The 144,179-nt window shown below is 39.3% G+C and overlaps 1 protein-coding gene and 1 long non-coding RNA gene across 37 annotated transcripts in view; both read right to left on the bottom strand.

Moving 5' to 3' along the window:
- Positions 1-11,988: 11,988 nt before the first annotated feature.
- Positions 11,989-111,374, bottom strand: adgrl2a (adhesion G protein-coupled receptor L2a). Of its 34 annotated transcripts, none has more exons than XM_075485481.1 (26): positions 110,573-111,370; positions 90,743-90,927; positions 72,597-72,810; positions 58,543-58,652; positions 48,157-48,957; positions 36,201-36,497; positions 35,476-35,579; positions 34,723-34,908; positions 34,136-34,174; positions 32,116-32,299; positions 31,284-31,406; positions 30,730-30,935; positions 29,909-30,082; positions 29,123-29,335; positions 28,154-28,374; positions 27,515-27,581; positions 23,630-23,721; positions 22,359-22,403; positions 22,029-22,055; positions 21,118-21,286; positions 20,756-20,917; positions 18,955-19,051; positions 17,220-17,348; positions 16,478-16,495; positions 15,176-15,228; positions 14,472-14,561 (listed from the first exon to the last, which is right to left on the bottom strand). In XM_075485481.1, exons 2-25 carry the CDS (start codon positions 90,816-90,818, stop codon positions 15,191-15,193), a joined length of 3,792 nt encoding a protein of 1,263 aa, XP_075341596.1. In that variant the 5' UTR covers positions 90,819-90,927; positions 110,573-111,370; the 3' UTR covers positions 14,472-14,561; positions 15,176-15,190. The 34 variants fall into 34 exon arrangements, with proteins under 34 accessions (XP_075341580.1, XP_075341582.1, XP_075341583.1 ...); XM_075485482.1 differs by having other exon boundaries at positions 14,483-14,561; positions 15,190-15,228; XM_075485480.1 differs by having other exon boundaries at positions 14,524-14,561; positions 16,444-16,495.
- Positions 111,375-128,625: 17,251 nt separating this feature from the next.
- The window catches only part of LOC142400530 (uncharacterized), a 20,095-nt gene continuing 4,541 nt past the window's right edge, over positions 128,626-144,179 (bottom strand). For all 3 annotated transcript variants that reach the window (XR_012772940.1, XR_012772939.1, XR_012772938.1), the window contains 3 exons: positions 142,497-142,543; positions 130,596-139,984; positions 128,626-130,170 (listed from right to left, as the gene is read on the bottom strand). This is a non-coding gene — a long non-coding RNA (uncharacterized LOC142400530). The remainder of the gene's footprint in view (positions 130,171-130,595; positions 139,985-142,496; positions 142,544-144,179) is intronic.

A 144,179-nucleotide genomic window follows, 5' to 3' on the forward strand; every position in this document is an offset into this window, starting at 1 on the left:
TTTTATTATTTCAACAGCACCTCCTGCCTTTGGAGTATGACGACAACTCAGTCGCAGATTAATGAGTTTTATAAATCTTAAACAAATAAATGTTCTACTGCAGCATATATATTAGGACCTCACATCATTAATACAAAGGTGCAGTATCCCCCTCCCCATCAACAGCAAATGACTAATAAATGAGTGAATGATATTCACACAACAGCAGTTGTTCCTCCCGAGGTAAGTCAAGTGTCACATAACCTCCCCTGCCACAATTTTACAGCAGTTTGTCATTATGCACAGCAGCAGCTAAGCTGGTTAACTACACTGAGACCGGCCGAGAACATGTGGTGACTCCAGCTAATGAAGGTGAAACACGCTGACACTCTATTTCCACATTAGCCTCCCCTTTTCCCCTCTTCATTTTCCTCTGTGGGGACCCAATCCTCTCAGTGCATGTGTGACTGCTCCATATGCAGGCTAACATATGCATACTCACAGTTGTGATTTGTTAAATCTACATGAAAAGGTCCTTTTTGCTCAGCATCACGAAATTGTTTATAGCTGAGATTACTAGACAAAATTTGGAAACCACAACTAGATTGGCTTATCCCAAGCAACAATGAAAAGATGGGGGGAAAAAAAGTTCCAGTTTAACTGCAATGCCACTAAAGCCTGCAAAACGATGAACGGCAAAAAGTGAGACGCTTCAAAGATGTGAATTACACATCATCACACAGGGACAATTGGGATTTTTAAGGAATCATGTTTTTCTTCAAATTAACTTGGCTGTCATATGAGCAGCTGCTCTTCTCAGCGACACTGTATATTAACCTTAAATTTCTTCTTAAAAGGTAATTAAATAAATGTATGATTCAATAATTCTTGCTCTCATTTAGGTTTGTTTTTGTTAAGATTTTGCTTTGATCATGTGAAGAGAGTTTCAACAAGTCTCTCAACAGAGTTTGCTTTGAGCTAGGGTGTCACAGCACGCGTGCTGTGAAATGTGGTCAGAAAGACAGTGATTTTATAACAGAGAAGAATTTGAAAGCTTTAGACATTAAGAGGCCAAAGGGAAATGTCCCAAAGGAACAACCTGGGAGAAGCTGCAAGTGCAACAAGACTTCTGTCTAGAACTGTAGATTTATCACTTTGAACCCAAATCTTTGTATTTATAATTTCTTTCACTGTAGAAATAAGCAAATAAATGATGCTGTTTTAATACAACCCTAACCCTAATCCCTAACCCTACTAAAATTGTCTTTCTTCTGATAAAGAACATTGCTGTCAGAGTGCCATCTCTCTTGCGGTTCCTGTGGTTTCCAAATATATAATGGGAAGTTGAGCCCTCAGCTATCAGGCTCCCTCTCCTGTGGAACTAGCTCAAAGTTTGGGTTCCTGAGGGAGACATCCTCTCTACTTGTAAGATTAGGCTTGAAACATTTATTTTTGAGTTATTACTGGCACAGGTGACCCTGAACCATTTCTTGGTTTTGCTCCTATTTGCTGGGTAACATCTATAATCTATTGGGTACCTGTCTTCTTTCTCCATGCATTAATGCAACTGTTGCAAATCATTAACTTTGTATCTCTCACATGCAGTGTGTGCCTTTTATTCTCTCTGTACCTTTATGTGAGTGTCACTGGCTTCTTTGGTTTCTGTTTTTTTTTTTCTCAGACACAAACACAGTCACGCATAAAGTGTAAAATGTAAAGATATATCTCAGACTCTATAGCCAAGTTGGCATGTTAAATGTTCAAATTCATGGCAGAACAATCACAAATAGACTGAAAAAGTGCTGCTTGTCTGCCGAAAAAAGGATTTATCTCTAAACAGAACATAGCAGCACATCTTAGGTGTATAAAGCTGCATCTGAGCAAACCGAAAAATTTCTGGAATGATGTCATAATGTGACAAAAGTGGAGAGATTTGGTCATTCGGTCACAGTTTGGTCATTGCACTGCACAATGTTTGGAGAAAACAAAACACAGTGTATCAGCTCAAACTCATCTCATATCAACTGTCAGTGTGGTAATGGAAGGGGCATGGCTTGTTTTTTGGGGGGTTTTTTGCAGCCAAAAGGCCTGGGCACCTTGCAGTCATTGAGTTGACTATGAGCATTCCATTCAAGTATTCCAGATTCAAATTTGAGGCTATATTTCTGACAGCTAAAGCTTGGCTGAAACCGGGTTGTGCTGTAACAGAACTTTAAGAGCGCTGTGCGTGAACAAATGCCCACAAATCTGAATGAACTGAAATAATGTAGAAGAAAGAGTGGAACAAAATTCCTCCACAAGGTATGCAAGACTGATAGCGTCATGCAAAAAAACTATTGATTTAAGTTATTGCCACCAAAGGTGGTTCTACAAGTTATATACTGTGGAGTAGAGCTATTGGTTTGTTTATTTCAAGGATAGCCCCTTGAGATGCATCATCTCATTTTCGAGGGGATCCTTACAAAAATCTTTTGAATTACCAAATATTGGTGTAATTCATCATCTGTTTGTCTTCATCTGAGGTTGTGTTATTTTAAGACCCAGTAAGGATCAGATCTTTTTTTTTCATTTACGTAGTCATGATTCAAACCTCAGTATTCACGGGGATGTTGCTCAGTATTTTACATTACTGTACAATGAATATAAATGTGAGTGTAAAACTGAAATATAAAGAATTTCAAGAATAAAAGATGGTGAAAAATGATGTGTAGAAAAGTTTAAGTGCACAGTACACTGAAACACAGCGGTAGGCCTCTAAGTGTACATTTCTTTTTAATCCGCTATGAGCAGTTTAAATTTTCCAGCATGGAGTTGTTTGAGCTCCTTGCCACATGCCTGCACTGTTACAAGATAAATTTCCTAATCCATACTAATGCTTTGACTTTCAAACATTTTTGAGGCAGAGAAATAGCTCGCCTGCCGCATGACTCCTCTAATATTAATTGACTGCCGTCAACTTTCTCTAATTGATGTAATGGATTGTGAGAAGACTTGTGAAAGCATGTGTGTGATATTGTGAAGTATGGGGAGTTAAGCATGAAATATATGACCCCAATTAGTGCTTATCTTTGAGCACTGCTCTCCTGTGAGGCTGATTTGAAATGATCATCATCTGTTAGTACAAGAGAACTTTAGTAAGTACACAGTCTCCTGCCCATCAGTTGGTTAACTTTATCTTTGAAATATTAGCTCTACTTTTTATTTTACAAGGGATTTTTGTATGTAGAGAAACATGGTGTTACTTGAAAAGAACAAGTCAGCATTTTATTTTTCTAGGTTGTGGATTAATAACACTGAGTTGCTACTGAGGGTGTTAATTAGATGCAAAGGCGAAACTCCAAGATGCTGGAAACATTACAAATCAATATGTATTCATGAGGTTAATTACAGGATATGCTAAAATGATACCTTTGCATTATCATGTCGTTGTCAACTAGCAACTTCCTCTGAGAGGTGTCAGATTATGAATCAGTGCCAATTATATAAAAATTATGAATCAATACTTTTTCTCAGGTTGGCAGGTTTGTTATATTGTTGAACTTTTGTGCTTCACATTTACAGCAAATTGTTTTGATCCTGCTGTTTTATTTACTGTGTGTTACCTTCACTGCAAATAAGCTCGCATCGGATGTAAAAGATAAAATGAGGTGTGGCGCACAGTAATTCATAATTGAGCCAGCTGTGTTTGACCATTAGGTCTGGAAGTAAGTATAGGAAAAGTTCATTTTTATATCTAAAATAATCAGCAGTATGGAGAATATATTTCATCAAATCTTATCACATAGCACTTGCTTTTACTTCCATTGTAAAATACATTTCAGCACACAGTAAATGGATGCAAATCGTTTTGTAACAATCCTCTGATTTCTTACAGATGTTGAATTGGGCTGTTAATCAAATATGTTTTGGGGGGGAGGCTGGGATTCTAAGTAAATAAAACACACTGATTGCTCACTGATTTACCATTGTGTTTCACATTTGGTGTTGTTATATCACTTTCAACCAACAAGTGGCTTGAAACCCTGCTCATGCCCAGAATCATGAATCATGAGCATTTCAGACCTGTATAATCACCTCTCTTATTATTCAGGGTAGTGTACCCACTGTTGATTAATGCCTCAGGGCAAATATGTACAGTGGCTCCGGTTGATCTGCAGTGTTGTTTTAATCAAGTGGACCTTTGTTTAGTCCTGGCCATCTAGTTTGTACACCAGCTCCTCACTGTTACATGATCATTATGTGTTGACCACAGCACAAATTTCCTTAACTGCTTTCTATCTCCACCCACTCTCCTCTCAGACACCACCTTTTACCTGCCTCCTCACTCATATTTCTCTACTCATTCAGTGAGGAGCTGTGAATCCGTGGAGTGTTCTGTGATGCAGCAGTGACAATGGGCACCACTGCCTGCTGTCCTGATCCCCTGCCACTATCGACCAAGTGACCCAGTGTCCTGTTAAGGGAAAACAACATTTCCTCCTGCTGCATCAAGGTCCCTGAGCAGCGAGAGGGGAGCCAACGATGTGACTGACACCGGGTGACAAATGCTTTGAACTCAAACAACAGGAAATTAATGCAGAGAGCGCAGCTCAAGGCACAACACATTGCATGTGGCACACTTAAATTGACACGTCTATCCAGATGACACATGTTGATACTGTGGCTGTGGCCTCTGTTTGGTATGGGATTCTTTGTATGTGGTTGTCCTCAAATGCTCCTGGCATACACCGGCACATCAAGACAGACCCTGCAGATGCTTGACCTGCCCTCTGAATACAAATGTAAGTTGCTTAGCTTTTACAACCACAACAAAAATCTCAACATGGCATCAGCAATTGTACAAACTTGATGCAAAAATAGGAATAGCAGTTGTGCAATAAAATGGCCCCATTTAAAATCACTAAATGCAGAGGTAAGCCAGCGTGGGAAGTGATGGTATCTGGGTTTTGGCCTGGAAGGGAGTCTGCAATTTAAGTGCTTAATCTTGTCTGACAACTGAACCAAAAAGCTGTTTGTTAGACAACATCTGCACTATAGCATGTGTGTGTGTGTGCATGCGTGTTTATTTGATGCAGGTTTTGTGAGCAACAGTAGGAGTAACATGTTTCCAAAGAGGAATCTGCTCACAGATTCTGCTCACAGAAAGATAATAATAAATAAACCTCTTTTTTCTTCACGCTCTTTTCAGTTAGCCATCAACATGTGGTAAAGAGTGAAAAAGGCATAGTGTGGCACCGTCTGACAAAATCGGCACAAGTACGAGTTAATGTGCCTCTCTGTTTCATTAGTCACGTTGACATTTAAAATCTGATCATGGAGAAGGTGGGAAAGTTCTTCTTGACTTTACAGCCAAGCAGTCCCCAAGCCTCCCTGAACTGATCTACATCACGGTTTTTGGAAAAAAGCTTATTTTACTTTGTGCTTACTGAAACACCAGGGCAGAATCTTAAGCGTTTTGCTGTGGTCGGAGGGGGTGAAACCTATTAAAAAAATGTGTTTCTAAATGTGTTTGGTCTCGTTTGATTGTGCTTTAATTCGTTTTGGTGCATTTTGTTTTTTCCCTACCCCAAATTAATTCTCTTTATAATGACCATTGGTGTTGGCATAAATGTTTCCAAACTAAGTCTCTTCGAAGCTGCACAAAACTGGCACAACTCAAAACAAACTGTTGTTCTTTCAAATATCAGCTGGGGATTTAATTCCACTCATCTGCCACTGACAGCTTTAAGCTATAACATCAAAGTGAGTCATAACGTGGTTCCTACTTGATATCACCATCAAGCTGAAAAGCTCAGATGGACTCAAGACAAAACTACCATTCAACATCTGTTAGATCTCCCTGGCTATGCTTTAATAATTCTGAACAATTCACGGGCACGGGGATATATTTAAAATCCCCATAAGATGGACAGCAAGATTAACATTTGACATAACGATTTCACTGCACTGTAAGCTTATGCACTGAGTAACAAAGTCACGCCAAAGCTTTTCATTGAAATGATATGATATGATGTAATAGGCACCAATTATAGAGTAGCTGAGTGTCAATACCACGATTACCCCAAATAATTTAAAGCAATTTACCCTTTCGTATAAACAGTCATTTAAATCTATTTTCGATTGTTGGAGGTATGAAACCCCAGCTTAGATATCATTAATCGCTTGTCCTCCCTTTTTCAGTCAACATAATGCTTTTCGCTCTTCCTATCTTCAATGTGAGCAATTTTATCTGAGATGTAATTTACATGATTGACAAGACATTTTATTGTCATTTGTGTGATATCCGCCATGAGAAGTTTAAAAGAGGAAGCTTTAAAGGTCAGGCCAGTAATTTAATCAGCTAAGAATTGTGCTGTGGGTAGACTTCAGGGTTTTCCTCTAGAAATTAAACTATGGCTCAGCACAATAATATTCTTCTACAGCATCACCCCAAATAAGTAGAACTTCTAAATAATCTGTCAACTTTGTATTTTTCATATCGAAAAATTAATGAAATATGACCACATATATGTATATACGTTTTTAAGTTTTCAAATTCAGCTTAGTACCAACATAATCTATGTGCATCTTAATATACAGTTTATGTTTTTCCTCTCATTTTCAATATTTATTTAGTTTTTTCCATCTTGGTTATCAAAATGAAATATGCAACCTTCCATCAAATGTGTAATTTATTAGCCACAGCCAACAAACCCTTGCTGTGTGCTGTCACTGACCAAGGGTGAAATAAACTGCTGATATAAATAACATAAAGTGCAACTGACTCTAAAAAATGTATTTTCATTTTAATAACATGTAATCAGATCTCATCTCACAACACTTCACTCATGCTATATTGAAACTGACCTACAGTTAAGAAGACAATAAATGTTATAATGATGAATCATTTGCGTATTCTTGTGTTTTTCTCTCTACGATGGTTCATATATACCTTTGAATTGCTGTAGGTGTTGTTATAATTGCATTTGGACATGTGAAATAGATTATTATTAATTGATAAAGAAAATGAACACATTTCCACTCTTTTAACAGAAAAGAGACGAGAAGTGGAGCAAGCCGTTCATTTCAGTGTCTTAACTGGTTATTTCATTGAGACAAACTACGATGCATGTAGGACAATGACAACACAAAGACAATGTAAGTAATATGACAAAGATCAGATGCAAAGAAAAAAATGTTCTTTGAGACACTCTCTACGCTCACACACATTTGCTGGGACCCTGTGGGACCACTTGCCCAGGATTAGCATGACAAGGTTCGTCTGCAAAAGCTCCTCTGAATCTTAATGAGAAACTAAAACCCAACAGAGACATTCATAATATATTCTATATCTTCTCTTTATAGTTCATAGTCTGCTCGCGCATTTGCCACCAGCAAGGAAAATCAGAATCAATATTCAGTTCCAATGCACACTGATAGTCAAGGTTCCAACTGTATTCCCTCTATTTATCAATTATGAAGACAGCAATGGGTATATAAATTATATTGCATATTTTGAACGTGGATTTCATGGATAATCACTCTTCACAAATGTATATCATCAATTGTTATCATCAGTTTTTCATTATGATAACTGCAATTGCTAATATGTATGTAGTTATCACTTGAATTGATATGGATAGTAGAGTCCCTTCTCACACTTTTGTGAGCCGTATGAATGGTCTGCCAATGTAATCGTGTGAAAGTTTCCATTTACACCCCAAAACAAGGTCAAGTCAACCAAGTCAATTTAACGCCTGAAAGTAACCAAACAATAACTGAAAATGTAAAATCTACAACAAAAGTAGAACAACAATTGCCCAATAACTTGCTAACTTACTAGTTTTGCTTGTAGGTGATAATAACCTATTGCCCACTGACAAACCACACAAAAATAACCGATGCAGGCCATTTCATGGGTTGATAACAATGGAAACAGGTACTTCAAGAGTGTGTAAATTGTACTCATACCTGGGAATTTTTGTATTACAAGAGCTGTGTTTTCAGTGTAAAATTCTTAGTATCTTTTAGAACCAAATAAGGTTTGTGAGCAGCCATTAAGTCTTTGCTTGTTCCTTCCCTTAATGCCAAATATTGAACAGAGATGTTGAGTGAATTCAGCGGCATAATGGATTATTTTGCATGATACTCAATATACGGTAGATGTCCTGTGAGTGCGAGTTATTTGTATTGGTCTGCAAAAGCTTGTACACAGCAGGAGCTCTTGTAGTTATTGCTCGAGGCTTCCCTTCGGCGAGTGCCAATGAGTTTATCAGACGAATATTAGATTTACTGATGAGATGGTGTCTCTTTCTGCTGTGAAGCTCCTGAACAGAAGATGAGTACAATGCATCGTTCCTGAATGCTGAAAAACAATGTTATAAGCCGTAACATAACACAATCGTGTTATATTATTTATTACACTAGGAACTGGGTGTATACAATTTGTAATGTTCTATTTCCATTCCACAGGAATATTCTTGACAGAAAGGAGGGAAACTGAGCCCATTATTATTTCATTATCATTATCATCCAAAGTAGTAATACTAGTAGTATAAACAGTACTATAATTGTTCTCATAATGTGAATATATACTCAGAATATATTTCTTTTCCATTGATTCTGTGTTGTAACTTTTTTTATTATCCTTATTTGACTCTGCATGCTGACTCTTACACTTTAGATCAATTACATGGCATGCTTAACGTGTACTACAAATAAAAGCCAATTGCAACTTTACAATTTGTTGTTGCTTTTTTATTTGATGTGAAATATGAATAGTTATTCAGGCCTCTCAATTTCCCGTTTCACCTGTTTGAGTCATTTGCATCATGATGCATCATTACCAGAGGAAAAAATCTTTGAGTATGGTTATTCATTTATTTGTTTATTTTGTGTGTGCAAGTGTAAGTGTGGAAAAAAATTGACCTGAAGTGGAGGAATCGACAACTTTGATTGGTTAAGACTTTAAAAGTATAGAAAAAGGAGAGGCCTTTGCCACCAGCATAATGAGACTATACATGTTTTAACAATTTAACAGGGTGCTGATGAATGAGAGATTATGTGATGGGCGTTCTTTTGCATAATTTATTGTTGTTTTTCTCAGTAATCATTCAAAGCTGTGACTACATAAAATGTAACTTTTAATTTTTAAGAGCAAATCATGCATTTCAGACTTTAAATGTAATTAAGGAATGCAGATATGCTGAGACTTACTGCTGCTTTGAATGGCATGAACCTGAAACATATTGAGAGATATGTATATATTTTTTTACATCTTGATAGATATCTATCTTATATCTATAGACATCTATCTTGATAGATAGATAGATAGATAGATAGATAGATAGATAGATAGACAGACGATTTTATTAATCCCTTTGCGAGGTTCACTCAGGGAAACTATCCATCTTAGTTCTTCATAGTTACAATACTCCATAGACTTCATTTGTCCAACGGAGGCTTCACAGCTCTCACAGTTGCTCGGTTTTTGATAAGCGTTGTATAGATCATCATGTATTACACTTCAAAAGTCTAAATACATGACATACAAGAGTCCATTAATATCTATAGCAAAACTAGAATCCACTGACCCTTGGGTTTCTGTCAAAATGTTTCCCATCCTGATTAAAAGGACTTTTGAGAGGTCTCACTTTCATTTTGTCATAAGAGTCAGCTGTACCCACTCGAGTTAAATGGGAACTGTAAACCGGCAAGGAATGATTTATTTCACCTGTGTCTTTTTTTTGTTTGTTATTTTTTTCCTCAAGCCAGTTACTCTCATTCTTTTTATATTTGAAATCCTGCAACTCGTAATTTCATAATTATGGGAGGGGATTATAATGAAGGCGGCTGGAGCTGCAGGTTAATTGGATTTTTCACCTCGACGGGACCACATCTAAGTCGCCCATGGGCCGCAAATCTGCACATTTGAAGTTGGGGACAGGACAAAAGAGGCTGTGGAAAGAAAAGAGAAAGAAGTTAAAAGAACCCTCTTTAACTTCAAGAGTTTGGGAAGTTACTTTTGCACTGCCAGTTACTGTTTGTGGCTTCAGAGGTTTTCCTTTGCTTGCTTTCATCCACGTTGATGGCATCTATAATTGGCAGTGTTTTTCTGTTCACAGGAGTTACTGCTGCAGAGGTTATTGATAAACTCTGAAATCCTTGGGACTTGGAAAAGGAAGTTTCTTAACTGAACTTTTAACAAATAAATTAATGTAGACTTGCAAAGCTAGTCAGAGCATGCTGTGGGCTTTTTCATTAACTATTAAATATTTTGATTCGATGGCTCACAGAATACATACTAATGACCTATTTTCTTTTTTAACATGATGATATAAAATCAAGTCACGGAGGTGGTGTGAATTAAAGTGTGATATCGTTATTTTTTAAAGTTGAAATCTGATTCCATAACTGCTAAAATTGTGCGAGGAGGAGAAGTATGTGAAAAATGGAGATTTGGGAGAAAAAGAAAAAAAAAATTTGTATATTTTGAAAATGATCTCTCACTTCACAATCATAGTTATCCATGTTCGACCGCTTATTAATCTCATGTGTCTTTTTAGTCCGGATCCCATCTATCTTTAGCAGATTCACTAAGATTCTACTGACAGTATTCTCTTCCTCCATTTCCAGGGGCGACTTGCTCCTCTGAGGGAAGAACTGAGCTCCCGGCCCCTCAGCTCTTGGCCTACTTCTAAATCAATGTTTGACAAGGGGCAAGCCTCTCCCTGAGCAAAAGACAGGGAATTAGAGGGGCTCTTTCATGGCGAGACGGCCACACGCAAAGCCAGGGGGTTCCAGGGCCACATTCTCTGTCGCAGACGAATAGTCAATCCCAGATCATATTTCCTTGTCCCTAATAATGAAAAAAATAAATAAACCTTCTTACCGAGAAGTTTATCCATGTCTAAGTTTGCAGTGTGAGGCTAAACAAAGAGACAGGGCCGATGAAAGGGGTGAAATTGCTTATCTGTTTTTTACAGAAAACATTGACATTTAGGATTCTGCTATGACGTGAACTTCGTTTTTCATTTTACTGTTTATAGAGGAGTCCTCCTATAAAGAGCAGTGAGCAGCAAAGTGAGAGGTGGTTCTTAGAATAATTCATGCAAAGAGCAAACTTACAGCTAAGGAAAAACAGCAAAGGACTTGAACAAAAAGTTTTTCTGCAGTTAACCTTCTCAACATAAAGTTTTTGCACACCTGTGCCACCTCTTTGTATTTATAGTCGTTTCAAATTAATGGACAGTTTCTTACTGCCAAAAATATTCTCCCTTATGTATTTGTGTCAAGTAATAACAATAATTTTGAAAATACAATTTTGAACTTTAAGGGTTGTAGACAGCTAAAAGCGAACTTTGTGGTTAACAATGCAGGTTGGATATCAATCCGATTTTTTTTCCCTCATTATAATTCCTTATGCCTTCCCCTTCAACAGTCAACGATCACCCTAACACTTGATTCCAAACTGACATTCAGAGGTCTGCACAAGAGATCACAAAGAACGTAATTCTTCCATAACAATTTGAATCCTCAGATAATTGCTCAAAATGTCACATAATTGTTGAAAAAACTCAAAGCAACACGCAGCCCACACAGTATTATGTGCGCTGTCATAAAGTGCATTTCTGCAAAGTTCTGAGTCATTTCCTTTCGATGCCAAATGGTAAACAGTGCAATTTCCAGCCACCCTACTGTGAGCTGTCACTCCGCCTCAAATGGTGTTAGATCAAAATGCTTCATAAATTAGCATTACCTGAGGCACAAATTGTACAGGAACTGACTGTAGACTGCAGCAGCAGTAGACATTAATTAGAGCAAATATATGTCATACCATGTATTATATATTTCTAGCTGCGGCCATGTGTAACATTGACCCCTTGTTAGGCCCGTGGACTCTTCTCAGTTCCCATGTGGCATTACAGCCAACATCGTATCACAGGATTTCAGCAGTGCCAGGCCCTTTAATTGTGCCCAACCTAGTACTCATTTAATAATATACTAAGTGGACAATGCTTTGAACCAGTGTCATTTTTGAACCTTTATTAGTGTTACAACCACACAGAGTAACATTTACAATGCAATTTTCCTACCTGAGTTTCTCATCTTTGAATCACATGGACAAATTTGGCTTCTCTAACACACACGGTGAAATGAGCTCTCTCTATTCCGCAGCGGTTTAAGAAATAGCAAAACAAAAAGCAAATAAATCCTTCAGAAAACAAATTTAGCAATTTGCCTTTCAAGGTGCTCGGGACTTACTTATAACCTGAGTCAAGGGTATTTTGTCCGCAGCAAAATAATCAAACCTGTTTTCCAAAACTGTACCAAAAACAGAAACCATTAAAAAGCAACTGGCATTTGACAAAAATTCTCACATTTATTGTATTTGTTAAACAAGTGTTGAACTTTACATCCGTCTTAAGTGATGAGCCCCTTATGTTTACATAAAAAAAAACATGAGCTACAGTACAGCATGTATACCAGTGCTGGAAAATATTATCACATTCCCCATCTATTTTTTGGAAAGATTTTAATAAATAGAATATCCAAACCCGAGCGGAAGAACTACATTTATGATAAAAACTTCATCGCTAAAAGTTGTTTTTTGAGTCTGTCGCGCTTGCCCGACACTCTGCTGCAGCTGTTAAAAAGATCCATCTCAATCAAAATCACACAAATAACTGTGCAATGCAGAAATCACCTTAACTGGGTTGTTGCAATCCCATCTATTAAAGGAATGCCACTTTGGCAAAGTCAAATGAACATGTCAATGGGCGATATCAACGGAACTCGTTAAGCAATAAACACTGTTCACAAGTGAAGAAAGTGATGATGCATATTTGTAATTGGTTGACTCCATCTGACTTTACGTTCAAACATACTACCATGAATGAAGTGTTGGAACCATAAACACACTGTATGACATATGTGCATCTTCTACACAATAGTCTTTCAAACGTTAAATTTTGAAATTAAAAGGTTTCTTTATATTTACTGCTTCCCATGAAGTTTTATTTTACACTGGCAATACAACAAAATATATATTTTAGCAGATTTCCTCAACAACAGTTCAAGGTACAGTTGAGAAAATATAAGGCCAGGGGCTTGATTGCTAGTGGTTATACAATCCAAACTTCATGGTGGTGGAGAGCGGCCAGGACCTTATATTCCTTCTCTAACAGTCTGATCAGGAACATTTCACAAACACGTCCATGTCCCGGTCCAGGGGTGTAGTTTTTTTCACAATAATAAAAATCAGACTTCAAATTAATTGTTGGGGAGTGTATGTACAACCTTTTGACAGGGAAACTGCTGTAGCCAGTAATGCCTGTTATTTTTTTTTGTTTTTTTTAACCTTTTTTTTTTTTTTTCAACCATTTTTGTACCTTAAATTTTTCTCAATTATTCAACAGCAGCAGCACATTTAAATACATAGTTGGCTTGTCTCTTAAAATTGAAATCTGACTCTGCATTTTATATACAGTCCTCTTAAAACCTCACACTGCCATTCCTGTGCTCCAAGTCTGTTTGTCTGCAGGTAAGAAGGTAGGAAGAGTGGTGATTCAAAGGGAAAAAGAGATGGCAATGCAAATGGGGGAGGAAAAGTTTGTAAATGGCAAGATTGTGTGACGGGGCCTCTAGGCTCTCTTCATAAACAAAAAATATTTATATATGCTTCCCGTGCCTTCACTAGTGTGTCCTGCAAGAAGTCAGGGTTGTGTAAGGGCAGGGAGGTTTGGGATGATTTAAATACATTTAAAGGCTTGTTACTAACTGCATCTGTCCTTCTCGTACATCACCCTCAGGGATGCAGTCCTCTTTAGTTATGGGAATAATGAAACCATCGCTGCTCCCTTTGCCTATCTGGTAATAGGCTTGGAGCTGGTGGCCAGCCCCTAAGTTAGGCATGCTCTTGTAATAAACGTCCTCATTCTCACTCCTCTTGGTGGGGGACAGATCTTCCACTACATCAGGGCTGCTCTCAGGGCACGGAGAGTCTCTTAGATTAGGCATACTAGTGTACAAGGAGTCTCTGTTTGGGGACTGTAGACTATCATCAGGGTTGGTGGGTGTCAGCTCGCTGACATAGGTATCAACTCCCCCGTCGGTCCTCACCTTCTTCTGTGGTGCATACAGAAGCGAGTGAGTCCGCTGGGGGATGAGCGGCGCCTCCAGCTCCTGCTGATGGTGCAGCTCGTGGCCCACTGTGTCACCCACGTGGACGAAGGATGATGCATCGGCAACAATAGCATCATCTTCGCTGCTGCTGCCACCTACCACCGTCACCTTGGGCGGAGCCCGCTCCGTGTGGTGGTGATGGTGGTACTGCGGCGGCTGCTGGTGGTGGGGTGGATGATGTAAACTGGAGTGCTGCTGCTGTTGGTGGCTTTTGTTACAGGCACGCAGGTTGTTGTGCACTAGCTTGGAGATGATCATTTTCTCGAAGGCAGCATCATCCAGGCTGAGGCCGCAGTCTACTACCTGCACACTGTCGCCAAAGTCCCCATTGCGGAGCGAGTAGCTATTGTTAAAGTTACCATTTAGCGGTAGAGTATCCATTGCACTTGTATCCCTCACCACATTGTTCAGTGAGTGCCCTGGAAAGACAGGAAAATGTGAGCGGGCTTTACATTAATCAGCAATAACAACCACGAAAGATAGAAACTTAATTTTAATGCTGTTTAGGATGCAGTTTCACATATAATACTCCGTTAATTTAAGCCATGCCATAAATCTGTTAGTTAGGCACAATCCTTAACATACAAAACATAGACATGCTTTTTTTTGCAATGAGAAATCATTTTACTTTCTCATAAATATATACATTTCAACTTTCCCTTCATCAATTGCTGTAAAAGAGACGGGGAGTTATGCCTTTAAGTCTGCCACAAATGTGACAAAGCAATGAAAAAGATCCCAAACAACATTAAGAAACAAACTGAAACAGTGAGCACCATCACAACACACCGGGCAAAAGTCCACAAATATGAAGCCAAAAAACGGGCAAGCTACAACACTTACAGGTTTTCTAGCAACTAATAGGTTGGATGTGCTGAAGTAAAGAAAAGGACAGAGATGGGAAAATGTGACAAAGACAGAAAAGGGAAAGTAGTTATGTAATAACATGTGGCAGCCATCTTTGTTCTCACTACAAGGGGAGCCCACAAGCAGCACTCCACCATCACCACACACAGCAGGTGAAAAGACTCACTTTAGACAACTCACATCATGTCTGTCTGCTCAGGCTATCTGGTCTAAGAGCAGCTGATGTATAAAAGAAAGTAAAATGATTTATTGTAACATGAATACTCATTAAAAAACAAACAAACAAAAACAACAACAAAAATAACAAAAAGTAAAGTAAAAGCCTTAACTGCAACTTAGCAAGAGCAAGGGTTCAGCAAATCAAGGAGACAAGCATTACACTGCTTTTACTTCTGTGAATTCATTGCCGAAAGCTACTTTGTGGGAAATTTCCCTTTCTGGCTTTTTTCCTTTTCCTTTTTTTTTTTATGACTTTGTGTCGGTACACTTGCTGTCCATTAGTTGGCAGCTTGTGTACCCAAAGCTCACAAAGGTCAGAGCTTGCCCACAGCCCGGCACTTGGCATCCGTCACAGTAACAGTTCCCAGTGAGACCCCGGTCACTATCAGAACAGCTCAAGAAAACACAGCCGCTACAGAGGTCAGCTGCAGTCATGTTAGGAATTTCTCAAAGCATGGAGGTCATGGAAAGCAGCGGCAAGAAATACAAATATTATTTATGCCATGATTGAAAGAGGAGATAAAGGAAAAATGTGCTCTGCTATGGCTGCTGCACCTCCTTGTATAAAAACATGTGAAGATTAAGATGGAGGTTATTGCAGTTATTCATGCTAATGTTTGTCAGTGTCGCAAGAAAAAAAGACAGGGGGTAGAGGTTTGGGGTTATAGGGGATACTAAATGTGCAGGTTTTATGGAATAAATTGAAAAAAAGAATAAAGAAAGTAAGGGAAACTGAGCAGCTGCTGCCATGACATCCGTGTTTTCGTGCCTGCTAGGTGGCAATTTAGTGTCCAGACAGGTGTCGTCAGGAAGGGTGTGACGGGAATACTACTGGACACTGAGACTGCCGAGTGCCACACGAGGACAGGCGTATGGTGGGGGTGGGAAATAAAAATAAGAATAGGAACAGAGAGAAAATCTATTTGATAAATTCTCCTTTTTAACAAAAAAAAATAGCAACACATTTTTGGTTGGTTAGCGTGACAAAAATAAGCAGGAGAGAGAAAAGCAGAGTAGTGGGCATTTGCAACAAATCTGGAAGATAATTTCAAATGGCCAATGAAACCTTTTATTTTCTTTCGGATTCAATAAGAATTTAGGTGGCTAATTTTGTGAACCACTTGCTCACTGAGTGTGTGTTAATGGCCTAAAAGTAAACCAGTGATTGTGCCAGGGTTTGGGTTGTTTTTAATAAGCATGCTGAAAAAAATTTACATTTGATAGGCAAAGTTAAGTTTTACTCCCATACTTGTCTCTCTGTAGGTCACTAGAGGAAAGCAAAAGGGAAAAGCACAAAACATGACAAAAGATGCCATTTCAGTCTCACAGTAGAAAAGCACATATAATCACAACTGTCTTTACAGTGTGATATAGACTTCAATTTAATTTGCAACCAAGGTGCAATGATTTTTTTCTTTAAAGTTCCTACTGGTATAATCTGTTATAAAATATTGTATCCATAAAAAGACAATCCCACAAAACTGCCTGCAGTTTTGACAGATTCTAAGGGGAAATGTCCATCTAATGCTGAGAAAAAGAAACAAATCTCCCTCCTAAGTTCAGGGAAATAAATCTTAATGATCATGCAGTTTAAACTACAGCTTCAGGTCTACACCACTGTTTACATTATCTCGAAGCAGAGCATGTAGTATCTCTTTCCCATCTTAATCATTATGTCCCGTTAAAAGAAATATGAGAACACAGGCTGGATCGAGGTGAACCACACAAATCTCTGTCGTGCCTGAAAAAACATGTGCGTTGTCACACACAGACACACACACACACACACATAATGTATATTGTCTATTTGCAACACAAGCTACGTACACTATCAAGCATTTGGGAGACAGTGATTGAGAGGGAAAGGTGATACTGCAGAGCATCCTGCTTTTCATTTGGTCTGCTGTAAACTCGACTGAAGTGGGACAGAAAGAAAGAAGGAGGAGAGGGAAGAAAAGCCAGAATCCTGTGAAAGAATTAAATAGGCACACCTGGCGAGTTAAACACTGGAGCTGTGGGGGTGTTACACACGACTGTCTCAGCCAGTAAGGTGTTATAAGGGTTGTTAGTGCCTTGTGGTCGCAGAAGAGGATTTGTTAGTAGATAATTCCCGGTCATTCCTGGAGTGGCGAGAAAGAGGATATGTTTGGAAGTTGACAGGAAGTTTCATGAAGAAAAGAAATGTAGAAAATATTGGCAGTTTGCTCCTTGAGGCATGTGTTTTTAAGAAAAGTTGTGAACAGAGATTAGGAGAAGATGAGATAAACCTTTATACGTCCTACAGCGGTGAAATTCACGAAAGTCTTGAAAAGCAGCAAGGCAAGCAAGGCAGCAGCTATTTCTACTTGTGCCTGAAATATACAAACTTTTCTTCGGCCTTTCGCTGCTGGCCCTCTACTTCATTTGTTATGTGTGTTGCAAGTGCTTCATAACTCATTTTTTACCAGCTAATTTTCAACCACCGGATCTCATTATTACATTTAGTCATCAGTGTGTTTCATAACTCATATTTACGTATCATCTTAAGCATGCATCATTTTTCAAAAAAATTGCACTGTAAATTCCAGTGGTTGTGCAAAGTTTCTCTGTTCCAGACAAGTCCGATCATAATTTCTTCTTCATGACAGACAGGTGAATCCTTACAGGTTTTCATATTAAAAATTTCAATTAGCTATTATCTCCCAAAGCCTAATCTCCCTCATTTTTCTTCTGAGCTTGCAGTGCGTTTTAAGGATCTGAGGTATTTCCACTGCCATTTATCACCTATGTTAAATGCCATCTGTCATGTTGAGAAGTCTCCAGGGATGTTTTTAATGACATGAAAGAGCTTCTAGGATATAGAGCCCTCCTTCAGTGCACTAACTCTCCGGGGTAACTACTACACCCTGGAGTGATCAATATCCAACCTTTGCATTAACATCTCCAGGAAATGTTACTGTAGGGAAAAAAAAAGCCCAACCTCTATATTGTCACTGATGTATCAGCAAGTCAAAATGGGCTTCAAAGCCCTTGATGTAATGTTCTATCTTCTGGGAAGTGACATCAAAAAGGAAAGAGAATGCAAAGAGCAGAAGCGACAGAAGTAAAAGAAGGGGAAGTTAAACTACCTTGGTGTCAACCCTCTTTCCCTTTGCATGCTTGGAGAATAATTTCAGAAGCAGCAGAGAGCCTGACAACGCACTAAGCATTCTGGGTCAGCCAGAGTTGAACATCATCTTCTCATCATCATATTTGTGCTCAAGCTAAATAATAAATGATAGTTTTACCCTCCCTTCTTCGTAAATCCCCGGTCGCCTTATATGGCAGGCAACAAATGGCCTTTTGCTGCATGTAAAGATTTTCTGAAAATAAAACGTTTTAGTTTATTTTAGTTTAGTCCATGCTTCCCTTGAGCCTGGGTTTGAACTGGGTATAGACAGTCAGCTCTTAAATAAAAAAACTGCCTTGTCCCAATATGACACCAATGTTAGCAGCAAGAATGACAACGCAGCATATAAGGATTTTTGTGGACCTCAGCTGGCAGAACAGGAAATCTATGCTGAAAACCTCAGTCTTCCCCTTCAATCTTTTATTAATCCTACGACTCTGTCTTCTCAAGCTGAGAGCATTTATTACAATTACCTGTACCCTGTGTGATGGTAAGATCATTGGAATTTGAAGGTGGTATTTTTAGCTACATGATGAAATGTGTGCATAGGTGTGTAGAGAGATGAGGTGTGAACTGACCTTGGTTAAGGGTGGAGGTGCTGTTGATGTCACCTGAGATAAAGGAGGACTCAGATTGCTTTCTTACGGTGTCATTCCACATTCTCCTGATACGACTCTGTCAGGTCAACAAGGGACAGTCGTTAGGACTCTGACAAGCTCGCTCACCTTTCAGATCAACTTTCATGTATTTCTTATGTACTCACTGCTGACTACATCACTCCTTACCAGTGAGGGGAGAGCAGTCCTAATGTTCACTTTCTCTGTACGAGTGTTTTAAAGATACTTTCATGCTTTCATCAAGTCAACTTCTGAAAGACTTTGACTCCTTTGGCTAAGGCGGGAGACTAGCCAAAGTAGGTGTAGGTGATACCAGAGTCTCTCTAGAAGCACAACACATCTAATGCTCAATGTCTATTAAGGCCTATAATCCATGAATGAGACTGGGGTCATTCAGACATCAGTCATTTTTTGCAACTGCGGCTCTCCCTGCAGTAAAAAGTGCCTGTAATGCTCTTTAGAAAGTGCAATACAGCATTCCATGCACATGGCGTTAGTGAGAAAAGATAAAAGCAAGTGCTAAAGGGGGTAGAGCAGAAAAAAGGTATTCATGCAGCACAGCGGATGCTGATTGTAAAATGTAGAATCATGTTGGTGTCTCTTAATCTACTTCTGAAGATGAAATGCTGAATAAGCATTCTTTCAGCAGTACCAACATGCTCATGAAATACTAAATACTGAGTACTGATAGAAACGTTTCAGACCATTTCAAGATTTACAAATTTCATGTTTCAGATTCATCTTAAAAGGGAATCAATTTGTTATTTTAAGAAAAAGCAGGTATTACAATTCTTTATTTAATACTTAATTAGGACATATTTAGCAGCAATGGGAGCCTCAAGAACTGGGAATCATCTTCCAAACTTGGTATTACTTTCCTTTGAAGTTTTATCTTATTCTTATTCTTCTTGGACTGGGAGCCTTTTCAGGTCTTTCCAGGGATACTCTTCTGGGTTTTTGTCCATACTCTTGCTGTTACTTTGGGAGTTTCACAGAGCTTTCCTTATTTATTTAGTTATTTACATTTTTTTGAAAAGTAAAACTTTGATAGTTTTCACTCAGGATTTCTTTGGATTTGTCCATCATCCATCCTTCCCTCTAACCTGACTGGTCTTCCAGGCCCTGACATGGACAAGCTTCCCCACATAGTGATGCAGCCACCACCGTGTCTCACTATAAGGAAGGTAAGAATGAGGTAATGTGCTTGTTTCCCCTCACAAACTGTGGGGAATTATATCAAACTTTTATCTATCGGACCAGAGAAAATTGCTTCTCGAGGTCTGAGAGTCATTCAGTTGCCTTTTTAGCAAACTCCCAGAGGGCTGTGTTTTAGTGAGGCATGGCTTCTTCTACCATAAAGGTCTGATTGCTGGAGAGCTTCACTAATGCTTGTTACTCTGCAAAGTTCTTTCATCTCCACAAAAGAACTCTACATCTCGTTCATTGGGCTGTTGGTTACCTGTCTGACCAAAGACCTCCATCCTAAGCTATTCAGTTCAAGATATCTGTCTGAACTTTTTCCATTTAACATGACAGAGGCTATTGTGCCATTTTAAATACAGCAAAACTTTTAGAGTATTCTCCCTCAGATTTCTCCCATGACACAATCCTTCTTTGGGTCTGAACATTTTCCATCAGCACTGTACATACTCCGATGTCAATGTTTAAACATAAGGTTTCATGTTGTAGTGTAAATGAGCTGCATGATGAGTGTATCTGAGCAGGAAACACTAGGGTGTGCTCCTCTTAATGTGGCACTCACTGTGTCTTTAACTGTGTAAAGGTGCTGGTCTACCTGTGTACCAGAAGAGTAACGTGCACTGGTCCGTGTGGTGGAAGTCTTTGCAGAACTGTGCGAGCTCTCAGTCGGCAGCCCTCCGCAGCAGTACGTGTGGCGGAAGCACTTGCTGTACTCTTTACGGACCTGCATGAGCAAACAGCCAAGCGTTTACACAGACTGTTGACTTTAAAAAATGACTTAGCTGCGATATCAAAGCAGGCACTGTTTGGTCTTTATATTAGCATGCAGGACAATTGAGAATACTAGAATGCTAAATTTCAAATACCTTTCAACTTGAAGGACGAATCAAAAAGCTTTGACAAAGCAGATAAAAAGAAACTTACTTTTTTCTGAAGAAGGCAGTGGAAAATGAAGATAAACATTCCTTGGAAGGTGTTGAATATGGTAAAGAGGTATGCCATGACAATCGAGGCCTCGCTGATGAAGAAGAGACCGAAGGACCATGTGAGACCCAGCAGGCACAGCAGGGCAAAAGCCCCCATGACCCAGGATCTTTGGGATAGAAAAAAACAAAAACAAGAAGAGGACAAATCCAACATAAGAGATGTTCAGTGACAGAGAGGCATCTGGGATGTCTAATCCCTACATTTAATCACTGAGAAAATTTAGCAAAGAAATTTGTACAACTAGTGAAAGGAAAGAAAAAGAAAAAAAAAAACAATTCCAAAAACACATGTGTGTCATCCCAACAAACCCTTATAAAACTCTCAGTCCATACTCAATGCAGTTCCTGCCTTTAGACAGACACGAAGGAATAAAAACCTTGATGTAGTTTTCTGTAAATAAATTTATATGTGCTAAAACATACCAACAACCAGAGAGCACAGTATGTTAAAAAAGTACAAAATACAATTACATATTAAACAATTATCTACTGTGTGTTATCAGAACAAGAACAAGAACAAGAACAAGAACAAGAACAAGAACAAGGCATGTATAAAAAAAGAGTTCCAGGAGAATTCACTGCTCTGTGTGTAAAGGTCCCGTGGAGCCTTCAGACACCAAGAGCGGTCACAGTTCAATGCTCACTCACACAACAATAACCACAACACTGGACTGATGAAAATGGTGAATGTGACCATCACAAGGAGGGTGGCTGAGAAGCTTTGAAGCTGCAGTTTGGGCGAGGATGAGCGGGCAAAAGAAAGAAAAAGACGGAAAGAGAGGGAAAAAAAGGGCGAATTGGGGAGAGTGGAGAGAATAAACTAGAGACTTCTGGGCAACATGTTCTTACTTGATAAACTGTTTATTATCTTCATAGCTAGAGAGCATGATAGGCAGGAAGAGAAAAACACAATTAGATCAGAGCGCAGAACAGCGTGGGTTAGTTGGTACGACGTCTTCAACTTTGATCCAAGGGAAATCACGGGAAGCAGTGAAATTAAGGGTCTAACAAGTACTAAGATTTGTATGTTTTGCTGTTGAGGATTTAATTATAAAATTCTATTCAAAGCAAAGCATTTGGTCAGAGCACATTATCTGTGGTTGAATTTGCATTTATGCTACTGATGGGTGGGTGGTGTTGTGTGGGTAAAATTATCTGAGGTGCATAGTAAAAGCTTACCCAGGCAAATCTGTATTATAGTAGCCATCACAAACGCGATAATTACTGGTGTGGATCACAGAACAGAGAGAGAGGAAGACGATGAGAGGAGAAAAGAAAGGAGAGGGTGTGCGTTAGCTTTGCCTTCTCATGCAACATGCGATGATCATTGTGCTAAATTGACTCTCAGAGCAAACTCTGGCACAAAGAACACAAAGAAAATGACCACAAAGAAAATGGCTATTAGTAAACATTGTATTTTAGCAGTATAAACAAACCTAGATTAAATCATTTCTAACATCCACGAGGAACATGTACACCAATCTGAAAGCAACCAAGTTCAGTAAATGTGGCCCACTGTGGTTTCCTTGATAAGGGAGTAGTCTATCACAAATACACCAAGAAGTCTAAATAAGCCTTTTTCTGACTGTTCACCCTGATTGCGGTTATACCACAGTGCTGCAATGTGGTACACATTCCCTAAGAAAAAATCTAAAATAACAAACACTGACTATAAATAGCAGCAGTGCTTCTCCTACACAGAGTGGTGGCAGTTTGAACACTTACCGTAATAATATAATGGTGCAAACTGGCACTACTACTGCACCCAACAAGCCCATACAACTCCAAATAAAAGAGGTCCCGAGTATCCGCTTATAGCAAACAGCAGTAAATATTGTTCTATTGATAGGGGGGAAGAAAAAACTAATTCTTCTTATGGGAAATGATGGGGTGAAAAGCCTGAAATAAAGCAATGATGGTCAGTTGGAGTGGTGGTATTTGGTCTCTCTGGGATTACAACCTGAGATCTATAGAGGAATCTAGTTGAACATGTTCCAGTGGCAAACACACATATTAGCCGTTCCGCCGCACCCCACCCTATCAAGAGCGAGCTCTGCATAGTTAGGCTGCAGCCTTAAGAGTGATGTGTGTCATGCCGGTGCAATTCTGTGGCTGGTGGTTTGGAGCAAACAACACAGCATGAAAAGGAGGCTCAAGAAATACTTGAAATCACAATGACAGTTAGATCACGCTAGAAGTAAAACATTCTTTTAACCCCCCCCCCCCCCCCCCCCCCCCCTCTGATTTAGATAATTTCAAAATTAAACCATATTACAAAAAACAAAATGAAAAGATAGAGAAATCAACTCTTATGTTTTTTTTTATTATTTGTGTGGAGGCAGGGGATGAAAAACCAATACCACAAGAGCAAAATAACCTTACATTTCTCCAGTGATAATCTGCAGACACAAAGGAGAAGGTTGGGGTTCAGCATAAGACGCTTCACTTACTTTATATTCTCCAGTCGGCTAGAGTCTGGTTTCAGGGTGGTAGAGTGCTTCACCATTTTGTACATTGTGATCACCAAGAAGATGAGATTGAGCTGTCAAAACACAGTAATGGCAGCGTTAATTCATGAAGATGTATGACTGAAGATATAGCAGACAGAGAAAAAACTGTTAATTTGACTATAAGTATTAAAAGTGGAGAGCCTTCACTCTGCATGTCCACAGACTAATCCAATAAAGATCTATCGTTCCAGCTAGTCTCAGACAGGCCGACTGGCGCCAAATTTAGTGTCATTCTATATCAATAAGAGCATGGAAATGCATTAAAATCCATCACTGAGAAAAAGAAAAAAAAAAGAAACAGCCACACAACAGCAGTCTGGCTATTTCAGAAGAATATGAAAAGTAGCAGGAGAAATAAGAGAGCCTCATGTTGTACAAAACAACTGCATATCATTTTATGCACATAGTGAAATATTATAAGGTATATCCACCAACAAAAGGCTTGAGGGAACATGGTATATTTTGCTTGATTTCCCTGTGTGTCCTGATAAAAGGAGTGAAATAGAGAGGGGGAGAGGGAGAGGGAGCGTTCTTGTATGAAATCTTAAGGGAGAGGGTGGCACATATCAGGTTCAGACAAGGATACCATGTGCTGTGTTTCTGAGCACATTTATTTGGTACCTTAAAAATCAATAGTGTGATTTAGAGACACAAAGGCTGAATGGTCCAGCAAGGCGCCCCTCCAAATAATTTACTTCAAAAACATTTATTCTGCTGCGAACCAGTCCTCGACACAGCATGTACAAGCACTCACGGCAGATGTACCAAACTGTGTTTGTACTGCAAGCCAGCCATGTATAAATAATGTTAGGGAAAGGCTGAGGAAGAAAAATTGAGATGTGTGTCTCCAATAGAGCATATCAAAAGATCAAATGCATGCAACAATACATCAGAAAGCAAAACACACAAATAAACACATTTGCGATGGCAAAAAGCTTTTTTTTCCCGGGGAACCTTACAAACGGTGCATTACAGTGCCTCTGCGTTATTTCTAGAGTGCCAGAAAGAAAAATGGAGACGAATTGCTAATACGAGGGACCTTTGTGAGCTGGACTCAGACCACAGCCATTCACCCTTGAGCATAAATTTCTCTGTGTTCGGGTGCACACAGCTATCAAAAGACTGCCTGTGATCAATACATCACCCCCTCCACATGCAATCAACTCATGGGGCCGCACACAATAAGTCAGGCTCTCTGAGATAGGGACGACTGGAGGACAAAAAGAAAGAAATGGAGAGAAGTAGGGAGAGAAATCGTGAACCCACTTTTATATCATAGACGGCACTGAAACTCTGTTTTGTTTCGCAGCTATCCGCCATTATTTCTGTCAGCCGTCTGCATGAGTCAGACGGTGGGGGTGAGGGAGGAATAGGTGGGCGAGGACTTTTCAAAAACCCTTTCACACATGGAGTGGTGACATGGATCCAATGAGACAGAGGAGAGGGACACAGTACTTTAAAGTAACCTAGCAGCATGGCACATGTTCCCACCCCCACTGACATGCTTTCGCAGCCCTTCCCGGGGATCCCTCTTGCTGGAGCGGAGCTGCCTTGCCTTTATCCTTCACTCTGTCTCTGAATCATCACTGCAAGCCATGCAGAAGCACCTCGCCTCACTGGGACTGAGGAGAAAGCTTTTTTCTGAAGTGGACTGTGTGTGTACACACTGAACTTCAAATGAACTGCTGGGGATAAAATATTAAAGGTGCAGATGGAGCTGTCCAGATGACAAGAACTGCTCGCGACGTGTCATGATCCAAGAGGCCTTGGGTTGAAGCTATCTCAAGCATACTAATGGCTCCCCCCTCCACTCATTACTTCCATGTTCCCCTTTCATGGAGCTAATACCTCCTGTGCCCAGAGACAAGCGACCTCTGCCTAAGAACATGGATCTAAATGCCTACTCCCAGCTTTGGTTTTCACTCAGTATTTCGTACTCTTTTCTGGTGCATAAAAGCTGGTAAAAACATGACCACCCGAGGCCAAACATAGTTTGAGTTACATGTGGGGATCTACACATAAGCTAAAGCTGCAATATTTTCTCCTTTTCTCTTGCTCATGTGCCTTTTCTACCCTCTCTCTCATTGACAAGGACAAAGCCAATTTGTAGAGAAACCAGGGTCATGGATGATGTCGACAAACCTCGCTACTGCACAGTCCCCTGAGGTGTCCCTTTCTAGGGTGCTTTGTCTTTTTGAGACAATTGTTGCATAAAACCAGAGGGGCAGGGAGCTAAGCCGGAGCCAGTGCAACAAAGCCTCATTCCTGTCACACATTAGCACTGCAACAATACATTAGCTCCTCGAAGGGTCATGATTCTATCTCTCCGGTCATCACCGCTGGGATCCTGATCATCATTTCCACTGCAGACATATTTTTCATGCAAATTATCATGAGAGCAAGACTCGATTGGAAAACAATGAGGCCCCAGTTTAAGGAGAGGAAACATATTCCTGTGTGGCTGACATAGCATTTGCTGAGGCAGGGAGAAATGTATGTTTACTTTGATACAATGTTAGGTTTTCTTCAATTATAAGCTCACACATTCAAAGTGGGTGTGGGGAGGAAACAAAATAAAAAAGAAATGAAAACAAGAATGAGGCAGTTCAGCATTTACTCAAAGACCTTTCAATTCGGCATAGACCGTCGTCAGGTCTGCTGTGCACTTCCTCATCCATGTTTAAATGCATCATTGAGAGGCAACGTTTCTCTTTGACAAAACTGTGAACTGCAGTCCGGTAAGCAGATTTGTCTTTTATTTATACTGCCACCACACACAAAGAGCAGTAATGTAGCTTTGCTTTGAAAACTCTGAACAGTCTGCCAATAATGTGCAGACACTCACTGGAATTTGACACGGCTGCCCCTTCCCTCTAGTATATTTTCCATGTCAGCTTGATGTTCAACAGAGGTCACTGCATCTGTAGATAGTATACCAACCATTAGATTGTATAATGAACATGGTGCTGAACAAATACCACCCAACCTTTCTGCATGGAAGCAAGACACGTTTGCAGAGCTTCCTCGTTCCTTGGTGTACATGAGAGCAAAGAAGACACACTGCGGTCGGCTGAGAGGATATATGTGAGGGACACTGTATGCTATTTCCCTTATTCTTGCACAGGGAAGTCCGACTCCCTGAGGTCTCGTTCTTCTGAGGCCCTCTGATGGAGCGGGAGATAATAATGTCATGACCAGTAAATAATTTCATGCCTCTTTGGGACATATGTCAATATGATAGGCTATATATCCCTCACCTTTGACAGTCCTTAACCAAACAAAGAGGTGCCCTTGCTTTTATTCTTGCTGACACTGCCATCTGCTATTTACTAAAAAAAGTAGACAAACACTTCAGGAAGAAGATGAATCAGAGGAAGCAGGAGAGGTTAAAAGGAATAATGAACATTGTTATCTAACATTCCCAATCTGCTGCATAATACCTATTTACCTAAATACATTGATCCGACGTTTAACATTTTTTCCCTTTGCCATCAATGTGAAGTGACATTACCAGAGGCTATAAGGTAATCTCACTTCACAAAGTTGTACAAATGTGAGGTGAAAGAGCAACGTCAAGTCCTGATTCTTGTCAGGTGATGAGAAGCAGAAAGTATTGTTGGGTTCCTTCGAAATCTGTCTTTGACTCGGAATGAACCTGTCATCGCTGTGGAGACCGGGGGGGGGGGGGTGTACAGTTGACTTTTTCCTTCAGTTCAACCATCTCACTTCCCCAATCTTCCTCCTGCTTCCCTTTCATCTTGCACTCTCGATCCCGTCTGCACTCTGTCAGTCTCAGTATTCAAAGCAAAATATAAAATAGCTTACCATGATGACAAAGGTAACAGGTCCAATGAAACTCCATATGAAATGATTGTCCACACTTAGCCAGCACCTATGAGAGACACAGACTTCAGCTTTAGGCAGCACAAACAATAAGAAATAGGTCTCTTGAGCTGAGATTATTTAATGTGTGGACTATGATTTTTGTATCAATATTGAATCTGAAGTGTTTTCACATGCTGAACATCAATGCATTTGTCCAAAATAAAACGAAATACGCCAAGTAGTCAACAGTAACTGCCAAGTCTTAGCTGCGATATGGTCATTAATCTATGTAAAAGGCTTCTTCTGCACAGTGCTGCTCTCTTTAAGGGAGCATTTACAAACAAGAGGTCACAGGAGGGTCTTTTGAGCAGACAGGCATTAATGAAGTTGCACCCTCCAGTGAAACCACAGCGTCGGGTCTGTCAACCACTTTAAAATGACATGAAAAATTGAACAGCTGCCCATCCCTGGCAAAGGGAGCTCAAATGTTTTGGTGTAGTCTCCAGGGATGTGCAAAAGGTACGGGAAAAGATGAGTTGATTTCTCAGCTAAATCTGCCTCATAAGAAGGCTCACACAGTGGCACATCTGGCATGTCTGCTCTGCATTTCCATGACTTATTTTGTGGAGCGGAACTTACGCTTTCTTGGTCCCGTAGCTCCCGTAGTCAATAGCTGCAGAGACACCGACCACGATGGCAGGGAAAAGGTAACCAGACACATAGTAGTACTTCTTCCGTGAGTATTCACTCTCAAAAACCTCCACAAGCATGAGGTACAGCTGAACTCCTTCAAGACACATCCAGGAGAAAGAAGCCAAGAAGAAGAAGTGGAGAATCCCCGCAATGATGGCACATCCGATCTGAGAAAGAACAATACGTTTTTTTTAGGCAAAGAATACGGAATAGAGGACTAACAGTTACAGTTCATTGGTAAAGTTAGATTAGATTAGGTTATAAAATAACAATGATTTGAACATGATAAAGAAAGAAGAGGCAGTATCTCTGCTGTGGTACCACCATACCTTATAAAACCCCCACTGAAAAGATGACATTCACCATCTCTGCTTGTCTAATTCATCAGAATATGTATCAGTACAATTGAATTTTTTTTAAATGAATATTCATTCACCACTTGGGCTCTGACTACGCAATGGCTTACTTTTCCAGCAGCGCAGCAGAAATGAAAATGTCATAATGTGTTGTGAGGTTACAGTTAATAGATGAAAACTTACAGCTCAACACTAGCAACTTGGATTCCGAGCAGCATGCACTAAAATGTTTTTTTATGTCTTGAGATTGACGGGTTAATGTGGGTAAAAAAAAGAAGAGTAAAAGTGGTGTGTACACAGGCTTTGCCATTACAACGGTGGCTTTAAGTGAAAGAGGAAAAAAAGTCCTGTCAAATATAAAACATGCCTCACTTAGTAATCTGTATTAATGGTGCTGTCCCACACTTGTCATGTCGGGGACAGGTGGGGAAGGTTAGAAATAAACAGTGCTTAAATTCCCATCCATTTGGCCCTCATAGCTTCTTTTGTTTTGTGCGGAGATAAAGTGAAGGGGAATGAATCAAAACCAAATCAATAGGGTGAGGTCACTCCAGCTTACCTTCGGTTCTGTCATATCGATGCCAATTAGGAATATTAACTCTGCAATGAAGAGATTAATGCACAAGTTCTTGTGGATGGTGTTGCGATCGCTCTGCAGGCCCCGGAAGAAGCAGAATGTGAAGATGCAGATCATGAGGCAGACGAGGGACACCACAATGCCGACACGAGTGATGACAGTGAGGAGCAGCTCATGATGATCTCTAATGTTGCCCTGGAAAATAGCACAAATTAGATATCAATTTACAAAGTATGTTTCTGTGGCGGGGGAAGCCACAACATTTTTCTTCCAACACTAAGCAGAGAGATGGAAGCAATCTTATGTTATGTACAATTATATAATGTTCTTTTAGATGTATATACTCTCCTTCTGGGTTTTATAATACATTACTTAATAAAAACACAAACACGGCAAAAAAGTTGTAGGACACTGGGGGAACATGCTGACTCAAATACAATCAATCAAAGGGGAAAAAAACAAAAACTTAAATTCATACATCATCCACTGAAACCAAAAGATAGAACAACATAAATGATCTCATCTCTGTGCAAAATAAACCTTAAAAAAGTCCCAAGATATTTCTGATGGGGCACAAAATGAAACAAGATTTTTTTGTCTCTTTCAGTTTAATATTTAATAAACAAATTTAAAATTGATATTTCAATTTAAGCTCAAACAACCTCACAATTCACTTTCTAGCTTTTTTTCATTTGCAGGTGCAAGACAAAGGTTGTTTTGAGCTTTGTAGAAAACTTTAAGATAAAAGACAAAAAAAACCTGACATACTGAGATTTCACGGTGTGCCATGAGGATGGCGAAGTTGGTGAGATGGCTGCATGAGCAGGTGGTGTGTGTTTTATTGGAGTCCAGGAGTTTGCAGCCTTGGGTGGACCAGTAACCCATCATACTCCTCTCAGAGTAATTCCAGAAGGAGCAATTGGAGTTGAAGTAGTGCTCCATCTGCAGATAACAAGAGATATGGTTAAGTGTCCAAATAATTGACTTCCTGAAATTGAAGCACATGTAGAACACAAAGGCCATTTACCCCCTACTCATACAAAGTATTTTTCTGCACTGATATGGATGAGGATTTTTCACTTCACAGCTCTCATGAAGCTATTCATATGTTGTATCTCATTTGGCACGTGCTTGCCAAATCTACCGAAGCATGGTTGAGTATATGAGGCCTTAATAACAGAGGGGCATAATTGTTTGATGGCATGTCTTTAGAATTGCACAATTTCTCTGATAAAGAATGGAGTCACGCACGGCCCTCTGGGAACTCTAGTGACAACTTTAAAAGAAGAAAGATAATTGGTGCTGCAGTAATTTCATCCCAGATTGTAGGGCTAATCTAGGAGTTAATTTCCCTCACTATAAAAGAAAATGGGTATCATTTATATTCCAATGTTGATTAAAGAATTAGTTTTCATTAAGAATTCACTTAGGTTCTAAAGACTTCTTTAATTTGATGTTCAATGACTTAAATAAACTGCCAACTGACCTAGTCAGACATTTACAATTTAAATTGCAGATCTCTGTCTACTGGCTGTTCCTCCTGGTGTTTTTAATATGAACCCTTCATTCATTCCTACAGGGAGACTCACGTCAATGTGCTCCAGGGTGAATATCACTGGTTCATTAATGAACACGCGGCTGGACTCTTTGTTGATTGAGGCAGCGATGATGTCAGAATTGACGGCCACCGACACGTTGCGGCCATAAGCCTCGTTGGCCATCTTGATGGTGGCATTCTCTGTGCTGAGGAACTGGCTTAGGTTTTTGTAGAGCACAAAAACCAGCCTGGCAACTCCTGCAGAGGGAAATATGTCATCAGAATAGGAGAAAAAAAAATAAAGTTTTCACAATGTACACGGAGAAAACTGTGGTGACAAAAAAATGCAGACCAGAAAGGACCAAAAAACAGTTGACATTAAATGCAGTGTGATTGAATTAAAATATTAAATAAATGACCACCATCAAGAAGATAAATATAAGCGATTAAGAATGCTTTCTTACTCTTAGAACAGTGCACAGTCTCCTCATCTTCTCATTGGTACATAATGAGGAGCAGGTCAAGCGTATTTTTTCCTGCTTGTTCAATAATCACTTTATTTGTGTCTGAGTTATTAGAGTCAATTCCCTCTTTTCTTAAGCTTACCATTCCGACTGTTAAGCTTGACAGTATTGGCTGACAGTTGGATTGAGACCCCACTCTTGCTGGATTGTGGAAATTTAAAGTCCTGAACCTGGCCATCTGTGTTGAGCACGTACACATCCAGAACTGCAAGGCAGAGGATTGGTTGGAAAATAAATGTGAAAGAAAAAATAGAAAAAGTCATTAAATCAGATGAATCAGATACAAAAGGCACAGAAGAAAAAGAAAAAAAAAAGCCCGAGCTCTCTTTCTGACGATACAACACAAACTGTTCCATTCTGCAGACCAAAGGGTACATGAGCGTGTCATGTGAACACCAAATCTTAGTGAGAGTGAGCTATTTAATAAAAACGTCAATCACGAAGCGATCATTTTGTCCTAGTGATGAATATGAGTAATAATAGTAAGAAAAATTCCCTCTGTTTTGCCAGTGGAAGAAAATGACAGAAGGAAAAGAAAGAGGAGGCTGTGGAAAAACAATGTACTTTTTCTGACTCCACAGCAGGCTAATGTTCACATTAATGTATAAAGTTACAAGGTCTAGACGTATACATTTATAACATAAGCGTGCGCAATCAGAGAATCTAGTCTATTTAATTGTCTGATATTCATCACTTTGTCAGTAAGCGACTCGTTAAACCTAATATGGGTTGTTTCTCTGTTCCCTCGGGGCACAAACACTTCTTATGAAAACAATGTCCTTTTTTTATGAGGCGGCCTCGTTTTCCTTTCACAGAGGTGACTCTTCCACTGCGGTGAAAATAAGCAAATTAACGTAGCTTGCATTGATCATGAAGGCTTGACATTTGCTCACCTATATCTCTGCTTTACTTACTTATATTATCTGCAGGAACTTTGACAATGGCAGGTTCTATCAGGTTGTCGGCGAGGACAAAGGCCCCTTCCTCCAGAGTGTCCAGTAACATGGTGGCAGTGTGAGTTTGCTCAGTGCTGTTCATGTCCTGCCAGGACTTCAGGGCCTCTGGCCGCAGAAGGTTGTCAACCGTGTCCACGATGGCCTATATCAAACCAGACAACACAGACAAACAAACATGAAAGCAAAGATATCTGAGTAACTGAGAGAGAAAAAAAAAGAGGAAGAATAACAATAATTACAATAATAATGATAAGTTGTTTGTGAGCATACAGAAAGCAGGAACATGCACACACAGAAAAGGCTAAATGAAAAGCTGCGCTGAAGCGTCACATCTGGAAGAATCAAAATAAAGACGAACATTTACTTTTTAAAATGTGTACAAGACGGGAACATTTAATAACAGACATTTACTAAATCACAAAGACATCATTTTTGAAAAACTGCATTGACCATGAAGGAGGAACTGCTGAGAGAGATGAACAGGCACATTACTAATGGTGAGGATTCAGTTTCTTTCTCAAGGACATTGCACCAAGGCAAACTTTGGGTCGCAGTGTATTGAGCCTATCAGGTCTGTCTGATAAAAGAATATTAGGGGTTGGCCTGATGAAAGTACCAAAGGCTGCTCTCAATTAAAATTTTCTAATTGCAAAGCTCAGTGTACAACTACGATCAGCCATTAAGTCACTCTGAGAAAGGCTATAAAAAGGAGAAATGTGAGCGATATGTCAGTGTTTAATCTCTATCCTGGTTGCAAACAGTTACCCACCATAAAACACCTTAAAGCTCAAGAAAGACAGAAGATAAATTGGGACTGGGGTCCAGACAATACAGGCTAATTTCAGGAAATAATAAAATCCGTGTGTCTAATCAGGTAATCAATAATGGGGAGGTCTGGTGGATGAGTGGGGGACAGCCAATGTGATGTTGTGTCAAGTATAGCAGATGTCAGATAATGCTGACTCAACAATCACTGTCTTGCATACCCGCATGCTGTCATTAGTCCGATTAAAAGTGATTTATATTGACGCAACCTGTCTGACAGTGTCGCCATCTCTGAATTCCAATTTACATGTTGTGACATTAGAAACTAAACGAATGATGTGACATAAGAGGGGGTGGGATGTTTTTTCAATTTTTTTTCAATTTTCCTGCTGTAAAGCCGGGTCGTTTAGCTAATTAACTTGATCCATTTTTAATGCCCTCCCAAAGGAGAGATTTTTATTGAGGGGACCGTATTGGAGACGGGTGGAGGACATTGATGCCTGTAATGCTAGATGGATATATGAGGCCAAATTATTGACGTGCGATTCTTAGCCCTCGATAACATTTCAGAAAAAAGGGGAAAAAAGTTTGACATGCAGTAACTCCAGAGCTTTGCACCCTTACAAATATATATATTTTTAAAAAGACCTAAAACCTTAAATTACATGCAGTGAAAGGTCAGCTGATGGCCCCTGACAAAAACGAGGTTTGAATGAATTAGATCTGAACAAGTGACAACTGTTCTTAGCTCCTGCAGAAAAGCAAAAAACATTACCACAAAGCAGCGAATCCTTCATTTAATGAATAATGAGAGGGATGTAAAAACAGGATGTTTCCTTGAATTGTGGTGTTTTGCATCCAGGCGTGCACTCTTGAATAAACAACATAAACATAAAATAGAGAATGCAGAATGAATGACAAAACACATCATAGCTGTCAGTTCTTAAAGAGGAGAACAACACAGAGACACATCCAACGAAAAAGAAGCCACCACACTAATTAGAGATTACTTCTCTTTGTCTTAGAGAGCACTTTGAGTAAAACTATGTCTGTGTGTCAAGCGGATACTCAGAAAAGCAGGAAGCACTGGGAGGAGGGAGTACATGACAGTGCATAAGAAACATGCTGCTGGACTTGGGCTGGGGCACATACAGTAGTGCAGGAATAGAGGGGACAGCAGCAAGCAGAGTGGGCAGAAGCATTGCTTCAGTACCTTCATGTATGCCCTGCATGTCCTTTCTCGCTTTTGAAGCTTTTTTTAACAGAAAAGAGGAACAGATAAAAAAAAAACGGAGAAAGGTCAATTGCACACGTTCAAGAGTTTATGGAGAAAAAGAGCATCTGGATGTACAAACGATCTAATAAATGACCAGAGCAGCCACTCCCCATTGCCTTGTGCCACTGACCTGTTTATGTAAAAGCGCTGTGGATAGTATTAGTGAGTATTAGTGTTTTCTTTTCATAAATGCCTGACACATCACATATAATCAGCACAGCCATATTGTGGTCATTAAAATTAATGTAGAAACACTGCTGTGAAATATCGATATCGTCTACATGTCAAGAGCCACAAACATTCTAATCGCTTCTTTGGTCATTGAAATCATTAGCTTGCTTTTCTTTTTACGAATCATTCCCTGAACTTGACCGGCTAAACTAATAAAGGATAACTCCCTTGTCAGTTAAGCTTCAAAGCCCTGTAAACTCTGACTGTGGCGTAATTCCGCAAGAGGCAATCAATGAAAAGATTGATTTAATATTTTCCTTAACACAGCACAGCATTTTGGTGGATGTGATTACCTTATTGAAGGTCCTTCCTGCAGAATCCTTCTCGCTGGGTTTGAGCTCTTGCAGCTGAGCATCCAGGATGTCCACCAGCTGTTCCATCAGGCGTACCGAGGAGCTGACGTCCCCGGCAAATATAGGGCCTTTGGTGTGCTTGGCTAACTCGTTGGCCAAGTTAGCCGCATTTTCACCACTGCGGATCTGCAGGAGAAGAGAGTGAATAATGTTGACAGTAATCGAAGAAGACAGACTCGGAGGGTTCTTATCAGCTTTGTTTCCAATGCTGAATCACACTTGAATGAGCCCTTGAAATGTGTGTGTTAAAAGCAGGGATGATGCTGGTGGGGTACTTTGGTGTGTGGATCATGTGTTAGAAAGAAAAAAAAAAAAGGAAGGGGAAAAAAAACTGAAACGAAGAGTATGTTTTATAGAAGTTGCAAAACTTTGGAATTTCTCATATCAGGAGCAAATATGATCACTTCCATTAGGTTTGTTCATACTGATCAAGTTGTAATATAATTTTATGAACTGTATACCACAGTATTTTCATATTAATAAATGTTGCTTTTGTTGCACCTCTTTTTATTTGCTTTTTATGTTTTCTAATGACGCACGACAAAAATGCTTTTTTCACCAATGAATCTGACCCAGATTTGTTGCCTTCTTTTTAGAAGTGATCAAATCAATTCAGAATTCAAAGAAACTTTCCCTTTCTGTGTTTACACATTCCACTTAGCAGGTGAACAGAAATGCAGAGCTCATACGAACCTTCTGGGCCACCTGGTTGACCCAGTGGGAGGTACAGTTGCTGAGATCAGGGCCCTTTGGGTGCCAGTCCCCGGTGGAAAGAACACATAAATAAGAGGCTGTGCCTGGCAGGGTAAATAAGAAAAAAAAGTCATTTATAGGACAACAAAGGAAAAGGAAAGAGATCACAGGAAGAAAGTGTACAAATGCAACACGGTCATATAAATTCCTAATTTATGAAAAGGCCAAAGGTTGTGTACTTAGAAATATCAGCCAACACAAATATTATTTTGTTTTCTTTTGATACTCTAGGGGGAACATTGTGGGCAGGGACATTTTTTAATCCAGTAAACTCCAAACACCACTCACCTGTTTATTCATCTACTTTTTGGTACAAACAAATGTTTTTTGGAAGTATTTGCAACACCTTGCGGCTGCTTTTGCTACAAAGTGGCAACGATTTCTTTTTTCTCTCCTAATCAGCTCCATGTCTGATGAAGTCTGAGCACGATTTCACACACAATCAAAAGAGGAATGCACGTCTCCATGCAAGCTCAGGAGAAACAACCCAACACCATAATAAATTATTGTCCTTGTTTCCCTGACACTAGTGCTCTTTGCAGAATAAAAATATCCCGGTATATCAACCAGAGCAAACAAATTTAGGAATTCTCTCTTGAGATACTTTCAGCCATACTGAACACAGCAAGACACAAAGCCCTGTGGTGAGAGGTGGACCTGTTTACCTCGTGTTCCTTTGGGACAAGGTCGTTCCACAAGCATGCCCCTCTGGGTCTGAGGCCACGTTATGTCTCTTTTCTCAGTGGCCTTGCAGAAGCGCTCAGGTAAAGGGAAGGACTCCAGGGGAGGAGGAGAAGTGGTCTGTGGAATTACAGGAGGCGGCCTGGGTGCTCCCCTGCTGCCCTCCTTGAGCCCTGTTGTGGTGGTAGTGTTGGCCACACCCCAGTGTGCTGTGGTTGTCGTAGTGGTGGTTGTAGTTCTCTGAGGCTGAATGGATGCGGTGACTTCCGACAGCGGTGGTGCTGTGTAGAAAGAGAGGGTAAAGAGGGATTATGATTGGTTGCAGTACTAACATCTCATGCGCAGCAAGGGGAGAAAACATGATCACTGCCATGATTTATGGAATATGCTTCGCACTGGGGCATATTTATTCAACTTATGAAAGTATGATGCAGCTCTGTCAATAAAAACAAAAAAAACAAATGATATTTTGCCATATGTGTTTTTTTTACGGTGAGGTCAGCTCATGAGAGTGGCGTTCTTGGGTGTGCGTAATTTGGATGCCTCCTGAAAATACTTGCACAGGGTTTGAAAGCTTGACCCACTGGTGGCTAGATGTCCAGTTTTTTTCTCATGTTCAACGCTTATACATCTCTGTCCTGTCATGTAAATTGCTGGTAAGTGCTTTGTGCAACAAGCATATTTGCTTTCCCTTCAACTGTAGTTTATCCAGGGCACTCAGTCTGAAGCGAACAAGATGATAATTACAGTAACATCCTCATGTCTGGCAATCAGTCTTGCCTGGGAGACTTTGTGGCAAGGCTGATTAAATTTCACTGGAGCAACAAAGACCTGTATGTATAGCCATGGTGCCAGACATTCATTTTGCAGTTGTTTCTCTCACCAACTCATTCTCTGATAAAGCAGGTGTGCCGTAACTCATGCAATGCCCTAGGCAAAAACAATATGTCTCAGTGTCGGGAAAGGAGAAAATAGCACTCTCCTTACATTTAACATGAGCCACTAAGGAAAAAAAACTATGAGGACATTTTTCATGAGATACACTAGAGGAGTGTGAGGAACACTGTAATTACATCTCAAGAAAGTCAAACATGACCGAGTTTTCGATAAACACAAACTTTTTCATACAAATTCGCTCCACACCAACAAATGCAAAAATAACCTTACCCCACCCGAAAAACATCTTGATGAGGGAATTTAAAGGGATAAGATACATCAATCTGAGGAGCTCTGATTGGAATGCGATGTGCATACTGAATCTAATCGCATTTGAGTACTCTGATTTCCTCCATTAGGCTGCCTGTAGAGCATGCAGAGAATGTGAAGAGGTGCTGTTACACTGCTTGAGTTGAGCACAGCGGTTCTCAGTAGTACAACCAGTGGTGGAAACAGACGAGAGAGAGCGACAGAAAGAGGATGAAGGAGGGTAGGGGGTTCAGAGGCAGATGCAGGACAAAGGGAACCGAGTGGGAAGGAGGTGGAAAGTACAGGCACACAGAAGATAATGACAGGAAAATTCAGAAACAATGGGGCCAAGCTCAAAAGCGAGAGGACAGTTTCTGTCATCTGGTGGCTTGAAGGAGAGGCAGCCAGACTGCAGGCAACAACACCTCCATATCTGTTGCCTCCATTGGATAATCGGTCTGGCTGATAACAAACCAAAACCATCCCCAACACACACACATCCACAACTGCTCACCCCAGGCCCCATGGTGTGGATGAAAGGCTTCAGCACAGTTGAGCTGAAGGGAAATCGCCTTTGAGGCTAGCTGCTACCTGTGGCGAATTAGGCTCTATTGACCAGAGGAGATGACTCTGTGTGCTCCCTCCTGTTGGGGGCTAGAGAACTACATACACACACACAAACACAAGCAGGTGACATGACGGTGTACACAGCTGACTGGCTGTTTTGACACTGAGCTGAAGGCAGATTTGGCTGGCTGGCTTCACCTCAGCCTCCCCTGCTCTTGTCCCTCCTCCCCTACCTGCATCCTTTTACTCAACACAGTGAAATTCTCAGCTGCACAGCCTGTCACAGCGGTTAAGAGACAACCTGTGCTTAGTGTCTTTTCATCACTAACATTTAGGTGGCTAGAGGAGAAATGGCTGTCTCCGTCCTGCATCAATACGCTTTCGTCGCTCTAAACTGTTTTAAGAAGACTAACAGAGGTGAAAGCAAAAGTCACCAGAAAAATTCATTATAAACAAAATTTGAATTTACACAGTCTCGTGGCAATGTGTGTGTGTCAACATAGCCTGTAAATCATTATTATTGTTCCTTTTTTTAAACATGCGAGTCAGAGTTGCTTGGCAAATGTCCAAAGGATTCCCAAGAAACTGTGGGGCCCTTTAAAGGTTTCTCATTACCAAAGTATGAAAGATAAGACCTCAGTCTCTTTAAGGTGATAGTTTTGAACCTGGACAGAAATAAAAATGAAAATGAATGACTGTTCGGCAGCATTACTTAAGATAAAGGGCTCACAACTACAGACAATAAATCAAAGATACATCTACTTTAATCCAAGCACATTCCTTCAGCATGTCAACTAACAACTGGATCTTGTCCACACCCTCATTCAGCAGGGCTGCTTGTCATGGCTTGCTGAGATGAGTTGAGTTGAAAAGTCCAGGTAAAACACGTACAATCAAATGCCTTTAAAGGTTTTTATTTGATTTATTTATCTACTTCTTTATGCCCCTGCGATCAGCGGTAAAACTTGAAAGATAATTAATGTCAGGCTCAGTTATTATGAGGCTAAAACGAATGGGTTTGGTTCTCCTGGAGGCTACTGTTATAGAGGAAATGCCCCATCATGAAATGGATGGCTTTGGGGAAGTAGTGTGTGGGTACGTGTGACTAAAAACTGCCCTGGCATTGCTAAAATTGGTTGGTCTGGATCCACACTGCCACTGAATACAGCTGTACATCAGAGAGCTTCATTAATGAGGAATATTATGAGGAGAACACATTATATAATAGGTCTAAAATAATCCTGTTGAGGTTTTCATATCATGTTTATGATGCAAAGTAATCCTCTTTCCTGTGTGAAAAAGAGGCTAATGTGAATGTAGGCTATAGTTCCCAGTGAGATTTGTGCGTAAACAATGCCACCTTTCTGACCACTGCTCTTCTTGTGTGCTCGGCATGTCAACCAGTAATCCTGCTAGCAACCCAATAATCGCATTACTTTTACGCCGTAGCTGAGTTTAATTCAAACCAACGAAAGTGGGAAGGCTTAAAATGGACACTCCTCTCAGGTAGACATATAAGTGGTTAAGTTTATAAGTAGATGTTGGTAGGAGTGAGTATTGATCTGTTGAAAGAGTTGCAGCTGCCTTTACTTTTTCTGATTCATAAAAGGAACCAAACATTGTTTTCTGCTGTTGCGACACACGTCTGACAGCGCTGATTTCCTTCCCTGTATAATATTTCTTTGATTATGACAGAAGAAGCAAGTTCCTCGTTTGGGTTATGCAGCAAAAAACCAGGACAGGATCCTTGATTATTACATCTTTGCTACACTCTGCCCAAGGGGAAGCTTCAATTAGCTGTCACAAAGTCTGAGCGCATGGACTGATATTCTCAAAAGCACTGCCAATCGACAAGACAGACTTATTCATAACCGCTTTGTGTGATTCAACACTCGCACATTATTGTTATTACTCCAGGAGCTATAGGTCTGGGATCCATAACAGGCACTAAGAAGGGCATCAAGAAGAGAAGGCCGGATTGTCGAGTGTTGTCTCAGTGTATGTATACATGTACAAGAACTCAGGAAACACAGACACACATGGAGCCTCCAGGAGACTTTACCACAAATGAGTATTCATGTCAGTGAGACAAATGGAAACTGAAATAGTGTGTGTTTGTTATATTGTGTCTAATGGCTTTACGTTCGGTAAACACTGCAAGGTTGTTCATCAGGGTAATGTTTCACACTCATTATCAGGTGCTGTTTATCTTGTGATGGAGAGGAGGAAATGGTAAGAGAACACACATTGGGGATTTGTTTCAGATAATTTGCCTCATAAAAAGTGAAAAGAATCATTCAAACTCCCTCACGCCATCTTCTATCCCCTACTCTGTCGTGGAATAATCCCATGATGACGTGAGGCAAGGCTTCTAAGGAGATTTTCCTTTTTGTTCACATCTCTGTGGAAGAATTACTTCGTGCTAAGGTACTTCGTGCTTTTTTTTAAATTATACACTGAAATGTGGCCCCTTAGTGGTAATCGCATCCCAATGGAGGAGGAATAGCAAAAGTTAACGAGCCAGTGGAGCCTCAGACAATTCAAGGTCTGTTTCTGCCTTCAAGAGGTATTTGGCCAATGCCAGATGACTGAGACTGTAGTGAAGAGAAAATAAATGAGTTACCAATCTACTTTCAAGTCATTCGACACAGAGCATAGGTTAATGGAAATAAGGTGTGGAACTGATGAAAAAAAGTGTAAATAATTCTCTCTGCTAATGCCGCTGAAATATCTGTTTTGCATATTTCACATATCTCACTTAGGCCTTTCTGTATGCAGCCTTGCATCTAGGCTTATAAGGAAATAGAGCTGTTCGTGAGTATGAAACAGTGTGATGATTTCTAACACGTTTGTGATACATTTCGATATCTACCAATATTAACAATAACACACAAAGGAAATTGGATTACACATCTTTCACTCTACGCTGCATTTGTAGCTGTGGAAGGAAACACAGCATGTGATTGCTTGTGTATCAGCAGTAAATATGAAGAAAGCTGAGTGAAAATTCATATAATTTCCCATGAGTCATGTCCTTGTGAAGTGTGTTCAGTACACATCATGTCTCAGGGAACAAAACCTAATAGCTGGATTATGTTATTTACCGCTGTCTCCAATATTTCTCACCCCCAGTACAAAGGCATCGATTCATATGGACAGAGGCAGCTACTGCTCTCCACTCACACCCACACAACCACAGACATACGTATAAACACATGTACACATTCGTATAACAACTCCACTCAAAAAACGACACCGAAGTACAGGAAACAGATACCAGACTACTGTTTTCTTTTTTTTTCCTTGGCAAGTTTCTGCTCTTTACGTGCTTCAAATTTCAAGCGTTAACTCTGAGTGTGCCAAGAGGACCGAAATGTTATGCTATGCACGCAGAGGATGGTCACACACACTTTGGCACAGACGCACATCTGTGAGGCTGCTAATGCATATGGCATGCGTGCACTTATGAACGTAGCTGTGTCACACAAAAACTTGCACAGACCCACATATGCACGGATTAGAGAAACACAGACTCCCTGAGACACAATAATCAGGCTGTGAGAAATAAATCTCCTCAAAGGCGTGTGTCAGGCAGTGATGGGGGACCATTGTGATGTCTAAGTAATAATTCTCTTAATACGCCTTGTTTCACAGTCTGACTGTAATCAAACAAGAGACTGTGGATCCCCCTGGCTATAGGACTCAGTATAACCATAATCACCCTTCCCCCTTCCTCCTCTCTGTCTTTCTTATGTAAAACAACTCTTTTGTGATGTTATAAATCATAACCCCAGGTTTACTGTTCTCCATATGCTTGAACAATCAGTGGACATCATACGGGCTGTGGACAGCACTTTAACTTCAGTGGTTGGACATTCCCGCAGAAGTGAAAACTAGCAGCTTGGGTATTACGAGAACACATTATGTTGTGGTGTGTTTGGGGACACAAGGTGAAATGGGCTTCTTTATCTGGTACTAGCAACTGGCTGTAACATCTTATACTGGAGAGACAGCAGAAATTGGGATCAGATTTCAGCGAAAAGCAGTGACTTCATGTGTTGAAAGCCTTTAATGGGATCAGACACTGGATAGTTACGTTTTTATACCTTGATGTCATCTAAGAAACACTGTGAACAAGACTGTAAATCCTTATTGTGGACCCCCCCCCCTTTTTTTTATCAGCCCAGAACTGAACGGTGGAATCATCATTGGGGACAGAATAAAAGTATATCTTTAAAAAAGCTACATGGAATGAATAGAATAGAATCGCAGAGCAGTCCGATACCCCAGGGTGTCCTATCGGTAAAATGTCCTCCCAACTCACATGCAACACAGTTCAGTACATCAATGACCTGGGCGGACATTCTGAGATTTTTGTGGGCACCTTTGAGTGCCACAGTAGATAGTAAAGTCAATGAATCAATCTGCCCTAAGAAGGGATTGGCATTTTAAGTGTTTTTTTTTTTTTAGGTCGACTAATCAAGTCAATTAAAGTTGATTAGTCGTGACATCATCATTAAAGTAACATTAATCACCAAAGCAGTTATTTGTTCCTGGCGTTTGATGTCACACGAGCGTTTCGTTACAACAAAACCAGTCCTTTTTTGGTTGTTGCTGTTTTTGATGTCCTTCCGTCTGCTCTTTTTGCTCCTGGAGCTAAACATTTTTGTGACGCTTTAATAAGCGAGTCCGTGTTGCGCTGGTAAAAACCGTGGGAAGCTAGCTTCATAATGTGCATTCGACTTTCTTGTTCAGTTGAGTGACATACTGCCATGCACTGTTTAGTTTTATTGCCATTTCCGACATCTGCTCCAATCTGTTGCTTCTGCTATAGGTGCAAACTCTGGCAGGAACAGCGCCGTAAACATTAGTTCCGCATCTCCGCGTAGTGAAACACAAGTCTCCTCCTGCTGACTTTAAAAAAAAAAAAAAAAAAAATTGTTGATTATGTGCACCGTTCAGACCAATCGATTAGTCGTGCACATCCCTATTCCTAACCATGCCGCCAATGGGCCTGACATGATTTCAGCTCAGTTTAAGAGATTTTTTGCATACATTCTGAAGCATTGCTGCACATTGTACAGTAAGATTCTGGGTTTGGTGTGGTCAAGGCTCGCTTGGCGTGTGTAGCCAGACAAAATTAGTGTGATCCTGATGGTAGGGGATCAGGTAAATAAGTAAAAACCTGCACTCAGACACCTGAAGCAATTGCACAAGATGTCTGAGTCAATTCAGCTATGCAGTCACAACTAAGTGGACATAGATTTCATGAAAAAGGCTGTGTGGGAGAAAAAAAAACTCCCTGTTAGGCAGGAAACTGTGCCAGTACTTGAAATATTATTTCTGAATGTCATAAGTAAGCTTCATGTGCGTGATGGGCATCTTTTTCCTATTGTGTGTTTACAGTTTCCCAAGAGGCAGAACTCAGGATTTACTTAAATCTAGTCATTTACTGTGCGCTTCTCCCAAAACGCATTATTTGAGCAGCCTGGCCTTAGCCTTAGTCTACACTCAGGAGAAAAAGTCAAACAGATGCTTAAATGTGGTGACATACTCGAACAAAAACGCAAATATCAGGATGGGGGGCCTCAGCTCGTGGACTATCGAGGCGGAGGAGTCCTAAGACGAAAACACTGGTGTCACAGTCATGAAAGAGAGAAGTAATAAGATGGAACCTGTCACAGAAAAAAAATCATAGCCTCGAGAATAAGACAAGAGGACAGGAAAACAAAAACAAAAAGGGTGATTTTCCACACCGATAACCTCTCCTTTCACACTGCTGTGTCCACTTGGGATGCTGACAGGAGGCAGGGGAGAGGGAGGATTGTTGTTCAGGCAACAAAACAAACAGGCCATTCTTTACACATCCTGATCCCTGCCCTGTACCACTGGTGTGCATGTTAAAGAAGGAAGTCTGACATTTCACCTGCGCACATCAAATAGCTAGGAAAGCTTAATGTTGATTTTGACTTTATAACAGAAGTTAAAGTCATCCCCCATTGGTGTTTGGAGTAATGCTTTGAATGTCTATGTTTGAGATTTTGACTGTTAACAAAAAATAAATAAATATATACAAATATATATATATATATACACGCATAAGAGATGAATATACAGAGGCAGATGCCGTCACCCTGAAGTTAGCAGAATTCTGATATGAATCCTTTCGGTTTGTCATTTTTCACTGTCGCCATATCTTTCTTTTGAAGCCAGATGTGACACATGAGCTGTCGAGCTGACTGAGAGAGTGATGCACCTCTGATACAGAAATTACCTGTGGATCAAAGATTGCACTTCATTGTCTGCTGTTACTCTAATAAGACAAGAATTTGCTAAATAAACGTCATAAACACCAGTACTATGAAATGATTACGAACACCTTTGCCATACTCATAAATCCCATGAAGGGGAATTTTTCCATAAATTTCTATTCAAAAATGTCTTTTTTAAATCAAAGGAGACCCGCTGGCCAATCGAAAAGAGATACTTCTGCAGTGGTGCCATTTTTGAGAGGTGGTTGCGGATTGCTTTGAAAGCATCCATCTGTCTTTCTCATCGTCCATGTTTCAATTGTAAATGTTGCCATGCACAAGTTGACATCTGTGCAAGCACTGCAGACGACAGAGATGAGTCGTTTTGGTCCTTATTAAGTACCAGTATATTCATCAGACTGCAAGAGGTAAGCTCTCTGGGGTGACTGCTAACATACACGAATTACATGCATCTGTAACAGGTGAACATTTATGCACTGTAAAGCACTTTTTATAACACAAGAACTGCGGGAACATCGCTTTGACCACATGCAGTTTCATAAGCTGATTGAAATTCTCGTCAAACAACTTTACTTTATAATTTCTAACAAATTGGGTAATTTTCTTTCTTACAGTCCCCACTTGCATATACAATTTGAGGGTGCAGCACAGTTTGAAACTGTATGCAAATGTTTTGGCATTTGAAGAATGTCGAATAATGAAGAGGGGCCCTGATCTTTGTTGGTGTTAAGTGCAACGCAGATGAATTTTGTATGTAGTTGTTTTGCAACAGGGGATGAATAAAAGTTTTCCAAGGCTCACATGCGTCCAATTGAGGTAGCATCAGACTCTTTTTGTGCACACTTCTTGTAAAAATAGCTTTTGATAGTGCTTACTAAGTGGTTTGAGGGCACATATCTGAGCTTCGCATGAGTAAACTGTCAAAAGAAATGGGAAGGTAATGAGTTTTCTCTGGGAACAGCTCATTTAAATCAATTTAATCATCTCACATACAAGATGCGACAAAGGAATATGTCTTTTTATGAGCTCTTAGCCAGAAGGAAAACTTGCACAGAGCTGTGGTTAAATGAGTGGATTATGGGGCTGCTGGTCAAAGCCAAGAGAGGGACTTACTGACCCATTTAATGTCCACTTCCAGAGGAGCTGCATGTTGACCCTATTCACTCCCCTGTAATCCTACAAGAGATGATCTTGTCTCTACATAAGCAACATTATCAGAGTTGACAAGAACCCGACTGTCTGTCGCACACGGTCTTTACATCACTTTGATGTTCTGCATTCCATGACGAAGCGAATCAAGAGACTGAGATGTTTGCACACTTTAGAAATATGGGGAAGAGAAGGCAGGAATTCCAGTGTCCCTTTGCAGATGCATACTTTTGCAGGCATCAGTCTCTCTCTGAGCAACTACACCATTGAGTCATCATCTATGGATAATTGGAAATTCCGTTGAAGACAAATATGGAAAAATAGAGAATGAAAACCCGATTTTTTTCTTTTCTTAATAAAACGACACAATTAACAGAACTTTTGCTGACACATAACATTTACCTTTGAAAGCTTTGAGGCCCTTTGTTTGCTGGAGTGTTTTTGTAAACTTCTTGCACAGCATATGGTGATTTAACAACTATGTAAATAGACAGATGACAAAAAAAGGTTTAAAAAAAACAAAAAAAAACAGCTGTTTCGCTCGCTTGCACACTAATTGCAAAGAGAGGTTGCTGCAATGAGTATTTGTATCAGTTTGAATTTCTTGTGCTTTCAATTAATGGATATATTTTTTTCATGAATGGGCCAATACAATTCAAAATGAAGCAGCAGCATTTCGACTCACTCATATTTAGGTCGGTGATGTTTGAGGAGTTAGTTAGCAATGCTCTGTTGTATTCTTAGTGTCTTGCATGCGCATGTAAAAAAAAAAATCACATTTCAAGCTTTCACGTGTGCTTTAAATGTTTTAAGGTCTGAACAACACTGCAATGCAGAATTTTTTTTACAGTACTCAAATTGCAGTTTTACCACAAAAGCATACTGATAGCTTTATTTTATAGCCCAGTGGTGCAGGCAAAGACACAAGCTTCAATATATCAAAGAGAAGGCGTCTTGTGACAGGCAGAAAAAAGTGCCATCATTTATGTGTCAACATCAGACATGTGGGAGGACAAGTTTATTGACATCTTGATGATCATCCTGGACCATTCTCCCTTGCTCTCATCGACTTCAATTCAACATACATTAGTCAGCAGCAGGGCCAGACTCGCGTCTCATTTGTCAAGATGAGAGAATAGAGTCCTTGTTAACTTTAAAATAAAAATGTGTGCCCCAAGGAGCTAATACAGTATGCCAGATAGAGTATGTTTCCAAACATACTCAACAGGAAGTGAAGTGGACTCTTTTGGAACCTTTGAAGCTCTCACTGTGTGAAATATTTTCTCTGCACTCAGGCTAAATTCACACAAATAACCTTTTAAATTATCTGATTTTGCTCTCTGCGATCGGTGTCCATTCAACAAATGAACAAATCAATTGAGCGCAAAGCCCTTTTGTACACAGCCCAATTCATATCAGCAAAGCTAAAATGAGGACTGCTGCTTGATTCATTCATAATCAGTTTATAAACTAGGAAATTTATCTTATAAAATAAGAGACAATGTTACATTATGGCCACTTTTGGAGCATCTCTCTGCTGGGGTACATGTAAAAATAATCTCTTTTTAAGTTACTTCATTTGAATGCATGAAATTGTATTTTTGGACTGAATAAATGAAGGTAATACATTTTGACCGTAGTATTCTCCTCAGCTGATCTAAATGCACTTGTAAAATGCAAATGTTTAATTTAACAACTCTATCTGTTGTATTGGCTTTGGAGGGACTTCCAGAGGTGGAACCATAATGAATATGATTGTTGCTGTGAACCCTCTGCATATTACCTCTGCTTTGAAACCTGGACTTCATCCTTTGTCACAGCAAAGCTTGCCTTATTCTGGCTAGACTGATGCTGTTCCACTGGTTAAACCCAATTTAGCGGCCCAAGCCCCTTTCCTATCAATACCAAAGTGGACGAGACATCACATTAATAAATTTTGAGCTCTTGGATAATCTGTAGAAAAGTTGCTTGACCTCAGTGGCACATCACTGACTGCATTGAGTATTAGGTAGATTTAGGACTCTGGGTGTGGAGGGGATTAGGATAATTACTGTTATTATATTCTCAGTGCAAGGGCTATCGCAGGCCTTGGCTAGTCTTTGCTTAGCTTTTGACAGCTAAATTAGAAACATGCGCAGCTATCATGACCCTGGATGATTGATCCTTTTCCCTTGTGTCTACCATCTCTTTCTTAGGCCCTGAAAACCTTCTGCTCCAGTTTCAGAGTGTGAAATGTTTTTTCCTCTTTTTAATGGCCAATAGAGATTTGGAATTTCAGCTTCACCGGGGGAATCATCTAACCTTGCCCCAGGCCAGACTTTGCACCTGTCCAGGCATGTATGTTTCCAGAGGTGAGAATATACCTCTCTTTATTCCTATCTCACTCGCTTTGAAAAAAAGGGACATGCTAGCAGTGGTCCCTAAAGCCTTAGCACCAGGGACTCGGGGAACGTAGGGACGGTAAACCTCCCCAAATCCCCTTGATACTGATCCCTTATGATATGGTAACTGGCTTCGAGGTGTTGTTTACCACAGAGCTCAGCTCACTTCACTCCCCAAGATGTTTTCCTGCACTCCAAAGCTTCTCATAACATATCTAGCACATATTAGATTCTAAATTAAAAATCAGTCAGCTGTGACACCTGACACATAGATGGGGAATACCAAAGAAATATCACAGTGCACTTGACAGCAACTAAAATCATCGTCTCAGCAATGAAGTTTAATCACTGTCTGCAGAAGAAATGCATGGGTGATGGGCTCTTACCATGTGCTGGATCAGGTGGACCAAACTCCAAGTTGTATCTCAGGATGTAAAAGTTATTCCATACATAAAGCTGGTTATCTCGCGGATTATAATCCACAGCTGCAATGTACTGGTACTGGTTGGGAAAGTGAATATCAACATATTCCCCACGACTCTGTCTGGTGTTATAAATATAATCAATCAGGCTCTTGCTGACCTCACTTTCATTGTCTTCATAGGTGGAGCGGACAACATACAGTACTCCACAAACCATGAAGGCATTTGAGGCTGAGCGCTTGTCGTAGGTCGTTTCCCAGGTAGCCTCAAATCGTAGCGTGTAGGGGTTCAACTGGCTGATTACCATCATGCCATTGTTCTGCTCTGTGGCGTAGATCACCCACAGCCCATTCTCATCCACTGCAAGGTCAATGTCTGTTTTACCTCCCCACTTGTAGGGAGATGTGTCATGGTAGTTGGCGTTATTGATGATCGCCTCACCACTTTTGATTCGAGTCCGCAGGTCAAACTTCACAATGTTGCGCGTACGCTCCTTGTTGAAAAATACAGCCCCATCGTAGACCACGAATCCAGTCCCATCCACCCGGTGAGGCAGCTTGTAGGTGATGGTTTGTCGAGCGTTTTGAAAGTCTTCCAGAGAGGAATACTCAATTAGAGTGTCTGTCCTGTAAGGAGTCCAAGGCATGAAGTAGATTTTGTCGCCGGCTTGCAGTGGGTCTTTGCACCAGGCCCCAGCTTGCTGCTCCGCTTCAAATAGAAAGGAAGGTTCACCAACAGCTTTCAGAGTCCCAGGACAAAGAAAAACTAGTAATGAGAAAAGAGTAGAATGAGAAACAGACAGAGGTTAAAATGTGAAACACAAAAATGTAACATTTTTGAATGAACACTAGTCTTCATTTTGGTTTTACAGGTTGTCCAACAGGAGTGTGTACAAATACATATTAAAGAGTGGCCAAAACACAACTAACATCTATAGCCAATATTCACAAGAAATATAAGGGTTTGGTTTTGTGCATCATAAGAAAATAACAAAAGAAATAGAAATGTTATCAAGCATACTGTTAAAATATATAAAGTACTCTGAAATGAAAAAAAAAGATTGGCCTCATTCACATATAATGTTGACTAGAACACAAAGGAGGGGAAATAGAAACAAAAGAAAACATAAAGAAACAATTGGTCCTGTAAACGAAAAATAATATGCAGCCGACTAATGTCACTTGGCAACAGACGGAAGAGGTTATGAGAGAGCAGGAGTCAGCGGAGTCTGCAAAATGTGTGTACTTGGTTGTGTCTCAGCTACACCAGCTTTTCTACATTATATACCTGAGAGACTTGTCATGTTACGAAGTAGTTCAATTGTCACAAACATTAAAGTTTTAGTATCCTTTCATAAATGGTTTCTTGAGGTGTTTTGGTTGTTGCTCTGAGGTATCGGAGGCATAAGAATCAACAGAGAAAAGAGAAGCAAGTGGTCAGATGAGAATAATGGGGAGTACAGTGAGAAGGGGGGGCACTTGGAGAGAAAAGGGGCAGTAGAAAGCAATAGCTTTTAAAGAGGGCCAAGAAACATTGTTACCATGGCATGCTTTGGGAAAGGGTTTGGAAGCCAGGCAATATGAGATTCTGCTGAGTAGCAAAAGCACCCAGAGAGAATGAGAAGAGGATGCCCCTCTGGAATGCAGCCAATACACCCCCATTTACATCTTTTGGCTGCTTGTGTGCTGTCTTTTTTATGGCCAGCTTCACTTCCCTTGTAGCACTACACTGACCGTTAACATTACAGCTGGGGTGCAAAGAAGGAAACGTCTGCAATGTGTTTGTAGAGGCCACCATGGGAAAATAGGTAATTTACAACCAGATGCCACAAAACAAGGAGCTAGGGTTTAGATCGTGTCTGTTATTTACCTTTTTGCTCCACTTCTATTTTAAGCGTTGGAAGAGAGAATGAAAGGGGTGCAAGGGGAAAAAAAGAGATTAATATGAATTAACTGTCATTGCTATGATTACATATGCAGCAACATGTTATGAGACATGGAAAAAGATGGGTACACCTAAAAAGCAGGAGAGTTGTGAAAAAGATGACATGCGGCCGCCTGCGTCCTGTAAAAGGAATTGTGTTAGATTCACACACTTTGGTTTATATCCCAGTGGTGGATGGATTTCTTTTTAACTGACTGCCAGTATTATAACTGATGGCGACTTCCCTTTGCTTCAATGTCAAAGACACTTAACTGTTGCAAAACAATGAGGACAGAACAGAGAGATCACCTTAACAGGAAATAATATATATTTAGAAAATTATAATTATCAAATAAAACACAAATTTTCTGAGACTTAGAGTTATTTTGACACTCAAAGTTATTGTGGTCCCATCTTATGAATGCTACAGCAGTACTGTGTGACTTATAGCTGGAAAGTCAAGCCAAAATACAACCATGTTATGGCACTTTAATCCACCCACCACCGTTTTTTATTTTAATTTTATCTTTTTACTAAAGAGATACAGACGGGTGACATATCAAATGAAAAACCTGAATAACTGAGTGAAAGAACACAACAAATGCAGATTCTTCCACATTATGGTACATTTATACTTCTAACATCCAATCAGGCTTTTTGTAGTATATATAAAAAAATGCCAGGTGGTCTAAGCAGGGTTTGATTTTGTATTAGAGATAAAGATCAACAATATTTTGAAGATGTTTCGTTGTTGAGACACAGAGCGTCTGTTCGCAAAAGCTCAAATGGCAAGAGTTTCAGTAAGAACACTGACTGAAATGTCATCTGCATTTAGATCTATAGGATAGACATCAATCAGTGGGCCAAATTATGGTTGACAGTGCACATATGATGACACTGCTGCTACTTGTGCATTAGTGTGATGTCTAAGGGCAAACAGAAGGGAAAATCTTCCTCAGGTTACTGAGAAAGTCAACTAAGGACTTCGTCTGACTGAGTAAGCAAGAACAGTCCATCAACAGAAGCATAGAGAGGAGCATTACAGTAGGGTTGCAGCGCATAGACACTAACTGCAAAGATGCATGGACTAAGTATGTACAATTCTGCCGACCGGTTGATTAGATATTACTTTGTTTGGTGGTCAGAACCAAAAATGTTAATCACTGAAATCAGTCATCAATATTTCGTTAATGTACATCAGCAGTTACGTGTTGGCTCTGAGGATTCAGTCCATGCTGTTACATGACTGCACAATATCTCACTCTCTCAGTGCTTGCCTTTAAATCAGCAAGGCAGGAAGTGCAACAGTTCCTAGAATTAACGTGGTTTGGCTGTACATTCATCAAGAAGATAAGGTAGAGATTGTAAGGTTGAAGAAAGTGGCATAAAACTACTTCAATGGGGCAACTGTAACCACATCCAATACAGAAATGTGAATGTGAAACTTAAAGGAACTAAGTCTGCTGATGCTTGCACTTACAAATTTCCATTTTAATCTCATTCATAATAATGGTACAAATTTTTTTTACAGTATTTTTAATTTTTTAAAGATGTGATAATTTTTTTCTTTGTTTAAACTAGAAAATTCTGCGCAAGAACTGTCCACAGAATGCACAGTACTGGTCGACAGACAATTGGAAAGAAGTGAGAAAAGTCAGATGAGTCATCTTGTACGACATGTTTACCAAGTGAGTATGTGGTGTACACCAAAAGAATGAATTTTTGACACTTATGTTGATGCATGCTTGGCTCCTCCATTTAAATAGATGAAGTAGTGCTTGATATGTAAAATAAAAATAAAATAAATCACTTTAGCAAACAATGACACACATGGATTAAAACTGTGACTATGTGCATTTGTTCACTTCATTACATTTGTGTGTAACAGAGGCAAACCCTTTAGATATTAGAGACAGTGGTCCTTGCCAGCCAAAAAACTTTAGTGTAATCTGTTTTTGTGATTGGTCAGCTGACCTTTTGTGAAGCACTCACTCCCCATTTTGAATCATTTTTGCGTGTCATGTAAGCATGATTGACAGCACGCCTGACAAAATGACAGTGCTTGATCACTTTCAGGACATTCCATCTGTCCTTGTCAACATTACGTTCACGCAAGGTTATTTTGTGCAATAAAACTGGAGAGACAACGACATTAGTTAGATGTTCACAATGCCCTTGCTTTCAGTTCACATTTATAGTGCTGACAAGTGCCAAATGTGCTCGGAACTATGAAGACAAACTGCTGTTTGAGTATGAAGCTATCAGATCAGTCTTAAATGCAAAAACCTTAAGATTTAAAGACTCAATTTGTCAGTGGGGGAAAATAGTCATAATAGTGCATAATAGAGCCCAATTATTACAGGCTGAAATTTGTGATAATTCTCATTAAGAAATAGCTGACAAGGAAATAGTCTCCAAGCTCAAGAGTAATCCCATAAAAAAATCTTGCTTTGACCAACCAAAAGCCTAAAGGCTCAAATATCAAATATCAAAATAATTATAAGAAAAATATAACTTTCTTTTCAGTGACCCATAGATTCACATTTGGTCATTCCAGCTTTCATTTATTGTTCTATTTCATTTTCTTTTTCATAAAAGAAAAAAAAACTTGGTAATTAGCTTGTAATTAGCCGGAGCTGGTTCATGCTAACCAGAGAGTCATATTATTGGTTACCCTACACTGTGCCTCCGTGTGTTGACATTAAAGCTTTGCGCACAACATTTTAAGTTCGAAAGTCATACAATTAAGTGATACTTTTTTAGTTAAATAACATGTCTGTTGGGATATCTGCACTGTATTTTATTCAGCAGCACATCTTTGCTCTGGTCATGTGGTAGGCTCATTACAGAACATGTTTTCATATGTATGTCTGCATTTAAACAGCTCTAATTTGGATGTTACGTATACTTTAAACATGACCAAACTTTCATGTGTCATTTGAACATACACCTTTACGTGCACCTTTGTGTTTACTGTGATAGGCACTTTGCTCACTTAACTATTGATGCATCAAAGTCACACAGAGAACACTGCACCTTTATGGCTAAATCTGGAAAACTTTTCGTACAGTGAGATGGAATGTTACTGCTTGTGTGTGTTTACTGTGCTCCCATGCTACTCTTAAGTCATTATACAGCCTGTGAGTAACTATTCTACAGCCACTACAGTTGCCCACATTGTGTTTGCCGTGATGGGCCGTTACATATACAAGTTTGATGCAGTACATCTTTTGCAATTCTGCAATAATTTATTGCTGCTGTGCATTGTAAGTATGTAAATTCTACTCTTTGGACTCTTTAAGAGCAGGTTGGGTGATGTTTGAAAGGGCCAGTGGGAGCTTTTAAGCTCTACCAGACAAAGTAGACAGAACTGAAGAAAAACGTGGAAACTTGTTTTAAGGAGAGAATTGCCATTATCCGTACCCGCCAAGGTTCACTGAATAAAATACAAGGTTTGTAGACAAACTAAATGTGCATGGCTGAAAAGGCTCAATGCAGCTGATCAAAATTATAATATGGACAGAGCCATGTGCTCCTCAGCAGGTCCCCAATCTGAACGTACACAGGAAAGTAGTTTGATAAATTAGGCAAATCACATTTCTAAAATGTCTACACTTACCACAGTTTTTCCTTTAATTTGCCACCCGTCTGTAGATACTATATACAAGATATCTTTTGTTTTTTATTTGAAATAAATTTGATTTGAAAAAAAAAACACATTTCCATTGCAACCACAAATAATATCTAAAAAAAGGTATCAATTTCTTTTAAAATAATGAAATCATGTATACACACAAGAGGAAGGAAAAAGATAATCATTATAAAATGTTTAACCGATGAATATGAATATAGCTTTTGTATACACATGACTTTTTTACTTATGTTCTACATCATTCATTAGACTAGGGATCACTTTTGTTGTTTCAGCTGGTTTCTGGAACAAATCAGATAGAAAGGTAAAATGAATGTAGGTGTGTTAAGCAGCATTACCCCTGCCATTATTCTAAGATGTCCCAGACCAATAAATATATCATGCCTCAATAAAAAAATATAACAGAAGATTAGTGACGGCTACTCATTTTAAATTCCAACAATAAGATTTTAAAAAAATAAAATAATCAACATTGATGCAAAATACACAGATCAGCCACAATTTAAAACCACTGACAGGTCAAGCAGACACTGATCATCCTGGAACTCTTGGATTCTAACAAGTACCATCCATCTAAACTTTGTTTCAGACCAAGCATCCCCTCTATCCCCTGATTGGAATGGTCTCCCTAAGCAGTCCCCCAAACCACACAAATTGATATCACAGAGTGGAAACGTCAGTATCCGGAGGAGCAAAATCCCTGTTCATGGTCGGAAACTAACCATGTTCCAGATGCAGGTGGGCACATGTTAAACAGAACAACGTCCAATCACCGTCACAGTGCCTTTATTTAAAGAGGAAACACAGTAGGTGATCTCTCCTGACAGCAGAGTGGCATGAATCAGAAGTTTTAATCCCAGATATAGCTAAACATGTGACCAAACATGGTAAATTTTCGACCTTCGCCCGGATACTGATGTTTTCATCCAGTGAATAATTTGGAGGAACACAACAAGAAAGTGGAAAGTGTTCACCTGTGGGATGCACCAGATTGAGTCTGATCCGCTGTGACAAAATTCAAAGGAGTGCCTTAACTAAAGGCCCTCACATTCGTACACAAGCAATCTGGTTTTAATGTTATAATCAGTGTATATACATGCTTCCTTGATAAGTCTGAAGCCTAGGTTAGATAACAGGTTGTTCAAGATGATTCAGTTTTATAATTCGTCTACTTGCCATTGGATTAGCGCATTGTTTTTTCAAGACGTAGAAGATAGATGGCCATCACAGATATATCATTTCTAACTCTTTCTAACTTTTCCCAGATTCCCGTTTCACAATCAACAAGCTCAAGGACAGCGAACTTAAAGGATCAACATGCATGTTTAAGGCCATATTTATACACAATGGAATAATATGATTTTCTGCTGCTCCAATTAGTTAATGTCCCTATCAGAATTAAATTTTGTCAGAAGTGGTTGAGTCTGATCTAGGCTTCAGCATCAAAAAAGCATTGGAGACTAGAAATTTGCAAGGATCCATATATGAATACACTCCATTCCGCAGAGGAAATTCAAATGTGTTGCACCTAACTAAGAGATCAAATGTGGATGGGAAGCAAACAAATTAACAACAGGTCTCAGACACTCCCTCGGCCACATAAACAGAAGTGAACAGAGAAGCATGGCGTGAGGGAAATCTGGAAGGAAAATGAGAACATGTGAAGGAAGACCAGATGACGTTAGTAGAAATGTAAAAATAGAAATAGCAATCAGTGTGATCAGAAATCGGTCAGTGAATGAGGAGAGTGAGTCAGATACCCGAGGACGTTTCCTGCAGATTGCACAGGGGAAGGGAAGACAGTCAGTCAGTTTTTATACAGCAACATTAGAACAAACAAGAGACACATAACAACACACATTAACCCAAACACACAGAACTTTCTCCAACAAATACTATAGGCTTTTTAAGGGGTATCCAATTGTGACAAACACTTGTAATAGCTTCTTAAAATCTGGTGCTCCGTGTTGATATGGGTGCATTTCTGCTGTCCACTGCAGACTGAATTAGTCACTCAAGTGTTTAATGAAATTAGAACATTATGTAAATTACGTTTAACAAATGGTGGGTGGGGGGGGCTGAACTCAAACATCAAGGGGACCAAACACTCATGCTATCACTCATTTTCACGACCCTGCCATCACTGTCACATAGAGCTACAGGATTACAGGCATTATTAGCTTGTGTGAAAATGTTAGCAATCGGGAATATTTATGCTCACTGGCATGGCTATAGTTTTACAAGGCTGTGTAAAGACTACAACTTTGTTCTTTTTTAATTTCAAAATAGCTTGCTGAGATGAGTCTTAATAAATAAAATTTCTTAGCTTTTAAGTTGCCTGATTAAAGCAATTACTGAAGCCAATTCATGGCGTGACTCATTGCCAAGTGAAGGCAAAAATTTACATCCTTGGCTGGAGTATAAAGATGATATTGCTAATGAGGGCAGTCTATGATGAGAACTGAAATTGTAAGCCAAAAATATGCCAAAAGGATGCCAAAAAGATGGCAATGTTGGAAAGTTATTGCAAAGGCTATTTACACAGAGGTGAAATATTAAAAATTGCTTGTGTCATTGCATAAAATATTTTACAACAGAATGAATTAATAAAAATGACTTCAGTTTGCAGCATAAAAAAAAGAAATTAAATAGAATATGTTATCTAATTGCTGGTTGCATGTTTTGGGACAGAGAGATTTAGAGGAGCATTAGCTGCTAGTCAAAATGAGGACACTGTCTGTGGTCCTCTTGTTGATCAGCTTAATGAAGTCTTAATACGTTCTCTTGCAAAACATCCTCTCAAGTCTTGTGCCCCAGCAAATCCGGGAGATCCTAAGCCCCTCGACCACTGTAATGTTTTTAATCACAAATCTTGGTGTTTGGCATATGATCTATTTTATCTGAAAACCAGAAAACTGTAGTAAAGGCTTTGCCATCCCAATCAGAATGCTGTAGTAAGAGTTTCTTCTGGTGTGGAAAAGTTAATCTTCCCTTGAGATTGCTTCTCTGCATTAGTCACTCCCTACAAAATGATGTGAGGCATAATGATTTTATTTTGGGACAGAGAAGACAGAGGATTGGAAAGAGGAAAGCAAAAAAATAGGGAAGTTGCCTATAAATCACACACTATCTTGGTTTACGGGAGGGCTTGAGTAGGAAAAGGCTGGATTGGGCTTATGCGGACTGAATCAGACTGGGAGAACACTAAACACTTACCAGGGCAGTTGAGATAGGAAACTTTCTGTGTTCTTGGTCCTATTCTGGTTGGGCAAGGACCTTGAGAAGCAAAAAGATGGGGCAACAGAAGTGCGTCTTTGAAACTGCGGAGAACGAAGTGAGGACCCGATTGTGTGTTTGTTATATGGGCTTTGTGAGCAGAGAGAGTCTTTGGGTGGACGTTTGATTTTCACCACACAACAGTGGTCGCGTCTGTTTCGTTGATACAAGACCGAAGCAAAAGACAATCATAACAGTGGGAGAACACAAGTGCACCTTGAGGCTAATCCTTCAATTAAGGTTGGGGGTAACACAGCAGGGCACTGGATCAATACTTAATGATGAGGCAAGAGTAAAAAACTAAACAAAAAAAAAAAAAGCAAAAACATGAGCAGCTAAGCTACAGGATTTGGCTTTGTTCAATAGTTTGGAATCAAATGGCCATTATTGCTTATACCATCTTTAATTACAGGTTCTCAAAACCTCACAAAGGTAAACCTTTAAGTTATAACTAGTTTCACCAACTAATGACATTCACTAGAGCAATTTGATTTAACGCTAAGGGGAATAGCTTGAACGGGTATAGTTGTAATGAATGACGTGGAACAAAAGCACTGAATAGAAAGTGCAGTAGAATAAATCTGCATTATTTCTATTTGAGCTTTACTATCTTATTTCATCTGCATCAAAACTAAAACACATCTAAAGACACGAGTTAACATAACATACATCATCCTCCCTCTTTGACGGGAATCATTATAGTTCCAACTGATTAGTGATTCTGGCAATTCGTCTAAATCTTTGTCATTAATCAGTATGTAAAGGTTACAAGGGGAGCTTTCCTTTACAAATTGCAAATGATCATGACAGCTTAAAGGACAAAGGGGAAATTTTAACACAAAAGGCAGTCTAAAAATTGTTTGGGAGCTGAATGGCAATGAATATTTTAGCATCAGAGGCACTGACAAAATGTTAACACTATCTCTTTAGATGAAATATTACCTTGTTGACTTATGAGAGGAGCCATCCTGTTCTGTTACATAATGAAACATCTGTTAACATATTTCAACACCTGTTGTATGGCTGTATATTAAGCCATCAAGGTGAGCGGCGCTTTCGCCTGATATACTTCTCAGCACAAGACTTGAGAGATGAAACTCCCGCTTGCCATCACAGAGATCAGCATGACTTCCTCTGCACCCCACTCCTACCCCACTCTCTCTATTCTGCTACCTCATAACCAGGCTCGTCGATCCACTAGAAACATGGTGAGCACATCAATAATGAGGGGAGTGCAGAGTAGGAGCAAAGGGTTTTACAGGTCATATTTCATGGAAAGTTCACTGCGTGACACAGATTGAAGAAGAGACAGAGGAAAAGGGTGCTGGAAGGTGTTGCAGACAAAGAGCACACGCACTGGATGAGGCAGGGAAGAAATGGGACTGTGGTAAAGCACTGAGAAGACAGAGGGCTGAGAGGAAGAGAGAAACTGAGGACGGGAGGGTGGAGGAAAAGGAGGAGGAAGGGTTTTCAATTCATGACAGAAGGGTTATACTTACTGTAGGGAACACACTCATACTGGACCTCGAGGTACTTGTAAGTCCCTGGGCAGGGGTCAGGGAAAACATCTAAACCTGTGATCACAATGCACTGCGTCCGATTGTTGCATCTGTAAAGAAAAAAAAAAAAAAAAAAAAGTGAAATATTGATGAGTAAAATTTACAAAAAAAAATTAAAAAGAGAAAAGAAAAAATAATAAATCTCAGTGCATTAAAAAACTATTCACATTCCCGTACAAAGAGGTAAACACTTAGCACATAAAGAATCGTGAACAGCAGTTATCATTTAGCAAAGATTTTTTATTTTTTTTTTTCTGCAGGCAGTAAAGTAATGGAGCACTTCTCTTTTGGATTTCCACCATGTTTACATTACAGTCATTTTGCAGACGCTTTTATCCAAAGCGACTTACAAGGGAGGCAACATGGGGTTCAGTGTCTTGCCCAAGGACACTTCGACATGTAGCCCGGGGAAGCTGAGGGTCGAACCACCAACCTTCCGATTGGTGGGCGACTGCTCTTCCTCCAGAGCTACAGCCGCCTGTATCAAACACTGTATCAAAAGGTCCTTTGTAATGAACATGCCCTCCTCCCCAAAATGTGTCCATGTGCCATTTGTTTGCAAGCAGATACAGCCAAAAATTACATTCAAAGAATATGCAACCTCTCGTGGTCATGAGAGCAACTACATTTGAAGGGTAAAGATGCCATATGGTAATTTTTTTAGAAAATGGCAGTACGATTGCGTTGTAAAAGTAATGTATTTTATCCCTAACCATTACTGTTTTCTAACCTTGATCAGGTAATGTTATTGTCAAATCCAACCAGGAAAGTGACCAAAGTGTATTCATAAAGTGTTGTCATGTTAATCGTGGAAGATAGATTGGTTGAGATCTCTGCAAACACCTCCCCTCTCCTCCTTATGAGTTGAGAATAAAGGCTTTTTCTAATTTGCAAACCCCATATGAGTCGTATTTCCTTTCTGGAACTTTTAGTAGTACTTCTTTTCAGGATGCCGTCATGAGAACATGACTCAAAAACATACGACTGTCATTTCAGTCAATTCTTCAGGAGCTTGGGGAGTCTGTCTCAATGTGTTCAGGTCCACACTGATAAACACCATGTCATATTCTGATTTCATTGTAATTATGCACAGTCTTTGTTTCTGTCAACTTGTGATTACATCAAATCCAAATCAGATTCATGTTTATTCTTGGAATTTGCTCATGTTTATTGGGGTAGATTTAGCACAATCTGTGTGTTTTACTCAAGTGTCTTGACTAACTTGTCCGAGGTTGCTTGTGCTCTGAATCCATATTTAAAGGAGGCACACAAAATGCCATCTAAGTTCTAAACTGAAGCTTAAAAAAATGCTAGACCACAAAGACAAGATGTTACCAAAATATTCAGTGACTACAAATTAGATTACAAATCATATGTAGGTTGTATTGGGGACACCTTCATGGGTGTCCTGTGACTGACTGATGTCTACTGTATCCTGCCTCTTACAACCCTGGACAAATCAAGGCAGGTATAGAATTTCTTTCTTTCTTTTTCTTTTCTTTTTTTTCAATTTTATATAACCTTTATACAGGTAATTTCATTGAAACATAAAGTTTCATTGTCAAGAGAGACCTTACGATACAAACAAATTAATTACTTGGAAAACGCACATAATAATCACTGCAGTACATATGTTTGTGGGTTTAAGTACCAAGTAAAAGCACAAGAAAATAATATAAACAGGAAGCCATTTCCCAATATTCTTTTTCTTTCTTTATTTTATCAAATGTTTTATTTTCCTCAAAATCAGTTTAAAATTCCTTAGTGGGATCAAACTGGACAGCTTCATATCCTGTGGTACCGTGTTCCAAGTCAAAGCAGCAAGAGAAGAAAATGGCTTCTCGCTGAGCTCTGTACGCACTGAGGAAACACTAACAGGAACAAAGGACTGGGGAGCATAGCCTATGGCTGCTCTGTTTACATGACATGTAGGAAGATAATTATGTTGGCAACAGACCAAGGACAGATCTGTAAATGAAATTATATAAATGCAAAAGTCTGTGTATGGATAATGATGACTTGTTGACCAGAGAGTAAAAAGAGCATTAGTGAGTTATGTCACACCGCGGTGAGGTCAAGCTGGGTTTTTGTCTCGTCTCATGTATTGTTTCGTCATTTCCTGTTTTATTTTGAAAGATTAACTTCCCTCTCGTTTCAGGTCACTTGCCCTTCCTCTCGTGCTCCAGTCTGATTGTCGTATGAATGATTCCACCTCTTTCCCATTACCCCGGTGTGCTTAAGAGTCTGCGTCTCCCCCTGTCCTGTGCCAGTGTGTTGTATCTGTCCGACTGTAGTGCGTCATTCTCGCCTTTGTCCAAGCCTGAACCCAAGCCTCGTTTTTCAAGTTACCTGTTGGTATTTATCCTCGAAAGAGAGTTTTTTGTTTTCTTGTTAAATTTGATAAATTAAATCCTGTAAGAGATACAGTGATAGTTTTGTTTATAGCCTTCTTGTTTTTTCCTCCTAGTTAGAGTGATTTTGGTTTGTAATTTTCTCTTTGTGTAGTTCCTCCGTTTTTTAGGAGAGGTGTTTTGTTTTTCCTCCGCAGCGGGAGTGATCTTTAGTTTCCCGTAACGTTTCATAGTTCTTTGTTTGTTCCTCCGTTTAGTGGACTGATTTTGAGTTTTGATAATTTTATATAGATATACTTCTCCATTTTGGAAAAGTATATTATTAGTATGATATTCTATAGCCTGATTAGTTTCTCTCAGGAGGAGCTTGTTAAACATCTGTCCTCATAATAAAAGCTTTGGAATTACATCCCCTGCTCCTGTGTCCTGCATTCTCTGGGTGTGACAAGTTAGGGTGTTCATAGCCAATTATAAATCTTATTGCTTCGTGATAAACAGCATCAAACATCTGTAGAGAGTTGAAAGACATTGATGTAAATAATGCCACCACGGTCAATAGGAGATTTTAAAAAAAGGTGGCAGCAACAAGCTGTTTCCTGGCTAAAACCCCAGTTTCAGTCTAAATTACTTTAACAATGTTCCATGAAGGTCTTCAAGGAGAGATTTTTTTTTTTATCAGTTAGGATGCATTGGCACATATAAGCAGCCAATAAGTCAATGGGTTTCCTTGTGTGGATTTAATTGATGGGAACACTAAGATCTGATCTAAGATCAGACAGATGTAACTAAATACTATCAAATGCAGAATGAAGATGATGAAAGAGCAGGGCAACAGCATTTGCAAAACAACAAAAACAACTGCGTCATTGGGATAAATATGTAATGATGCATCAGTTATATTTTGGTCTACATTGTTAACTTAGATCATAGAGAGTGGGTCCTAAAACTAAACCTTGGGGCACTCCTTTCGTGATGTTCAAATAACTGTAAAAGAAACCACTGAGTTGCACATGCTGCTCGTGACCAGAAAGGTGGCTCAAAGACCAGCCTGCGACTTGATTTGAGAGGCCTATGTCTGAAAGCTTCTAAATTATATACAGTGCAAAAACTTTGGACAGGTCTATAAAAAAGTGTAGCAAAGTAGTCTTTAGCATCCAAGGCTTCCAGAGCATTATTTAAGATGGCTGTTACTATGCTGTTTCCTGAAACCAGACTGATTTGTTATAGAAAGTGGAAGGACATCTTCAGGAAAAAAGTCCTATTCAATAAAAACACTTGTGTTTTATACTTATATTTGTGTTTTTCATTTCATCAGCCCTTTAGAGCTGTGCCAAGTTAATACCAGACACTGCATGTAACATCTGGAGAGCAGGGATTCTAAATTGGCTCTCAGTGTGCTCTGAAGTCCAGGTAGTTCCAGGTAACCACCCTCTAGCTGCACTAAAATCATGATAATGACATCAATACCCCAAGCAAGTTGTCTTTGTTACCAAAGGGACTTAAAATTTTATTGGCAATGTGAGGAGCCAGATCAATAACTCTGTTCTGCCAATTTAGCAGGGACCAGAGAAAATATTTGTTTCTTCTTATCACAGACCAGTCCCCCCCATTTACAGCAGATCATTGGAAAATGTATTACTGGTTGCACTGCGCTGTCTTGTGCTTTGGGTATTGCCTTTGTTTTTTTTGGCTGCAGAAGTAATCACTGCTCTGAGTCCAACTTTTATCAATGTAATATTATGTAGCTCTGTGGAACAGTTGGTTACTGTTGAGGAGGACACGATTTAGTCCACACAAAAGGTCAGATATTTGTGCTATTTTGGTTTCGGATCCTGAACAACTATGTTTGGCTGCATGTCACGAATGCTTTCAGGGCATTGCGGTTTACTGCATAAAGCAATGTCTAGAAACTTAAAAAGGCACAAAAATCTCCACCATGGCGGGGGATGCAATGAGACATTACTAATGCTGTTTTTAAAGCACAAAATAAATTCACTTCCCTGCTCTTAATGCTATTTCTTTAACATTGGACTTGTATGTTAATTAAAGCAGCTCACATAATTATTTTAAAAACTTTTGATTAAGAGGTCTTTGTCAATGTCACAAAAAGGAACTGAAAAGTTAGAGCAGTACTTTATATCACTGCACATATTTATGTCCACATCTGTGTGTGGATCTATGTTCAGAGAAGATCTCAAGGGGCATTTCACAACATCAATGACCTTAATGTGTAATAACAGATGGAAATATCAGCATATTGCAGTTGTTCATATGGAAATTAATTACTATTTAGAAATTAAAACATGCACCTCATGCCGGGAGCATAATACGCAGCTTGTTTTCGTGGGTAATATTTCATGAATCTGCAGTACTTTCCACATATTAAATGGTCACTTTGATGACTCTGTCTGCTTTGCTCATGCATAAGCATATCATGCAGGAGCAATATAAATTACAGCACTTTATCTACCAGATTCCACTGAGACCAGGATATTAATGCCTAGTTTATTTCAGGCATATGAAACAGAATAATATAGAAAAATAAAATCACTGACACTAATGAGACACAGACCTGCCGTCATTACTCAGGCAAAATGTTCCGAACAACAGAGAGAAACATTTTTAAAAAAGCTCGTATTTCTTTTAAAACAATGTTGACATAAGAGTTGATAGCTCTTCCTGATATATTTCCCTAATTTTAGCGCTGTGGAACAGGGGAGCCCTGATCTATAGAGTTGTGTGACTCTCACTGCTGGCTCATCTGTGAAACCTCAGGCATCTCCTGAGACCAATTGAAAAAGCCCTAATGACTTCTTCTATGCATAGTTCTCGCCCTCATTTTGAGAGAAAGCATGTAATTGAAATTCTGCCCATAAAAAGTTCAGCATTTGGTTTGGCAGGGTACAGGTCTCAAAGTGCACACTAATTAAATACATTTAAAATATGATATCTCTGACTATCTTTTGATAGTCTGAGGCTATATAGTAATTAATCATCTACATGATGAAAATTAAGTCGAAGGGAGCTTTTCTTCACATTTCTCTAGAGTGAAACATTCTACCTCTATAAATACTACAATAGCTCAACAGGATTAAACAAAAGTGAAAACAGATTTATTTTGTCTTGTAATGGAAGAGAGAATAATTAACCAGTGGGAAAAGGAGCTCTATATAGAGTTTTTTTGAGGCAAAATTGTTGGAGCCGCTTTCTGCTGCGGTATTATCTGATTGATGTGTCTGTTTTAACTCATATCAAGGAAAATATACAACACCATCTGTGTGAAAAGAGCTTTTCACATAACAGCTAGTAAAATAAATAACAATTACATTTTCTGTGGTACAAAAAAAAAAAAAAAAAAAACATTAGCAACATCACAAGAGAATGTGAAAAATGGTTTGGTAGAATCTGTTCCTCAAGTGAAACTAAAATAAGTGCAGGATGGAACTTCCTTCCACTCTGATTGCCTTCATCTATCCCCTCGGCCAGTTAATCACACTGAAGTATTCCAAATGTAATCCCATCACATCTCTGACCTTTTGGGAGAGGCAGACATCAGTACAATTAGAGTATCGTGGAAAATGCTGCTCGGATTTGATGTAAATCTCTTAAAAATGAGTACTCCCAGCTGACAGTGGGAAGGAGTACCAACAAGGTAGAACAGATAGTGCTCCTGATACCATGTAACCACATGCAATTTAACCTTTTCCACTGCCATCATAAACCATGTCAGAGGAATAATTGGACAAGAATATAATGTGCTAGCTGAATAATAAATTGGCTCAAATGACAAAACTGCTACAAATTGCATATCTAATATCAGATATAGGAAAAGCTATTTCCAAGGCCTAAAGCCTCCTTAAGTCTTGAAGGACTTTATATGAGTTTTGCTTTTCACAAACTTATCCTTTATAACAGATGCAGCGTCTTTGTAAACAACGCTTTGTGTAGTTGATAAACATATGGTAATAATTCAGGTGGAACAGAAGGAAGGTAAAATGGAATTTCAAAAATTGTGACTGTTTTGTGTGCTTGGTCACAATAACTTAAAGGTCAGATAGCAGTCCTTATGAAAAATGTAAATGTATGTTTCCAGTTTCCAGTATCAGTCTGACTGTCAACTGCTGTTTTTAACATTTAATATCTGGATGGGATATCATCGTAACTCAAATTTTAGACATCAAAAATGAAATTCTAATTAGTTGTAATCCCTGTACAAGACATTTTTAATTCTTCATATAAGAATTGTACATTTGAGATATTTTAAGTTTCACTGGTGTCAAAATGGTTTTGTCAATATCTACAATTTTCTTTCATTGTCGAATTAATTAAACAGATATCTTGAATGAACAAGGTCTGATCATACCACAGATATTTCTGGGGATGTTGGAAGCTCAAGTGAGAGATAAGATCGGTAGCTGGCTATGCAAACATTGTATGCCACTGCACCTCTATTGCTACAGGCAAGCCAATTTACAGCCATGTTACAGCGGCCTACGGTTGAATTTTGAGTTTGACAAAGTTTTTAAGATTGCAATCCAAACGTGTCATCAAGGAACACAGAGAAGCTCTTCACTGCACAACAGCCACCATGCAAGGCTCAGACTAGTCATTGTGACATTATACATATTTAGAACTCCAGTTTGAATTGGAGGTATCTCAATGTGTCTTTTAACTGGACACTTATCATATAACGATGAAGCATTCTAACTAACAACTTAATGATGATTAGTCAAAATTATTCAAGCCTGTTGTTGTCTGTCTCTTGTGCGATCTGTCCAGTTTAGAGGAGCATTAAATGCTGAATCCTAGATTGCTTTGCCTCAACTTATCAATTTTCTATCCTTCTACGCTCAGGCACCAACCATTTGTATTTCACAATATAAAAACTGAAAATGAGTAGCAGCAGCAAAAACAATAGCTGTGTAAAGGCCCTGTCACACTGTTGCGTATGAGAGAAGCATATGAGTTGCGTATGAAAATTATCACTCATACGCTGGTATCCGCTGACATACGCCAGGGGAACGTTAGGCATAGGTTGTATACGTTTCAAGCACGCTGGCATACGTTGGCATACGTTGGCATACGCTGAGGCAGAAATAAATTTTTGAACATGCTCAAAACTTTTGTGCGTATGGTTAATACGCTAAGCATACGCTAGGCATACGCTGAATACGCTAGAGGTACGAAATAGGTACGTTACTGATAGGTCGAGAACGCTGGACATAAATTGCCATATGTTGCCATGAAGGTGTACCGTACAGCTAGCGTATTTATAGCCTCCGCCCGTCTGCCGCCTCCATCTCCGCCCGGCAGGCAACCGACAATTCACGGGAGCGGTCAGGAGGAGGAGTTGGGGATCTTGATCGCTCAGAAGCATGTAACTCATCAGCCGCAGGTGCATCAGGCATTTCAGCAGGTTTGGGTGAGAATGATTCTTGTGTTTTTTTGCCTTTTCCTCGGCCCAGGGCCCGGGCAAACGACGATTGCTTCTTGGGAGGCATGATCGAGATGAATGTCTCGAGAGATGTTGATAGCGCGTCGTCTACTGCAATAATGGAGCAATGTGGAAAGGCTGCTGATATAGGCGCGTTGAAACGTACGCTGGGCATGCGCAGTTCATATGCTACTCATACGCTAGTCATTCTTTATTTTCAAGGACTTTTCGTGCGTATGAAAATTATATTATTAATTTTCATACGCAACTCATACGCTTCTCTCATACGCAACAGTGTGACAGGGCCATAAGAAGAGGAGAGAAGTGACATGAGTGAGGGGAGCACATCGCAGAAAAAGGCACAATCTACTTCCTGGAGCTCCCAGTTTGAATTTCAATCAAATTAGCGTCTCTTAAACTCAAAGTGACCCGTCTAGCCCCATTTCATATGAATGCTGATGAGGTTCATGGCACAATTATCAAGGCAGAGATCTCTCTCAAGAGGCAAGCGTGTTGATAGCAGACAGGCCATTGAAAAATTAAATCATTCCCAGGGCCACAGAATGGCAGCAAGAGAAACAATCTGATGTGAACAGGATACAGAGCACACACACATACAATGCACACATGCAATAAGTATAATCACCTCCAGTATCAGTATATTTAGACCATTTTCTAAGGGGGTGGCCCAATAATGTTTCAGGAAATAGGTCATTAGAAATGAACCATTAGCATCCTGCTTTCAACTTGAGGTCTGACCCAATATCCACATAAGACATCCATGAAACATATAATTACTGTCACATGCTTGTGTTTATGCTATATTTATTGGAGCTGCCAGTAGGGCTCAATTGGGGGGTTCAAGGCTCTTAGAGAGTCATGGCAGAGGCTGTCAGACTCACATCCGTCCACTTCTCCTATTGATTTTTAAACCAGAAGAGGTATATCGTCATGCCACCGGAGTCAATGGAAATGTTATTGTGACAGTCTGCTGGTCGAAATGCGACCTTTAAAAGACATCAGAATGCAAAGCTAGATCACCCACGCATTAAGATGACGAGCACAAAGGAATACTATACAAACAACAATATCAGTGCCCTGGAGCAGCAAAGCCAGATCTCATATCTCAATACAATCAAAGAATTTACAGCTAAAGTTTAAAACAATCCGCCCACTATAACGCTTGATTGGCTGCAGCAGTTGAGCAAATATGGAACATATCCATTTAGACTCATTCAAAAAATAATCTGTATATTACAGTTATCATTCATTTACAAAATGTCATATAGGAAAAGGCTGTTTTTTAGTTAGTGAGCATTCTTGTTAAACAGAGCTTTGTCATATTTACAACTTCTCATCATGCAACACATGATGTTGTGTTTTATAATCATATATCAAAAACAAAAATGAACACATAGCATTGGAAAAAAAAACTCTCTATGTCTGAGATAATTGTTAAACGAGATCCTGGAGAAATTAAAATAGCCTATTAAATCCACAGAAGTCGAAGGTACAGCTACCAAATGAAGATAGCTAGATCTAAGTGAATTTTAACAAATTATTCCTCCAAGATTTAGCATAATTTAATGCTGACATTAGCAGTTGTTAGACAAATGCAAATCACTGGTGGCTGTTAATACACTTTCTTGTTTATCTCATCATCACCAATTGGGTAGAGAGCAGTTTCATGCATCGTGAACTTTTGCACATCCCTCTGAAATGCCCAAGCTGAATCGGGATCTCTATGAAATCTTAATCTGCCTTGCTTTAAATAAATAGTAACAGTGTATGTACAGAGAGGAGGAACAAGGCAGAGTGCTGTCAGGCAGCAAGAATAGAGCTCCTCGGAGAGTCTTGCATGCAGCACTGTCACTGATATAAATAGTGTAAACTAGCATCCTATTAGTCTGCAGACCTGCCTCATATTTATTGATGCGGACCTAGAAGATAGAGCTGATTGCAAACTTATATCATGTGTTCACTTTTACTAAAATCTCACTCAGTTTATGTTAAAAGTGTTAAAAGCACAGCAGCACATGATATTTTACACCCAGTTTTGTCTAGTAATAATAATTTCCCTGATGATTATTAGCTCATAGCGGTACTGTAACCTCAACAGATGAATTTAGTCTTCTCTTTCAGAGAGCTATCTGGATTGATCATTTCAGTCAATGATACATCCTCCTGAAAACCCATGATCCACAGACACGACAGGAACCAAGCATGTTATGTTACAGCAATCAATGGTCTTGTTATTGAATACTTACAATGTAGCTCATTAGTCAAAGAGAAATCGATATATGTAAGCCACTTTTCATACTGTATGTCTTAATATGTCCTCCTGTATGAAAATCATCAGTCAAGGTATGTTACTGTCATCTCATTTCAACTCCTAGAGAGATAAGGACATGTGGTCCAATGCAAATTAATCACAACTAAGCACCAGATGGTACAAGCAAGCACGACGAAACGCAAGACAAAATATTTTTTTTAAAAGATCCTCTCAATACGTTTGAATTACTGATTTAATTTTGTATATTGCATCTGTGTAGTGAGAATGCGTTTGCAGTCATTAAAATTAGAGCAGTTGAGGATATTATATCATTAAAAACACAAATCCTGAAAAGAAAGAAAAATCACACAACTGAATATTATTATCAATGAATTTCGTTATTTCTAACTGTACTGCCATGCAGTTTCATATCTGCAGGGGAGGTGTCCACATGAAAAATTCCTGTACAGATTATCACCCACTTGAGTCGACTAATTGCTTGCAGCTGAATGTTCTAATTGAGCCACAACAGTCCTAGGGCTATTTTCAAAAAAATCATTGAGCTCATGAATATAATATGCCAGGAAGATATAAAAACAAGTTGGAGTGCCAACAGGATCCATCAAACTCAGCGGAGCTTCAATCCAATTCTCCACACTTCAGAGCCACATCCATTTAAAAGTGAACACAGTTTTCCACACAAGTACTAATGTGATTATTTTTCCCGACACGCTCAAATTAGGAGACCAGAGTCATTGTGGCAACAAATATTTTTGGCTCTTCAATCTATAATTGACATATTCCGCATTAGAAAATACTTTTTGGTTTGTTTTTTTTTTCCCATGACAGTGTGTACAGTGGATTGTTAGAAAAAGCGTCAGCTGGGTTAGCCACAGCAGGAGCCAGAGAACTGAGCTGAGTTTTGACTTGAGGAGAAGTGAAGGGCTGAGATCAAATAACAAATAAACACTGCATTCCAAAAAGGCAAAAGAATCACCACATTTCTCATCCGAGGATAATTATTTGGCAGCGGGGACATTATTGAATTGCTTTGGCGTCCTACATATGGCTACTCCTGAAAATTAATGGGCAAGAGAAAGACAATTACTAATTAGTCCCATGTGCGTTCCTGGGCATTTTGTCACATTGATGTTGAATTTATTTTCGTAACAGCAGACCTGTTTTGCTTCTATGGCATTCATTGCATGAAAAATAAAATGCATTGCTCTGACTTACTTAAGCAATAATTTACGAGTCAGTTCTCACATTTCCATGAAAACATCTTACACTAACTTTCACGCCAACAGAAAAAAGACATTTCTCAGAAATATGTCATTCACTTTTTTTGTCATTATTTATTCCTGCAGTATCAGGTACACATTTGCCCCTCACATACAGTACCTAAAAGACACATCTATGCATACATTTTTCATTTTAAAACCTCATACAGTAGCTCAGAAATGAGACCCAAATGCTGAAAATGCATTTAAAAGAACATCCTCCCCCGGCAGTCTCAGGGTATGCATATATGGAAAGATCACAAGTGCTCTGCAGACAGTGACAGAGAGCGTTTAGAAAAGTTTGTCTGTGAGTCAATGTTTGTGATTCATTGGGCTGTTTTTGCACGAGCAAGGCTGAGGGCAGTGTAAAACGCAGGTCTAAAAGCAGGAAGCGGGACTGCAGCTTTTCAGGACAGACTATATGAGTCAGCTATCTGACTTCATCAAATGGGACTTGACAATAGCCCCCCTGAATACAAGGGCTTTAGTCTTTTATTTATTTTTTCTCTTTTTTTTTTTATTTCCCAAGGCGGCTTGCCAGAGTTGCTGACGGTCTCATACCAGCCAATATCTCTCTCTGCGGCACTCATATGTCATTCCATCCTGTGCACTTTGGCTTCAATGGCATTCCTGTGTGACAACTGGTCTTATGTATTAAGTCTCACATAGGGACACAGTGTTTCTGGTGGAACCCTATTACGTTTGAATGAGTATGCGCGAGTCAATGCACCTACATTGCTTTACATCACACTACTTTTCAGGGTTCAGTGATCAATAAGCAGTGTTACTTTCATCAATCAATACAATACTGAAAAATATACATACAGAACCCCATTTGCAGTAAGAAAAAAAATCTTCAAGTAAGTAAAGACATATTTAAAAAGCATGTACTGTGAACAGTAAAATGAAAAACATCTTTGAGATGGACAAGTGGTCAAAAGAACTATAACTTTTTAAAACAAAGTCTATATGGCACACTGCTGCACCTTGTTTTTTTTCTTCAGAAATGTATCTGTTAATAAGCAAATCCTCCATCTAGAAAGGTTAGGGGGTCAGCTATGTTATCTGATGTTGCAGTCCCTTGAAGGGAACAGGTTTATTTCGGTAATTTAATTTATCGATTCTACTTTAGTGACATGAAATTGGCAGAATTTGGAAAAGATAACAGTTACTGGATTTACTGACATAGTAAAATAGAGTCAGAAGGACACTGAGCCTTTCCCACTAACGTTGCGGTGGACTAATACTTCAAACCATGGCAATAATATACAAAGACGGTGACAGCTGCAGTCACTGACAAAAATTAAACTATCATTCACATATCAATGTGTTTGCTCACTAAAACAAAATAAGAATCACACTTCTATTATTTAATCAAAGATATTACTCATTTTCGCCATATGAGTAAAACTAAATCAACACTGCCAGTGTCTGGAAGGCTGAAATAATCTTGGAATCAGTCCTGCCTTTATTCTTATTAACCGAAAGTTTCAAAGAGCCAGTGAAGAAACTCAGGATGTTGATATGAAGAAAATGCTAAAAATGGGAGAAGTCGTAATACCCCTCTAATAATAACACAAAGCTACAAAAACATGCCAACACTCTAAGTCCTGCTCTCAACATTTCACCGTAGTCAATGTACGGAAATTTATTAATGTGTAGAATTAAAAGTGATCATTATTAATACTAATATTGTTATCAACAGATTTATGAACACCTTTATAAATATATTGCTTTTTTTTGCAGTCAATCTTGGGCAAATAATCACAAAAACTGTTTTCATTTACCACTTTGCATTGGAGACACCCCACCAGACATGCATGGATACATTCACACACACACGCACACACACACACACACACACACACACACACACACACACACACACACACACACATTAAACAGATTTTGAAAATAATAGTAATTTAGGCTCCCTGACAAAAAATAGCAAATACTCATAGACTAAAATAAGTATACCAAGTCTAGAAGGCATATCTGCAGGGTAACAGCCAGACGAATTACCTTCTGCATGCCTCATCGGATTATGCTTTGTTAGTTATGTTATACGAGTTCAGCTCCTTGTTTTGGAGAGGAAAAATTCATTTGTTTTGTTCATATCTTGAAAAGTAAAATAGGTGTCAACTCTGAGATTATTGCTGCACTCTTCTGCTGTTTTTTCTTTCCTTTTTTTTGATATAGACTACTCTCTCGACACTGTTTGACCGCACTCCTTCCACTCCCAAGCTCTAATGATTTTTTAAATTTTCTGTTATTCAGGTTCACGTGCCTCATTATTGGTGCTAATATTGTGGGCTATCGATGTTGACAGGCTGTTGTTGTCTTTTTGCTTCTCATCCTACATTTTACTTTAGCTACTTTTGATGGTGTAAATCAATCAGACAAGTGGACCTGCTATTCTTCCCGGTGGAAGATTTTACCCCAAAGGCAAATGATGCAAAAAAGAAAGTTTTTTTTAAAGCAGGAAACGTGTATGTGGACGGGGCCAACCAGACAAAATTAAATGGTCGGCAGTGGTCCAGAACCAGGCAACCATTACTATGCCTTGTCAATTACTCTCTAAGGGTGCAGAAACTTCAGCAGACATCTCATTTTGGAATGGTTGTTTTGACACTGCACAGACATGTCTGCAGTTTTACCTTTGTGACATGATCTTGTAGGCATCTGGAAGATAGCAGTTGGTGTTCTCCATCTGGAAGGGATCGGCATCGCAGATCTTGTCGTCTGTTCGGCCATAGTTGGCGCTTTCAATCATTATGACATCACTTCCTGGACACCGCAGATCAATGGGGTAACCCTCGCAAGACAGTTCTCTGCGTACTAAGCCAAACGGCAGGGCAGCTCGACTAAAACCTGAGAGAGAGGAGAAGGAGAAAGAGCTCTATCAGTGCAAATCGAAGGGAGATGTGTAGCTTCAATGACAAAAAGAAATATATGATGAAAGGCAGCTGACACAAGACACCAGAGCTTGATATATACCAAGGAAGTATCTCCATGCATGCTCTTTCTTGTTTTATTAAAAGGGCTACTGCTCAGTAACATAAATCATGAATCAATATAAAGAGTAAAAAAAAAAACGTGCAAGGACTACAAGCCCGTATAGATCAGTATACTGAGTGAACATTTCAGATCTCAGCCGCACCAGGGAGTTAATGGTGTTACTATGTCATCCTTGTACCTTAACTGGTCCTGAAAAAAAAATCAATAATTGTCATTAAAGTCCAGTTTATTGGCCAGAGTGTTTGAAGGCTTGTACTAATATGCAATGAGACATTAACAGCAGGAGTGAAGATAAATGAATGGATGGATGGATGGATGGAGAGATAGCTAGATAGCTTGCTAGCTAGATAGATCAATCTTCTCATCTCAGTATATAAACGTTTTAAACGCATAGTTTATAGCAACAAACATTTGTGGATTTCTTGCAATGATCATTTTTTCTATACAAAATAAGAGAGGAGAACAGGCATGACAACATGAGTGTAATTTAATCCACTTCGCCGAACTGACAATCGAAGGCTGGGAACAAAGAACACTTTGTGAGAGGGTATGCGTGTTTCTGTTAGTGTGGGTGAGGGGGTAGGAAAAATAAAAAAGAAATCAATATTGTGGCTCTGGTAATATGAACAGTACCAAAAGTCATTTCTGAACTAAAAGTCAACTGCATAGATAATATATACAAAATCTAAATATGTTCGTGGTATGAGCAGATTTCTCCAGCTTTATCATCTCAAATATAAAAGCTTAAAAAAGATTACCAACTGCTCTTGTGTTGACTTCTTTGTCTAATAACTACCATTTCCCTGCATCCAGTGGTGACTTTGCCGCCTCTTTGCTACCTTCAACTTTGTTGATGGCTATGTTGTTTCCAAAGGCTCTGTCTCCCTAATGAGGCTTAGTTCACAGTCACGGGAGAAAATAAAGAACACCCTTACTACTTCTCATGCACTAATTTGTTTGGCTCCCGGACAAGTTGGAGTGATCCATATGTGCAGTTGTTTATAATCACAAAGGACTCTTTTTTTTTCTGTCTTTTCATGAGTCATTCTTTGAGATGTTCTTTGTGTGGCAGCAGTTTACTTACAGCCACTGACTAAATTGGCCAAGAAAGGCTGAGTTCATTTTACCCTATTGAATGCTTCATCAGTGAACTACCAATACAATTATCTTTGTCTGATTAAATGCTAAGCTACAATGGCAGGGGATTAGCATTCTGTATTGTGCTTCTTGCCAGGAAATGCTGCTGTGGTATTTTACAAAGGAAGATAAATGTCAGTTTGTATTGCCTGATGCTTCGTTTGTGCTCCAATCAAGGAAAACTCCAACTTCTAAGGTGCACAGTGAAGAGCTCGGGGTAAACAAAGGATACATCTGTATGGAAGAGGGCAGCTCCTCTGGTCTATCAGACCTCTATTGTCTGGGAGAAAACGATCATAAAGGAAAGAGCTTTTTTCTTCTTCTTGCGCTTTTTTGACAGCAAACTTTCTCATGTGACCAGGAGACGTGAAGAAGAAAAGGCTTCCAAATATGATAGGTTTCAACTGCATTTCATTTTTGCAGCCCTTTTCTCTCTGGAGTAAAAGAGAAACGCTTAAGGTAATAAACAATTTATCAGAGATGCTGGCTGGAAGGAAAAAAAAAACTCAAGTGAAAAACAATGAAAACACGGGATGTTAGGAACAGGCCTTGACAGTCAATCTTAAGCTCGTGTCAATGCATTCCAGCACTGCTTTGTCAAAAGACCGTAATACCACGTGTAGTAACTATACTAAAACTATGTAAAGCATCACTCAATGCCGTATTGCAATTCTTTTTATCCTCAGACCATGACATGAAAGTGGCATATGAGTAATGGAGGCTCCTCTATTGCTTTTCTCTCAGCACTTGTCTTATCAAAAGAAAAATAAGACAGCCTTCAGAATGACCACACGTACATCGAGGAACTGAAAACTTTCTATAGTATGTGCCACTAAATAAGCAAAAGAAAATGATATATGCTTCATCGATCGAGCATATATCAAAATGCAATTTTTTTTCGTGTTCAGTATTTTACACATAAAATTTGCTTCAGGTAAACTGCTGAGAACTGTCTACCTCATGTGCCTTACTATAAAAGTAATAAAGACTCCAAATGGATCAACTGGCCAGGGTGGGATACATTTACTTGCATTGGTATAATTTGTGGCTGGAAGTGATCTGTTTTTTTGGCCACGTGTAAGACCTCTGAGCTTGATCTCCAAATCCACAGTCAAACCCACTTGCACTCCATGTCTCAGGAACACTGTTAAAACACTTAAATCCCTCAGCTGAACCTTCAGGATCTCTGCTTTTGGTTTTATGATTGAGAGCTAATGCAGTCTCTCTAGCTAAAGAGGAAAACAGAGGCTGGACAAATGAGGAGATAAATACATGCTCAAGAAAACTGCAAGACTCCTGTTGAAATGCACCAGCCACTTTTTAACGGTGCTGATGACAGGTTCTCTGCAGTGGTATGTTTTCACGTTCAAATATCTGGATTTCAAACACTACTTTTGTAATCCAAGTGCTCTTTATTAGTCAGCTGGGTTTATGGATCATGGACCAAAAGCATGGTTGTAAACAAGCTCCAAAAGCCTCTCTCCATTGATTAGGCCTGAGGCTGAACCATTCCCACCCTAGTGTCAGATGGTACTTTATAGTTTATGGACAGACGGCTGACAGACAAATCAGTAAGCAAGTTTACATGGCATTAGAAAAAAAAAAAAGATTGCTCATCCAACTCAAAGTAATCAGAGCAAAATTGTACAAAACTGGGCGTTTTAAAACTGGATTGACACACCCCTATAGCGAGGTCGTAACTTGACTTATTCCACATTGATACACTCAACTAAACTTAAATGGGTCTGCACATGCTCCAAGGTCCCAACTAATCGTCTAGAAATGTAGAAAACATTGAGCATAATAAACGGGTTAGTGTTTTAACATCTACACAGGTATATGGGCAGGGATACATACATTTTAATTTTCAACTACAACTTTCATGTCATACATTTTCGGGCCAAAAGCTAAATAATTTTTTTTTTTTTGCCACAGTGCTATGTTAAATCTACTGATACTCTATCTTACTTAAGTTATGTGATATTGTGTACATAATGGTTTATGTGAGTACTTCAAATAAATCTGTTTACCTAGAGATATTATGAGGAAACCAAAACAACATTGATCATGCATTGCAATTACAAAGTAATATGATAACATTTAATCTAACATAAACAAATCCACTGCCTACTGTTTCACTTAACTGAATAATTTCATTATTTAAATGAGCCACAAAAGTAATCATTATCTTTGCTCATGCGGCCATTAGCATAATTATTCAGGGAACACACCATATGAAAAGTGTTTATTTTCCATTTGGTAGCAAAATACCATATCTGGAATAGGAACTTTGAAATTACGTAAGGATCTATTTTTTTCTTTCATGCCTTTCGTGATCAACTAAAATCTAGAAAAAGCTCAACAGTTGATTGGAGCAGCTGAAAAGACTTGCTGCAGTAGACTAATGAGATAACCTGGCATCAAGTACAAACAGCAATCCAGGCACATTTGCAGTGTCATTTGTGCATGTGTGTCCCTGTATGCATGCTCTTGTATGGTTTTACAGAATTATATAACATGCAAAATGGTTAGTTCATTAAATGACATGAAATAAAATGTAGGTTACATTACTAATTCCAAAGGGAAATTATAAATTTTGACAGATGTTTTCTTTCATTATTCAACTTAGACTGCCACTGTGTGTGTCTATTGCTGCTGGAAAAAAAATAAAATAAAAAAATGTACCCATACTGTGCTGCAGCAGAGCTGAGGAATCATCTGACTGAATACATTTTTGTGTCTAATACTATGTTATGTAGAGGGTGGGCAGTATTGTCCATTATGGTCACAAGCTGTTCACAATCAGCTCAAGGGGCTCTCGTATGAAATAACATATAAAAACAAGTCTTTTTAAAAAGTATTACATGAGTTACTTACATGAGTTGTTATTATATTTTATGACACTTGGCTGTACAGGAACTCAACAGGAACAAAAAGCTTGGCAGGTCCTGCCGAGCTTTTTTGTCATGGAAATTAAACCATACTCTCAATGGAGATAATTACAGTGAGAGTGAAATATCCAACAATTGTCATTTGTGCATTTATTCAGGCAAAGACCTTATTAGGGAGTGCTCTGACACCATCAAAGCTGGGTGGTGTGAGGGGAAAACTAAAGAAATGATCAACGAACTGATATTTATGCTGCATGAACACAGCTACAGCTTGTGACGTGGTTTCCATGGTTTCAGTACAGGAGCCAAAACAAGATATAGCAAGGAGCCAAGAACAGTAACAATCTCAATGAAAATCACTGATCTTCATTCCTTCATTTTTGAAACTCTTTTAGGCTGACTGAGAAAGTAAATGAGCAGTATGAAAGGGTTTGAATAAAATTTTAACAACCAAATATGTGTTTTACCACAAAAATAATATTTTCCACCATACCTTTTACAAAGTGACTGCGGAGGAACCATAATGATACAACACATGCATCAATGAAAAAAACATAAAACAATTGAACCTCTGCATCAAAGTTTAAGTTATGTTCCTTACACTTGGTTTTATATGTTTAAGTACACACGTACACACACCTTTTACGCTCAGAGAGAACCTTTACACCATCCTCTTCACAGATAACACGGACTTTCAGTCCTCTCAACTTTTCAAATGTTCCTTCTTTTATGTACTTTCACTTTGTGATGCAGTATCTAAACCAATATGAGCCCCAGAAAAAAAAAATCTCTATCATTCACACATCTGACAAGAGCTACCATTTTGTCTAGCAATTAAACAGCAGAAACTGACAGATATTGACACAACCAATGAAAATATTTTATGGAAAACTTAATCCTGTGACCATAGCAACATGGTGCAGCTGAGACGTTTCTTGCCAGACCTTTATTTTGGCCTTGTTGACACTCTTCCTAATCAGACCCTCTGGTCACCTGCCAACCCAGCCAACCACCACCACCACCACTACAACCACAAAAAAAGCAGTTCAGTTCCTCATCATCATCAATGTACAATTCATTGAAATGAGCACTGATTACTGCCATTTATAAACCTGCGAAAAACATTAAGTTAAGGCTCTATTTTATTCTTCAAACAGACTGAAATTAAATTGAAAGCGTTTGAGAAATGTCTATATTCTATAATCAACACATGAACATTAAAGACATCTGTTTTTCTTTATTAAAATACATAAGTCACTCAAGCTTTTGATGTGTGCATATTAACGTTGTCACGACATGCTAGTAATTGACTTTGCTTGTTACGCAGGACCTATTTTTTGTGGGTTGTAGCACTTTATTACACTAATGACAAGGCCTCTATTTAAAGCTTCCCTAGTTGGTATTTATTATCCTGAGTAACCTTTGCAATGACATTAGGTCCATACACGATTTGTAGCTGAAGAACTGTGAGAAACCCACCAAATGTAAGGTGGACCCATTATGCACTGTCTCTTTGGTGTTGTAATGATTTAATTCATCTTTTTTCTCACCGATGAGCCAAATCAATTGGAGAGTGACCATCTGGTAGGATATGAGTGTCACTGAAGCAGAGGTAATGAGCAAAATGTCTTCCTATTTCACAGAAATGAGGAGTCATTAGGATCATCTTCGTTCTACCATGAAGCCAGGCATTACATGATCAAACCCAAAGGGACATACACGTATATACTGAAGACATAAGAACATCTATAAACAGTATGCACACTTTCTGAAGCAGCTGCATGCTTAATCAGGGTAAGAAATTGGAATCTTTTTCAGTGAAATAAATTACTTCACTTCTGATCATACAGCATAAATAACAAAGGAACGATTTTGCTTTTCACCGAGGCTATTTTGCATCCAGTAAATGGCTTCATGTAAAAATGAATCTTTGAAATTTGAGTTAAAAAAAAGCTTCAACAGATAGTCCAGAAGCAAAGCAGAGACCGATCAAAAGACCTATTCAAGCACTAACGCTGCCATCATTGTGCCCGGATCACAAAAGGGGTCTCCAGATTATTTTGATGTGAAACCAGATAATTTCTGTCGAGAGCCAATGAGAAGTGTGACAGGGACGCTCCAATGCTTGTCGTCTACCGTTAAGGCAGTCCTTTGATTTTCTTCGCTGTTCATACAAGAGCTAAACAGCTGCTTGTAAATTAGCTAGCATCTCTGCGTGACATGCTTTTATTCTGCACTCCTGAGCGGACAAGCTAGCTTGCTGAGGGGATATTGGGTGAAAGAAAAGTGTGGCCTATGGCATTAGCTTGGAGCCACAGGAGACACAGCTTGAATCCTCCAGGTTCTGTACCCCCCCTGCCTTCTAAATCTATGTCCAAGCAAAATAAGTCCGAAAAAGGACGAAACCTTTAATTCACGATCCTTCCCACAGTGTTGATTCCATAATCCTGAGATATCCTTTACAACAGAATGTATTCTTAAGAAGTCAGATCCTTGCAGGGGAGCAGACGAAAGAAAATATTGCATCTATCCAGCAAACAGCAGGGTATGAGGTAGACCGCTGACTCTGTGTGGCTATTGTAAAGAAGAATTACACCACTCATTTGACATATATTAACATTCTTTTGAGTTGTTTCACATTAACTTTAACTCAAGACTGTGTTCCTATTTTTCCGCTTTGTGTGTTGAAAGCTGACGTCATTTTTGGGCACGGCTAACAGCAAGCAGCAGCTACATATGTAACGGTCTACATGGTAACACAGAACATCTGTAGACTATTAAACTCTGACAAAAATGACACAACTATTAACATACGTGGCATATGTTGACATCTTAGCTCATATTTACATCTGAGATGATGCTCCACAGGAGAGAAGAAAAATAAATTATCTTGTTATTTTCGCAAATCCATTAGCACAACACACAATGCTAGACTGAAAAACAAAGAATTTGAACAAAGCCATCGTGGTCTTGTTCAGCAGATCAGAAGCCATTATGATCAGAAAATAAAATGACATGGTGTAGTGTTAAAAGATGTAGAATACTGATTAGTGTTCCTTCCTCCCTACTCTTTGAACAGAGGGAGGGAGATGGTGAACAGAGAAAGATATTGGGAGAAGAAGAAGAGGCAAAGAGCAGCAGGAAAATGAGCATTCAAAGCTCATTTGTATTCTCCACCATCAAGTTCACTCCAGTTCATTTACATCTCCGCTACTTCCATAGCAACAGCAGGGGGGCTATCAGGAGCATCATTGACATAGGTATATGACTGAAAAAGATTTTGTCATTTCTTTCTGAATCGAGGTTATAAAAAAACAAATCTTTCTTTTTTCTCATATTTTGGTTTAGGTGGGCCTCTTTAAACAAAAGTGCGCCCTATCAGAGTCTCTTTTTTTTATGTAGTTTGTTTCTCATCTCTAGTAAGCAGCGCTTGCGGAAACCTAAGCCTGCACAGGAAATACCATGGTTGCAAAGGAGAGAAATTTGATCCTGTGGTACTTAATTTAACTGTGTTCAAACAAAATAGCACACTTGGACAGACAAGCAGCCAAAAAATGTTTACGTATTTTTTTTATCTATAAGAATTTGAACATATGCGAGGCATCAAGTGTTGCTGTCTGACAAAGTGAAAATGTACTGCACCAGCAGGAAAACACAGCCTCATCAAATTCCTTGTACACTTGTATGTAAATCAACCTTTAGGCCTAATTAAGCTCTATGGGGCTCATCAAGGTCATAAATCCCCTTTTTTCATAATGCATTATTGACTTCACATCATCTGCACATGTTGGCTGACTGCACTCACACAAGCACACAGTGTCATCTCACTGTCTAATATCGGATAGCCCTGGGGCCAGGCAGCGTGTGTAGGGAAGAGAGAGAGAGAGGGGGAGTGCTTTTTAGGTCACCAAAAAAAAGCAAGGACATCTTCTGGTAATGAAATGGCTGCAGTGACCGTCAAGCAGTAAATTTTGTCTCATGGTCCCTAACAAATGGTCACCGGTAGATTTCAATGTTAAATTACCATACATTTTTAGATAATCAAGGCAAGGTCAAGGCTTTTGGCTCTTTTTATTTTGACAGTGTTGAGGTTAAATCGGTGCAATTTAAAAATTGCATGATGTAAACATCCTTCAGTTCACCACTAAATTACAAAATAATACAGAGTTTTGAGAATTATGTGAGCTGTGATTTTACCTTACATCTCAAGCAATGCACTTAAGTGAGCTGATGGTACTATAAATCTGTAGACTGATCCTATGAGTCATGCAAAGAGAATTGATAAAGGCAGCTCCGACTAAGAATCTTGCACTATTTAGCAACAGTAGTCTGTTTGAACCTCTCTTCTCAGCCTTATCAATGACAGTTGTTAAGATATTAATTAACATATTAACATTAACATATTAATTGTTCCAGTGTTTAAATATAATAAAAGTGTGCATCTTTTTTTTCTGACAAAGGACCTTTCAGAATGCATTTGCTTTGCGTTAGTCAGCTCTGGTCTATATCATTTCCACAGTTTCCATTAAAACTAATGAAAACAATGGACTGAGACACAGTACATTGGGTAGCCCAGACTTTCCTCTCTGCTTCAGCGAAGCGTTTGATGCTCCTCAATTCAATAAAGAAGCATTCCCCCGATGGGTCACAAGTGGCAGTACACACAAATGAGAAGGGTCCATCTGCTTGGTTTGCATTCCCAGAGTACATTTCCTCAAGCAGCCCACAGCAGCGGTTCCTCTTCCCAAGACTCTGTTCTCATGTGTATGCATTTGTCCCACATTATTCAGCTAGTGCTTCAACTGACCCCCACCTGGCATTTAAATTCCCTGACCAACAGGGTAGTCATGCCCTGATGGCACGATTGCTGCTCCAGCTGAATTCTTTATGCAGCTCTTATTCAGACTAAACCAGAGACTTGCTGCCTTGCAGGTTTTGTAAAGGGTTATTTGACACAATTCTGTTCAACTAAGTCACACTGAATTAGTTATTAGAGGTTAGCCTTACCTACTGAGTGCTTATGTGACAAATGCAAAACAAGAGAAACAATATATCTTTACACAGGACAAAATATATAAATCCCATCCGGCTCAAGGGAACCACTTCATAATACTCAAAAAGAAAATTGAAATTGAAATTTACTTGTTTCATTTCAGTTCATCTAATATTTACAGGGTGCCAATCTTTCATAACTGATTGTTAGGAATATCAACCCCCTCCCTAAGTTTAGAAATTTTGGATTTACAGTCAAAGCCTCCTTCTTAACATTCTCACTCCACCATCTGTTTCCTGCCCTCACACATGTCACAGCAGGGGTACTTTGAAGTTCTCATTTAAGGATTTGTCAGATGTCTCACATGCTTATCAGGATTAATTGTTACTTGTTGGCTATTTCAAAATAATTTGGGGATTTGGGATGGGGAGGTGACTTATATCAGATGGAATGTGGAGAACAAGAGCAACAATTAATCAGAAACAATGGTCAAGACACGCTAATATACTATGAAAGTCTAATTCAGAATGAGTTTTTTTAATCTAATGCTTTTTAGACCATTATTTATTCAAGAATTGGTCTTAAAGGTCCTGGGCCTTGACATACAAAAGCACTTAGAGGTCGTTATGACTCAAAAGGTCAAAAGCTGAGTTGCTTGGGGTCAAGTAGTAGTGACAGAGCACAAACAGCTTGAACTGGCATATGTTAAGTTTGACAGCAAGTAAACCAACATGCCAGGGCTTTCTTATTCAAACAAAGAACCACTAAAAATGGAAAATGAGCTGGGGACCTTCATTACTGCCCACAGCAAATTTTTGTTTTTGTTTTAGACAAGAAGCTTATACTATAAAGAAAGGTCTACGAGACCATTGCACAAACAAGGAAAAACAATAAATGTACCATTTAAACTCTGTAAGTTAACAAGCTTCATAAATGGCAATTCAGAGTTCCTTGAAAAAGGTCCTGGTTCTAAATCCTTTATATTTATGGCCGTAGTTTCACCACCCTACTTTTACAGGAGCCTCCTCTGGATTTACGGCTGCACTAAATCAGGACTGAAAGCAGGAGGACAAAAGGGATTTCACTAAGGGCAAGAAAGGATATCTTACGTCGGACTCTTGAGAGTGAACTGTAAAATCTGTGAAATCATAAGCCTTTGAGTAAATTATGCCCTCTTAACAGACTCTGTCATTACATGTCCTGCAGGCGGTTTTCTTTGCATGACATCCGAACCATATTCAGACTTCCCTGTGAGCATGCCTTTCAACAGAGTCCTGACATTGGGAAAGCGATTATGTACCCTCTGAATACCTGCAGATTGTTTACATGTGGTACTTCAGCTGTTGTGGAATAGGAATACAATCATAAACAGCAATTCAAGATTACTTTATTGTATCCATTCCCCAGTTGGCTTTTTTTTTTGTTGAAACCAGGAGGTGCAAGGGGACTTAAACCAGCACAGTGATAAATATATGCGATTCAACTTACAAAGAAAATATGCATGATGAACAATAAAACCACGTTTATAATAGCTGACATTTATCCTTAACTCAAAGAAAAAGTCCAAGTCTCTAGAAAACTCGAGTGAAAATGGGGAAGATTGGCATGCTATGATCCATGTGACCTGAATGCTGCAGTCTAATCACCTTAAAATTCCACGGTATTACAGTAGCAAACAGGAAACAAAGCTACATTTTGCCCTTTGACCACATGAGCTGCTTCATTTGTCAAGCGCACAGTGTACATGCTGGTTCCTGTTTGAAATACCATCTACACTGGATAATCAAAAACATTCTCTTCATCCGCCCCTTCCAGACAGCACTTCATCAGTAGTCCTTGCATGATGTCCGTCCACAGTCGTTGATGTCCACCACACAGACTTTAACAACACAAAAATATTAAAGAACTAAAGAGCTCGGGCTGTTTTTTCTTGTGGTGTCATACAGATAGCTTTAGGTCTTTTTCACAATACACATGCTTTTACTTGCCAAGACGTTTAGCTTCAAATCCCTCAGCCAACAAAAGTTTAAGACACAAATAACAAATGTAGAACCCAGCAGCAAACAAAAATGAAACTTTAAACATGGAGGCATATCTGACAAATTGCATCCTGCTTCTATGGTGATGTCAACCGTACGGCTAGTCACATCTATGGTCATACACAACAACCAACAAAACAACAAACGCACCATGAATAATAGGTTTCTTGTTGTAGATCACTGCACTGGAGACCGATAAGTCGTGTTTCTTTTCACTTATATTTTTGTTTTAAAGAAGAGTTTCATGGGTTATCAAAACATGTTTGTAGATTGTTTTGGATATAGTTGCTAAGGACCCACATGAATCTACCAGGGCAAAAACAGAGCGAGACAAAGCATAACAGTAAATAACGAGACTGATAAGGACATGTGGGTAGATGACTAATCTAGGTTGCCTGAGATGCCAACCAGCAACGGTCTGGTGGGGCCTTCCTGAATGCCCATTATCCACAAAGATCAGTGCTGAGAATGAGTAAAAAATGTAGTTTTCGTAATAAGTCTGAGCTCTGTCACGCTGAATCCCTCAGCCAAGCGAGTGTAGACAGACAATTAAAGGCGAGCGACATGTTTAAAAAAAACGGTCTTTTTACTTTGCGTGAGCAGTATGGAAGATGTATGACTTCAAACAAAAAAGCCCAGCTATTATTGGGGTGGGAAAAAAACAAGGACCTTCAAATAAGTGAGAAATTACGGAACAAATAGCTTTAGGGAACACAATTAAGTGTCTCTACTAACTGACATATTGAGGAGTTTTTTCGAAACAAGACGGTGTGTCTCCTGTCTGAACTACTGAACTACGACAACTATCAGTGTCGGGATCCAACCTGGGTTATGGATTGCAACTGCAAACTACAAACTAATGATGCTTCCCAAGGTTATCTTTGCATAAATAACCATTAAGAAAAAATGCTGATACAGCAGCCCAAACCCACAGACACCTGACACAGGCTACCAGAAAGCTGTTAAAAACCTTTGGCAAGGGCAGTGAGTTACTGTTCTAAGTTTCGTTTTCGGGTTAGTGGAACATATGTCGACTACCTCAGTAGCCAGGTGAACGTAGTGTCTGTTTGGGTGGAAGGGGGAGGGTGGCAAGATGTCAGATCTCCACCAAGCTCATGCATGACAAACACTAACCTGGAGCCAGCTGTGACAAAGCCCTAATCCAGAAAATCCCTCCTTCCTTTGCTGAAAATCCTAATGAGGATTTGAAGTACTCGGCAGGGAGGAGACCCGGGGGCTGTGGTTACACCTTGCCACTGCTTGCTCACCCAGTCATTGTCTCCTTATCTCCTTATTGGCCAAGCCTGGCTGGCGATGAAAGAGACGTGACAGCACGGTGGGCCTACGTACACAGACCTCACGCCTGCCTGGCTCCACAGGGAGGCCAGATCTCACAGTCTGCCACAAACAACCAGGAGGACATCAAGCAGGACGTAGATAGACAAAACTAACTCAAGTTGTTTAAGATACACAATATGAAACAAACATGGGGCCATTCTGCATGAACAGTATTGGTGCTGCTTCCAAAATAATGTTAATGAAAAGGCATGAAAGGTTCAGCTTGATGGGCAAATAAACTTTGCATCAAATAAATACAGACAAAGATATTTGGTACAATCAACCAATTAGCGAGGGGCTAGATCTTTCAAAGTGCCTTGAAAGCCAAATTAAAAGCTTAAACTGAAGCGTGGTGACACAGTGGAGTGCTATTGTTCTCACATGGACAAGACTTTGAATTACATAAGCATCTTAAAATAAAACAGGTCTTCTGGTTCCAATGGTTCCACAGATGCTTTCTTGACAAAAAGTATTTTTGATTTTCTTTTTTAAACAACCGACGTACGAGCAGATGTTTAGCGAGAGGTGCCCAGTGGATTGAAATTAAAAGCTGATTATCTGTCACAGATACAACATCTTTACCCCAGAAGCCCTAGCTTATGTTATTGGGATTTATCATTTACCTGATTAGATTCACTTTGGATCCAATATAATAATAATCACATAATCACTTTATTTCCATGCGATTCATTAGCCTGCCATCTTATAGCTATGTGAGACACATTCATGGGTCAGGGGAAAAGAATTTTAAGTGAAGAAAAAAAAAGAGCGGCTTGCCATCTGCATGGAGTTATATCATAATGCTTTTATGGTTTCACGAAAGTCTAACTGGAACATCATTGGGAGATGCTGGATCCTGTTCTTGCAGGTTCTGACTCACATTAAGCCTTGGGCTTTTAATACCAGTAATTACAATTCAGAAGACTCGATTGTCTATTTCACTTCACTAACTTTGAGATGAAGGTTTTAAGTCTTCTCATTCCCTTTCACATGATACAATAAGAGGACTTTTAAAGGTGTCCTTCCCTGTTGCCTTTAACATTCTCAAGTACTTCAAACATTCCAAGCTTTGAGGAGAAACAATGGTGAGGTTTCAGGGTGTGTGGAAAGACAGAAATTCTCTCCGTGTCCAGCTTGTTCATACAAGTTTTTGACCCTGAAACACGACTTTTATGTCATAGTGGAACGAAAACATACAATCTAAAGAAAAAAAATTATATCCATCATCAGAGGACAACTCCAACCGGCCTGTTGAATGTTCCCTCTCTGTTTTGCTTGTAAGATACTATAGAACATGATCTTTCACAGACTTTACAGAATGTAAAATAGTGCCACTTGATAACGGGGAAAAAAAGCCTTCAATTTGAAAAGTATGCTTTATCAAGACTTTATTCCTCAACCGGTTCGTATTTGTCAAATCATTTCAAAATACTGTAGTTGTTCACCAAAAAAGGAAGTTAATCTGTACCAGAGCAAAATAACGGAAAAAAAAACATACAATACAATGTATTCTTGGCACTCTATTAAGCATGTTGTGAACGTGACCCCCCCCAATACATCTTGACACAGAATCCATGCTCTCTCATTCTGCCTCACCCTAATTCCTACAATCTTTGGGGAAGCTTTAGAAGAGAGCGTGTGGCTGAGCTAGCTGTGAATTGTTATTCTGTCGCTGATACATGCAAATCCTTGCAACCCCAACAGACCTGACTAAATTATTTCTGTAGACATGTGAGTCAATTTAATCATGTCTTGCAAGGGTAAATCATCACTGTTTTTTTGTTTTTTCTTGAAATCTTAAATTACACCTTCACCTTCATTTCTGTTGGGTTGCTATGGTGACATCCACAGGGGACATCAGTAGGACAAAAGGAAATAAACCCGCTGATGATCTGTGTAAATGCCGGAGGGTAAGCATGTGTTGCTGCAAAACAATACCCAAGATGTAGATAGAGATTGACGGAGAGTTCTGGATGAATCACACCAACCTTAAAGTGGTCGATACAACCCGGATCACTGCTTTAACATACAACACAAACTTGGCAAATCATTAAAAAGACGGTGCTATTTTTTTCACTAGCATGAATAACAATGATTAACTATTTCTGATGCTGGCTGAGTTCATTGAAAATAAACACAATAGGCTAAGTAACAATTTCATCTCCTTTGCAGTAACGAATATATAACAAAGCGATTGTACTTCAAACCTTTGCCTTGCCACACCTGTCATTTTGTATGAATAAGCAGAAATTCTCTTGGCTCAGAATGTACCTTTGGGGATGACTAAGCACGACACTACACTTATTTTGGTTTATAGTTTAAGCACTATTACCTAATGTCACTGTAATCTTTGTATTTTCTTGTATTTTCCTATTTTGTCTGAACATTTCATTAAAAAATGTACTTGACACCTAAATTATTGAAGAAAAAAAAATCAACTTGGGTGTAACTCAAGTGCCATTAATCTTTGTGTGTAGATCACCCTTGCTTTGTACTACAAAGTACATAAAAGAATGTAAATACATTTACTGCAGGGAATACAAGGCAAAACGTAGCCCGACTACCATCAATGCATGCAAACACAAATATGAATATGACACTCAACTATAAATCCAAAACCTACAGTCTGGGTATCTGTAGCAGAACTCCCGTTAGCCCCCTGTGTGGGATATAAATCTAGCTGAAAAGGGCACTCCAACAATTCACTACTTCACATCTATACTAAGGGGACTTTAAGAGGCAAACTTAAAAATGCCCATCCGTATCATTTCATCAAAGACCAAGATAGTTTTGTTAAGTCTTTCCTCCCTTTTGGAATGTGTCTTCAAAACCACAAAGGACATGTTGAATATGTTTTTTTTTTCTTGTATTGGGTGAACTTCACTATACGTGTCTCTAAGAAACCTGTAGGTAAACTGCAGAATCTTAAAAATGATATATAAAAAGAAAAAAATTACATTAAAATCCCAGATAATAGTTGGTTACATATAATCAGTGATTACAATATCTGAGGTCCTTCTTGGCTTTTGTTGGGTAATAGTTAGATAGCAGTAAGGTGTGTTTTTCAAAACAATCACACCATATAAAAAACGTCTGTGTTATACGAAATAATTATAACAATTCCTGCAGAGCGACCACATGTGTAAATACTACTGCTTGTGAGCAGGTGTTAAAAAAAAGAAAAGAAAAAAGCAAATCTCATCATCTTACTGCAACAATTATCATTATCACTAATAACAATGATAATACTAATAATAACAACATGGACAGAGTATAGCATGGTTAATTCCATATCTTTACTTTTAAAAAGCATTAGTCCATAGGGCCTTAGGGTACCTTTGAAATTGACAACACTATCATCTATAAATATAGTATACCTATAATAACAGAAAAACCTCATTCGGAAACTAATGCCACTCACTGCTGGGGTTGCTGATGCAAACAAACCCTTTTTTCAGGGTTAAGATGTGAGCAAAAAAAAAAGCTTGGGAAGAGTAGTGTGTGAGCCAAGCAAATCCCCAAATAAAATAGACGCTCACGAGGACATGAGTCGAACAACTGCAGTCAAATATGGATGATCTATTGAGGTGGAGGTCAAATAGGGATACAATATATCAAAGCTGCAGTATCACTCTATATACAGCTCTATATACAGTATGTATACATAATCCTTCAGATAGAAAAAAAAACAGGGAAAAAGAACTAAATTGGAACTATTTACAACATTCCACTAACCCATTTAATTCAATTATAAAAAAACATTAAAAAGATATTAGGGAGTAGAGGCAGTTTAATGAAGCATGTATACTTGGGGATATTGTTTGTAATGAACTGTTTCTGGGGTGATCTATGGATCTATGGGAGAGCAAAGAAGGTGATGGGGGTTGGGGGTACTAGTCAACAAGAGAAGAAGGTGAATGACAAATGTCATTATAATAAATGGGCTTATTCATTTTCTTGTGTTTACCCCATCTTTACCCCCTGATTATAAGGTGGCATTTCCTCCTGTACTACACTGTGTTCTCCCTTTATTTGCCAGGGGAGGGTTTAGACTGTCAATGCGCCACCCCTTATCCATATGGACCCTCATTACATGGAACTTCAGACCTATCACTTCCCCTTAGGTATATGTACCTCGAACAGTGATTAAGGGTACGTTCACAGTGTAGTGTTCACTTGCATTGCACCTTACAAACATAGCCAGTGGAATTATGTGGAGTGCCTGGTGAGCACCAGAGCCACTGCAACATCAAAAAAAAATTTTTTAAATTAGATATATTCTGAAACTCTGAGACCAAGTTTCCCACTCTTAAAAGAGATTCTTTACCTAAACACAAGTCTCAAAATGGCAAACTTTGATCTTTTCTGAGGTTTAGTGTTGGGACATGTTTTATCAAAGTGCTGGCTTATATATTATATTATAATAATGGAAAACACATGATTACATACGGCCACTTCAAAGCAATTTTTGTGACTGCACTTTTAAAAATATGCCAAGTCTGTAGAGATCATACAGTCCTCAAATTTCACCTTTTAAGATCACAATGATATGGGCATTATATAGCATCCATCTTGGGAACTTGCTGCAGTGTAAATAAAGCATGCTGCTAAATCATGACTTGGCAACCCAGAGTTCTACATTACTGAACTAATAAAGCAGGTAAAGTGAGCAGTTGGCCAGAGGTACTACAGTTGGCACCTTTGAACCAAACTTTAATGGTCTCTCTTATATTACACTAAAAAATATGCCAGCTTTGGTTTATTCTAAATCCAGCCGTTAAACATCCAAGGTAATGCACCTGTAGTTTTGTGGTTAAACACTAATATGTGCTGGATATAGTTTAGAGGATGTGGCTTTCACAAGTAACTCTTGTGGTTATAATGAAGCTGAGAATGATTTAATCAAAACTAAATGAAGCATGATAAAAAGACATTAAAGTTTTATGTTTTTTGAGGTGTGAAATCTGTGTGTGCCTGCCACGGCACAGAACATTTAAAGCAAGGAATGCACAAACAGATCCAACTCTGATGCCACTGGGAGCAACTGGCGCTTTCAAGCAGAAAATCTCAGACAAATCACAATTTACTAACTAATGAAACCACTCAACATTATACCCCATTCGTCAATGCCCATTGTCCTCAAAAGTGCATTACTGACACAAACAGTGTCTGCACACAGAGGAGTTGATTTAGCTTGGGTCACAATTTCACTGCTTGTGCTATGTTTTCTAAATAGGAAAGAGGAGGAAAAAAAAATCTGGAGTTTCCAGTGAGCCTGAAATAACCCTTGTTCAAAAAATGTCAAAAACGTAAATAAAAAATACTGGCATATCATTCAGCATGTTTTTAAGGAAATGAGCAAAGACAACACTTTCATTTGTACTTACCCTCTGTGGATTGTACTTGAGCGAGAGTGATGAGAAACCAGCAGAAGGTGTGTAGTTTCCACAGGGAGCATGCCATGGTGCCTGGTATTGATGGTTTGTGGCAGCTATGTGTTGAGACTAACAGATTCTGATTAGAAAAGTCCAAGCCAACTGGTCTCAGAGACGCTCATTGTTGATCCTTTCACCTGTGAAGCAAACCAAAAGAAACATTTACTTCAGCTATGAAATTTATTCCACATGTGGTTTCTGCCCCAGTGCTATTTGATGGAGGAAGTCACCCAGTAACACTCGCATCACAAGGCAGTTGATGTTGCATATACATTCCACTGCAGAGCTATGACAAACTTTAAGCTGTGAAATGCTCAAAAACCCATGCACACCACAAAAAGAAAGCCCAGAGGGTCAATAATCCTGAGGAGGGAAATCCCTTAATGGCAGCAGAATGCTAACCATTTCATTGGCAGGGAGGGGGAGTAGAGTAGTAGCAGGGTGGGACCACTGCTGTATTCCAACAGATGTGGCCTGCCCCGTTTATCTAATCTTGAGCTTAACTGTTGTCCATCAATAGAAAAACTCAATTAAACGTTTTCTTGATGTCGACTTTTGTAAAATTGACCTGGTATTTTCACTATCACACTATTTCAAGAAACATTCAGCATCACATACTTGTGCATGTATAAAACATGGTTTCTAACATACATAAAGAACATTCCAAATCAAATGAACAACATTAAGAGTTTCACTTCTAGAAAAAGATAGGTTCAAAAGTTTCTGTCCCTCAGTTTGACTGATACTCTGTGCCTTTTTCCACCCCTGTGCCCAAGCCAAATAAACAAACACCAGCAAACAAATGGTCACTTCTCCGTGTTGTGACTGACCACAAACCACCTTATCTCTCCAACCCTTTCTCTTACATCTGTCCAAACCAGAGTTCCTCTTTCTCCACCTCATCCATACCTATCTCTGAAGTACCAGACTGAAAGTTTGTTTTGCTCTCTTTCTCTACAAAAGCAAATGGCCTCCTCCCCGTCATAGATACACAGTGTTGGGGCTGTGTTGGGTGAAACCTAATGCCTACCTCTGCGCCCAGGCATGCGTTTCACACCACTAACGGCTCCCTTTTGTCTGTGTGTTTACACTGCTGGGTTAAGCTCAGTCCTCTCTCTCCCATGAACCATTAGCACATTCACCATGGGATATGGCATCACTCTGGCAACAAGGCACATAGGACCCCATTAGAAACTGTTTTCTTTCTTATTTTTTAGCACATTCAAAAACAACATTCTGTTTTTTTTTTTTTTTAATCTGTCCGGAGCTGGAGATTGTTCGTTAAGATTCAAGGGACTGAGTGTTATCCATCTTACTAGCAGTTTGCAAGAAAACAAGTGAGAAAACAGTTAGGAATTCTGTTTGTCTTGTACAGTCAGAACTGCACAAATCAGCTCCTGCCACCTCCTCCACGCTTGAGCACAACCACTGCCTGAAGGGTCTTTGATCTATTTTGTCTGAGTTCTCAGACAGTGTAATAATTCATCACAGAGAAAACATGCGGAGTGCCCACATTAACCGACAAAGTTATAATTAAAGCTGCCATAATCAGCTCATCTGGTATGACATTGCTCCTCACCTGAGACCTCTAATTTTAGAGCCATTTAAAAGAGGTTAACAGGAGCAGAACACACACAGCCACAACGTATTTAGTTTCAATGGAATAATGTGCAGTTATGAGGCTTGACAAATGAAAGTTGATCACAGAGACCAAACATATTGGAATCCCACAAAACCCTACCCCTTGTTTTTTATCAGTGCATGCGGCACCAATTATGTTTATCGTGGCAAGCGACTTCCGCCTACACTCAAGGTCCATACAGTATAATGAGACCTTAAGCTGATTGTCCCCACGATAAAGCTTTATACTAAGCATATAGGCTTAAGAATCTTCAGCTGTGCGCACAAAGTCTTAGTGCTTGCTGTTTTCTTAACCTGGGAAGAGAGGCATTCCTTTGATCACACACACATTTACATGTACTGAGATGTGAATAATGATAATTCCATTCAATCATTAGACAGTCATGCACAAAGGAATGTACTCTCAAAATTCAATTTAACTATGGTGTTTACTTGGTTCATAGGTTCCCTACTAATATACACATAATTTACTTGGGTGTTTAATGGCTAAATTCATGTCAAGAAGGAGGTAGTCTATATGCAAATTGAAATGAGAAATATAATAGGAAAATGGAGAGACATCTTTGCTGTTAATTGTTTTTAAAATTATCATTTTACAATACATATTCACGCAGGCTCTAACCCTTGAGGTGTTCGTTGTAACATTGATTTAATTCAATGGATTTAATGTTACAAGTGACATAGGAACGCTGGAAGGTTTTTTTTTTGCCAGCATCTCACTCGTTTTTTGTCAAATGGTGTCCTGCCTTACGCCTGGTTCACCCTATGACCTCTGTTGTGTGTGCACAGATTCAAAACACTGATACTATTGGATGTACATGGCAATTGCAATTTCAAAGACCCACGCAACGCACATACTCTGTCTGCAACCTTGACGCAAATAAGAAAAACTTGTTATGGTCTCATAATTTGGATAATTGGTGTGTAGCCTCAGTTTGGTTGCAGCTGAATTATTGAAATGCTTGTAAACACTGCTGAGATGAACTCAGGCGCACCCAAAATTGTTTAAACACAAGTAGAGAACACTCAATTATTATCTCAAGGTTATATGAGCACATTGCTTACTCCGAGAAATGGTTGGTAAAAAGGCTTTTGTATGACCGTGTCTTTGGTTTGTCGGCTAAAGGTTCGTGTTTATGTGTAAACAAACCATTGGAGTCTTAGTCTGAGATAGAGGCAGCGAGGCAGTCTGATTATTCGTCCTTCCGTGTCATCACTGCACAGTGTAAAATAAAAGGCAGCATGATCAACAGGCATCATGTGTCAGAATGTGAAGACAAAAGACAAGATGCCGTAGACAGTTTTCCCTTCAAGGCAGTAGAGACCCCCTGCCATGAAAAACATGCAGGATGTAGATTCCTAGTACATGGGGATGGGTGTTCTGTAAATCGATGATAACAGTCCTATACTTTCATATATTTTGTATCATGCTGTGAGTGTTTAACATGCTGAGACACCAAAGGCGTAGACTGGAGGGAGACTGTCTGACTGCCGTTCTCCTCATTAAACGAGCTGAGGTCTCCCCTCTCAGCTGGGGGTTTCTTTTTGTCTCCCCGCTTCATAACAGAAACTGCCGGCTATGCCACCTTGGCTGTTTTTGCTGCACAGCCATTGACTTGGGTGTGATCACAGAAGACTTTTTAGTCTTTAACAATGCATTGCTGGGGGAGTTTTGTGTGTCGTGAATACACTGAGAAGGAAGAACATCATCACTAACACTGCTGCTTCTAATTCATTGAACACACGACCAGCCAACCTTCTGTGGTTCTTAAGCACAGATTGCAAAAATGTCAGCAGGCATCACATTGTTTGGGCTAAGTTTTAAGTCAGTGCAGACAGATGTTTAAGTACCCTGAGAAATGGAGAAGCTGCAGGGGCGTGGGCCCACAGGATTTAAACATATGTGCACTCTATATACTGGCAATGCGACAGAATGCTTTATAATCAACAAATGAGTGTCAAAATTGTAAAATGAGGGAGTGGTTGGTCTTCTTAAGGAAAAGGAAATAAAGAAAATAAAAGGCTTAGTAACTGGGAGGAAGGGGGTTATTAGAAGGGAGGGGAGGAGGGTTGATTCAGGACAGTTTGAAATTTAAATGCAGTGGGGGTCTGAAAACAAGAGGCAGATGTGAAAAGAATGTTGGGCTTCTTAACAAAGCTCCTGGTTGTTCCTCTCTAGCTGTAAGAGGGCCACAGGAGAATAGAAGAAGAGTTGGGCCATTCTATAAAACAAGGTCTAAGAGAATAGAAGAGAACCCAGAATAAAGAACTTGAGTGGGGGAAGGGGACTCGAGTTACAATAAAAGACTGACAGCTTGCAAGTCTTGCTTGACCCTTGAATTAGCCCCTGAGCTTTCAACAATCCTCTAGAAAGAGTTGGGATGTTAATTGTGACAGAACATCACAGGGATGCAAAGGAAGGGAAATGTGGGGCCAGAGATTCACTGAAATGTAAATCAGACCCAACATACCACCACATGTTCAAATGGGGAAACACATTTGGTTTCTACTGGGTTTCCCTAACAGCATCCTCTCACATGAATTTATATACACTATGCGACTCTTGTTATCTCTGTAGAATGTTTTGAGGAAAGAAAAATGAAATACCAGTGGACAGAGAACTCAGTCAAAAAATACTCACTGCTCCACTGTTGGGAAATATATCCCCAAAAGCAACTGGGTTCCTGCTTTGACTTTTGAAGCTGTACAATTTGTAAAAGCAAATCACAAAATCCACAATATAGTGTGAAGAGATCGGTCTAGTGATCCCTGGAGCTGGAGCCCCACTGAGTCAGATGTGGGGCAGAGAGGACTCAGAGACTCACCCCTCTGCTGAGGGAATGATTGAGAGCAGCACAGGGCCAGAGGAGCTGAGTGACACCCAACCAAACTCTGTGTGACTGCTGTTGCCCCAAACAGAGGCCCTGACCCTGACAGGAGCTAAGCCAGTGAAATACCAGGTCAAACATGCATGCTGCGCAACAGGGGGGAGGCGTGGGGGCTGAGGTGGTTGACGGGGGACAATGGGTAAAATATGGTTGAGTGAGCAGAGAAGTTTTAAGACAAAAGAAAGCACGAGGATGTTTTTTTTTGTTTGTTTTTTAACATCTCTGCAACCTGTCATTTCAAACTGTAAATCTATTATAGCCAGATATGTCTGAGTAGAACAGCTGCTCTGCTGGGACTTCTCAAAGTCCCTATTAGTTACACTGGCATCACAGTCACTTTATGATTTTCAGGTATTAACAAACCCATTTCATCCTTTCAGACCACATAAAAACAATTGTTCTTGATATCATGAATCATGTTAGGATTAAATGAATCATTAGCTGCCTCTGATTCGAGCCACGCTTCCACAGAGAACGCAGTAGCAAGCAACAGTCCGAGCGTGTGACAAAAGCATGGTGCTAGTCATGCTCACTGCTCTTAGCGTTTCCGCTATTCATCATTTTTATGAGCCACTCAATTAATCGATTAGAGTACTCCCCACTGGTCAGGAGGACATATGGCTACTAAACAAAGTAATCAATCGATACATTCACTGACAAAAATGGATGCATTGTCAAAAACACAGTTCATGAAATGCACAAAAAGGGCAATTTTGGAGGTCAGAAACTTGTGTTTAACAATAAAGATTCCCTCATTTATGACAACATACAAATATAGCAAAGTTTTACATGCTCACATTCTTTTTTCAACTGTCTTTAAAGACACTCAATGCTATCACCTTTTTCTTGAATAAATATTAAATCCATAGCTTCATAATCACTTCAGCAGTGAAGCTGAAATCCTATTAGTGCTTAAAGATACCTACACCTGTCTGTCCACACGGATTATAACCAGATAATTTGCCACGGTAACAAAGTTTTAATATAGGTTCCATACATTTTTTGTTCTAATTTTGATGTTTTTACTGCAGTGTGAAGTGGATTATCTCAAATGAAATTTCAAAATGTCATTTCCACTTGCTGATAGCACGAAACTACTCCTTTCAGGTCTGTTGAGATAAGAATGATTCAGCCAGGACTGTTAAACGGTGTCTTTGCCAAATGTTCCTCCGCTTAGGAATTAATAGGCTGACATTAATACAGCAAGATAAATGGACAGGTCAGGAATGGGAGCCCTGCCATTATATGGGCATCTCATGGTGATAGTGCCTGCCAATCAAGTCCAATAAGTCCTTGACACACCATGATTCACCTTGAAACACCCAGAGCGAGTGCAATACGTAGTGTATACTCCTCTGTCCAGAAACCCAATCCAATTTGTATGTGCACACAAATCCTTTGCATGGTTGATGCCCAGAGAACACAACATAAAATACATATTTGTCGTGTGATTCAGATTGCCCTGGCAAAAATGAGTCAAGACAAATTGTTTTATAGTTGTTTTATAGTTTTATATAGTATAAAACAATAGAAAGTGTTCTGGAAATGGAAAAAAATATATTAATTTGTAGAAATTGCTCAGAGAAAATGGAAGGAAATGTATCCAGACAATATGTGCAATAAAATGCGCTTATATTTTGAAAACAGAACAACAATATAGGCTACCAAATCTTTTATGAAGATGTCCACAAAGTTTATGCATTCCACTACACACCAACTCACTATACCGGCACATACATATTATTCAATACAACACCTACACTACACACACACACACCTACGGGTACGCCACTAAATATTTTCATTTTCTTTTTAAAAAATTTTTTTTTTTCTATGTCATGTCCCCCCCCCCCCCCCCCCCTCTCTCTCTCTCTCTCTCTATCTCTTACTTTTTCTCTCTCTCTCTGCCCCATTTTCTTGTATGCATATGTGTTTGTCTATGCGTCAACTGTCTAGTGTCATTTGTGTATCTTTGTGACAAAAAAAAAAAGTTTATATGGTGGTATGTTGAAATATAATGGAAAATAACTGTAGTCTTGTATGGGCATACACTGTGAACTGGAGGAAGAGAAAGAAGAAAGGAAAAAAATAAAAAATTATATATATATTTTGATGATGATGATGATGAAATTGTATATGTTGTACAACTCTACCAATAAACAAAGTAACAAAAAAAAAAAAAAAAAGACAAATTGTTGATTAAACAAAATTAGATCTTTCCCAAACTCTTATTCAGCTCTAGTTTGCTGATTAGTTTCTACAAAAATAAATAAATAATTTAACCATGCAGTGTGGCTGAGACAAGACACACACAGTTGTGTGTCGCAGAGCCATTCACGATGGTGCGCTTGAAACTGAATGATGGAGAAAAAATAAATAAACAAAAGATGAGAGATGTGCACTTTGGGGTCACAATTCACTGAATAATGTACTGATTTTCTGCTGCTTGCGTAACTTGTGTGTATCTGCTCGTCTAAAACAACATGTTTGCTTTGCAGAAAAGGAACCGAGACCTTTAGAAAGCCAAGAGCCTGGTTTTAGTCTCTGAAAGAAGTGTGATGTATTTAACCCGATATGCACCAGTAAGCAGCTTTTGTGACCCTCTTCCTTCCTCCCTCAAAATGAGCAGTTGAATGGTTAAAAATCCCACTCCATCTCTTCTATTAAGGACCTCGGCATCAATAATGCACTGTGATCATGAGGCGTTATTAAACGGGATGATTAATTTTTCAGGAGTGGGCAGCAACACAAAACATAACGAAGGTAATGGAGAAGATGACTTTTGAGAGACACATTTAAAATGGGAGCGGATGAAACGGGAAAATAAACCATTTATCTGCTGTAGGATTTTGCTCATCTTAGCAATGAGAAACAAAGGAAAACTGTCCAATTATCTACCACAAAAAAACTGAGGAACAGTTTGAGCTCAACTTTGAATCAAAGATGTGCCATAGAGTCAATCCTCGGCTCACGCTGAAAGCACAATTGCAATATTGTGTCACAGCCCATTTTGCCAAACTCCTCGTCTCAATTGTCTCAAAGCTCCAAAAACCTTGTCACGCTACAAGTCCTTCATTGTTGCTGGAATATTTAGCAATATTTTAGCGATTGGCTCTACCCATAACAATTTATCTTCATTTGCAGAAGAGAGCATCAGGAAAGAAATTCTTTCAACTTTTATTCTTCAAAAAAATCCCCCACACTGCACATACTTGGAGAGCGGCAATTGTCTTTCTGTCGGAGTTGATATTTGGATCTTTGAGGGGTGCACATTTTTTCAGACTGAAGACGTCAAACACGATGTGGCCCAAATTGTCTAATTGAGGCTTTTACCCTTTCTGTGGCTCAGTGGATGGACAAACGCAGAAAAAATAAAGGACGCTGCATAATCTCTATTGTCACCAAGGTAGAAAGCAATGCAAAGACAGCAGAAAATAATTCTCTACAAATTAATTCAGCGGTGGAGTGGAGTGCACTGTGGCCTACATGCACATTTCTATCCCGGTGCTGCCGTATCTATTTTCAATCTTAAAAGATGGCATGAATGCCTTTGTCAGACAGGGGAAGCGGCGTATGTCAAGCTAAAACAAGGTATAGCCCCGTGTCTTGTCAGGAAGCTCAGACAAAAGAAGGTGGGTGTTGTCTTTCCTGAATGCAATCACTTGTCAGCCCTAAATCTTCACTCAGTACTACCCTGGCAGGTAATGGAGCTTGTTAAATCTGATGAAGGTATATTTGGCCTTTTCTTTTAACAAAAGACAAAAAATGTCTAAAATGCAATTTTCTGTTGCTAAGAAATGAATGCTTCACGAGCCCTGCTGCACAATTACATAAAATGTATCTCAACAAAAATCAAAAGAGGTTAAAACTGGGTGGGAAGAAAGGGAAACAGCTAATGTATACACAGCACCAAGGCAAGAGTGAGTAATTTAAGTTGCTTTGAATTTTCAAGCTGCTTCATTAGATTTCCTTTAGCAGTCCTGGTGTCACTACTCCTTGCCCTCTCCCCACCTTCGGCTGTGAAAGCGAGAGGACAGTTTTGGGGCTGAGCCTTCTCCACAGTGCTCATTTGCATTACATCGGGACTGTGAGGGGGATTGTGATGCAAAAAAACTCAGATTGGCTCATTGCATCCCCCAGTTTTAATAACTAAGGTGCAATAGGTTCACTCCTGCCTACTCATTGTTCAAAGGATCCGCCCCCATTGGGACTTAAAAAAAGAAGAAAGAAAGAAAGAAAGAAAGAAAGAAAGAAAGAAAGAAAGAAAGAAAGAAAGAAAGAAAGAAAGAAAGAAAGAAAGAAAGAAAGAAAGAAAGAAAAAAAAGGCCTAAGTTTGGATGAGAGATGCCAGGGGCACAATGTAAGCCGTAGCTCACTTTCAGGAGATGAGTGGTGCTGCTGTATTTTGCCATTGCCCAAATCTAAACATATGGCACGCCAAAGGAGACAGATGATAAAACAGTTCATGTTTGTTACGGACAAAGATGTCTCTTTTCAAGAATCTTCCACCACTCCCAACTGACCACGATTCAGACTTGACATGATTAAAAAAAATTATGTAAATGGATCTCTGGCTTATGTTATCATCCCCTGCCACCCACAGTAGGAGAGCAGATACATAATCACTGCTTCCACACCTTGTGTATGTTGAATATGTGTTTGCTCTTTTGTGATAACGGAATGGAGGGAGGGAAACAAACAGGTTTCTTTCTTTTGTTGTTCTCTCTTTTTTTTTTGTTGCTCTGAATAACTGAACCAAAGTCAGGGAATCTGAAGACACAAAGAGAGAGAGCAGGCAGGTAGAGGAGACTGTCAAGCAGACGTGATAAAACATTCACTGGGAAATTATCTTCCTGTCATAAGACCCTCCTGTTTTCAACAACAAAGGGATTCATACGCCCAAACCAATTCTGAGAGGCTGACCAATTTTGTGCTCTGCCAGCCGATAGCAGATTGCAGCGCAGGTCGCACCTTTGAACCGCCGCACTGGAAGTAGCACGATGCAGAGATTTTAATCTGCATAGGTAATCCACTGAAGTGTAATTGCTACAGTTTAAGTTTCACACAATAATAACAGGAGTGTTAGACTTGCTATGAATATGAAGTAAGTGTGATAAGAGAGTACCATAGAGACAGAGAAGGTAGTGCTTTGACAAGGATAGCTGAAAAGGATATTTTTTCCTCAGAATAACAACAAAAGAGGTTGATTCTTGACACCAGTCACCATTTACAAAATAATTAACTGAGCTGCGTAGATGAAAGATAAGGATAAATTTCACCGATATACATAATTGATCATATTGAAAAAATTGACAGCTTCAGTCACATGATAAACAAAAACACACTTTGTGTATAATCCTACAAGGTGAGAGAAACATGTTCAAATGCGGTGAATTTGCCCATCTGAACACAGCTTCAATACGCTATTTTTTTTTTTTTTTTTTAAATGGCAGTATAAAACTTTAGTGTAACACACCACTTTCTTTTACAAATTTGCAATGCCGTCCTCTGCAAAAGGGAAAAATTTGGGAGAAGAAAAATCTGTCAGTGAAAACCTGAAAAAGCAGCAGCTTGTTAAGTGTGACATGACTGAGCAGGTGCAATCTAACACTCCTCACTGTGGAAGGCATTTGTGTGTTTTTCAGGACTGTGAAAACAAATGGAGTTAGTGAGGACATAATGATTAAAAGGGTGAAAAAGAGAAAAGCCATTTCATAGCAGTCTTGGATTGCACTTCATCATCTAGTGAAATGCTATTGAGCCAAAAAATAGTAAAAGAAAGTGTGGAAAACAACCGCCAGTTAAAAGCAGAGATAAACTTTAACTTCAAAGGGAAGCTGCTTGTCTATAGCTAATAAATATTCAGTCATGTTCTGTGAATATTTTCCCTCTCATCGTTCTACGTTTTATACAGCAAAATGTCTACAGCGACCATTAGCACTTTTGTTTGGGACCATTACTGCGTGATCCAAATGTAGAAATTGTGTAATGAAAGCATAATTAGATATTTTTGTCTTGGCCCAAATTGTTTAACTTCTGTTTCAGTTTAAATTCCAATTAGAGAAAGTCTTGTCCCAGAGACTTCAGAGAAAATGTCCTCTCTGTCCCCGAGTCATGTCGGCACACCCCTGCCTTTGCTACACTGCTTCCATTATGCACAGGAGTCCACGAGCCTTTCAGGTGAGAGAATAAAAGATCCCTTTTTTTTTTTTAACCCTTCCTGTAAAGAGTAAAATGAGTAAGCGTTCTACCGTCTGCAACATTCACCATCCTCTGCTTCTTGGTAGACTTAGCTGTGGTGTCTGGTAACTACATTTCAGCACCATTATATATATTGTGGTAGTATGGTAATGTTTGGTAGATCGTTTAAAGCCATGCTAAATATCAAAACAAAACATACATACTCAGATATGTGTTCTAAGGTACCACAGCGAAAACTTTTCCATCCTGTCGGCATGTCTTTGAGTTGCAGCTCCTCTCACCTACCCTCGGGCCGAGTTGATGGTAATAGCTGCCGGAGCCGCATCCTGTCAGCTCACTCCAGACTCACTAGTAATCAGCTCAGGCTGATGAGAGACAGAAACTCCACTGGCTCCCCTTTTTGCAACGCTAAAAATGCACCCGTTTCTGCCTCCCCTCCCCATTTCACTGTCCTCTTTACACAGCTTTTCTTTTTCACATTTCCATCAACCACTAAAGAATAGCAATCATCACATTGGTTCAGCGGCTGATGCTGAAGCTAAAAATGAAATGTGTTGCCGGGCACAGATGCAGTAGGTAAGAGTTTCTGCGGCCTTCTCGAAGCTTTCACTCTGGTCATCGTTTAACCTTGGTTTAATACTATTACTGCGTGATTCATAAAGACATGCACATGTTCGCCACAGTGCACCCAGTGCTGTTTGGTTTGAGAGCACAAAATTTTACATTAGAGAATCAATGTTAGCTTTTTTGGGACTTTGCCAGCATTTTCCGGCCGTGGGCGACCAACTACATCGATTTATCTCCAAAAAAGGAAGACTACTCAAAGAGTTTTTATGACACAGCAGACTGTTAAACTTTCCATAAATACGAAACCTGAATTTTCAGAGACAAAAAAAAAAAACATACATATCGATATATATATCGATATATGTATGTATATATATATATATATATGCGTGTGTGTGTGTGTGTGTGTATTTAGAAAACAGTCTTCCTTCTCAAGGTACATAAATAATTCAAAAACAAAGTGGATTAGCTGAAAAAACAGAATGTAACAAAGCTAAAAACAACAGAGAAAGGAAAAGCTGACATTCTGGAGATACTGGAACTTTGCAGCATGTATGCCAAATATCAAAATGTCCTGCTTACTCGTACTTTTCTTGAACAACGATGCGAAGTAAGTGTTTTGAAATCAGCCCTAAATATCAAAGCCATGCCGTCATTGTGTCAAATCAATCTAGCAGCTAGTTGTGCCTCTACATTTCCCTCAAAGCAATAACACGTCAGATGTGAAGTAGAAGCAGCAGTTCTCACACTCATCTCAATGACTAAAACCAGTTTGCTTGGGACTCTCTAGCTCATTTAGACAAACAGGTCGGCCTAATTGATAAAGCAGTCAGAGTATGTGTGATTTATAGCAGAATTCACACCAGCAGAGCTGCCTCACACCTCATTTAGGAGGAGGCATGATGAATTATTAGGGCAGCCTGTATATGTATTTTTCCTGTGCTCCTGCCAAAAAGATCAAATCAGTAGAGAAACGCACTGAGGTGTCAGTATTAAGCTTTCCAAATGTCATTTTAAATACATTAATAATTTGACATTTCCATCCACACACACTTGCATACACATATTGAAGAGCAACTTAACTGCAGTATTTAAGATGTTCATTACTTCTTCCCCACGGCAGTGGAGGTGGAGTTGGATCCAATAGGCAGCAGTGAATGCCAGGCCTGGCACAGCTGTACAAGCAAAGCTGTAAAAAGAAGTCACTGGCCACTGTCGCTCATTCTGTGTTAATCCTGCACTATCTGCATGTATGTCAGCCCCACTCCTCATATCCCTACATTGCTTTTCACACTCCTAAGTTTAATTTGGCAGGAAAGTGGACATGTTGCATCACTTCTTCTGGCTGAAAATCCTTTCAACATGTTTCCCCTCCAATAATCTTTTGGCTGTTTTTTTTTGCCCCCCCGCCCCTTTGATATCACGATGTCTGTGTTAAAACTCAGAGGTCAATAGTAAGATTCTTCTAAACATTTCTTGCTCCTTGAGTTCTCTTTTAGGGAATTAGTCTTTGCTAAAATAGGGTGTGTACTGCTATATTTGCTTTTAACTGCAAATGTAAGCGTGTATGACATGTAAAAGCCTTTAATGCTCTCTACTTGGTTGATCAGATCATCTTCTGAATGGCCTCAATACACAAGTGGCAGTGTGTGGGTAAGAGTCATATGCATTAATCTATATTTGTATATATCTGGAGAGAAATTAAGTCATGTCGCACCCGCTGCTGTCACTATAGGTGGTCAAACGTACTAAAAAATAAACACTATCGGTCAGGTTTTACTGAAGCAGCACTCTTAAACAATAAACCCCACTATGTTTTACAGACAGAATCTAATATCCAAGCTCTAACAGAACCAAATCCTGGCCCTTAGGGCAGATTTTCATTGTAACATCTCTTTTTGGAAATGACATTTTGTCCTCTGTTTTCATATGCTTTCCCAAAAAGCTTCTCTCCAGTTGACCCAAGCAGAGGCCGTTGCCTCTGGCTTGTCACGGCAAAAGAGGAGTGATGCAGCTCTACGGGCACCAAGAGAGGGAGGCTCTGTACTGAGACAGCAGCAGGTGCAGCTGTGACAGTTGCCGTGTTGTTGCTAGCGCCACACTGTAGTCAAGATGAGGTTCACAGATGTAGCCACTCAGTGCAGAGGTTTATTGGCTGCCTGAAACAATGCATCTCTGTCAAGAACAACTCTTCCTAAGGCCATTTCAGTCTAAGAGTGCGCCGTATGAAACAAGGCGTAGAAAAAGCTCATTCTGACATACAAGGTCAATTCTGCTGCACAGCAACACAATCAAAGCCTGCCTTGCTCGGCCAAAACACACAAATTCCAACCTGAAGAAATCGTCATATTGTAATAAGGGACTAGGGACATATTAAAAAAAAAAAAATACATGCAAAAAGCCATTGTATCCAAATGCTTGATTACATAATTATATATAATTATATAATTAGCACACATTTTGTTCTAATTATTAGAATAAGTGTTGTTACCGTGTGAGTGTGTTAAAGCCCATTTAAGATTAATTTTTACCAGGTTTCTCTTCAAGCATGCTCCTTAGGTCAACAAAGGACCCCGTGCACTTTACCCCGTGTGATTCTTCCAAGACATAGAAAACTTTCAATTTATGGTACTTGAAAACGTTATTGCATAAATGTTCCTGGGCTTTACTTTTTTTTCTTCTTTTTTTTTGAGTGAAGGAAGCAAATCCAATTCTTTCCCTCAATGGTGGCTCTCAAGGTAGTCCACAAAGTATAGTCCAACGCTGTGTTTTGTCTCAGTGGTTGAGATCTGAGATAATATGACTATTGTTTTCCAGGAAAGCACCCAGTCTCTGCTTGTTCAATTACTGGAAGGAGCTTCAATGAGGGCGGTTAAATCATTTGCAGAGACATTATCTTCGCAGGGAGAGAAAGACTGAGAAGAAGAGGGCAGAGGAGGGGGAGAAAGAGGCAAGAGCAGACACAGGGGCCAAACTTTACTTTGGAGAGGAAATAGAAACATTTTTGTGGACCACACATGGAGGGTACTGAGAGGATGAGAGCAGCAGGATTCATAATTCACTCCAGGAAATTAATAGACTAATGGGAGTTTGCTCTGTTTCAATGCCAAAAACCACATTATAGGAAAAATTTGTTTTCATTACAGGTGATGATGGATATCTATGTAGATTATTAAAATGTCCGCACAATTTATGAGTGAGCCAACACATAACTTCATGCTTTCTCACATATGTCGCCCACAAACAGAACCGACTCACAAGCACTCATCTGTCAGCGTGAGCAATCATTAAGAGATAATTTGATTGTTTTTTCAACCTCGGCTGTGTTTGATGTCTCTGGCATGGTGGCAATTGAGCAGACAATTATTTTGTTGATTAGCTTAGTTTTTAGCAACTTACGATGCCTGTGATATTCCTCTGAAACTCCCAGACCAGACGCGCAACTCCATCTGACTTGGCAGCTACATTACGAGAACAAAGCTTCCACACTCCCCAACTTAATACTGTACAATAAAATATCATTTGTCAAAGCCTCAGCCCTCCAAAGCAAATTAACTATCTATACTGTAGTTTTCTTAATTATTTCTCAGTTTATCAATACCGACACACAAAAAGACGAACATGCAAACCACACATAGTTTTGAGTGCTTTCTGCACCCAATTTTTATCCCTTGAAACACGGTACCGTTGTTTGTCATCAAGAGTATCACACTACACTTAAGTCATTAAAAAAAATGGTATTTAGCTCACTTAATCGAACATGCAGCCAACTAAAAACACATGAGAAATAAAGAAGTAAAATGATATCCAAATTCTGGGCACTGCCTACCAGGTTAAGACTTCTAGAGGAATGTCACGCTGAATATGCTGGGAAACGCCCACATCCCAACATGAAATTTTCTTTTTTCTTCTTTTTTTTTTTTTTTTTTCAAAGGCTTAAAAAGCAAAACTTTTCTCACTTGCACCGAGACACAATCGTCACAAAAGACAGCAGTGTATATGGGAATAATATATTGCTCTGGCATGTTTACCCGCACCATCCAAAAATAACAGCCCTGTCTTGTTGGAAAAGGGGCTTTTAAGTGTGGATGTGCCTCGCTCTCCTATAATCCAGCAGAGACATTACTCCTTCCCCTGGCAGACGTCCGCAGATCCCCCCTGTCTCCCAGCCAGGCCTTGCTCTTCGCTGCTATGGCAGAGCCGCAATAACTGCTGTTTGCTCAGAGCCTTGCCTCCCAGGTTCTCCTCTGTCACACAGAAATTGAATATTTTCCCAAATAGTGTTGCAGCTGTGCGCAGATAAGGACGAGTCCTGTTCACATGGCACAAAGAACGAGACAATGTCGGTGTGTGTGTGTGCGTGGGTGTGTGTGTGTGTGTGTATGAGTGTATGTTTTCTATTTTTTTTTACCTCATTTAAATAGTTATATGAATAAATGCCACAAATGAAATGAGAATATGAAAAAAATGACAGCATTTACTAAATCGAATTAAACATTTCTTGTAACAATTTCAGATTTGCTTTCTTCTAATTTCAAAATGGTCAAAGTGCTGAAATGTAGCAGCGTGCATTTTTCTCTCGAAATAAAAATAAAGAACCCACTATGCTATTAAGTTCTTATCTTATTTCCCCAACTGCTACCACTCTATATCTTGGGAAAAACCTAAGCACACACTGTTCATACCACACAACACAACCCAAGTAGTGTTTTCAATATTATGTAAAATACATTTGCAGCGATGATGATCCTGGTCAAAAAACAGTACACCCAACAGTTTGCTAAAAAGGGAACAGGAGGTTTTATGACCCAGTTTTGCACTATGTAATTCTGTTCTTCTTTTAAGTGCCTTTCAGGGAAGCACAAAATGAGTGAAGCATTGAAAAAGGCATGCCAGATAAGCTCAGAGAGACTGCCACTTAACCAGTGCTCAGAAACCTCACATGCGAGTCATCGGCTAATAGCCGTGTTGTTTCTTGTCACCAGAGTTTGAATCGAGCCTTACTTTCCACCGCTCTGTCCTTGCAGAGTAATGTTCTGCTAGGAAATTATTTAGGCAGGCAGAAAGTTTCACCTGCCATTTCGGGGGCACCGATCTCCCGCTGCACCAGAGGCCTTTGGCAAGTGGAAACAAATGTTTCACAAAATGGCAGGGAGGGGAACACACTGACGCATAGCGTTTTACTGATTGCCAATCGTAAAATAAAATCAGTCATGAAAGGGGAGGTATTCTGGCCCACCAAAGGCCTGCACATTACATCAAATTTGCCATAGCTTTCTTTTACAGCCTTGTTTATTCCCTTTAATGGTAAGCAGTTATCCGCACAGTATGGCTCCATGTAGGAGGTTTAGCAACAGAAAAGATTGCATCTGAAACCCACAATTTACACGCCAAATAAGCAATGGGATGTAAATCTAAATGCTTTACCTCCCCGCAATCCTCTTCTGCTGACACATCCACATCATACATCACTTCGAAGATTTTGCTAAGGAGCAACTTACGCCTCATTTGGACAAATTGCAACTGGAATTGGTTTCTTGCACACTATCTGCCAAACAAAGATGTGATGCTCATGAAGGGCAAAAAGATGAAGGTTAAATTCGGTGGTGTTCACTGTGGATAAATGCACAGCAGAGCCAGAGTGTAACACTGCCACAGAAAAATCCATTCAGCCACAACGCAACCTTTAAAGAAGTCCTCCTCACTCGTCAGTCGCTGCTCACACAAAGACAACAGGCTCCATGCTTGTGAGAAACTACACTACCCAAAAACAAAGTGAGTAAATTTTCCTACTGGTCAGTGTGTGTGTGCTTATTTTGAATTAAAATCAATAACAAATTACCTTAATAAACCCAGAGTAGAGCTGCCTGGCTTGTTGTTATAATTAATCAGGACAGGCTGTGAATGCTGCAATATGTACATCAGTTTCATGCACAAGTCAAATATCCACAGATTGTTCGAAAACCTCAGCTGCTGTCTTGAGTGGAAAACATCCCAGAGAATGAATAAAACACTCCATAATGTCACAAAATGTTGATGCATCCCCCCTCCCCCCACACACACCTTTTCACAATCACTGGCTTCATAGTCTCGAGCTCTGTGACAGTGTGCAATATAAAGTTGAGAAGAAAGCAGGACAGATATAAAGCACTGTTTGCCTCAAACCTATATAGAGCTGTGCTGAGCTGTATTGATCTGTGAGTAGAGCTGGACGCACAAGCTCAGTGAAGCTATCTGATGCTCTGGCAGATCAAGAGCAACTGCAGTTCTTTGAAACCGGACGCACTTTCCACTGAAACAAGGCTATAGACTGAAAAAGGTAGTCTAATGCCAGCCTCAGTGGTAAAATGCTTATAATGGCATGCCCGAATTGAAGATATCAAGCAGCAAGACATCCGAGAAGACCAATCCCTTCTTTCCATGCTAGTAGATTGCATTATTTCCTTTGGGTGATGATGGAGCGGTTTCTCAGTTGCTTACAAATGAAATGAAAATAAAGTTAGTCTATTTTGATTAAAATTTCAAAAAGGTAATCCTTTGGAATACAAAATTCAGAAGTTTCAATTTCGTGTTATTTTTCTTGCAAAGAACTTATTTTTTTCACGTCCCCCTCGTGACAATATTTATTCCTTGTGAGTGCAAAGCTTCGCATTTCGAGAAAGCTTTAATATTTTCTCAAACAGGCGAATATAAGTGATGGTCCTACTTGAAATGAGGGGGAGAAACAAGTTTTTCAGTTTCACAAACACACTCATTCTGAAGCCTCTCGGCTCAGCCAAAACCAGTGATAAAAAATTCGACTCCTTCCATTGTGTAAGGATTCTGACCACTTTGATATGCAAATATGTCCCCTCCTAACAGCTGGAATTTGCACTTGCATTAATTCAGTTTTTTTTTTTTTTTTTTTTTTAGTACAAACATGTGAAAATTGAGTCCCCCCCAATAAAAAAGCTAGAATGAGCAGTGAAGCTTCTGGAGCCTGATAAAAGAAACCATTCCTGATACACTCCTCAAGACCCAACACAAACAGTCCGTGTGTGTGACTGAACAACAACACTGTTAAGAATGATGAGGGAGATTAAAACACTTCATTTTTCAAACACATGCTTTTTCCTTGTTTTTTTCTTGTCTAAGGGATACAGTCTTTAAAAGGGTTAAACAGTCGTGCCGAACTAATCAGGATCATTTATGTTTTGATTTAAAAACAACACGATAAAAGTCTTAGAGGGACTTTATATTCCACTAATTAACATCTAATAAATGTTTTTGTACAGAGCTATTAAACACAGGCACATGGCACATTCGTGGTCACTGATCCTGTCAGGATTTAGTAGCTCTGGCTTTCTCTCCTAAGTTCGGATCTTCAACCAGAATAGAAAAGGGTAAAAAGGGACTTGGGGCTTGTGACGACTGGGCTAAATTCATTCCAATTCACAGATCGATCAGTAAAGATTGCTGCTCTGCTCCAGGCTGCCGTGCATCACCGGCTGGCCGAGCAAGGAGAGGACACACCGCATGTGCGCGTCTGCTGCCTGCTCCTAACACATGGTTGACAAGACAAGTACGGAATCGGTAGGCCTAAATTATACATATGCAGTAAAAGGATCTAATTTTACTGGCACTCTGCGCCAGCTGGGTTTGAAATATCAACATCTGTCCTCTTTTATTTATGTTTTTATTTGCATTTGTCCCTTTACTGATTTCCACGTCACTTCCCACGCTTGTGTACTGCAACGCGGGCTATGTGGCCAAAACTAATTACTACATTTGTAAGCGAGGCTCGAATTGTTTTTTTTTTTTTCTTTTCTTTCCTCTCTTTTTCTCATGCACAAATAGTCTAACCCCAATTATAATGGATTAGCCCGTGAATGCTCTCAAGAATCACGCAGTCATCGCGTCGCAGGTCACAGCTCCCCAGCACTGCTAAATCCCTATTCAAACCAGCAAGACCATCAGTGGATTTAAACCCCTCTTTGACCGATACCACCACCAGACTCATGCTCAGACTTGGGAGGCATAAATTCCAATTAAATGGTGCTTTACATGTTCTGCTTCACCTAAATGCGCTGCGCCCCCACTTTGAAATACTTTCCATTCAGCCAAACTCGGCAGCCGAACAAATCAATCCACATCTGGTTACGTTTTGATTAACCTCTTTTCAATTAACCACGGTACCCGACGGACGATTTAAATCACAAACAGGGATGCTCTCTTTTAAAGGCTCATTCATTGTTCACCTGTAATTACTCCACGTTTGCTCTCGCACGATTTCGACGTGTTTGCTGTTTCTAAAAAAGTTTCCAAAACGCACTGCAAAATCTTATGAACTCCTAAGTGTAAAAAAAAAAAAAAAGATCCCCTAATTCATCAGTGATTTACTAAGACATGAAAAGTTAACACTCCACACCAACATGTCAATAAACTACAGTTCAAGCACTGATTTATAAAGTGGTGTTGAGACTAATGTGCAGAAGGAAACTCTTACCTTTCTTGAAAAGCAGTTGCGCCCCCCCCCCAAAAAAAGGGCAAAATGAAGTCAGTTAAGGAGGAAATGAGAATTGCAAAAATGGGAGATTGTGGAAAGACAGTCTGATCGGACCTCCTCTGCAGCGAACGGAGTGAGTCTGTAGGTCTGAGGCATGCTCCCCTTATCTGGGACAGAAGCTGGCTATCAGGCGGCTGGTCCCCCTCTCAGCCCATACGCTCCCCTGCACCGGACGCACACTTCCATGGCATGCAAGGTGCTGCTCTGCGCTCAGTCCTTATTCATCAACACCTCACCGAGAAGCAGCGCATCAATTAGCCTACCGGCGCTCCGGTGCGCATTCACTCCCGAACCAGCGACAACAAACAAGAAGAGAAGAGAAGAGAAGCTCGGGGACCAAAGGGGGAAAAAGCTAAAAGACTGAGTGACTGAGAGGGACAAGAGAGAGTTGGGTTTTTGTTCTGAGTCTTGTGAAGGACAGATGACGAAAACGCTACTTATAGCCGCCGATGCTGCTCTCTTGGCTCCTCTGAACCAGACTGTGGAGACTGGGCAAGTTTCAGCGGCTCGCCTCTGGAAGAGATCCCGCTCAGAGTGTTGAGACACTTGGTGGAAACAGCGCGGAGCGGGCTTCCAGCAAACAGCGCCAGTGCAGTGCAGTGCAGGCTGCCGTCTGCGGGAGCTGTCTGAGCGGAGGGCTCCACTAAAACATGACATGGATTTCAAACCCACGATGACTCGGAGTCCAGACCTGTGCAGGAGTCTAATCACATCAACTTATTATCATGGCCGAAAGGACTCAGCTAAGCTTTCTTTCCCCCCTCTGCCCCACAAAGACAAGATTCAACTACATCACACAGATAAGAAGGTTATCAGTATATCCACCTTAATTTTTGGCCCTTTCTCTACCTTGAGATGCAACACTGGCTTCCTTTTGGGTATGAGAGGCCCAGGCTAGGCTCTGTCACAGTAGGCAGCGCAGCCTATTCAACCAATGACAGAGGACTCTTTCTGCTGTAATACTACCAAGCTTCAAAAGGAACATGGAAGCATGGAAGTACTGACCAGGCAGCCTGCCCAACCCCCCACCCCACTCCACCCCCCCCCCCCCCCACACACACACACACACACACAGATACGCTTTAAAACTGGCCCCACAGGGTAGCACACTGGACTGAGCAGCAGTCATCAGGCAACTTAAGTGTGGAGCCAAGCAGCTTTCCAAACCCACAATGTTTTCAAAGAAGCAAATATGTTTTTTTGTTGTTGTCTTTCCCACAAAATATAATTATTCACAGGATTAATATATAAACTGACCAGAGAAGGGAATGTGGACAAGTTGCTGTGACTTTGGCTCGTTCTCCCCTTACTGTATGCAGTATATTATGTTAGTTGATCACATTTCATCTCAAACAGGATTTCTAAGGGGCGTTTATCTTGAATAGAATCTAATCTTCAGTGTATGATCTGATTCTTCAGTAAAAAAAAAAAATATATATATATATATATATATATATAATTTTTTTTCAGAATGAGCCATTGTTTTTAATTTCATATCAGGGTCTCTGTTTTATATCTGGAGGTAAGCAAAATGTGCAGGTCACAAATGTTTCATGTTTACCTCTGCGTTTGGTGAATACTTGGAGCGTGTTATGATCTGGTTAAGGAATTCTCTCCAGAAACATCGGGCAGGACGTGGCTACACACCTGGATTCAATAAAAACTGTCTTGCAACCTCTATGGGGAAAAACGGGAGGTTGAGTCATGCTTGCCAGGTGAAGGTGAACACAGGAGAGGGGCAGACTTATGTTTTCATAAGCATAATTTTACATAATAATATGGCCATTTTTTTTTTTTTTGCAAGGGACACAAAAAGAGAAAACAGATGTAATAAAAGGTCACCCAGTGACAGCCATCCATATCTGCAGAAATGTTTATTTATAAGCCAAGACTCAAAACACATGTGGCTGCCCTGCCTGCAACAGCTTTAACTGCCATTTAACATGGATTCATTTGAATATGTTTCCTCAGGTTGTCAACAGAGGGCATTAGACTTATATTGCAATTTCTGTGAATGCATACGAGCAGATGATGGCACATATATCAGTTTGAAAAACTCTGTAAATAGATGTTTTTCATTAATTATAAACCAAATTATGAGCACATGACCCCGACATGTGCATTTTTTTTTTATAAATTACAGCAGTTGCACTGAAAATGTTTATGTGCAACAGTTTTGTTTTTTTCAAAATGATGTAATCATGTTTTTGAGATGTGGAACAATAATGCATGTAATCACTCACCAATTGGTGCACAGAATCTGCTGGCTTTTTTTTACACAGCTCAGAAACATCCAGACAGAAAACAAAGCATACAAATCTGTTTATTTTATAATGCAAACAAGCCTACATCTGCTTTAAATGTAATTGTATGTTTTCATCATTGTAAACACGTGACTGTGGTGTTTTTTTATTGTTATTATTATTTTCACAAGTTGTAAATGATAGCAGATGTTTCAGACAAACCTAAGTCATCCATGGTGAGAGTAAACATGTCCCCATTTCCCATGTGGCTCCAAACTTGCCTCTTAACCTCCAATTGTTCCCCTAACAATGCTTATTGGTTCTTCCCCAAAATATTTGCACATGATTGACATCTCAGGCACACATGACCAGTCACAAGACTGCTGGTGACCCAGACAAATCTGTGTCTTTTCATTATGCAGGACAAAGATTTAGCCAGGTTCTGCTTCAGAGCACAAACAACAAAGCAACGTCTAGCCTCGGTCACTCACTTGTGTCAGTAAGAATTTCTGGTTGTCTTAATCATCTAATTTTATTTAATTTTGCTGGAGTTTACCTTTAAAACTCCATAAAAGCTCTGGAGTTACTTGTTTTTTTTGTTTTTTTCCACATGTTATCGTTCTTGTCGCATTAGGTAGCGTAATCACAGAGGCCTCTGATCAGTCCCAAAGTCAATCTGTGGTGTCACAAAGAGGAACTAGAGGACCTGCAGCAGAGCCTTGATCCCAACATCATGGAGTCAAGTCTGAGACACTATGAGGAAACACAGAGACAACTTAAACCTACAGAAAATTTGTGGCAAGTTTGTGGAGATGCATTGAGCAACTTACTTGAAAAATTTGTGTGAGGTGAACCTTGAAAAATGTAAGCTGTTTCAAAGGCAATGGGGGGGTCAAACGAACGTTGATGATAAATCAAACCAATCACATCAATATCATATTCCAGAGTTTACTTATGACATGCACTTATGTTATTGACATGATAAAGTATGTATAACATTATTCAGAGTGCAAATGAAAGAATCCGCTTTAGATGGACAAAGTGGGCTGTGTTTTTTGTTAATTTCATGTCTTATCTTATTTAACCACTGTTGATGAAAAGTTCAAAGGTATACTCAAGTGTGTGAAGTGTGAACTAGTGATGTAGCCTTTCTTGCTTCGTTTGCATGAATCAGTTCCAAATCAAGCGAAACTCCTCCAGACTCTCAGTATTTTCCCATCTATTTAGTCAAGCTAGCTGCAGTGGTCTCCTTGGATATCTAACTCTCGGAGAAGACTCGTAATCAAAGAGGGTCTCGCCACACAGTGAAGTCTCGGTTGATATTTATATAGCCATGGGCAACCATGTAGCTTGGAGTTTTGGCCTTGCTTCCGCAGCACTTCATAGAGCTGCTCACTTTCTGCCCTGGTTGAACCGGCTTATTCAAGCAATGGGGATTTTAAAGGATTCTCTTTTCTGTTTGAGCTCTATGAAATGTGCGTTCAAGTTATAGGGCTTTACAAAACGAGATCACAGTTGGGTGAAGTGTAGAGTTTCAATATTTCAATTTGCTGTGAAATTGAAAACCTTCTGGAATTTTGTTAATTGTCTTGTTGTCTTTTTGACATATTGGGCCTCGTTGAATAGTCTTTGTTCAAGAAGAATTTTGGAAGTTGGTTACTTTGAAAAGAATGTTTCCAGTTATATCTCTTATTTACACCAGCATGTACCTGACTGTCTAATCAATAACAAATAAATGAGTATGACTGTCTTGCGCCTTTTTACAGATTTTTTTTTCACTAGCTCAAGCAATCAACGTCTGCCTGAATGAAAGTCAACGTGCTTGTGCCGTGAGCTGGCATGCCAAGTAAAAATATTATCAAGTTCCACTGAAAGATCTCATCATTCTACTCAAATTTCAGGTATTTAATCACTCCGTCTGTTCAGAAAATGCTCCTATAGTCAGCCTCTCTTAACGAGCCAAGGACTTATAATTGACCAAGCAGACAGGAAGCAATTAAAAAGAAGTCAAACACATGAGGGGCTTTGAGATCATATTTGAAAAAAAGCAAGGTCCAGTGTGGGCATGTTGGGCTCTGGATTGCACAACTGTCAAATAAGTTGACTTTTAAAAGACCACACTACATAAACAAATCATTTGAAAGAAAACTGTGTCATGGTGTAAACATTAAAGAATCTTAGCACCCCTTTAACTTTGTTTTAAAATCAAACCTTTTCAGAAAAACGCTCTCATATACAAAATGGCCCTTTTGCTCTTTCCAAGGTTTGATGTATGGGACACATGCTGGTTTAAATAAGCACAGGGGAACAACAGATATAGGTGAACAATCTCTATTCAAATGTTTTATATGGAAACTTAGCCAAGTGGAAACATGTGTGCGTCACTTGTGACCTATAAAAAATGATATATGGTCACCAGTAATATGGTTCAGCAGAGGCCAGCACTTCCAATTTGCTTCACTTCGCCGTATGGTTCTCTGCGTTGTGTAAATGTGGACGTATTTTTCAAACAAAAACTGTGGCATTTGGTGCTGTGAACCCCGGTGCACGCTCAGTAAACTTAGTGATGACTCAGTTGAAAGAAAAACATATTTATCAATTATTACAACACAACTAAAACCCAAAGCACGGTTAAGCACAGTTGTTTTTATCACCATTGCAATTGATTCTAATATCATAAAATCTGTGATTTTTTTTTTCATCTTTCTCAAAGAGCTCTGAAATATTTTGTAATCTCAGGTATTCTTCAACTGTATCCCACCGATTTTAAGTATTTAGGTATTCATAGGATTTTGCAAATGGGAATTATACTTCAATAAGAAAAACAAGATATTTAGGATTCCTGAGTTTAACATGATTCAAAGCATGATTAACTTTAACATAATGTCACGAGGCACTAAGAAAGCTTTGTCCTTTCAAATGGATTTCCTTTGAACCTGGTCTGAAATGACTAGTTCCTCATGTAAAACAGAACTTAAAATGAAACGAATTTGAAAAAAAAAAGCACTGATTAGGACAAAAGGTTAGGTCAGTGTGAGAGCAGACTGTGCAAAACGTGCTTTACCTGAATGGACAGTAATAAAAATCAAATGTATTAGTGAACTATGCAAAGGATAATCTGTCTGCTTTAATACCCTCCAGTATGAGTGGAAAATGCTTGCAATTGTTCTCGCTAATGAAGATGAATACTATACCGCAAAGACAGAAGAAAATATGTGACCTCACCGGTCCCTTCAGAGGTCAATAATCTTTTCTAGTAATTGCTTGAAATTTTAATTGAGGCAAAATCTTAGTTAGGCATTCATCATTGCGGATAGACATTCCTCCCTTCAATTTTGCATTACGATTAATTTTGCTAATTTAAAAGTAACTGCTTTGTGCTCATATAAAGGAACACAATTATAAGTTTTAAATACATATAGCTTATTTCCATAACACATTACTGTTCTAAATACAGAGGCTGCTCACCAAAGCATAAAAAAGGCCAAATTTATGCTGGTTCTTTCAGTAAATGCTTAAACTTATTACCAAGTCAACAACAATTTCCGATGTTTTTTTCAATTTGGCAAAACTTTCACATAGGACAAAACAAAGTGCTCCTCAGCGCTGATTGCTTTTCCCCTTAAAGAAGTGTTTCCAGCCACACTGTTCAGGAAGCACAGGCTGTGTGCGACTGTGTAAGGTTGTATGTAAATGCTGCCAGCATATCCTTCAAGGCACATTCTGTAAGAGGTCTGGAACAACACCCGACACATTTAGTCATTTGACTAGACTTTCTATTAAGTCAAATTTTAGTCCAATGGAAATTTTTCCAAGCCAATCAAAAACTTTGCTTCGTTCGCTGTGTGTTCCTCCTGCCGCTGAAGAGCAGATGAATCCAATGGGTGAAAAAGACAAGGGAAGGAAGGGCAACTCTAATTTCTGAGGACAATGAACTAAATTGTTCTGTCCCAGTTTCTCAAGAGATACTTTGTAATCATGGTTAATTATTGTTGCATGGTAAAGTGGCAAAGGAACATCAGTTATTGTTTAAGACTTTCTATGAGTTTGCAAAGATTTGCAGAAAGTTCCATTACTGCACACATGAGAGTGCTTGATGTTGAATATACAACACTCTAATTAACGGGCGCACAGCAAGTATATCAATGAGCTGTACTATTGAGATTCTATATATTAACACTGATATGTTAAGCACAGAGGTATTAATACTGATCCATTATTGTGTAAGCAGCATTTGTTGCAGCTGGTATTGAATATTACCCAAAGGAAATGTTGTTTTCTGGTTTTAATTTATTAGCTCATAATAAAGTATTTTCTGTATACAAAATATTAATCAGTAAAGTAGCCATATAAGGTACAGATATAGGGACAGCAGCTGTTAACCTACTGTGCAGCACTGAAAGGGTGAAAGGGTGAAAAAATGCCAAAGCTTTACAATACATTTATTGAGATTGATCCTTTTTTATCACAAGTTTTTGTCTGCCCGATGTAAAAGAAAAGCTTGATGTCCTGGTGTTTGTTCTCTCACATTCTTTGGCCTGCTTGTTGCATTGGCTTTTCTCTTGAGAGTCTCTGTTATAAACCCTGTGTGGGAGTTCTTTTTCACATATATTCTCCATGGCAAACCTCTTAGAAGAAAAAAAAAATAACCTTTTCAAAAGAATCCACCTGGATTAGACCTCATCTGGCATTTCCTTTAACGCTAACTCAACTCTGTCTGCATTAGGCTTCACCAAAGCCAATGATGTCAGGACTGCCATAAATACCTTTATGAAGGAAGTAGAACAAATAGGGGTCAGCATAATAAATGCAGTAAACGTTCCACAGGCAAAGAGAAACGGAAAAATGGAAATGCGCAATGGATCCCATCCATATTTCAGATGATGGGATAGGCTTGCCATGTTTAACCTAACGCTGGGATGTTTGATTAACTGTGTTAATCATTTCCTATCTGCACTGGGCCCCTGTCTCTGCCTTTTGATTAAATTCTGACTAGTCTTGCATTGTTCATTATGTGTACTTGTCAAATAATTGACTGCTTGGAGGCAAAAAAAAAAAAAAAAAAGGAATGTATACCTTTCAGTCTTGATGAGGAAGGACTTTAATATCATGTCATTCACTTTGCATGGTGTGTCTGGGAGATGAGTGGAAGACAACGGGAGAAATACCTCTGCTGTAGAACCTCAGGGGGCGAAAGGTTATCATCACTCTGGCTCGTTTGGTTTTCAACAAGCCTTTTCTCCTCGTGGTTCGTGTTCAGGGTCAAACACAGTGACTTTTGCTACAACTAATTCAAAGTGTGCATGGAAGACACATGACTGGGCTGATGCTGATAGTGGGATACAAAAGGAATGTCTTTGAAAAAGGTAATACACAAATACATATTTTAATTACTCTGTCCCGGTAATTTATTAACACATTTTTCACTTTTATTGTGCAGCGTGTGTGGGAATCTGTACTTCAAAGTATTTACTGGACGGAGTCATTGCAAAATGCTGGTACACAAAAATTTAAGCCATTTCAGGTGTTTACTTCTTTACTTCAAGGCTTACCCTCCTTTCTTAATTGCTTAACAACACAAGTGAATCAAATCATTAAGCTGTCAGCCTTCACTAAAAACCCATACCTGCCGTGATAATGATACCTGACTGAAATGACAGCTTCATGCTGTGTAATTCCTGGGGTTCGAGGTGTGTAACTCCAGGCTCTTCAGCATCATCTCTGCTCTACTCCTAATAAAGTCTTGTTTGTGTAGTCCTTAAGCAAGTAACACAGCACTTTGTATGCATATACACCGGGCTGACAGGCACTCTTTTCTTCAAGGATAAACTGTTATCAAACACTCTTTATGATTAGCCTTGTAACACAAGTGTAGCTCAGCTGAAGTGAATGTGGAATAAAAGACAGTCAGAAGGGTTTATGGCCATGTAAGGCTGTTTTTCAATCCTGTTATGAGCCAAGATCACCACATCGGTGTGAATAATTAATTCACAAATTTCTTGTTTCAAGGCGTTTCACTCAAATCGCTTCAATGTGCAAGTAAAATGAATTTACTTGCATGGTTCCTCTAGAACTGTCTGATCATTGACTTTTAATATTATGGCTCCCTATTGTCACCACCCTACTTCTACAAAAGAAGCTGGATTTAATTAAACAACTACTTGTGGATTTCATCTCAATAGCTATGGCAACATCCTAACATCCTTTGCCAGGGTGCAGGGTTGTACTACATCACATCTTGTTGCTGCTCAGCTTTACACAAGTAGCAACCACAAAGATCATAGAGAATCCAATCTCAATTAGAAACTAGTGCATTCTGTGGGAAATTATGTTGTTGAGAGAAAAACAGCCAATAATTTCATCTGTGCTATTTGTCCATATTGGAGGAGGGTGTCAGACTTTTTAGGTATTGAGATTTTAGACATTTTAGATGCTATGAGCCCTCAAAGTATAAGTAACAACCACCGTTTTAAGCCAGTCAAACACATTGGAAATTTTCTTGTTAGAGCACAAAGAGAGAAAAATGCAAATCAAATGGAGCTTCAATGGAAAAGATGAATAAATATTTTTCTGCAAACAATAATGTGTGAGAGGTTCTTCCCAAATTACAAGAGTGAACTTATAGGTCTCTGATTTTTTATGGTAAACATGAGCTTATGGAATTGATTTCAGGAGCTTTCCCACCATCTCTCAGAGGTGGCAAAAGCTCAGCTACCACTGCATTCTTGTGTGTCTAACTATTAAGACCCAGTGAATACTTTGGCGACAATGGTCATGTGGTCAATAAGGAGGAGGCAGTGGAAACAGCTCAGACTTTAGACAAGGGGTGAGCACTGGAATGGACTCATTAAGTCACAGCTGTTGTGTTTGGAACAATGAAGCTAGGGCTCTTCTCAAATCTTCCCAGCACCCGAACATTAAAACCTCAGCTAAAGATGAGCTGTGGACAGGGGTGTGAGGTGGGGGATGAATAAAATGGGTGCAGGCTTGCCAGCAAGTAATAATATCTTAACACAGTCTTCCAGAACTTAGTAAACTTTGTGTTTTTGTTTTGTTTGTCTGTTTTTTCTGACTTCTTTGTTTGTCTAAAACAAAGTATGATTAAATCACACTCATTTGAAAGGGCTCCTATGTGTTAAAGGTAAAAATAAGTTATTGTTTGTTTATAGTTAATTTCTTGGTGCGAAAAGTACAAAATGACATCACAACTAATCCATTCATCCATTGGCTATAACTGCTCAATTATATTTGTGGTTGAGGGGGGGCTGGAGCCTGTCCCAGTTGCCATCGGGCGAGAGGCAGAGTACACCGTAGATAGGTCGCCAGTTCATCACAGGGCCGCAGAGAAACAAACAACCATGCTTACTCACATTCGCTCCTAGGGTTAATCGAAAATCTACAATCAACCTAAAGGGCATGTTTTTAGACGGCTGGAGTACCTGGAATTAACCCATACAGTGGGAGAACATGCAAACTTCATTCAGACAGACCTGAGCCTGGATTCCTGCTGTAAGGCGACGGCATTAACCACCACACTGCTTTGCTGCCCCATCCTGTCTAATAATGGGAGAAAATCTACTCTAAAATGGAGTGGGCTATCTGTCTGTTGCTAGTTCTAGAAAATTTCTGAGAGATAAGTTTGCCTTTGCTCTCACTTTGCCCCACCAAATATCGACACAGTAAGATGAAACCAAAAAAAAGCAAAGCAGTGACCCTTCTCTGGTTTGGGTCTCTCAAAATTATAACATCCCTCCTCTCTTCACAAAGAAGTCCCCTGCTGCGGCAGCCTTGATACTGCAATGGCAGCACCATTGCAGTCGATTGGATTATAGAGACACCTCACTGTGAGATGGAGCCCAGGCTCACCATCAGTCCCATTTCTCATGTAAATGTCACAACAGGTCATGGTGCCCGACATAATAGACTGGAAAGAACACAGTCGAAGATTCTTTTGTCTGCAAAATTACAAACTGTGGCATCGGTTGTTGAGAATCTTTTTCTTTGTTCACTTCTGTAAAACTCTCAGAGTGCCTGGGAAATAACCAGAGTAGTAAGTCCCTCACTCATGCACTACTCTGCAAGTGGTTTTCTTGGAGCAATGAACTCCGGATTTGTTCTTTGTTTCTTTTTTCCTTTCCATCCTGGGGCTGGCAGTGTTTGCTTTGGAGCTGACAGTTGACGTTTTAGGATTCCGGAAGCCGGCCCACCAGCAGTCATGAAATCTTAACCTGTAACAACAAAGTCACTGCTTCATCGCATTTACACTCCTGGCACCAATGACAGCTAAAAACATCCTGCCATGTTAACATATAAACCTGTATTTCACTCTCATCAGCATATGCCTTGAAAAGATGAGACATGGAATGTAAATACTGCAAAAGTGGCTACATAAATACAGAGAATGAGCATAGGAAGAGGGGCTCAAGTGCAGGTCATCAGATCTGAGAATTCACACCTTGTCCGTTCAGAGGAAATAAGTAAAAAAAAAAAAAAAATCTTTAGATGATGGAGGAACTCACTTACACTTAAATATTTATTTGCGTTTACTGTAGGTGTCTGCAGTTACCTCCTGTTTCTTTTCAAACACTGCTTGTTTGAGATTAAGACCGCACATCTTCACAGACCTCTCTCATAGTAGGCTGCACCTGGATTTTATCACCAAAAGTCATTGGGGCAGTTTGTTCTGTTAAAAAAATGTAATTAAACCTAGTGGTTTCACATGTAATAATCACAACAAAGCCGGGGTCTTGTGTGTTGGACTACTTTGCTGAAAAAATAAACCGCAGTTTGTGTTTATCTTTTTGAATTGACGGGAACTTTGAAATGCTGGATCTCTGAGGCTCTCTCTTCTCTTTAATCATCACAAATCCTCTCTAACATAGCCTTCATGCTTCATCACATGCCCGTGCTGAAGCCTTTCTAAATCCTCACAAAATTGTAGTTTGTTTAAAGTGAGGGGGCAATATGATAAGACATCTCGTGAGAGGTGAGATTCAGCTGCCATTTCAGTTAAGTGCAGCGGTGTGTATTGGTTAAGCTGATATTGGACCATCTCAAATTTGCCTCTTGGTGTCAGATAAACGCAGCGCCCCTTCTACCAACTCTTAACAGCACCCCCCCCCCCCCCTCACACACACACAGCTGTTTCCTTCCTCTGGGAGACTGTTGGGGCCAACTGTGCAGCCACTGAAATGAGCTGCTAATCCCTGTACAGGCTCCCAAGCATAATACAATGCTCCAAGCCATCAGTCTATCTGCCACTGTGTGAGCTTGTGCTATTAGTTTATATGCATGCATGTGTACGTTTAGGCATGTGTCAATCTGTTTGAGTGCCAGGTGCAAAATGCTTTCTATGTGTACATGAGAAGGTGAAAATGATTGTTGTTCCTGTCCTGCATGACCTCAGTAATAGGCATATAACCCCTACTGCAGCATGGTCTGAGAGCAGAACGGCAATTGCAGGAAAAAATGTCCACTTCTTTCCCAACAAGTGTTTCCACCTCCCCTTGCATCCTTTCATTGGAGCGAACTCATCACTGGTGCTTATGAAAGTAAAATGAATGAGAGTGTAAACGGATGGATAAGAGGTCGGGGTCTCAGGACCTCTGGGGAGTGAAGATGCATAAACTCATCACCTAGTCCTGATGGAGGGCCACTCATCTCAACCATCATTTCTGTCCTTCACCTCTCCACCAAATTTTGCCATCATCACATAGGCAAACACAAAAGTATGAGGCAGGAGCAGTTTTCTACTCAATTCATCCTCAAGAACAGCCATAAATAAAACATTTGAGGGGAATGCAGTGCGATGAATGTGCCAAGAGAGTAAGCAGCTGCTGCTGTGATTTCACAGGTTCTCCATCAAGTTGGCTACAAAGGTCTGATGAAGATTTGACTGTAACAGGAATGTCACACTGATAATCCAAAAATAAGGCATTGTTTAGTGAACATCAGCAAAACTGCAGAGAACTCACTTCCAAGGTCCCTGACCATGCACAAACTTTAGAATATCCCTCGAAACAAAAGTAATTAAACCCATTTTGTTTAAAAACTGAGGTAATTGTCTTTGGAGCCAAAGAGAGACGATTACAGGTCACCACAGAGCTTCAATCTATACACCTAAAAACTACCAACCAAGCCAGAAATCTGGGGTTAGTGATGGACTCAGACCTAAATTTGGAAAAACACATTAAGGCAATAACAAAGTCAGCCTACTATCACCTTAAGAATATATCAAGGTTAAAAGATCTCATGTCTCAGCAGGACCTGGAAAAACATCTTTAGTAGGCTCGATTACTGTAACAACATCTTTACAGGTCTACCTAAAAAGTTAGTTAGACAACTGCAGCTTATTCAGAACTCTGCTGCTCGGGTCCTCACTAAGACCAAAAAAGTGGACCACATCAGTCCAGCTCTGAGGTCTTTACACTGTCTGCCTGTCCATCAGAGGATAGACTTTAAAGTTCTGATGCTGGTCTATAAAGCTCTAAATGGTCTAGGACCAAAATACATCAGTGACCTCCTGACCCAGTATGAACCTTCCAGACCCCGCAGGTCATCTGGATCCGGTCTATAATCAGTTCCCAGAGTCAGAACCAGACATGAAGAAGCTGCATTCAGCTTCTATGCGCCACATGTCTGGAACAAACTCCCAGAAAGCCTCAGATCAGCTGAAACACTCAGTGTGTTTAAGTCCAGGTTGAAGACACACCTATTTTCAGCTGCATTTGAATAAAGCTCCAAATCTGAAGCTTGAGTTTCAAAACTTAATTATATTTTAACTACTGATTTTATCTGATTTTATCTATTGTTCTCATATCTTCCTTTTTTGTTTAAGATTTAAATCATGCTTTTTATTTCTACTGTTTTAATGTCTCTGTAAAGCACTTTGAATCCCCTTGTTGTTGAATTGTGCTCAGGGCCGCTGACAGGTTTGGCTGGGCCTGGGACAAAATTCTCTGAATGCCCCCCCCCCCCCCCCCCCCCCCCTTATTGTGGTAGGCTTTCAAAATCCTACCACAATAAAACTCACGCTATTTTATTCATTTAGAGCTCATAAACTGCACATTTCATCAACCATTTTTCACTTGACCAAGGGAATCATGTTAAGGGTACTTTTATTCATCGCCAGACCCGCATGTATGTCCGCTGAACTCTCTGAGAATGTTCGGGGAACAAGGCGGAGCCCATTCATCTGGCGAGTGTCAAGTTAAATCAGTCTAAACGAAAGTTACAGGCGACCCCAAAACGTCACGTTTATAACCCATTCGTTACATTCAACTCTATCTAAATGGCAATTTCACACGTTGCCATATCTATACTGGCTTATTTTAAACAAAATAAGGTTAAACCAGAGCCGCGTTACACTGGCTGTCATTCAGCTGACCGGGGATGATTCTCAAATCAATTCAGCCTGATTGGCGTGCGTGCCTGAAACATTTGGACATATTTGCGGACTAAAGCGCATATTCCTTTTTTTTTTTTTTTTTTTTTGTTTTTTGGCCTCCCCCCATTCCTGGGCCCGGGACAAAATACCCATTTGTCCCCCCCCCTATCGGCGGCCCTGATTGTGCTATACAAATAAACTTGTCTTGCCTTGCCTAAATCAGACTACTTTGCTAAAATGTCTGGAATTATTGAACAACAACAGTAGAAAATAAAAACAAAAATGTGTTTGGGTGCAATGCTTAGCACTCTTTATTAACATTTAGTTTCAGAACATTTGGCAATAATTACATTCCCTAAATGTTGCTTGCAGCCATCTGGAATCTTCCTGCACTTGTCTGCTGGTTGATTCTGCCATTTTTCCATGTGTTCAAGCTCAAGTTTGAAGATGTCATTTTTACAACATCAAATATCAGCTTTCTCCAAAGGTCTCAGTGGGATGTAGGTCACGACTCAGTGAAACCCATTTTAAAACTTTTCAGTCACCTTTTGTTTGGTGAGTGCTTCTGGTTATTGTCCACCTTAGAGGTTTTCACTTAAGGCCTAGTTTTCTGAAACTGGGTAGCAAAATTTACTCTTATACGCTTTGATAATCTTCTGATTTAAAAATATCTTTGTTATGTTTAATTCCTTCAGTACCACATGCTGCATATCAGCCCCAGACCATGATAAAAACCTCCACTGTGATTTATTCTAGGTAGGTTCTTTTTCTTATCGGCTTCATTTTAGGATTGCAAACAAACCTACACACTGCATTGCTAAATAGTTCTTCCTTCTCCTTAATTTGTTCATAGGACATTGTCCCAGAAAGACTCTGGCTTATTGATTAAGTCTTTCCTTCCAGTGCTCTTTCAATAATGGAGTACCTTTCGGTCTTCTATCATAGAGTCCTATTTTGTTCTGTGAGCAGCATTTGGTTCTGGCTGAAATTACTACTCCAGATTGCAAGGTCAGCCTGAAGCTCTTTAGATACATTATGTGTTGTTTTTTCACAACATGCACCAACCTTCACTGACTTAACTCATTTAGTTTTTTCTTAGCTCCACATCCTAGACACATCCTAACAGCTTTGAGAATGTGAAAATAATTGATGACTGAAATGTGAAGATTCCTTTGAACGTGACAAAAAGATTTCTGAGGCTTTATGGTTCTTTTGTGTATGCCACCGTGGAAGAAGAAACAGTCTGTTGTAAAACAGTCATTCATTGGTTTATTTAGCTCATGTGGCTATTGAGAATTAAGCACAGGTGAGTTTTTGTTCATTCATTTTAATTTTGTGAAGCAAACGTATAGATTCATGATAATCGTTTCAGTAAGTGAATGCAACATGCATTTAATGTCTATAATCTTTAACAGGTAGAATGTTATTAAAGTGGTCATACAAAATGTAATCTTTTTTTTTAGCAATTACTTCAGAACATATTTCAAATTTGAAATAATCCTCAAGGGTTTTACTTTTTTCTTCCCTACAACCCTCACTGTAAGACTCTGTGTAAATGTTATTGTAAAAGTAACATTGAAATAGACAGAGGTGCTGTAGTTATATTGAAAAAGAGGTCTTTGGTTCTAGTCCAAAAGATTACTAAAAACACCTCACTAAATCTCTGATTAAAAACATTTGAATAAAGGGTTGGGGAGAAAAATGCTTTAAATGTTAGCACAAAATAAAAATTCATGAATACAAAAATATTTGTACATACCATGAAAACTCATATCTATCCTTTGACAATTCAAATACTGAGTCTGTTGTCTAAAAAAAAAAAAATGTTTACTTTTGTTATCTTCACCGAGGTGGACAAACTGTCAAAATGGCCTGCTAGACTTTCTCTATTTTGAATTCTTTAGATGCCAGACTGTCTACAGGCATAACAAGGGCAATTTTTCACAGCTACCTGTCCACGGCACACTGTCCACTTATCCATCAGCAGTCCTCAAAACGAAAGCATTCTCCGTGATTTTTCATCTTGTGACCGGGTGTCTGGCCAGCCAGAGCACACACAAGATTTTTAGTGTACAAGAGAAGGAATGGTGTAAATAGTATACATTTTACTGGTCAAAGCAGGATAAATAGTTTTCTTAAAAAAAAATTAGCCAACTATTCTTCAACAAATGATGCAATTTGCTGGAGAAATACCAATTCAAGATCCTGAACAATCTTCATTCAGGCCAACCCTCACAATTGTAAGAAAACCTGTTTGTGGATTGATGCACGTCAGGCAGACCTGGGTGAGACAATTGTGTATGTAATCAGCAATTACCCTAATGACTGTGCTGACATACACTGTGGTGTAGGGTTTGACGGCGTGTCATGGGGGCTTGTGTGGGGAGAAGGGCCAGGGAGGACAGGGGTCTGCTGAAAGCCCTGTCAGTGTCTCTGAGTGATGGCTTGTCAACAAAGCACTCCTGTTTCAGACAGAGTCAAGGCTCAGGTGGCTCCATCGGGCCCTTCTACTTCCAAATGGTGTGTATCGGGTCAGTCCCAGTCCAGAGGGCTGGCACTTTTCTTTTCACTCTCCTCCATCTGCAACACATTCCTCCTTTCCGTACTTTTGCTCAGCTTTTTTTCAATCAACAACTTTCACCACCTAAACTCCCAAGTTTTCCTTTCTGTTTTTTCTTTTTTTTTTCTTTTAAACATGCGTTAATAAACTTCAAATCTGGATGTCCAAGCTTCCATTTAGTTTCACCCAAATAACCATATCATGGGAAAATCTAAGAAATGTTAACTCTGGTCTTATTCCTCTCTCTATAAGAAACCAAAAATTTGGTTTAACGGGTGGAAGAAAAGGTTGGACAAAGTGTCGTTGAGTCACATGGTATAACATGCTTACTTGGCCAGACCAGCTGCCACAACACAGGATAGAGCAACTTGATTTAAGTTACAATAAACAGAAGGAGTAGGAAGTACTCTGCTATATCCTCTCATAATAAAGTTTTTGGCCTTTGTATTAAGGTAAATTAAAAATTAGAATATTAGAATATTCAACCCTTAGACAGCAAATGCTCTTGAAGGATTCTACCTAAAGTAGCCATAGTAAAAGAAATGGGCTCCTTTGAATGTCATATAATTTTTTATAAAGACATACATTTTTAACAATTCAATCTAACTAATAAAATGCTGGTAACAGGGTTGTTGGTATTTCATTGTTATTCTTCAGTGCATTTTATGTCATTTATCTTAACGGTACATGTTTTTTTAACAAATCAAAAACAAGAAAGGAAAAGAAACGTAAGACATGTTTTTGAATGACACTATAATCATAACATCAATACATCACTGGATGGCATTAAGACAAAGTGGTGGAATATAAGTTTCCCAAGAATCGGGTTTGATCAGCAGGTTATTTCTGCTTCTCAATTGTCTGTTTTCTTAAGAACGTTCAAATGCAGCAGTCTGTCTGACAACAGGGATTGTTGCCTGTTGTCCAGTGCATTGATTGTTCACCAAATCTGTGCCTTTTGATAAAGGACTCAAGCCAGGACTGATGTGCCATTATTGCACATCTGTCTCATGTGTGAAAGTACAGAGACAGCGTGAATGGTTGACCTTGATCCACCACTGATACGCCTCAGAGCTGGCGAGGGAGGTAACCACAAAGACAAACCAGGCACATGCACTAGTCAGAGTCGGGATCACAAAACGCAGAACGTCCCACTCTAACCAATAATACTGTGATCACTATGCTGATCATGGAACACCAGCTTTATGTGTGTAAGCCCTAGCAGCACACATTGATGCGGAGCTGAGTCCTCTAATCTTTGCATGTGTGAATTACCAAAGAGTTTCCACAGATGACTACTTAGATGGTTCAATGAAGCAAACCATTAGGTCAACCTTAGTGCATATCATACTTAGTGCATACTTCGGGGCGGCTGTGGCTCAGTGGTTAGAGTGGGTCATCCAATAAAAATAAGGTTCGATTCCCACTCTCGCCACTCAAAAAGATTGGTGAAACTCAGGGTGCCAGTCCACCTCCTTGTAAAGGCACCGTACCCCCATGCTCCCCGGGCGCTGTGAATGGCTGCCCACCGCTCCGGTGTATGGCATCTGTCTCTATGAGTGTGTGACCCTGTGCATGTGTGTGTCAACAGGTGCTAACCTGGATGGGTTAAAAGTGGAGGAAAAATGTCGTGTGTATGCATGACAATAAATCTTATCTTTATCTTATGCAACTCTAGCTGTGAGAATCTATGTTTACTAATATGCTTAGAACAGAAATGCAATAGTCACATCCCATATATCATAGTGTATAAAGATTTTGTCTCCCACATTTTAAATGTTGCAAGCACAGGAAAGAATCAGGCTACACAAAAAAACATGACTTTATTAACATGACATACTTCATGTTTCACGAATTTGGTTAAATTCAGGCAACAACAGGATTTTTGTTCTCTTTTTTTTTCTTTCTTTTTGTCAAACTTAATCAGAGGAGCACATCGTTTTCAGTCTACAGATTTTTCCAAACAAAGCAACAATTAACATTTAATTTCACATTAACTAACTGTTGTCCAGGCTTGGATATAATAATGATAATAATAATAATAATAATAATAATAATAATAATACAATATATAAATAACGACATCCATTGCTGTGGGCAGTAATAAATATATTTTCAACAAATTAAAAAAAATTTCATCTTTATATATTCACTATGCTATACCGACTGAAATTTCTTTCAAAGCATATATTCTTTTGTTAATTAGCTTTAGATTAGTGTAATTTCAAGAAGATGGAGCTACCTCATGTTGCGTGAAAAAAAAGAGCTTTTTCAAATATTTTTCTATGTCTGCATTGCAAAGCTTTGCATCTTGTGTCAGTTAGAATTTAATTTAACTACTACAATGAGTAGTTACGACCTTGACGATACACAAACTGGATTAAATCTGTTTAACACATCCTGAGAACACAGATATTTGACAGACAAAATAAGCCCGTATTTTATATTTGTGCTAACTTTAGCTGTGGGCTAACTGCAAATACAGCAAGTCTAATTTTGATACATCATGTTAGAATCAAATACTAAAGCAGATACACTACAAAAAAAGACAAAGTATGAGAGCTCAATTGGCCATTATATGCACTTGACAACTTAAGCAAAACTATCATCACACAGGCACGCGTGCATCACTTGTTCCAATTAGTACATGTAAATGAAAGGGCCTAATAACCACTGATGAATAATTCATAGGCAACACTGGTGTCACATTGATTTGTTCATACCAAGAGTTGTGATAAAAACAGCCTCTTGATTATAAATGACCAGTGAATCACTCATTTGTGTCATGGCCTGAAGAGTGATGTGGGTTTCAGAATAGTAAGTGCTCATCTATTTATATTCAACAGGGCATAGCCTTCAAATAATATTCAATAGGACAAAGACTGAAGTTTATTTACTGACTCCCAAGAAAAGAATTTGAATACCAAACAAAGAAATCCCTGACTCATATGTTTACAGGTAGCTGCAATGTGTTTTGTTAAAAATACAGGCAATCTTTTGAGTTGTGTGTACTCATGAGCTCACCCTACCGTGCATGTATTCATGTCATCTTTGGAAAAGTAAGAATGTGTTTGAAGTTGTTTGCCTTGCTTTATGCCCTTTGCATTTTCTTATTGAATTTAGCCTGCTGAGTTGGACTCCATTCAAAAATGCAGTGGGCTGTGCTGCAACTGGAAAGAGGAGATATTGAACCAAGGTAATGTGCATTTCGATGGGAAAACCAATGCACTGTAAAAGTCTTTGACTTGATAACATCATTCTTCTTTCAGTGTTTTACAAGGGGCCGCATGCATCAGGATACCCAGTCCAAAAAGATCGTTCTTTAAACACAGTTTCAGCCAGGCAGAACCTAAATCAGAAATAATAAAAAAAAAGAATAAACAAATAAAAATAATAGAAATTTGGATGAGTCGATTTATACAAAGTTATGTCATTGTTAAATTTTACCCGTCACTTACATACAAATTCTGCTGTTGATATTTGTGTCTCCGTGTATGCACCAATGTGAGAGGGAGTTGTCAAGCTTTGGTTGTGACAGAACTTAAAATATTATGGCACTTCTGCATTAGTTTGTAAAGTATCTTAACCTGTTGATTATCAATTAGCAGTCTGTGCATTGCAAAGCTGTTTTATTTGAAGACAAAGATTGATTGTGAATTTTGTAAAAGCAGATTTAGCTTTGTTCATCAATTATTCCTGACAGAACACAACACAGGAGGCGTGTCATAGCAGTTCATACATCTGTGTCGTTCAGATAAAAATGAAAACACTTACTGGATCACGTAGTGTACATGCAACAAGGTAGCAACGACCTCATGGGTATCACCAAGGAGACAAGACAGGATGGTTAGCTAGCTATACCTTTCAAACCTGGAAAATGTGAAGAGGCAAAAAGAGGGGAACACAGTGACCAAAAGACTGAAGTACACAAGAAAAACAACAACAAACAGCATCCACCTGGAAAAAGACACAAACGAGAGGTAAGAACTGGAGAAAGAAAACTACAATAAGAAATGGAACAAGAAGAGCAAGCCACAGCAAAACATTCCAGCATGACCCTAACCACCCTATCTCCTCTGTGATAAGGCTCTTGGAGCTTATCAGCCAATGGGTAATTTCAATTAAAAGGAGTTTTGCAAGACAAGTGGTTAAATACCTCAGAGGGAACCTGTCACCATGGGTGAGGTGGCAGACTGCCTCCACAAGACAGAGTGAGAGAAGAGAGGAAGAACAACAGAGTACTACATGACTGGTTGGACTTGGCTCCGGTAGCAGCACGTGATGAGCGTTATTGCATTAGCTCCTCGCCAATCACATAATGAACTCTCTGTCAGACAAGACAAAAGTCCGGCCACACCCCTGCAGCATGGCAAAAGGCTAGAAGAATGTGATCGGTAGGATTAACAATGAAGGAGCCCTGAAGGGAGGTAGAGAGAGGCCCTTTGCCAGAGAGAGATAGGAAGATTCAGGAGCTTAGTGTTGTCAAATGTTTTATTCAACCATGACCATGAGTGCTGCCAAACAGATTAGTCTGTTTACCAAAGGTTCTCATTTAAGAGATAAATCTTTAAATGTTGGATTTGGCAGAGGTAGGTGAGGATGGGCAGCATCTTGGTCACAAAGAGAAGGGAGAGGGCTCATCGAGCACAATAATAAAGGAACTGAGAGGTAGATATGAAACTTGTCATTAGGCTGTGAATTGTTTGACTTGATGACAACTATAAGCAGATTATAATCAATATGCTTTAGTATAACTGGCTCCCAGAGTCTAAAAAGGATGTAGCTATCCTCATACCAGGTTAGGGTGAACTAGCACTGTAGATACTGTGATTGGTGGAAGGGGAAGGGTGAAGACTCTTTGTTGTGGCTCAGGTGAATTCTTGCCATCTTGCCTCTCCACTCTACTTCCCTCCCTGTTCTTTTTGTACTTCACTATTACAGCAGGGGTGATGGGGCTCCCCTGGGCATGCTCAGCTACTAAAGCCCAGTCTCACAGGATAATCATTTTCAAGATACATCAACAGTCCAGTTACAAGTTTGAACAACTGGGGGGAAAAGGCACAAAAACAGCTGAGATGAAGGATAGAAAAACTTATATTTTTATAAATTATATATTTCAGACCAGATAGTTACTGTAGTGTAAGTACATTTCTTACACTACCTTTCTTACACATGGCATGCTCCCATCACATTTGTTTCCCTCCCTACTGCTTTTGTGCTGAATGGACCCATAGTTTGGCTGTGAAAGCCTCAGTTCTCAGGCAACTTGTTAGAAAAGAACCATGCCAAGCATTCTGCACCATTTCCAATTAATGATGCCGCTCTTGGCAGGAAAGTAGTAAATGACTACCGCGAGGGTTGTTTTATTTCCCATGATGAAGTATACACAGCTTCTGTTTCCCACTCAAAAAATGATATCTACCTGATTCTATATGACCAACTTTCTTTCTAATGAGAGGTCATCACACTCAGGGTATAAATATCAGGGGAAAATACTGTCATTTCTGTTGGGCTATTCTTTAGTGCTTTATTGACCTTAAGGGACAGACCACGTATCCCTGGCATGTGGCAGGTGTGTGAGTTAGGGACAAAAACGGACAAACTACTGTAGGGCAACTTTTAATGGAACCAGTGGGACCACGTTTGAATGCTTTGCCCCCCGCATAAACCACCACAGACAACAATATAGTAGAGGGAGAATATATGTAATAGAGGCAACAAGCTGATGACAATGACATGAATGACAGTGATTGACGGATAGATAGTGATGTTGTGGAGCTGTGGGTCCAACTGATCATTACATTTCAGAATATTCAAGACTTAACTGTCATTTCTGCACTGACACATAAGAGTCGGAGTACAGTCTATTTATGTGCAAAACAATACAGCATGCTCTGGAAAATCTCATTTGCCACCTGCTCAAATCAATAACTACAGAGGTTATCACAGCTGCAGAGTTGGTGACTCTCCAAAATGGCAGCCACATGTTAATTAAAAGTAAATAATTTGCCTAAATTCACAACAAACTCTGAATAATATCTAATCGGCTTTGAGCAGCACATCATTTTCATTCCAGACAGGCTACAGCTGTCAAACTTGCTCTCAGGGTGCTCAAAATTTGAAGTAGTGAAGTTTCAAGCAGGTTAAAATGTGCAAATCTGAGAATTAACATAGGTCTTGACATAGAATAGCAGGGAGTTGTCATAGAAGATCATGAATATTCAAGCCTGTGACCCAGTTTGATATGCTAGAGCAGGACAGTGGGGTGCAGGGTAAAAATCCATCTGAACTCAAATATACCACAGCAGTGAAGTAAAATGAATCAGCGTTGGAGGGATTTAATGTTAATTAGTCAATCAACTGTCGAGCTACCTTCTGAAAAACAAAACAAAACTGAAAATAAGACATTTCCAAATCATGATGACGCCATGAAACTCTGAGCCGCTCGCGCTGATCCCCCATCAGTGATCCCTCCAAGACAAAGTGTGAACACCCTTCCTCTGAATCATGAAGCAACATACTGAAGTACACAAATGAAAAGTGTTTCATTCTTCCCAGACCATAAGTTAATAAAAAATCCACTCTGTTGGCACCAGACTGTCTGACACAAACTCAAATTGATTCATAATTGAGTTTGTATAGATTTTTATCCAGCTTTTGCTGGTTACATTAAGGCTTGACTAGTCTCATTTTGCAGTGGAGTGTAGAGCAAATGTAACCCATGCTCCAGGCTCACTGTGCATTGTGCATTGCAATAGCTTACTCAAATAATAACAGGCTTTGAAGGACAATTTTGCCTCTTTCTACTCATCAATGTGCAGCCACTGAAAGATGTATTTGGGGTCACCTTTTTCCACTGACACAAGCCTCTCTTTTGACTATTAGGCTTCACATTTTGAATGTTAAATTGGACACAAAATAATATGTGATTTTGACATAAAAGCCTCTGCTGAAGGCACTATTTGAGATTTTAGTTTGTTGTAATCCAGCCAAGAAGAAAATGTTTTAAATATTATGATTGCACTCATCAGACGAAACACATTCCTTTCTATTGGTCATAAATCCTAAACCGCTAGCAAATACAGTTTTACTTAAAATGGCAAAGTATGTAAGAAAAAAAGAAATCTCTTAAAACAGCTGTTTATATTTCAGTAAACAGAAACTACGCAGGAATTTTCTATATTTTTTTGCCAACTATCAAACACACATTTGATGCTTTAGTTACAGCAGGACAGAGTATGTGCAGCTGCATCGAAATCAACACCAGTTCCCATGTTCAGCAGAAATGTAATACTGACAGTAAGAAATTAAGTGTATCACCAGACTTATCATGTGAATGTGGTTGCTGTCCAGGTACACAACAAGCAACCGACAAATACAAGCTTTCTTGACTAAGCAGGACAGTTCCTGAAGCAGGTATTTAACTGATATACCACAGAAAGCCACCAAAGATATTCAGAGATCCTTGGACTTGTCTCATTCTGCTACTCTTGCCCGTGCTTCTGTCTCTCTTGAAGTGTGTGCTTTGTGATTAAGAAGCAGGCAGGTCATTAATCAGACAGCACTGTTGGTCCTGTCATATAGATCTCTATCCAGCTCTGAGCCACGGTCAGTCTTCAGCCAAGCAGCCATCTCCCATCGAGATAAAAAAAAAAACCCGACTAATTTTAGGATTTATGGCCGATCTACAACAGGCCTGAACATCTCCTTAGGGAGGCCATAAAACACTGAGGAAAACAGAGTGTGAGCAGTAACACACACATTTGTCTTTTATGGCTTGAAGTACTGATAATGATGTTTGATTTTCCATTATGTTTGAATGAAAGGTGAGAGAAACCCAAGGCTGGGAATTTGATGTCCTGACCTTGTGCTGTAAATGCCCATGTCTCTAATGTAAACTTTTCACTTTTTTCCTATGGGATAAGACACCTTGAGAAAAGTCCTCTCAGTCCAAGTCCACCAAGCAAGCAATACCATTTTTAATGTGATAAAAACAATTCACTAAATCTTATCTGTGTGCAGTGATGTATTTTTCTTATGAGGAAACACCCAAGGAGGCTCAAAGGAGCTCTTCAGTTGTAAAAGACAATTATGCCAACATCACTTGCCCATCCTTTGTATAATATGTCTTTGAAATATCATGTGCATATTCAAATAAGGGTGCATGTGGTGTGCATTGGCAGTGCTTCATTAAAAGACTGAAATATTCCTATTTCATTTGGTGGAATCCCCAGTGCTGTATTTATTGGTTGTCCCCAGCAATACCGTGGAACATTAATAAAGAACACCAATATTATTCAGCTTGTGGGATAATTAGGCTGCCTGTCCCAGAGTAGATGGTATATAGCGCATAAATTCTTTTAATAAGCGATATATTGGTTTAAGATCTAGAGGACGTGCATTTAAACTTGTCATGAGAGCACCTTGGTTCCAAGATGACGAGAATAAAATTGATTTTAGTTTTAATTAAAATTTAAATTCGTAAACATTCCTCTTCTTGAATAAGTTTCCCCTTAAAACAGTAAGTTAGATTTGATCACATTTTACCAATGCCCACAAACTAAACACAAGTTGAAAAGACAAGTTGCCACTTTTGTATTTAGTTTGACATAGTAATTTCAAATCAGGGGTTAACTTCTCATCAGAAAGGTTTTTTTAAATTCTGTCCTGAAGACATATCTACTGTCTACAACGTACTACATCAGTTTTGGGCTGAGAAGGGCTTTGGATGTGAGGTGAAACATCTTCAAGGCCTTAAGAGTCAAGTTGCCATTTATTCAATAGTTACGATTACCATGACCTGGATGACTGAGACTGTACACCAATATTGGAGCAAAGAAAAAAAACATCTGTAGATTGACTCACTATAAAAGCTTTTTGGAACTCAGTAGTTTTAGTTATTTGGGGTAATTGAAATCCTCAAATAAATCATTCATTTCAATGATGGATATTTTCTTAAATGAGGGGAAAATAATCTATTCCTCTCAATTTCTCAATTAAATTAGAATTTCTTCTTCACCTAAGATAATGTAGTTAATATTGCTCTTGAATTAATTCATACTAGCATATTCAAAAACTTCATGGGGAAAAACCAAAGCCAGAGGCTGAACATTGTAGTAAAAAGTAATTTTTTAAGTTGTTGTCATGAAAAAATAGGAATAATTGATGTTAGGAAGGAATCTTAACCCTTTTGACCACTTCACTTTTTGTAGATATTTGTAAAGTATTCACAAATTTTTAGAGGTGACTTAAAGACAGCTTAAGGCCAAACATGTAATTACTCATATAAGGCCGGGTAGATCCATATTTTTTTTTTACCTAATTCAACACTTTGGTTGACAGATTGTGATGTGCTGTTTATGAAGGCTTTGCTTTTATGACCAGTCGCTTCCAAACCATACAATGTAAGCACTACAATAAAGATACCTGCCTGTGTATGCCAGTTCCACCATGACATGCTTTATGAAATGTATGCACGCTTAAAAGTTGTCACCTGCTTAGAACAGAGAAAGGAGTTTCATAGCATCCTAAAAGTTGTTCACTTTTTGCACTTATAGATCAGCGCCGGTGAAATTTACCAATGATTGCCTCTTGGCCTCTGATATGAGACTTGTGCCTGTGTTCGACCTGTTGGATCTTAGTGCTGCATTTGGTATAATCAACAGAACCCTGGTATTACAGATCATGTTAATAGGATTAAAGGCACTACATTTGGCTGGTTTAAGTCATATTCATCCAATGGATTTCAGTTTGTTCTTGTAACCATAGAATGTTCGTTGCACACCATAATAAGTCATGGAGTTCCACAGGGTTCTGTGCTTGAACCAATTCTTTTCACTTTATACATGCTTCCATTTGGTAATTTTGTTAGACAGTGTTACATCCCATCAATATTATATTGGTGTGCTGTGCTGTTTCCCAGGTCCAGCTCCTCCTCTTCCTGCTTTGATCAATTCCAGCAAATTGTGGCAAATCAAGAGGGGACCATAAAACAACCCAGGATCTGCACTTCACAGCCCCTTTTTGGTCACCTGGTTGCCATCAACACCTTACCTATGTGTAGGCCATAGCCTTTTGTTATGTTAATCTTGCCAGCAGAGGTTTTTCCTTAGTTTTAGCCTTTGGTTCAGATTGGCCATGTAGGGGAGGGCTGCCGTTTTGTTGATCGTAACCTTTTTCTCCTGTTTATGTTGAAGTTAGGGAGGTAAGTTGTAGATTTGTATATCTTCTTTTTTTTTGTCGTCATAGTTTAGTCAGTTGTGCTTTTTATTAATAGTTAGGGATGTTTTATTTGTTGTGTTGGCCTTGACTCTCCCAATTGAGTTGCCTGTGGTATGAAATGCGCTATATAAATAAAGATGCCTTGCCCTGCCTTGCCTTGCCTGAAGAGATGGTGCCTTTCTGTTTCTAAACAAAGAACTGAAAATAACTTAATAAAAGAACGGTAACCTGCCAAGACTGTGTCCTTATATTCCCTGACCTTTTACCCCTAGACTAGCCTGGGGATGTAACAGACAGCATAGCATACATTTTCATTGCTATGCTACACATGTCTGAAAGACATAAAGACCTGGATTACTCTGAATTCTCTGTTTCTAAATTCCGATGAAACTAAAGTGCATCAGGAAGAAACTGTCTAGCTTTATAATTACTCTAGATGGCATTTCCGTGGCTTCGAGTACAACAGAGAGGAGTCTTGAAGTTATTTCTGACCAGGATCTGTCCTTTGACTCACATCAACAGGTTTCAAGGACTGCCGCCTACCACCTTCGTAATGTTGCCAAAATTAGGAACGTCCTGCCTCAGATGGAAGCAGAAAAACTGGGTCATGCATTTGCTACTTCAAGACTGTACTACTGTAATTTATAATAATTGGGCAGTCCCAAAAATTCTCGAAAAGCCTCCAGCTGATCGAAAATGCATCAGCCAAAGTTCTGATGAAAACTAGCAGGAGGGATCATGTTTCTCCAGTTTTGGCTTCTTTCCACTGGCTCCTTGTTAAATTCAGAAAAGATTTAAAATTCTTCTCCTCACATTTAAAGCTAATGATCAAGTTTCATTTTCTTTAAGATCTCATAGTCATATTTCCCAACAGAGCACTTTTCTCTCAGACTGCAGGCTTACTTGTGTTTCCTAGATTTTCTAAAAGTAGAATGGGAGGCAGAGCTTTCAGTTATCAGACTCCTCTCTTGTTGAACCAGCTGTCAGTATAGGTCCGGGAAGCAGACACCTTCTCTACCTTTAAAGCCTGATTTATAGTTGTCCGGGAAAGGTTACGGAGAGCCCTCTCCGTCGTCGGAAACCCTCCCGGAGACGCTCTCCGTTGCTTGCGTGCGTCGGCCAAAATTCCTATCTATCCGTCGAGGACACGGAGACTCGCGGAGACCGCCTAGGGTTGTGATTGGTCAGCTAACAACATCATTCACTTTTCCGGTTTAGCTCCTTCCTCTCACAACAACAACACCGCCATTTTTGAAAGAGTTTACTGTGTGCCGATCAACATTTGGTCAAAATTATTTGCATTTCAAAATCAATAAGCTCCAACTCCAACAACAGTCTTTTTCTCTCGGTCGCCATCGTTCCCTGTTACAAGTGTAACAGAGCCGGAAGGTAATCAATCAACGACTTTCAGATTGAGGTTGCGAGATTAAGTCGTCTAGCGTAGCGACGCCTACTGATCAAGAGGTGAATTGCCTTGCGTATCCATCATCCCGATGGAGAACTTCGAAAGGTTTAATAGCCAATACGTGACCACGGAGTCGGATTGGCGGATAACTACGGAGTAGCATACTGAGGCCTTAAGACTAGGGTTAAAACATTCCTGTTTGATAAAGCTTGTAGTTAGGGGTTACTTAGGTGACCCTGAAAGATCCCATAGTTATGCTGCTATAGGCCTAGCCTGCTGGGAGACCTCCCATGATGCACCTCTCGTTACTCTGCTCTCTTTTACCTGCTATATACATACATTATTGTTGTCATTAATTTGTGTTTTTCTTTCTCAACAGGTCTCCCTGTTCTGGCGTTATGGTGCTTGTTGTCTCTTCTTTCTTGTCCTCTCAACCCCTAGCCAGTCGAGGCAGATGGCCGCCCATCCAGAGTCTGGTTCTGCTGGTGTTTTTTTCCTGTTAAAAGGGAGTTTTCCTTCGCCTCGTGCAGGCTCAGGATGGGTCACTCAATCAAAAAGTAAAATCTGTTGGTTTCCTGGGCAAGTCAAGTTTATTCAATTGTCTTTGTATAAATTGATCTAATTTGGAATATGCTGAATTTGATTTGATTCGATAATGATTGTATTAGAATTAATTTGATTGTAATTTGCATAAATTGGCTGTATCTTCAAAGTGCCTTGAGTTGATATTTGATGTGATTTAGTGCTATATAAATTTGTACCCAATTTGCACAACAATTTGTAATTCAAATACTGGGTTTGCAGTTTTTAAATTAATTTTTCTCACTTTCATTTGGATATCTTTAAGTATTGAAAAATATTTTACACATAATCTATTTTTAAAAACATAATGTTGGCTTGTACAATATTAGCATATTGAACCTTCCTTAACATCTGAAAGCAAACCTAGGGAAGTATGTAAACCTAAAGGTTAAGTGTTTAAGGTTAAGACTCATTTTGAAGTACACCAACCTTTGACATGCATACTCTTGGGCCTGAAATGGCCTTGAGCGCCTAAAGCTAAAATACCTCAGTTAACAACTTTGGTTTCCAGCACAGAACATTATTGTTTTGCTTTACAGAACCACATAACACACCAGCAGCTATACAATTACACACTTTCACCTATAATAAACAAACAAAAGACACTGTCACCATTACAAAGAAGTTAAAAAAAATTAAAATCAAGGAAATATTGCAGCAAATCCTACGAAGAAATCCAAGGCAAAGAAGGAACAAAGTGTAAGAGTAGGACACGAGTTGAAGGAAAACATCAGATAGATTTTTTTCTGCTGGAGACATCTCAGAGAAAGAAAAACAGGATGACAGACAGATGCAGAGTTAGCTTCATTGTTGTTATCAGTAAGTAATAACTGATTAGTTTTCTTGTTCTGCTGCATTTGCTTTGCTCGGCTCTGTTGGAGAAGTTGCCAACGTGCAGGCTTCAATTCATTCCAAGAATCTGATCATGAACATTTCCACCTCTGCTCTGTGTAGGCTGTAAATGAGAGGGGATTGAAGCTGTGGTTGATTCCTTAATAAAACTAATGTAAGACATATTAATGCTCTACTCATTTACTTTAAGCAAATATGTTTGTTAGTTCTTAACAAATTTCTCATCGAAATCTAGGAAGTTTTGCAGCCTTTCAAATGTTAATGCTATTGGTCAATACACAACTATATACAATATAAATTACATTGCATTGTACGTGTATTGATTTCACACAATCAAAAATGTAAATCAGAACAAGCTGACTATTAAGGACAAACTTGAACATTTTTTGTAACTGTTTTGTCTTGTTGTGAGCATTTTTATCAATAACGTTTAAAAGATGGAGAATAAATCAAAAATGTAAAATATTAAATGACTTTGACTCCAGGCAAAGTCATTTTCTAGATAACTGCAAAAAATATATATATATATACAGTACTGTGCAAAAGTTTTAGGCAGGTGAGAAAAAATGCATTAAATAAAGAATGCTTTCAGAAATATAAATCATGATTGTTTATTTTTATCAATTTACAAAATGAAAAGTGAGCGAAAAAAAGAACAATCTAAATCAAATCAGAATTTGGTGTTACTACCTTTTGCCTTCAAACCAGCATCTATTCTTATAGGTACACTTGCACAAAGTCAGGGATTTTTTAGGATTATAGTCAGGTGTATGATCAACCAATTATACCAAACAGGTGCTAATGGTCATCAATGTCACACATAGGTTGAAACACAGTCATGCACTAAGGCTTAAAACTGGGTGAGGAACAGCCAAACTCTGCTACCAAGGTTAGGTTGTGAAAGACAGTTTCATGTCATGGCTAGATTGAGCACAGCAACAAGACACAAAATAGTTAGTTATACTGCTTCAGCAAGGTCTCTCCCAGACGAAGATTTCAAAGCAGACTGGGGTTTCAAGATGTGCTCTTCAAGCTCTTTTGAAGAAGCACAAAGAAACGGGCAACGTTGAGGATCGTAGACGCAGTGGTCGGCCAAGGAAACTTAGTGCAGCAGATGAAAGACACATCAAGCTTATTACACTACGAAATCGGATGATGTCCAGCAGTGCCATCAGCTCAGAACTGGCAGAAACCAGTGGGACCCAGGTACACCCATCTACTGTCCGGAGAAGTCTGTCCGGAAGTGGTCTTTATGGAAGAGCCATACCTCCAATGTGGAAACAAGGCCAAGCGACTCAAGGATGCACGAAAACATAGGAACTGGGGTGCAGAAAAATGGCAGCAGGTGCTCTGGACTGGTGAGTCAAAATTTGAAATATTTGGCTGTCGCAGAAAGCAGTGTGTTCGTCGAAGGGCTGGAGAGCAGTACAATAATGAGTGTCTGCAGGCAACAGTGAAGCATGGTGGAGGTTCCTTGAACGTTTGGGGCTGCATTTCTGCAAATGGAGTTGGAGATTTGGTCAGGATTAATGGTGTTCTCAATGCTGAGAAATACAGGCAGATACTTATCCATCATGCAATACCATCAGGGAGGCGTATGATTGGCCCCAAATTTATTCTGCAGCAGGACAACGACCCCCAACATACAGCCAAAGTCATTAAGAACTATCTTAAGCATAAAGAAGAACAAAAAGTACTGGAAGTGATGGTATGGCCCCCACAGAGCCCTGATCTCAACATCATCGAGTTTGTCTGGGATTACATGAAGAGAGAGAAGGATGTGAGAAAGCCTACATCCACAGAAGATCTGTGGTTCGTTCTCCAAGATGTTTGGAATTACCTACCAGCTGAGTTCCTTCAAAAACTGTGTGCAAGTGTACTTTGAAGAATTGATGCTGTTTTGAAAGCAAAGGGTGGTCACACCAAATATTGATTTGATTTGGATTTCTCTTTTGTTCATTCACTGCATTTTGTTGATTGATGAAAATAAATGATTAACACTTCCATTTTTGAAAGCATTCTTTGTTTACAGCATTTTTTCACACCTGCCTAAAACTTTTGCACAGTACTGTATATATATATATATATATATATATATATATATATACATATATGTATATATATATATATATATATATATATATATATATACATATATGTATATATATATATATATATATATATATATATATATATATACATATATATATATATATATATATATATGTGTGTGTTTATTTCATGTTCTGTATTTTTTACAGGTCAGAAAATACGGAACATGAAATTAGAGAACCACTCACAAGAGAATGCAATCCGGATGGTATTAAAGGAGTACTTAGGAACTTCAACGGAAAATTTTAGACATTGGCTCCAAATGTAGATGAGGATAAATGAGAGCCATTTTAAAACAATTTGAGTCACCATGAGTTGGTGCCTTCAACAACATTACATTAACAGTTGATATTATAAGGGAATAGATAAACAAAACAATAGATCACTTTGGGAAATTAATAACAAATCGCTGCAGAATACAAAATTATACCAGATATTTAAGGACAAACTTATACCAAAAATAAACTAAAGTGGAATCTAAAAGAAAAGAAAAGAATACTCACATGGAAAGAAGCAATATTCTCAGTCACTCCGAAACCACGAGGGAATACTGTGCAGAATAGTGACAAATACAAAAGTTAGAAATTAAATAATACAAATAAAATCAATCAATCCAAACTGGCTGCATAATCAGCCACCAGAGAGGCTTCACAACATCGGTAGAACTCATTTATGACAGAAGAAAGTGCTAACAGAGAGACAAAGTGCTTTGGTGCATTTGAGATTTTGTATCAAGTATCACAAATTCTAGGATTTAAGGATAAATCAATTCAGACCATGAAGACACTGAGCTTTGCCCTCAGCTGAAATGACAAGAAAAAGATCAAATTTGGCTAAAAAGATCCACCAGACAATCATACTTATCACCAACTCTCTTTGCTATATTGATCGAGTTATTGGCTTAAGCAGACTGCCAACATAAAGAACTTATGGGTGTGACAGTAAAAAAGGGTAAAGCACAACTCTTATTACTGATGGCGTAACACCTTTCCTCGAATAAAGCAACACCACCCACAGCCTTGAGGAAATATATGATCACCTTTAGGGACTAAGGAAAACTATCTTTAAAATTCCAATCAATTATGCATCATCAAACGTGAGTCACAAATCCTAAAATCTTAATCAGAATTCATGTGCATGAAATCCTCCAGCAGTCCAAAGGTAGAACTGTATGAAGGCTTTATCCATATTAAAGCAGAACTTATGTATTACTTATGTGAGACCTCTTTCATGCTGAAAAGCAGATTCTGGACAAGAGTATAAAAGCATTAAAAACAAGCCACAATCCATTCAAAACACAAAAGAAAACAAAGAGAAACTAGACGTATAAAGTGTACTGATTCAGTTACAGTTCTGAACAGTTGACTGTTGAATTTTCATGAATCTGATACATTTACTCAAAGAAATGGGTAAAATCTAAGAATACACATATCTTTACCTAAGAGACAATTACAGAAAAAAAAATCCAGTCAGATCCCTACAAGGAAGTGAATGGTGTGATCCACATTGTAATCAAAGCTTAAAAGGGAAGTAACGCAGGGATGATTTCAGTGTTATTAAAACTTAATGATAAGCACTTGGCTAAATATGAAAGAGAAATGGGAGAAGGAGCTTAATATGGAAATTGAGGAAGATCCATGGCACATTCTCCAAGTCACGGACATGGAGGGAATTCTCTCTTGAAAAACTTCATTACACCGAAGATGAAATGTAAGCAATTGAACCAACATCATAAATGATGGAGAAAATGTGGATAACATGATGTGGATGACTAACATTTCTTCAAAAAATGTCAGAAAATCGTGTTTTGCTAAACAACATGGAGAGCGTCACAACCCCCCCCCCCCCCCCCCCAAAAAAAAAAAAAAAAAAAAATAGATTATGAAATATGTTTGAGGTTCAAGGTTCTTTATACAGAATGCTCTCCTATAATGTGAGTCAGACTGGTAAATATCTGGTGACCATTCTTTTGTAAGATCTAAGAAAGCTAAGAAAAATGAAGGAATTTTTAAACTAGTCTCTACCTTCTTTTATATTTGTGTCAGTTATTATTGTGCACACATATATATATATAAACAATTATGTACAGCAAAGTAAAATTGGTAGCATTTAATTGATAGGTTCAGATTGTTGTTCTACGTGTCCAACAGCATTATTGAAAGGATCACCAATGAAGTCTGGCTGAA

Source organism: Odontesthes bonariensis, chromosome 15, assembly GCF_027942865.1.
Source record: "Odontesthes bonariensis isolate fOdoBon6 chromosome 15, fOdoBon6.hap1, whole genome shotgun sequence".
NCBI classification, from domain to species: Eukaryota; Metazoa; Chordata; class Actinopteri; order Atheriniformes; family Atherinopsidae; genus Odontesthes; species Odontesthes bonariensis.

Coding starts and splice junctions, on each gene's coding strand:
- adgrl2a (XM_075485465.1), bottom strand. CDS start 90,818: ATGGCATGCTCCCTGTGGAAACTACACACCTTCTGCTGGTTTCTCATC. Junction 28,375..29,122: donor TCGATATGACAGAACCGAAG/GTAAGCTGGAGT, acceptor GTTCTTTCTCAG/ATCGGATGTGCCATCATTGC. Junction 19,052..20,755: donor TTTACACAGTTAAAGACACA/GTGAGTGCCACA, acceptor TTGACCTGACAG/AGTCGTATCAGGAGAATGTG.